This window comes from Gallinula chloropus (assembly GCF_964237585.1).
Source record: "Gallinula chloropus genome assembly, chromosome: 9".
Classification (NCBI taxonomy): Eukaryota; Metazoa; Chordata; class Aves; order Gruiformes; family Rallidae; genus Gallinula; species Gallinula chloropus.
The window spans coordinates 10967724-11111902 of NC_140094.1; the positions used below are offsets into that span (position 1 = coordinate 10967724).

The window sequence follows — 144179 nt, forward strand, 5'->3', positions numbered from 1 at the left end:
ACGGGATAAAATCTGCAGTCTGAGGTCTGTGCGTGAGCCCAGGGGTGCAGTTAGTGGCGTGGCTTGTGCAAGCCCTTTCAGCCCAAATGAAACCATTCACCAAAAAAAGACTTAAGCCCCTGAGTTTCCATACATTCAGTGTGAACCAGAGGAAGCCCAGCCTGGTTCAGCTCCCCCCATCCCTTTCTTTCACCTTGGCTTCCTGCCATTGTCTTTGGCAGAGGCAGGGTGGCTGTGGGAATCCAAGGAAAGGGGGGCACTTTTTTCTCTTGCCCACCATACTGATTATCTGTAGCCCTTTCAGGTATTTTCCAGCTCATACACGTTTTGCTCAAGTGTTTATGAACACAGACACACACGTACACATTTACACACAGACACCTACTTCAGACATATGTTCCTGCACGTACACACGCTTGCATGGTGACCTTGGCCCTTCAGAAAGTGTGTCAGACTCATTTCTGCCACGGTCAACGTTTCCATCAACAAATGCACAACCTTTTCCTGCAAAGCAGTGACGCAAAAGGATAGGATGAATGCTCCGTGGGAGCTCAGTGGGAGCGTAGCCCGGCACTGCCTTACGCACTGGCACCATGACACGGAAGTGGGGGCAAGGGATGGCCAAGCTGGGCTCGGCTTTGGCGATCGTGTAACACAGTTTGTCACAGCTCAGCTTCTAATTGCTGCCTCCAACCAGGCAGGACCCTTAACACCCGCACAGCTGGCTGCCAAGCTCTTCGGTGCTTTGCTGAGTGCACCAGAGACCTGAGAGCAGCTTTCAACATCCTCCCTCTGCTCCAGGCAAATCCTGGATGCAGTCCAGCCCCTGGGAGCTGCTTCACTCTGTGTCAGCAGCACTGGTCCCCTCTGCTGCCTGTTTCGGTGTCACCAGCACATGCCTTACCGGACACCCCTACTGCTTGGGAAACCCAGGGTCCAAGAGTAGGTTCCTGTAACCATAGACCCACTGACTGCTGAGCTTGGCTTTTCTTCCAGTGCCTGTTCCTGGGACAGGCCAAGGCATCTGGCTTTCATTAGTTTTCGGTGCTGTACTCTAGAAAGCAAATTCTAGTTTGAGAAGCAGCTTTTGCTTTTCATATCTTGCTTTGAAGAAACTTCTGTTTAAAAAAAAGGTGTTTTCTCATCCAATGTCATCACTGGTACCGCTGAAAGGCTGCTTTCAGCCCGCCGGAAACCGGCCGCGGGGAGACCTCAACACCTGCTAAAATCCTGCCCCAGCCAGGGCCTCTACGAAAACCCTGCACCAGAGTCAGCAAAATTGAGAGCCAGGCCATCACCTCAGACAGCTTCCGAGGCAGCTGGGTGCTCTTCCTCCAGCCTCGGTGTACTGGAGAGCAGAGCTGCATGTGAGAAAGCCCAGTCTGCACAACCTGCCAGCAACGTTGCGCAGCTGAGAGCTGCCCAGTTGGGATGGGGCTGGTGACCCAAAGAGCCTCTGAACCCAGCGCAGCTTCCCCAGCCCCCCCGCTGCACAGCTGCAGCGTGCAAGGCTTCAGGCCTATGTACAGCTCATCTTTATTCCTGGTGCAACGCACAGGAGAGGCCCAGATCTGCCCTCCCCCAGAGCAGAGGGGCCCTGACCATGTACCATGATGGAGAAGAGGTTACATCCTCTGCACCATTAACACTGGGGCCCAGCACAGCCTAAGGCAGCCCCAAATCACTTTATCTGGGGCAGCTATTGTGCTCAGCACATCCAGAGAGGCATTTTCTCACCCATGACATGGGGTTACCCCCAGGAGACAAATACAGACCAAAAAGGGCTGGGGCTGTGAAAGGGCAGGGCAAGGAAGGGGAAAATCATGGAAGTGATGGTCCCAGCAGGACATGCAGGTAAGAAGGCAGCCATGAAAATGCCCTACCTGCGACTTGCTCGGAGAAGCATCTGCTCTCAGCTTTGCCAACGCAGGTGTTCTCTTGAGCATCCAACACTCAAGACTTTCTTCCTGCCCATGCTTGGCAATCCAGCTTAACTCACCTGGAAGTCTTGAAACACCTTTTGTTTATTTTACTGGAACAGAGACCACCCGCTCATTTTTAAGATCCACTGCCCAACACGATAGCACGAGCAGGGCTGGTGGGCTCCAACACCACCCCACTGAACAAAGAATAAATTAATGCATCGCCCGAGCAATGCCTGAGCCAGTGCCCGAGCTGAGGCTTGTTACCTACTGCCATCATTCCGACTCTGGTCCCCATAAGACTTCTGTGGACCTTGAAGACCCTGTGGGACAAGCTGCAAGCGACACAAAAGGTAAACGTTTCTCTTTCATGTAGTCACCGTACAGCTGGCAGCACAGGACCGGCGCAGAACATCTCCATCCGGATCTGCACGGGTGGAGCTCCCTGGGGAGCCTGGCTCTGCATGTAACTGCTGGAGAGGAACAAAGAAAATACTACTGATAAACGCTGCAGAAACAGCACGGTACACAGCTGAGAGCAAAGCTGAGCGCTGAAACACCCTGTCACAGCCTGCTCCTGTGGATCAAGCTTTCCGCTGCTTCGGAGCGGAGTACGGAGTGGTGGGATCAGGGCAATGCTGTCACTTAGCAACTGCATTAACACCAGAGCCTGAACCAAACTGTTGGGAAGGGAGGAATGTCACTATTTTTTGATGCAGCTGTGCCCACACGCTGGAGCAAAGGGAAGCGATTTGAATCCTGGAGCTCCTGTGCCACCTACACAGTGGAGAGAGAAAAGCCCTTGACAGTGAGCTGAGAAACAGGGATTTTTCTTCTGGGATACGCATGAGTCCTGCTGAAGCCTGAAACTTTTGGCTCAAGCAAGTGCTGGGGCCTTGACTTACCCCAACCTGCCGCTTATGATGCTCTTATTAAGAGTAGCAATAAATGGTGACCCGTCCTCTGGTTTTCATAAAAAGACCCAGCAAAAATTCCTTGTGTCAGATGTGGCTACAGCTGCACTTGGGAGAACAGGTCACATTGGATTAAATACAACTTGTTCTTCCGTACCTTGCAGTGCTCAGACAGAAAAGGAGGTGGGGTGGAGTTTGATAAAAGGCTGAAGATCTCTTGTTGGGTGATGGAATGTGTCCTACAGTAGGCAAAGTCTTGTCTTCTGATAACACAGGCAAAATGAGAAGACATAATGCTGAACGCTGAGGGCACTCAGACCTCGTTATTATTCAGGCACTCCAGGAGTCGTTAATTGATAGCTTTGATTCTTACAGCAACATATTTTCTGGCAGGGGAGAGGTGGTTTGATGGCTGAGGAAACCTGGTAGGATGAAAAGAGAGGTGCCTTCCCCATCCACCACACTGGCATCAGCCCACCTCTCCCCGAAATGAGCTCTCAAAGAAGCTGGGTTGGAAAGTAGAGTCCAGCAGAGGCAGAAGCAGCAACCTGTTCAAGGGGAAATGAACTTGGTCATGTCACCCAGAGCCCCAAACATCAACATTTTCTGGAATTACTTTGGTTTTCCTCATTTCCCTATTATTTCATTTGTGAAAATAAAATTCTGGAGGAGGGACTTAGAATTTGTGCTTACAAATAAAATAGACTATAACTCGCATAGTGGGAGCAGTTCAGTTTTAGATGGTTGTCTCTTGACATGTTTACACAGCTGGCCAGATACCACTGAAACATATTTTCTCAGGAGACAGTGTGGTCTAGTGGAATGAGCACGGGCCTAGGAGGCAAAAACTCCCACGTTGTACTTTTGGGTCACCAGTGATTTGCTTTGGTGCACAGTCAGAGTCCTTTAACCCCTGTGTGCTTCAGCATCCCCAAGACATCTCCACGTCCCAGACTGACGTTGAGGATCAGTGTGTTAATCCTGGGGTGGGAGAGGTCCTGATGTGGTACCCAGGGCTGAAATCACCCTTGTGAAGACTGCGGAGGTGCGTTGGCTTTTCCTTCTCTCTCTTCACCTCTCCTGGGTTTGGGTTAGCCAGCCTCTGAATCAGAAGTGATGCATCTGACGTGGTTTTGTGCAAGTCTTTCTGCTCCAAACAGACATCATCCATGAGCATGCTGCAACAGTTTGTCACTTTTCCTGTCAGTAGAGGAACACAAGCCTCCTTGGTAAGACCACCGTGGCTTTCCAGACCCTCAGTGAGGTGAAGAAGCAGCCAAGTAGCAGTGCTCACTTTTAGCCCTGGTACATTAATGATATAAAGGCATCAATGATTTCCAAAAAGCCCATGAACACACCAGATATTCCATCTGAATGGGAGCTGGCATAGCCACAGAAATACAAGAACCACGAAATGACAGGCTCTAGTTCTAGCTCAGTTACAGATCAAACAAAGCCTACACTGATCCTGAACTAGGGCCTATACTGACACCAACTGAAATGAGTTTTCTTTCTTAGATTCCTTCAGTTCAGGATACTTTTCCCAGAGCACCAAGTTGACTGGGTAAGCTCCACATCCGACCTCGAAACCACGTGCACACCAATCCATATTGCTTATGGGTGGTGATGATGGAAGCTATCCTGCAGGAAGCTATTTCAGCCAGTAGCTAAATTGTGATCTTACCCACTGAATATACTCGCTGTTTACTTCTCCCACTGCTGTTACATCTGGTAACTGCCGTGTTTGTGCTTCACTCTGCTGTTAATAAGGGGTTTATTTGATGGAATATTGGAGAACATCCAGCAAAAAAAACCCACTCCAGATCAGGCAACAGCTATTTTGTTGCTTCTCTCTGGTTCTTTTTTTCCCTCTCTGGGTTTCTCAGGGCCCGTAATAAAAAGTTTCTTGCAAAACGTGCTGATAGACTCTATCTCTGGGGTTTTGTCAGCAGCTTGAGGGGATTTTTGTCAACAACTTGAGTCATTTTAGAGAACTGGTCTGCTCTTTGTAAAGCAAGTTCTGCAAAGGCGGGTGGGCGTGGGAACAGCTAGGCGGCATGACATCTGACAGGCACGGTGGCACGGAGCACTTTCTCAAGGCTTCTGGGTGTGGAGACAGAGCTGGAGGTGGCCACAGCCTGATGAAGTCCTGCAGCTGCTCTGTGTTGCAGAGGAGGCCAGCTGGACTTTTCAAATTACTTTGCTGGGGTCTTGGTGCTTTCTCCAACTCTGCGGCTGGGCCAAGGGCTGGAGCTGACCCCACCAAATCCCAGGAACACTGGAGGTACAGGACCCAGGGAAGCCACTTGAGTCACCTCCTGGGAAAGCGCTTCCCAGCTTGATACCTGGTCAACCAAGGCTCTGTCCAGCCAAGGCTGGAGACAGTAGGACCCCCCAGCAGCCTGTTCCCACGCTGCACAAGGCCCGAGTGAAGAAGTTCTTCCAAATGGCCAAACTGAACCTCCTGACCCACTGCAAATTCCTGCTGCGACCTGCGGTTCAGGAATCAGGCCTTCTCCTCCATCACTGCCAAGGTAACGGGACATTCAGTGGGTGTCCTTGTGTCCTCTGCACGAGAAACACCTGAAAGAAACAGAAAGCCTTTTTTGCTGCTTCTTATTTTTCTTCTTTTCAAAGGGAGAGATTGTTCTCTTCTTGATGGCAGACTTTAACAGCAAAGAAATTTGAGCCTCAGGGTATCTTTAACCCAATTTTTAGCACCTCCTGGAAGTAGGAGTTATTAATGGACTTGTTGCTGGAAGCTCAGCTCCAGTGTTTTACATGGCTGTGAAACACACTCCTGATGGGAGAACGAGCACAAAAACAAGAGAAAAACAGGAATCTGTTATCTGATATTCCCACCTCTGCCAATAAAGTTCTTTTTTTCAATGCTGAAGCCTTGGCTGGTTTTAAAACAGTCTCATAAAATTGCCTCGACACCTTATGAACATCAGCACAAAAACCTCCTCACCCACCCTGTACCGACACCGCGCTGCGAGGGATAAAACTGGGATTTTACAAACCTGTCACAGGAAATCTGCTGCCTGAGCTGGGAGTGGGAGTACGGCCTGTGATGAAGTGTCACACACAGCGATAGTGGGCTATAAATACCAAATATTACCAGTTACTGACTCCGGGTGTTCGTGGTTCAGTAGCTGTATTTACGTAGTTGCCACTTGCTGTTTTGCTCCAGTGTTTCATTCCTGGTTAAGGTATCCAGGTCAGCCCTGGTAGGTTAGTGCAGAACCCCACTCCCTCAGCAGGATCAGAAAATTTAGGTCAATTCTCATAACTTTGATGAATCTTTAGAACTAAACTGATTAAAGTGACAACTTCCATTGACTCCCCGTTGAGGTCTCTGACCTTAAATCGTGGAGGTCACAGAAAATATGTTAAGAATCCAAATAAACTCCAATTCAGAATCCCTTTAGACTAAGCATCTCTGTGCAGTGGGGGGCATCGATAAGGCTTAAAGGAAGTGCACAACACTTTATGAATGTCCCAGCAATATCTCATTGATAGGAATTTCACAAATTCTGGTGCATACCTTTTTTCTCCCCCACAAAATGTGTTTAAAAGGACAAAGCAAAAGATAAGGACTTTGAGGTAACAAAGTACCAGTTCTGCAAATTCTCCACCAAGCTGTAACCATCTAGTTTCAGAGTTGCACAGAAGAAGACCAAGAAATTTTTCAGTTAAAGGGTTTGACATTTTTCCACGCCCTATCAGGACAGATGTAAGTGTTCAGTGTTTGAGCTCCATGGGTACAATGACAAAGGCCCCTTCCTACGTCACTGAACAAATCATCAGACAAGAACTTCTCCTGACTACACAAGACAACCACGATGACACACGTGCTTGGTATTAAAGGAAAAGGCTGTGATTCGTTGGTGCTGTGTAAAATCCACTTTCTTTTACTATAGCCTAATTTGTTCCATCCTGAAGAGCCTTGCAGGAGGTCTGAGGGGGACATTGAGCAGCAACATACTGGAGAGCGCTGGAGGGAACTGGCACAGGGTGTGCTGCAAGGCCACCCCTGCAAGGGGGTGCCAAAGGGACACTGCAAGGTGGGTCAGGAACTGGGTTTTCCAGTTAGGAAGAGAGGATGCTTCGTGGGCATTCGTGCTTCCCTCAACAAACCATGCAGGCACAGCATCGTTCCCTCACATCCCCAGACCAGCCCCGATTACCTCAGGCAGTCCTAAATGTCCACACACTCCACGCTCTCTTGGTGGCCAGAGAAGGTGGCAGGTAAGGGAGGGAAGATGTGTCATACCCACCGAGAGCCCCTTTTAAAAATTATCTACTCATTTAAGTCGTCAGTCACTGGCATCCTCCAGTGTCGCCTCCTGAAGTCTTTTGCTCAGTCAGCGAACCAGGAACAAAGTCGTGCCATTTATTTGGGAGAGTGTGATTTACACCAAGGAAGGAATCCCACAGCATTTACATCTCCACTGTGAGTCATGTTTTGGGATCCCTCCTCCGGGGCCTTCACACACATTTGGCCTGGGACACGTTGGAATTACATGCACCAAGGGAAATCAAGGGAAAGGAGAGCTGCTTTGGAGACAAAGCCGACAGTGCAAATCCCTTCGTGAAGTGGAAAGTATTACCATCCAGCCCTCGCCTCCCACTACAGGCACTGAAGCGAAGGCAGCGTGGGTTGTGTGTCCATGTGCCAGGGCTGCATCTTCTCTTGTGTGTTTATTCAGCAAACTACAAAGGAAGCTGCAACTTGGGCCTTCAACATTTTTGCTCCTCCGTGACAACGTGTCCGACTGTCTGGCCAGTAATCCCAGCGTTAAGTGGAAAATAACTACACTGTGATTTTATTTTGCAGGCCAAAGCTGCCTCCTGTCAGGGCCACCCACAGAACTGCTGTGGGTCCAAGGGAAGGTCGTGAGCCACAGCAACTAGGGATGGGCAGCCACTGGGGAGGGGGGAGGCTCTGTGAGCCACCCAAATCGTGCTTTGGATGATAGCACGCACCAAAGTAGTTCAACCTTGCACTGTTTCTATGCTTTGAGTCCTGTTTTTAGAAACATTTCAAGTATTAAAAACCTCACCTTCTTAGCTAAGATGAGGAACTTGCTATTTATAAAAGGCAGCAGCACTCCAAAGTGTTGGGGGATTTAGGTTTCTCTACTAGGGGCAGGTTTTCAAGCTGTGGCTGGGGCATTCTTGTGTCCCTCAGAGTTGTGCCTGTGGTATTTCCAATTGCAGCAATACATGCACATCTGCTGTATTTGTGGTCTGCAAGAGCCATGGTAATTGCACTTAAGCACTGCTGCATCTTCCACGTGTGAGCCTTGGATTGACATTTTTTTCAGTCATTTCCCAAATGGCCCATTTTGTATATTAGTGCCAGTCTATAATTAGAAGATAATTTTTTCCAGAGCTAATGAAAAGATGCCCTAGCAACCCCTGGATCTGATCCCGAATCCATTAAAACAGTTCAAGTGACTCCATTTTATGTGGGACACACCACGATGTTTGAAGAGAGATGTTGCCAAGTATTTCCAATATGCCGAAACTTGGTGAAAAAGGATGGAAGAATTCATCCTGTATCTCTCCCTGTTACATCCAACTTGGAGAAAAAGTGGGAAAATTAAATGAGTAATACTTCCTGAACTATGATGGTATACTGATGGAAATGTGGCTTAAGAATTAGGTCCCATGGAAAAATTAAGAATAATCTGTTTCTATGATCGTAATGAAGACTTAAGCTGTTGCTATTAGTCATTAATGCCACTTCATAGAGCCAAAGATGGTAAGTGTAGGGATAAAATGAGCCTCAGCTGCTTTTCTTCCCTGCATGCCAGCCTCTGTGTGCAGATTTCTACCATGGTGTCCTGCCACACCGAGCTCCAGCGACTGTTTGTCACCAAATGTTTGGCTGCATTTCACTTCCAGCATCTCCAAACCTAGACACCACACCAAACTGAGTAGCTCCCAGCACTTCCACAGCCAGCTGCCACCTCGGTGCCCAGAAGTACATTTGATGTAGCACGTGAGAGCACAGGTTAATGATGATCAATCTAATCAGAGGGATCCTAAAACAGCCCATCCACACCATATCCTGCTCAGCATTGGTGTGTGGCTTTCTGTTTGGATAATGATCTTCCAAAGCAACTAAGAGACTATTAAAATGCATCACAAAAGCACCAAACAGCTGCTATGATGAAGGCACGCTGCATTTCCAAACAGGTTTGTGGTCTGGGGCACCGACGATTTTCACAAGTATCTGGGGAAATGCCAGAAAAACATTGAATACCCAATTTTCACTGCAGACCCAGCACAGCCCATGCCTGTTCTCCCCAGGAAGAGCCCCAAAGACAGAGCAGGAGCTGTGAAAACACCACCAACCCCGCACCGGGAACGCATACCCGAAGGCACAGCACCTTCAGCTCCTGCCCCAGTCCAGTCATCAGCCCTTGGGATTTATCTGCAAGGTAAATATCACTCACAAACTATCAAGTCCACAATGAAGTAACAGTGTAAAAACAAAGAACCAACTCAGCAAAAGGCAAATGCACTTTACATAAAGTCTGAAAAGGTCACCAAAACATTTGTGGGAAGGATACAAGTATTCTTAAACTCTGACCAACGAGACTGGAAGGTGGGCAAAGAAACCCCTGTGTTGCCACTCCAGGGAGGGATAGAAATTGTCACAGACTATGAATTAATTCTAAATCAATTGTGCTGTAATGAAGCTCTCTGCAATACAGACAGGGAGTCCCACACGCCTCCGTGTCATCAGCAGAACAGGGCTGTTAAGGAATGTTCTTCTGGAACTTCTTTTAAAGGAAGCTGAGATCTCAAGTCATCGCTCCCCTTCAACTCCCTCAGGACAGCCTTGATACAAGGCAGATAAAAGGGGAATTTCCCATCCATGACCACACAGCACAGGAGGAGATTTCAAAGACAAAGATCAACACCCAACCTTCTGATTTCCAGCATGGATCTTATCATTCAGGGTTATTTCCTACCTGATGATTCCCAGTGGCATACCTTATTTATTTACAGAGAGACAGGAATTAACAACAGCTCATGACATTTTTATTTTAATGAAATTTAAAAAGGCAGTTATTAGTTATACATACACACAACTGATTCTGTACTTGTTAGTCATAAATATAGAACATTCAGAAGTACAAAATACACTTTATCCACAACACAATTTCACATCAATATGAAGAGTTTAAACAGATAAGTAACCAAGTGCCTAACAATGACAGAAGCCCATTTTTCGAGTTGTTTTCTTTTTATTTTCTCTTTTCTTTTTTAAAGAGCATCAATCTACACAGTCATCAGTTCCCTGAAATGCACTCTGGTTTAGAGTAGGAAAAGACTGACCTTTTAAAGGCAATTAAATGCCATCACCTTTTCTTTGCACCAATAATAGAAACAAAACCAAGCCTCTCCTCTTCTCACAGCTAACAACTGTGAAAAATGGGACTCTGGCAAAAATCACCTGAAGCCAAACTTGAGCACTGCCAGGAAAAGTGAAAATATCTGAACTAGAAATTAGTCCACTCGATACCTTGCAAACAAAGAGCAACAGCAGTATGACACTGATAAGGCATTAATGACAAAATGGCTGTATTATTCTCGAAAAAAGAGTACACCTATGTATAAAAATATATGTGGCAGCAATCGGGTAAATCCAACACTATTTAACACTGTGCCAAAAGTAATTAAGAGTTAAAAAGGCAGTACTGCAAGGAGTATTTACAGTTCCATACTGTACTTCAGAAGAAAATAAAAAGGCAACAAAGCTACGGATGAACTACCTGGTTAAAGCATCACCACAGGTACTGCCAGTAGCACTTAACAACAAGTAATGTGATGGAGTCCCTCCTGTTAAATCGGATTGCTTCTCTGAATAAATGAACAGCTATCTTAGTATCCAACATCACCTCGGTCTACATGCCCACTTGTTGGTATAACACACCCAGACCACTACTACTGTTAGCAGTTTCTTGCTCCACCAAGTTTAAAACCTGAAAGATTCAGTTTCAAGAAACAGCGTGCTTGCAACACAGCTTGATCAGAAATCACAGCTTTATTTCCAGCTTAGAAACCACAAAGGAAATGAGAAATCACCACCTGTGAAATTCTGGGAACCGGCAGCCAAAACGCCAGTGAAGCTACACCAAGGGCACGTAATAAAGACATCAGCATTCCAAATGCACTTTTGTAACAGCACCTATAGGGTAAGCAACTTGCTTTAGTAACAAAACACGTGACAAAGATACAGCACAGCCACCGCTACGCAGCTTTTTTTGGCCACAAGACCTGGGACGAGGCTGTTTTGAGGAGCAAGCCACTGACACACGGGCGAGGGCAGCGCGGGGTGCCCAGCAGCAATAGCAGAGGCTGAACATGCTCGTTCGCTCGGTCAGAAGCACAGAGCTGCCAGACTTTCAGTTGGCTAAGTGCTCCCTCCTCGCTGGCTCAGGAATGCCAACCCTCCCACTCAGGAGTGGGAACGTGCTGCAGAGATGGGATAGCCAGGAATGGGGTTGGAGGTAAGGAAATGCCAAGAAGAGAGCACTGGCGAACAGAAATAGGGGACAATGATGGCTCACAGGGAAAACCCAAACCTGGCGCTGTCTGGACTGCCCCTCAACAGAGTAGCCATCACCTTTCCTAACGTGAAAGGTCAGAGTGGTCTACAAGATGAGAAGCAGCCCGTGCTCTGATGTCTCAGGCATAGTGGCTTCATAAAAATAATACTGTATTTAGAAGAAACCAACAACAAAAAGAGATGTGCTTGAAATTCTGCTAACAGTGCACTTCTAACTGCACAACCAAATTCTGTATGCGAGAAGCCTTCTACAGCAGTATAAAATCCACGACACACTGAGGAAGTTATCATTGCTGATGTTGGAGAAAGAAAATTACTTTAAAAACCTTTTTTTTTTTTTAAGATGGAATTCAGGAACAAAAGTTACAAAAGTTTGTTATGTAAAATAAAGGAGGAACAGCATTTTTTCCATTCATTTCTCATTTTACAGCAAAATATTTTAAAAAGACTTTAAAAGAGCTGACCTTTACCATGCCAAGCATCTTCTGTGCAGAGATAGAAACTGCTCACCTCCTGCCATCTCCCTTGTGATTAGTCCCTTCTAAAAGCACACCCTGCTGCACAGACGCTGACCACCATGCTCAGCCAACACAGCATCTCAGCACCTTTCATGGGCATCAAGGAATTTCACTCTGGCACAGCAGAGCTTTGCCTAATTCAATGAGCCATCTGTCACTTGTCGGAGCAGCATGAGTGCAAAGGGAAAGGGTTCCAAGTGAATGGCTTGCTCACCTAAGGAGGCATTTTCCCCATCTCTGCAAGAAGAGAGATACGGGGTTCGTTCTTTGTTCTCAGTGTGATGTTGGCGAGGCAAGTACTGAACAGGAGATCGGAGACCTCTCCAGTACTGCATCTGGAGATACAAAAACATTTCCTTAAAAAAAAAAACAAACAAAAGAGTCCCTAGCCCAACTTGCTTGTAGGGCAAGAGATTGGTCCCAGATTTAGCAAGAGAAAAAGTAGGAAGGACTCTTCCTGGGTATTGAAAACTACATGCTGCTCTCAGAGAAGTCCAGGACAGCACGGCCAGACGGGAACACCACCGTACTGTTAAAGCCATGTCCCTGGGTTATGTTTGCTGCAGACACCCTGCATTGCTGGTCAGCATGAAACCTGCGTGGTCAGAGCAGGCTGCAGGACAGGGTCATCCTGACAAGACGGAATGCAGTGATGCCCCATTGGAGGTGCCACAAGAAGGCAGACCTTAGTGAACATCAAGATCACCTAGATAGGGGCTATGCCCTGGGGTCACTGTTTCAAGGTCCATGATGACTCCTGAAGAGACAAAGGCTGAAGGAAGCTGCCCCTTTCCTCCTCTACAGAGGCTGGCTATCACCATCCAACCTCAAAGGTTATGAACAACCTGCACATGGGAACTCAAGGCTTCTAGTCCTTTGTGAGCAATTCCTTCTCCTGCCATCCCAGAAGCAGCAATCTGGATCAAAAAGCTGACCTGACAACCCACCCTCTGTACCTCACCATGCGTATGAAATACCAAATAAAAAACTTTCTACCACATTTCTGATGAAGACCTGTGGTAGGCGACTCACCCAAGAGGCCGGCAATTAACTTACCTCTGCGGAGGTAAGAATTGTCAAGAGTCCTCAACACACCCAGTTAGCTGAAAATCCCATATTTAACAGAACAGGGTGAACGGGGTCCAACAGAAGTGATTGCTTGGGAATCCAAGCAAAGATTCAAGTTATCACTGTGTACTCAGTGGACAATAGTCCAATTGATATCTAACCAACACTTTCTAAAAAAAGATACACTACAAAACCATCTCACTGCTTGCAGCAAATGAGCCTGAATGTTCTCCTAAAACAGGCCACCACCTTGCACTGTTAAAACGTGAGGTTTCACAGTATAAAAAAGTACTTCACAGAAAGGAAATCAGCTAATATAGAAAATGCAATCTCAACATGTTTACAGTCATTTTTTTACGAGGCAAAATTTTTGGGAAAGCAAGAACAATAGAAATTAAAGCAGCCAGTGTGAAATATGTAGAGTTATAGGCCTCAATTCAGTGCAAAACCAGACTAATAGCTTATGCAAGTAAATGTTTGTTCTGAAGAGAGAACCACCTGAATTAAAAGTAAGAACACCTATGTGAAGTGATGGAGACTCCTACGATATCTAAATCCTCCACGTATACCATCAACCTTTTCAGTCCACTCCAGAACGGACCCTTTGAAAAGGCAAAAGAAACCAGTACAGGAAATCACTTCGTACAGCACAAGATATACAGAAAGTACCAAAATGTACACACATTCAAGTTCGAGTTAGAAAAGGCAGAGCTGAATCTTCTGGTGAGAGAGGCCTACATTATATGTTGCTTCATCTTACATTTAAAGTGACCTAAAAACTACAAGAATCAAAACAGAATATTCCGTCTGCTTCCAGAAACTTAAGCTTAAAGCAAGGCATCGAAATCGAGCGGTAGGCACTGTAACAAGACATTACCTTACCTCTTCTCTGTTAGTCTTCGTTACTTCGTTATCTATTTAAAAATTACCATTCAAAGGAAATATTATGTAACATTCACATTCAAATGTTTAAGACTCAGAGATTTCTGGGTTTGTTTTTTTTTTTTTAAATCAAGCAAAGTTTTTCATCTCTGAGGTAGATGACAGTAAAATGAGGAAAAAAATCATTAAAAAATGGAGCTGTCAATGAACACTACCAAGTGCTGGAGCTCCTCTGTTGGCACTGATGCACCCCAAGGAGGAGAGAGCAAGCCCTACACCACTATCTGAAACATGAGAAATGAGTCTTCTGGTTTAGTAGCTTCTACAGAAATGCAACACAGAAAAAGCAGAGCCAAAAATTACACTGAAATGGCCTTGGAGAAGAACTTCCATTTCTGCTTTGCAAGCTACTCAGAAAATGGTGGGAACATGCCTAGGTCAGCAAAATCTTCAATGTTGTAGTTGCCAGTACCCTGCGTCGGATCCCCCGGCATCGGCAGCATGTCCTGCATGAGAAAGAGAAATCCAAATCAAGTGTTAGTAGCTAACACCTCCTCCAGACACAAACTGTTTCCTGTGCATCATTTCAGTGTAAATCCAGAGGAGGTGAAAGGTTGAGTAACTAAGCTGAAACCCAGACCCGTGCAGGGGCTTGGACTAAGGTTTACGTGCTGCTTATGTTTTACTGGAGCTTTTCTGAACAGGAGGTGGGACTTTAGCAAGGGCAGAAGTTTTGGGTTTCTCCTCCAAATACGCACATTTTAAGCTGCCCCATGCTGCTCCTCCTCCCCCCTTGGAATGGGCAGCTACGTATGGAGAGAAGCAAACTCTTTCATTTCACCATATGGGAAGTACTTAGCATCCCCCCCACTCCTGCACCCTAGAGAAAGGAAGTCCTGCTGTGAGAGCATGGGTTCAGGGATGGTCTCACCTCCTCCCCAGTACTCTCTACATTAATGTATTACTGCTCTTCGACCTCTAAGGAGCACTAAAGACTAGACATCCACCCAAGCTAACAAGATGCCCAAGCAGCCTTCATGTGCGGACAAAAGCAGAGGAAATAGCAGGAATTTCTCAGGAGAAATGGAATTTCATGGTAATTACTCCCACGTGTCTTGAGCCAAGCGATGTCTCTGCAGGAGGCTTCAACAAATACTCAACCTTTCCTCCCAGCCGGAGACTGAAGCCACAGGGAAAAGACATCCCTTGCTGAGAAAACCAGAGTTTATGCTTGCTTTTCCTGACAGTCCTTACAATAATAAGCTCTTACTGCACTGCAAAGTTTTGCCAGGGATGCCTCATTATAAAATAAGAAAGCTCACAGATCTGCACTGTGAAGGAGTAACTACTGAGAGTTGCTGCGTACTGAGAAGTTACCCCAAAATAACGACAGATTAAAATCCACTGAGGTGTAACATCCCTGTCAGTGGTGATGAAGGAGGCTGTGGACACAACTGGCAGTTTCTCAGCCTCCGGGGTTAGCCTTCACTTTCTGACCAAAACCTGCACTATTTTATGTTTTCCCACATTCTTCCCCAGCCCAGGGGAAGTTGTAGCTGCCTCCACCTGTTTAAAGTTCCACCTCTGATGGCATTTGTGCTGCTGGGCCCTCTGAGGCAAGGTCTGCTCAGGTACAGACCCGGCAGGCTGTCTCCCTTCTTGACTTGCCTCTCAACAGCTAACACAGGGCTGGCTTCAGGCACAAACAATCCAAGCAACTCCTCGGAGGCCTTTGAACTGAGCTCATCCAAGCTCCTCATCATGTCCAGCTATTATCCTAACTCCCTCCAAATGCAGAGTCACCTCCAAGGTGAGCTCTGCAGGTGAGCCCAGTTCTCCCACAGGCCTTCTTCCCACTAATTTCATCAGATGTTTGCTGGGACATAGCACTTGCCTGAGACATGAGCAAGAGGCTTGGATCCCCGTGTCTCTGTGGGCCATTGAACCATGCTGCCATTGGAATGACCCTGGATACGCTTCTGGGTTCATGTATGTGTAAAGGGATTAAACTTTGCTAATAGAGAGAGAAGCAACAGAATAATCTTGCCCAGGCCTTGGGGTAAGAGTATGCAGACAGGTAGTTATTCCAGCTGTAATGGTATTTGTCCCTGTCTGAAGCCATGGTTTGTTTGCACAGGAATATTCTCAGGTGAACGTCTCTTCTGCAGCGTCCCTACCAGCAACTGAGCACGGGCCCGGTCTTGCAGGTGAATTTACTTTCTTAAAGATAATGAGGTGCCCCACTTCTAAACCTTGCTTGGGGCTTGAACTGTCTTTTCTGCATTTGTCTGCATTGTTTTGGTGCAAACTGCCTCCTTGATCTACTTTAAAAACAAGTTACACAAGGACAGAGATATTACTAGTTGATTTATGAAGTCCCACTCTATCTGTAGTGAGGGCCCAATAATTATACTTACTACTACAAAATTACGTAGTTGAAGAGGATTGTTTACCAGCTGTCTGGTATCTGACTGGGTTTAACCTTACAAAGTTACTGGCCTCTATCTTCTGTGCAGTATCAGGCTCCTTTCCTGCTTGAACTATCAAAGAGAATTCCATGATGTCTAATTGGACTTGACTGGGATTTCAGAGGCCAGTACCAGGGTAAGACAGACGCTAATGGCTTCCCCGCAGAACACATAAACCCCAAGTACAGGGTGCAGAGAAGGGAAACCAGCATTTTAAATCAGCAAAGCAGCTGTTCTTTGGCAGAAAGGAGAACATCTCAGTTGTAGCAAACACCAGCTATGAGCAGTGCAAACCTATGGCAGCACACAGCAAGAGGGAACTGCTCCGAGCCCTGCTGGCACCCTGGTCATCCAGGGCCATGGTTCTTCAACGCAGCCCTCAGAATCTGTCAGGGGGACTCTGGGCTCGCTGAAGTCTCCTCACCTGGAACACCTCAGTCTGACTGGGCTGCGGGTGCGAGTGCTGGTCGCCGCTTTGCTGGTTGTGGTGTTGGCTCTGCCACTGGGACCAGACTTCAGAAGGTCTCCCCTGGAACTGGCCGCTGCTCTGGCCACCTTCAGCTGGACAGGTAAGAGAAAGGGCAGAAGTCAGTGAACAGCTCCTTCAAAACGCCTGCCTGCTTCTGGGGCTTTGTCCATCAATGCCCATGCCTGCGAACCAGTCTTGGAAAAAAGACCCTGTGTGGCACCCAGCCCCTGCAGGGTGGAAGCCCAAGGGAGTTTCAGCCCTGATTGCAGGGTGGGGACCAACCCCAGCAACGTCCTTCACTGCGGCTGCACAGACCTGTCCAATGAATTGCTCACAGCCAAATGCACAGTGACACCACAAGTCAGGCACCAAAGGGCAATTTTCAAGCATCCCCCTCACCACTTGTTAATCACTAACAAGGAACATTCCCATTTCACCAAAAACCATCCTTCTCTTTAAAAGCCTAATTCTTGATGGACAGTGCTTGCAGTCACTTGCTCAGATATCTAAGAAGCACGTTTTCAGTTTGTAATCAGATCTAAAACCAGTAAGATGAACAGACACTGCTGCATTAGACGCCAAAAGCTGTTTGCCAGACGATCTCGTTATTCAACATTATAGCTGCAAAATGATTTATTTAATGTGCAACTTACAACAGATTATTATCCTGTTTGTGTGGTGATGGTCTCTTAAAAGTCTGAGGCCATTTAAATTTCACAGAGAACATGAACAGCAAGGTTTTATGGAAAATACTCTTAAAACAGTAATTTCAGGGAGATGGATTTCTTCTAAATAGCCTAACAGGAAAAAACCATGATGTCACACAGATTAATGTGGTCACTTATCACATATACACTTTTCATGAGTACAACCACAGGTCACACTTAAGCTGGACCAATTTTACTCTGTATTTCTACAGATTGGCTCCAAATGTAAACAATTTGCAAATACTTATCCAAAATGTCTGGTTCTAAGAATTAACATTTTAGAAAGTTTGCTGCCAAGCTAATGCTTTTCCTCCAAACATCCCCCCTTCCCTTCCCTTCCCTTCCCTTCCCTTCCCTTCCCTTCCCTTCCCTTCCCTTCCCTTCCCTTCCCTTCCCTTCCCTTCCCTTCCCTTCCCTTCCCTTCCCTTCCCTTCCCTTCCCTTCCCTTCCCTTCCCTTCCCTTCCCTTCCCTTCCCTTCCCTTCCCTTCCCTTCCCTTCCCTTCCCTTCCCTTCCCTTCCCTTCCTTTTTTTTTTCCCTGTTAAATACTCCTCCTATATTTTGCCCATTCCCCCATCACTACAGGTTCAAGCTGGGTAGATCCTGGTCTCCTGGAATAGCAGCACCCTCTGCCAAGGGTGCCAAATTTCCTGCACCAAGCCTCCACACATGTGCTACATCAGGCCTCCGATAACCAGACTCGAGATCATTTCAAATCAGTCACTACTCATAGCCCTGGCTTCGGAACAGCCAGAAACACGTGCTGAGTCCAACCCATTTGGTGACCAGCTAAACCATGTGAAACAGACACAGTGAACGTTTCACTGGAAAGTAAACAGGCTGCAGTGACGTATTTCTATCACATCTGAAGTAGATAATTACAGCTCTTCCCTTACTGACATTACCACAGCCAATAATTCAGCTGACTCAGAAACCCTGCAGCCATTTTATGGGCCAAACCAAAATTAATGTAAGTTACCCTTTAAAAAAAAAAAGGCTGCAAGTTGGTGGTTGTTTTTATTTTTCCTCAGAACAATACACAGAATTTAACTCAGTGAGGCAACGATGCTTCTTTTCAGCGAAACAGCTCCCACCAGCCAGAGGTTTGAGACATTTGTCTCTGTGAAGGCTGTGTTATTAATAGTACCCCAACTGATGTAGGTCAGGAAATGTTTCTCATTAGGTGAAAGGGTTCCTGCCAAGTGGCTTAGGCCTGAAATGCAAGGCTGTCTCATAAACAAATGTACAAAGCCCAGTGGAAATGGAAATGGAGGCATGAATAAGCTCTGCGGGAAGAGCCATGTCTCAAAGCGCTTTCCCTAGGCAAGGCAGCGCAGGTTTGCAATGTGCAAGGCTGAGGGGCCCCAGATCTGCACCCTTTGTAGTCCCAAGGGGTAACGACACATGTTAGCACACTGCTACCTACACGTTTTGGAGCTGCACACTGTTCTCAGCCAGAAACATTTTCACAGACTCCACATGTGTTTATCATTGATGGATTACATTTATTTGTTTTTAACTCTTGAACATTATTTTGCTGGTGGAGGGAACTTATCAGGGGGTCACCCACTTGGTCATGGTCTGACAGTCACTAAATTAGCACGTAATAGGAAAAGAAAACCATTTTGAAATGTGGCACCTACTCTGATTCAGTTAGTAGCAGTACAGGCACTAAAAATCCTGTCTCCAGCCAAACTCCAACATGCCATCTCTGGGCAAGGGGACAGCAGCGTGCAGTCAGGAAAGTTCAAAAATGAAAAGAATGTGAATTTGTGCCATTTAAGTGTTCTCCTGGGAAGTGGGCAAAACATGAACCTGCTGGCCCCAACCTAGGATGTGTACTAGCAATGTAAGCAGTATTTGAATATTTTTTCTGAAAAAAAAACCCAAAAAACCCCACCAACACCCCCTCACCCCCCCAAAAAAAAAGAACCCAAAAAAACCCCAAGCCCATAAAACACTACAACATTCTGAAGTGCACTGGATATGGAGGACAGGCAGCACAGAGGGAACATTTTGTCTCGTTCCACTCTCTTCAACAGGAGATAGCAACACCCTTTTACCCCCACTGGGCTTCCCAACTCAATTGACCCACCAAAACAACAAGTTGGAGGATTTTTAATGACATCTTTGTGTGTGTTTCTGTGTTGTGTGACTTCAAACTTACCGAATCCTGCACTTCGGTTGGCTAAGCTGGAGTAGGCATTCCCACTTGGAGAAGAGGTGGCTGGGCTGGAAAGGGGGCTGTATGATGATGGATCGGCTGGGTAGGTGTGACTTGTTCCAATCCCGAAGGGAGAAGACTGAGCCTTACCGGACTGAGATGGAATTTGCTGAGGAATAAGGGATAAAAGGGATGAGTTTTACTGCTGAGGAACAGCACAGCTGACCACTTTTTAACAATGTAAAGACTAAACAAGCTCAGCAGATGAGAACAGGCATGTTCTTCCCACCTCAGCCATATTTCATTTCTGTCAAAGCCAACTTATTGCTACAGAAGGAACACAACAGACCAGGAACCAGCACTTACAGCTCTCCTGCTGATTAACCCACATGTACTTGGTATCAAAGCTCTTTGGAAAAATGTGATTTCCTTCACTCTATTACAAGGATGGACCTCAATCTGACTGAACAGGTATAAAGAATTCACCTTGATTCGCCAGGTATTTTGATTTTGCAGTACCTGTACAATCACACTTAGCTGAATGTCTTGCAGAATATATGCAGTTCTCAGAGAACCAGAGTGTCTGCTGCTTAAGGGTAAATGGTCAAGCTAAAACATTGCTTTCCTCCCTGCCTAAAAAGTACAGGCAGCAAAGATATTTTGCCTTGTAGAAGGCTTGGGGGAGAGCATGAATCACCAGCCCTGGCAGGAGGGAAGAAACTTTGCTTTAACTTAGCAGCCAAATTAATTGAAGGGTATCAAAAACCACACCTTGCTGTCACTTTCTTCTACATAATGACTTCATCATAGGATCTCCAAGAATGTTACACAAATGATTAAACACTGCAAGACTACTTTGGGACATGGACAGCGTGTACACTGAGCCCAAGGGAGATGAAGTGTCTCATCCAAAGCCATGGGCTACAGCAACGTATAATGCTACAGGCAGGATCTGCTTCTAAACAATTGCTTACATTGTGAACAAATCCAACAGTTCCAAGAAAACTCACTGCATAACCAATTCAAAAAATCGAAATTAAAGATGATTACACTCTACTTCTAACAATGGGCACTGGTATTGGCAATCGATGCCCTCAGGTGAAGCTATTCTCTTAGACAGATGCAGGAGGGCTGGGGGATGTAAACAGAACCCAACAGACATATAACATGATGAACACGTTATTAAGTCTTCAGCTCAGTTCCAAGTTAAGAAATTGTACATTTCTAAAGCATTCCACAACAGCAGTGAGATTGTGACACATCACTTCTGCAAGGCATAGCTCTATTTACAATGGACGAATGAGTTCCAATTTCCCTATGCTCACATGCACCCTCTGTCAGTTTGGACATTAAGAGGGATGAGTAGTTTTCTTTAGTAATTTCAGCATCCTCCACATAATTTTTACAAAATAAAGTTTATTGTTATAATTGGATTTCATTAAACAGGTGACAGCCATGGCATGCTGAGGGCTGGGAATAATCACTGATTATTATGGAAAACAATACAGGTACGGAAAAATTACCTAGTGCCCACCCCAACATGCCATCCTTGCCTAGCAAACAATGGAAAGTCAGGAGTGATGAAGAGCAGCATCAATGATAGACCAAACCTGATTATTCCATATTATTTGTCTTTAACAGAGCTGCAGGCCATTTTTTTTTCATTGTTACAAGAACAAGGGGTGATTTCTGGGCTAACACTGCCAAGCATAGGGCATTTGATGGAGGGATGTGAGGCTTCCCCCAGCATGTGGCCATGTGAACCACATCAGGCAGCGCTAATGGGGGGGGCAACAGGCTGAGCAGCCACTGCTCTGGGCTCATGCCTGGATTTGTATGTGCCCCTTTCTGATGATGTGACTAACTGTGGGTAACAGTGCTGGGTGCAACAAAGATTCAATGCACGGGCTTAATACTAAAGTCTAACAGCTGTCCTCTCTTATTTCATCCCATTCACACATCAAAATGAGTGCAGGACCGAGACCTTCCACTGAGATGTGTGTCAGAGTACTGACTACCACTATTAGGGACACTATTACAACCCAAACGTGGCTACGCACAGGGCAGCTGCCTCCAACTATTATAACCTGCCAAGGAGCAGAAGAGGGGGGGAAAATGGTAAAGACAAAGTACATTTAATCACATCATAAATGCAGTTTACTAATTCCTTTGTAAAAAACACAGAGATTGTAAATGTTTAATGACCATGAAAATAAAATACCTGTCCTGGGAAGGGGGGGCGGTTTCCTGTCCAGGCAACCTGACTCTGATTTAGCTGGCGAGAGATCTGAGTCAGATTCTGGCCCGTTGATGAAGAAGACTGGATGTCGTTCACGCCAGGCACATGTACCACAGATGAACTGCAGGAACAGAAACAGTGCCTCGTTTGTAGCATATATTCTCAATGTACAAATAGTATTCCAGATATGGAAATTTTAATAATCACCACACTAAAACGTTGACTTAAACCCATCACAAAACTATGAAACATATTGGCATTCTAAAACATCAGCTCAAATAGACACAGAGGGCAAAATTATTTTGAATTAGCCTCCTATAATCTCTTTGAGAGAGCTTGCAAGCACAAAATTAGTGCATACACACTTAGCTCCATACTAGTTTAATATATAATGCATTAAAAATAACTTGCTTCCAAGGAGTATTCAAGCAGGTACTTAATTTTGAATTTGTCCTTTAAGTCCACAGTATTTAAGCATTTCCATCAATGCCATCCTAAATGAAGCTACACAAAGAGATACTTAGAAGTATTTCTTTATTTGCTTCCTGCCTGGGATATGAAGAAGTGTGTGTTACATATACATAAAAAAGTGAGCCTTTGATTCCTATTCTCACCATGCTAAAGAAGAGCATGAGGTTATATACTCAGGCAAAGAATCATACAGACAGAAACTTAAACTAATGTAATAGCTCTGGGAATAAAAACAATCCAAACAAAGCGACAGTATTCCCAAAGGAACTGGTTTATATGTTAGCTATTTCCTAATTACTGAATTTCACTATAGAGAAATTTCCCAGAAATCCCTAATTAGAAGGAAAATTTGACGAAGGACTGTTCCACCTTACCATTTCATTCTCATGGAAGTCATGAACAACTGAATCTATACAACCACCATGCATGATGAATGAGCTTTTCTATATTTTTATGCAGAAAATATGTGTTTCTTATTTTACATGTCATATAAATATATCAATGAAGACACGACATATAAAAATTCTTCCATGTGTCAGTTGAAACAGCTTGCTCCTTTTTCCAATCCCTTCCCTATTGTCTGCTTTCACAATCACTTTCCAGAGAAAGCAAACAGCAGATCAGGAGAAGAAGTAAACAAGGCTGAGCAGAGAGGGAGCGGGAATCAGAATCCTCCGAGAAGGCTGACAAAATCCCTCCCAGAGTGGTAAGCAAAACGTGGCAGGCATTTGAATATGGGAGTTGCTATACTCTCTTCAGCTGCCTAAAAGCAAAGTGTGCATTAAGAAATTCTTTGTAGAGTTTGTTTTATTTAATTTTTTTTCCAGTTTGTTTTTAGGACCACAGAGTCTCCAAAGAGGGAAACATGGACCAGAAAGTCCTCCTACATCTGCCCGAACTTGGAAGCACCCAAGAGCTACTGGGGAGGGCTGGCCCTACCACCCACACCTTCCCAGTTGGACCAGCAAGTCCCATCATCTAAGAGGCTTGGACCAGGTCTGCAACAGATACTTTGAAACCAGGCGTCTGCAAAACAGTGCCCAGGCTCAGTAACCAAATAGACCAGCCTGGAGAGCGTTCAGGGAGGGCAGTTCATGGAGGGGGAAATGCTACCAGATGGGTCATTATTTGATGTAATACAACAGGAGTAGGAAAAAAGTTATAGTTAAAACATCAGGAATTAACAAAGGAAACGACAAACACACGCCAAACCCCAAGATGGCAAGTCAGCTATTCAGTAACATACAATATTCAATTAAAAGACATTTCAATTTGATGTCTTCCTCCCCTCTCAAGTTATTCTTCATTTTAATTTGACAACACACATGCACGGGGATTTTATTTCTCCCCACTGAGATTATTAGCAATTATAAATTTAAAAACACATTGGTTTAAATAAAATTATAGTTTGCAGATGTCTTCTAATTCCTGGAACAGACAGCCTCAGAGTGACTGCTCCTTCCCTTTCACAACCTTGGCTGGTCTAAACCAGGAGAATGAAGCTTCAGTGCCACAGCCCCAGAATGGTGGTGTGAAGGGCAGGAAGGTAAATATAACCACTGTTACCACACTCTCGAGATGTGACTGGAAATGCAGCAAGCTCTTAAACTTGACATTAGCCAGATCTGTGTGGTCAGCTGGTAGGCAGTGACATGCACTCTGGGTAACTTGGAAATGCCTCAGAAAACGCTAGACCACCACCTTACGTGTATTTGGAAGCTGCCTTAGAGATCTGTTCATGCTCAAGCCCAAGCCCTCACCAGGAACCGTGGCAGAAGCATCCACCCCTCTGTTCCCTTTAATAAAGTGTCTACACTGACACCCTTCAATGCAGCCATCAGAAACACTGACAACTGCAGGTGCAAAACAAGCCTTCACACCTTCCTAGGATTGAATGTTCCTCTGATCTCAGCCTGCCCCATCACCTCTCAGATTTATTTCCCTTCATGATCTGTTGCTGCTTCTTAGCTTAGTCTAATCACATCATCACAGTAGCAAGTATTGACCTACCAGCCACTATTTTTAACAGAGATATCCAAATCTTCTCAGTTTGTAATCCTAGTCCAAGTGCTGCTACATTATGTAGGAGTGCACACAAAGCAAATTTCACTCATGTAAAGAAACCCCTTGGACCTTAGGCTGGTTTTGTTTCTACCAGATTGAAGGGGAACAGCCCTTCACTCAGAAACTGAAACGTTCAGGATCTGGGCTACGGTACCTGAAAGTCTTTCCCGAATGTCCTGGCTGAAATGGGCTTCCCTGTGAGTAAAGCTGCTGGTTTCCTGCTGTGGATGCCGAGGCCATCATTTTTTTATCTGCTACAAAAGAGAAACACACCACAGAAAGAAAAGTCTGAGATGAGAAAATGAAGGCAAAATTATTTACTGAGAATTGCAATGTATATACACAGCAGGGACTCTTCTTTCCTTCTTAAAGATTTATGAAGAAGCCCTGTGGAACACATTAAGGATGACACAAAAGGGCTATATGACAATTCAGTGTGAAACGAGAGGCACAGCTGGTTTGTGTCTACTTCGTACCCTCTTCCTGGGATGTACCTCATTAATGCTATTGTTTGCCTGGAACATAACACTGGTATGGGCCCTCCAGCCATGCAGTCCAGACCTTCTCTGTGCCTGCTGGAAGCTGCTCCTGACCACGCAGGCAGGAGGGAAAATGGGACAGAGAGGGGCCCTGGTCGAGGCAGGGAGTGATGGGTGCATGGGTCGCTGGAGGAATGTCACAGCAAACAAGCCTAGTCTGAAGAGGGTTTGATGCACAAAGACCTCTGTGGCCTTCCTGGGGATGGCCTCAGCTGGGGTATGGTAGGTTTCTAGCTCTGAATGAAGCCCTCCAGGGCTGCTGCTGTTATTGCAGCCTCTTTGCACTGAGGCAGTGGCTGAGGGCTCACACCCCACTGGGTTAAACACCCCAAGGAATGGTGTCGAAGTGTCCCTGTCCCAGTGAGCTGACAGCCTGCTTCCCCTCCAGGGCAGCCTGAGAGGAGTATGGACTCTTCCACACAGATCTTGGGGTGACCTTCTGCAGCCCTAACTGCACTGCCATCCTCGCAGGTGGTTGGAGGCACTTTCCTACTCAGTGTCTGCAAGATTTACTTACCTGAGCTGCTGCAAGGCAAGACTCTGGTCTCTCACACATTTTGCTGTGCTCTATGAGGCTCAAGGGAGCCATGAAACGGGATGCAAGCATCCCGGTGGGACGTATGGCAGACAAGCACAGAGAGTAACACACACATGGAGATGCCATTAACTTTTATAGTCTCCTCTAAATGTGGCAACTGGAGATCAATCTTTAATTGAATGAAATGAGATTGGGTGAACAGTGCTGTTTGGCCCCTTAATTTAATTTTCTGGCACTGAATTATTCCAAAGCCCAGGGAAGCCTCACTACTACTACTTTTCTTAAAAATAATTTAAAGCTCTGCTCCACCACCCCTCATTCACTTTCCCCATCTTCCCTTACTACCTCTGAAGTGCAACTCACTGATGGCTTTGCAACCATTTGTTGCTACGCACCTCTGACAGGCCTAGAAATCAAGTCTGCCTCCTCATTTCCCCCTCTGCTCATTTTAGATTGCCAGTCTTTTCACAAGATGCTCTCCTGAACAAAAGGCTCACTCAACAAGTAGTAGAAGTAGGGACCTCGTGAGTGTGGCTCAACAAAGTCCTCCAACACACACCAGCTCTTAGCCATTAGCTAAGTTCATATTACATTATGTTCCTAGAACATAAGCTTGCCTTCCCAAACAAGAAAGTCACCTCAAATGACCTCATGGGAATCTTGGAGAAGGAGCACGTATCCCACTGATGCAAGCTGTCCTTCCTTTTCCTCTGAAATGTAGAAATCTGTAGAAATTCCTCACTGGCTACATCTTGCCCAGCACAGACACTGAGTTTGGGCTGCAAACTTACGCCCTCATTTAAAAAAAAAAAAAAAAAAATAAAAGAGGAGATATGGGGAAGAGGTTGCATCTGCAGCAGGAAGAATTAAGGATGGGTTGAGACATCTCTGAGAAGGAGGACAGATGATTTTGCCCTTTTTTGCAGTAATGTCATTCCAGCATGAGATGTCCTACTTTCTAAGGCCACCCTTTATAGGGATACCAGGGTTGGAAGAGACTGAGCCAAAATCCTGCGGGTACTTTAGATATTTGAGAACAATTCACCAGCAAAATTGAGAGTGCCCTAAATGAACTGGAATTCCTCAAGTGAAGCAGAGTTGCCATGGCAGCTACTGGGGTCTGTGCTGCAGGCTGAGGCCAAGACAAAGGGAACGGCTAAACTAATTGCAAGCAGCTAAATCGGCTTTAAAATCTCTTTCGAATGCTCTTTAGCCTCTAAATCCGGCCCACATCTCTCCCAGCTGTATTCCCACTCAGGGCTTTACATGCTACTTCTCTGCTCTCACCTGAGTCGCAGCACTGGCAACCTATTTTGTTTTGGTGTCTTACCTGCATCCTTAGAAATCTTCCTCCCTAAACCCCATCCCTGTACTGGTGAATGATAGGTCCTTCTCCCAGCAGGACCAGTGTTCCTGCCTGTACAGAGAAGATCTCTGGAAGAATCACATCATCCTGTGCTTCAAGGCACTCCCATTAACCAGGGAAGCCAGGCTGCTTCTCCCCACTTCTGTGTTTTAATGACATGTGGTCACCACGTGCAATTATGGCAACGACCTCCCTATGTCAAACCTGTATTTTTATGGAATGTAGCAGAGAATGACATCGGGTATCAACATAATGCAAATGTCTTGCAGGCAGCATGCAGGTTTGTCAATATTGGTTTTGGACAGCGTATCTCATCTCTAGCTGTGAAACCATCTCCTTTTATCATTCAGAGGAGACCTTGATCACAGCTCCCATGAGAAATTCAGACGGGGTGAACGTCCCAAAAAAAGCACAGCCCGTAAATTGATAAGAATGAAAAGAGAAATGGCATTTCCAAGAACGTAACCTCACAGCTTGCTAGACCCTTAACCCTAACCCCTCCCCACAAACAGTTGAGAGCTGCCTGAAAACGAGCCAATAAGGCAGCCAAAAAGTGAGATGTTCTTGCTTGGAAAAATACATTCCGGTGTTTAGGTTTGGAGCCTTGCTACCTTCTAATGAACCCCTTTTATGGCCTCAGCTGTTGACTTCACTGTGAGAGTAGACAGACAAAGATGAACAGTAATAACGGAGAAGTCCTAGCAACAGGACACAATCTCATGTCTCTCCTGCAGTTACAATGCCTTCGCCGATTGAAAAGGCCAAGCCAGACATAAGAAACCAACGCAGTGAGGTCATCTCCCAACACCCCTGGAGTCAAACCCTGTGGGTTGTTTCCTTCATGCACTGCGTGACACTTGCACGTTGATTTATTTAAAACAAATGTAAAAACTTGTCTTTTTCAGTAAGGACAGTGAAGAACAATAAACAATTAACGAGTTCTTCCACGAGCAGTGGAATTAATGAGCCTCGTTTCCTACAGATATATTTCGGATGACCCCACCAGCTGCCAGTCTTCTCAATGGCTTCTGTCTGTTAGGACAATAGGCAGCATAGGTTGGGGCTAGTTTGAGTCAGCTACGTCTGTTCGACTGACGAGTTGGCTGCTACCTCTTAGAACACGGCTGGGAAATCCTTGGGTGAGGGCACTCAGTATGGGCTCTGTCCTCACAGTAATTTTCAGGAAATATAGAAGATGACACTATTTCTGAGACTTCTATCACCCTTATAAGAACTTGGCAACAAGTTCAAAAGTTGTGCCAAAGTCAGCAAGGACTCACCAACAGGTAACGTGACTGAGATGTTTCAAATGACCAGAAAACAAATGTGTTCTTACACTCCAAGGCAGCCTCTGAATGCATTGATTCAAGAGCTGGTGATTTGATAAAAAACTGCAGGACTATCTTGAGACGACACACTAACTGTCTTAAGCCTGGCTATTTAGAGACATGAAATCACGGATGCCACTTAAGAAAGAAAATATACACTTAGAAACAGCAAGTTCTGCTCAGTATGTTTAGTATTGACAAACTCTGCTTAAGGCGTCCCTGTGAAATGAAAAGAAAATCAAAACAAGGTAGCTCTGGTGACATGAAAGCTGTCCTTCCCTCCTTGAATTTACCCCTCAACATCTTTAGGGGAAATACCAACTAAAGGCAAATTCTAGGAAGTGTCCTGAAGGCTGATGTTGTTTGGAAATGTCTCTTCCACGTTGTAGCTTCTCGAAGCTGTGCTCCACATCACCTAACCGAGCTTAACACAGGATTAAAAATTAAACATCAGAGACGTTGACTTACAAGCAGTTATTCCAGCAAACATCTCAGCAAATCTAGGATCTCTCTCCTGGGAGAAGATAGCATCAGGCTTTTCCACAGACTTTCCGCCCTCATGAACGTTAGCCGGTATACTTGGAACAGGCACCTGTTGGGATACACAAAGTGATTCCCCCTCTCATATCTGACGAAAAGGCGTTCAGGGACAGTCACAATGTATTTTTGTTTGCTGAAATCTGCCCTAATTTTACGTTTTAAAAGATCAGAGGCACAAAAAAAGAAACTCAAGAAATTTCACCTGAGATAAGTCATAGGATGACAGCCCATCTCTTTGATGTACTTCAAGTTCTGCTTGCTGCTGCTGAAGTTGTCTGCAAAGGAGACAAAATGACTTTGTTACAAAACCCAATTAAGATACAAAAAGGAACAGCCGTGGTCTCCCATTATATACTGAGTGAAACATCTCTCAGATGATTTAGTAAATCCTTTCCTGTGAGATTCATCTGTTTTTAACAAGAAAGCTGCACCCCAGGAACGTAACTGGGCACATGAAGAGCTTTGCTGCAACAGCACAGAAATGTGGGTAGGTGGGTAAGTAATGGAGGACAGAATACAACCTCATTTAAGAATTCACTACTGAGACACCAAGAATGTCTTCCTTGCGTTAACGATGAATACACCAGGCCCCTTCACTGGTCCTACTGAAGTAAAGAGGAAAACCTCCCATAACATCAGCACAGAATTATGCCAGTTAATTAAAAAAAACCCAATCAAAGCTCTGTCTGAAGCATATCAGACCAAATGGAACAACCTGTTGAGCTAGAAAGAGCTGCACATAAATCCTTCTTTTAATAAAAGAGATTTAACGTGCTTTGGTTCTACTCTCCTCGGGATCCAAGTCCAAATTCTACTCAATTTTTGAAAGCGTTTAAGGCAGTGAATGTCCAGAAATAGATTGCTTGTGTGACTACATAAAATCAAGACATTACATAAAATCATTTTGTGTTAACAAATGCTACAGAAAACACGAGTCTCCTTGTCATGCTAATCAGACCTGAACAGAAAATATCCGTTGTTTAAATGAGATAAAAATCACTGGAAGTAATAGCCTTAATCCAATTATATGAATTTAGGAAAAATTACATGTGCAGCAGCAATAGAAAAATACTTCAAAAGAAACTGCCAGACCTAATAAATGTTAAAGGTCATATGCCAGAATGCAAAACTTCAGTGTTGAAAACTCCACAGATCGTTGAAATGCACTTGATTTGTGTCTAGTGTCGGGCGCTGTTAATTAACTACAACAATTAACCACAACAATTAACCAATATTAACAGATAAACTCATCAGAAGTCATGAGAATTAACTAACAGGTGACCTGTAGAGTCATGCAAGTGGGGGAAAGTCAGACATATTTCACAGTCTACATGTACAAATATTGCCTGTTTATGAAACTGTACAGAACTTTGATATAGTTACATAACTAGCACAGTGATCTCCTGAATCCATGTCTTCACTTGTTTTTTTAAATTCTGAAAGGACACAGATTCAAAGCTCTTAATTGGGGAAAAAAAATAAAAATCAGAGACAGTTATATTAATTCCTATCAAAGATATTAAAATTTTGAAGTTACTCTAACAGCTTACCAGAAATATAACACAATCATTTTAAAATTAAAGGCAAAAGTAGTACTGATGCATTAATATCAGAATTTTACCATTACATTTTTGGCCACAGGTTTGACTTTCAGATTTTTATCCAAATTCTATTCTAAATTTTGAACTAGATTCAAATGTCAAGGTACCGAGAAACAAACCTGCAGACAAAGTCAATGATAAATGAGGTACCAGCTGATGGGACTGTGAGGGACCACTCAAACAAGCTACTGCAGTAACTAACAGATTTGTTCCATCCCTTGATGCTGCTTTTCCAGAAGACACTTTGCTCAAACACCAGTTACTAGTCTCCATGGCAAACTGACAAAAAGCTGTGACCTGCAACAAACAGAAGATCAGAGTAGATGGCCAAAAGCCTTCTGCTAGCCTTATGGTGTAAGACCATGTAGCATACAGAATCACTTTTGTGCTGTGAGTGACATGCCAAGAAGTCAGTCCTCCGGGTCATTAGAGCACCATGGATTCTGCACACTATTTTACCCAACAGAAGATTCCTAAAAATTACCTCTGGAATGCAAAGGCATTTTCTGTTCGCAAGCACAAAGCTCATACTCTTCCAACAGAACTATGGGAGGTAATTTAATCATGGCAAATCTATGGGGAAGTTTTTCTAAATACCACCCTGTGGCCAATAAACGCCGATTAAATCCTGTTGTTAACGTGAAAGCTAATTACACCCTTTCATTTGTTTTTACTACCAAAGACTTGGTGCGTGTGTCAATAAACAGCACATTAGGTCTCTTCTGTTCCGTATAAAGTATGTTTTCTTGATTCAGCCATATACATACAAATGAGCCAAACAAAACAGCACACTTACTAGCTATTTGTTTTGTAGGCACGTCTAACTCAGTGCTCCTTCACCCTTCTCTATCTTTCATCTCTAATACCCGTTAAGCTGGAGTACAATACAAATACCACATTGTGTTAACAGCCCTGAACTTTGGGAACAATCTCCTAAATCCATTTCTTATAAAACCCAAATACTGACGTGTATCTTCACTGACCTCTGCAAGCTACATTTCAGTATTAATTAAGTGCAGCATAAAGCCAGGTTAGCATCTTCTGCTGTTGTTTGATGCTACTGCATAAACAGTTCAAATGATGCTTGAAACCTGAGCAAAACCACGCAGCAAGTCACGGACCAGCCAACCAGGGAGAGCTGAGCACTGCTGTGATCAAGGTGCCTTCAGTCACCCTATTGCTAGATTGCTTTTGTGAAGGTGATACAGAAACAAGGGATTGATATCAGTTTGGGCAAAACTCAACCTGCCTCTGAAACCAAACCCTAAACTATCCTCTGTTGCAACTTCAGCCTTGCAGCTTCAAGGAATGAGTGAAAGAGAAATTCCCTGGCTCCACTGGGTACCAGCACCGCAGGCAAGGTATTGTCTGGGTCAGCAGAGGACTCTGCCCATACCACAGAACTCCCTGCTCTGCCACGACTTGGGCATGAAACCGGGAGAGCTTGAGCAAGGAATGGTTCAGCGACTCTGAAGGCTTTGATAGTTACTTCAAATTTAGTTCAGGTAATGTACTTGGAGGAGAAGGGAAGATTCTGTGAAAGTTCCTCTGACATCGGAGATGATTTCAGTTGAATTAATCTCTCTGAACTCTGAAGTCACCTGTTCCTTCTCCAGGCATCTGAGTAACCAAAAAAAGGATGTGAACTTTAAAAGTAACAGTCTCTGTGGTGGGAGAGAAACAATACTACCATATCCCTAACAAGACCTTTGTTATGCAATGCAAGCACACGTGCTTCCTGAGTCTGGTTTGGACAGAAAAGGAGTAACAAAAGCCTCGGGGCTGCCATTGTAAAATCCTTTTTCAGAAGCTCTCAACATCTCCCTGTTTTAGCCTACAGTTTCAGAGTCACCCCTGAGAAAGGCGCTGTCTTATGCCGGCCTTGAGAGATTAGATAGCCCACAGATGGCAGAGGATCATGAGAAAGTAAGGCTGCAGCACCGCTACCATCGACCGACTTTTATCAGAAGAGCTGATCTCATTAGTATTTTGGCCCATGGGAATCAGAAACAGAAATTCTCTCTCCCAGAAGCACGGGCTGATTCATCCGGCCGGCTGCCTCCAGCAGTGACCAGTGCCAGCCTACTCTGAGACAAAGCTCTGGAGACTCAGGCCAGCTGCAGGACTCATAAATGCACATAGGACTTCAGGCTTACAGAAATGAAACATCAGACTTCTCATAAAGGTCAGAAAAATACCTTTCTTCTATATATAGATAAAGGCTTTTATACAGTTTTATCTGTCACCATGACAGATTATTTTATTCCAGCACTGCTCTCTATGTTAAATAAACGCTGGTTACAATTATTATTTATTTTTGGAAATCAAACAGTCCCAGCTACACAGGAAGATGTGGTCAAATGGAGGAGTCTTCAGCTGAACCCAAGTACGATTGCTGAACGTTAAAATGTTTCATTTCTGCAGGAAGTTTCTCTTGGATGACTACACCCAACTGAAACCCCAGAGAAGTTTTATTTTCTCCTTTTTTTTTTTTTTTTCCCAAGGAACTAAGTGAACATTTGAACCTAATGTTTCGTTATCCCTCTGCACCAAAAGCAAGCTTGGAAAGTTGACTCTTTGAAGCTCCGAAGGAATATCTTTAAAAAAGAAAATAAGAAAAAAACTCCAACCAACAACCAAATCAACACAAAAATCATAATTAATCCCTCCACAACTGGAGCCACCACTGCCCTCTACAGTCTTTTGGGAAAATGCTCTTCACTGACCAAGGCAAAATGAGAGCAATTTCCACTACCAGACAGAGACACTGTGGCTTTAAACGATTAAGTTAAAAACTGATTTAAAGCTACATCTTTTGACTCAGATTTCATGCTGAATTTTTCACCGCCTCAAAATTTATTCTCTGAATCTGACTATGTTATCGTGGTGACAGACAAACCAGAACCTGAGCAGAATTGCCTACAACAGAGTGGTGGAAAGCACCCCTGCTTGGTCTCCACATGAAGCACTTTGCTGGACCCAGAGCATTTGAGCACAAAGACGTCCACGCACATCGGGGTCAATGCCAACCAACCAGTCCCCACAGGAGCTTAAGGAGGAGGTGGAAAACAACTGTTACCAGGAGGCAATTCCCCAAGGCACCAAGGAAATCAGAAGTCAAAACATGACCCCGAATGCATAAAAAAAACCCAAACCCAGAAACAGGCAGGAACAGCAGTACTTTACAGTAAGTCCTCTTTGGAAATCTGAGAAGTGGGAGAGAATGGGCAAACCCAGAAAACAGCCTGAATAAAGCATTCTTTCTCCTATTCAAAAGCAGACGTATAATGGGCTGTATCTTGCCATAAGACTAGAACATTTTCAACATGACAGGAAAGAGGGAACATCCTCTGTCAAAGTAGCAGCAGGCAACTTCCATATTAGGTCAACATTTCTGGGTTGTTATTCAAGCGCAGCAAGAGAGATATAACCAGAGCCAGAAGCTGGTACACTCCTATTCATCACAGAGAGTGTTGCGATGCCAAGCTGAACAGTATAGTGAAGCCTTGGAAAAAAAAACATTCCCAGAGTCAACACAACGTACGTCTACAGCCCCACTTTTTGATCTGTGGACCCGTGGGAACAAAGCACAATTAAGCCTGGGACAGATTTCAGAAGCAGCATTTTATTCTGCAGGCCTGTGTTTGTGTCGCCACGTTATTTGGAAAAGAAATAGGGGACAGCAGAAATGTGGCAATACCTATTTTGATGCACAGTGCAGACAGGGAGACATTCAGCTGTCTGATTTCAAGACATATTTGCTCGTTTTCAGTGAGCTTGGCTACTCAGTTGTTTAAGCCCAACTTTTTGGGTATGCAGAAAAAAACTGAGCAAAATGATTGCAGTGCTGGGATTCAAGTGAGTGAAAGCATAGCCCTCCTGGCCCAGTCATGTGTTACGTCCAAGGGAGAAAGTCAAGGAACACCCAGAGACATTTATTCGCTTTCTAGGTTCAAATGCCAAAGCCCCAGGGGTTTGGTTTTGCAAGTGGAGCTCTCTGCATGCATCTGCACGAGCAGACTGCTTCTCTAGCACTTCCACTCTACAGTCTAACAGGTTGAGATCTTAAAATTGATAATTTCCCCAAGCTAAAAACTTGGCAAAAAATATTTGGATAGACCAGAAGCAGATTTTGTTTTAGAAATAGATTAAGTTTATATTGGAAAGAAGAAACATTTATTTTAAAAAAACCCCACACTATAAAGCAATGGCTTTATCAAGGCCAGACTGGCTTCTGCAGTTACTGGCTCAGAACTCAGGAGGCTCCAGAGGCTCCCCTGCTCAATTACACAGCAAAGAACCTCCACTGTAATCCTACAGTGATCTCCTCTTGAGAGGTGCAAGGACAGATTTTTTGAAAATATTAGTTCAAAGAGAGGATGATTTAAATCCCCTGTTAGGATAAGCTGTTGAATCTATCTCCATACTCAGGGATATCCCACAAGATCTTAACTGAGTATCAGGAACTTGTCCCACTCAAGTCTTCTAGGAAATCCTTTTGCCAGCCCAGGACGATGATGTGGTAGGATCACAATGAACACGGAATTTTCTCCTTGGCTTAGGAATCAGGCAAACCTTCCTCCAGTATCAGGACAGCTGGGCTGCTCCTGGCAGCTCCATGCTAGTTTCAGGCAGCCTGGACAGAGATCAGTGGCCTTGTCTAATGACATAACAGATAAGTGACGTTTCTCCGCCAGTGCAGCCAGGCCCTGGAAGCATCGCAGGATAATGACAGAGAGAAACAGCTATGCTGTGAGATCTCACGATGCTGAAACCCCCTGTTACAGACTGTGCTGTTGCAGAGAGCAAATGTAGCTAGAAACAGGCTCAGGAAAATGGGAACACGCTTTACAGCAAAAGGCAATGCTTAAATTCTTTCAAAGCCAGTTCTGCAAGTGGAGCTCTCCGCATGCACCTCCACTAGCAGACTGGAAAGGCACACAGTGGACTCCACGAGCATCTGGAAAGGTACATACTTCACATTAGTGTTGGTGCAGATGATGTATTCGATCTCATCGGAATAAGGATTCTGAAACGTGAAGCTGCTGGTTCTGATGAGCATCCATTCCCGGTTTTTGGTACGAAAACGATACATCACAGACAGGACTTGACCTTTCAGTTTCACAACCTGCAAAACCATTTGGAAAGGTTAATGAAAGGAGATTGCTACCTGCTGGGCAAATGAATAGTAAACAGCAGTAACTGGCATGTTTGAAACTCAAATTACAGAAAGCTATGGACACAGCAGGGAGATTCTTAATTTGAAGAGAATAAGCAAAATCTGATTCATGTCTGCAGCTATTTCCTTCAGTATGAAACCCTCACACCTTGTACAAAATGCCATTTTCCAGCCTGCATATAAGAAGAAAACAAATTCAGGACAACTAACAGGGAAGCTTTAAGAAGGTTTCAATGTGGAATGCTTATCAAGAGAGACTGACAGAAACCAAGCTGAGGATCGTTTAAATGTTTATACATAAACCATAAACCAAACACTGGAGCTGAAACAAAAGCCCACAAGGGGGTTTGCTATTTGCTTTTTTGCTTGGATACCTGGCTGTACAATTCAGATATGTGCTATACTAAATCACATATTGGTATCAAAATTCTGGATAATATTTGGAGAAAGATAGTTGGTTGTGTTGGTGCTGGTTTCTCGTTTTGTTTTTCCCCCCAGAAACCATACATGGTTGTTTGGGGTTTTTTTCCGCCCCCAAACACATTAAAAAACTATTTAGGATGGCAAAGTGCTGACAAGAAACACTTGCTTCTGACTTTCAAAATAAGAAAGAGCAAGCCAGCCTTCGAATGGGGAGTACACTAACGAACTACCGCCCATTTCAATAGTATTAATGAAAACAGAGAGCAGATCCTTTGCTTGGACAGCTTATTTGTTTATGACTAATAATTCAGACTTCTGACAACACTGCATTCAAATTCTGTCTTTGGTAGCTGAAGTTTTGTTGCAGTCAACAGTTGGGTATCAACTGAGAATCAGCCAGAAAAAGATTATGCTCCAAACAACACTTGCACTGTAACTGTGTTTCATGGGTTACCTAACAATCCTGGTTTAAGTCAGAGGAAAACTTACATGCCTTCAATTCACTCATTTGGCACCTACCTGGGACATGGGTGTTCATTTTTTATCACTTCTCCACCAACCTATCTCCGGGTGCCTCGGAGAAGGAATGGGAGGGTCTACTGCAAGTAGCTGCCACATCTCATTGTGGATTCTTAATCCTTATAGACTGGAATTTGGTTTTTATCAGCTGTCTGTAGCCTGTATTCTCTAAAAGTACAAAACCCCAGTATTTACCTTCTGTCTTTATCGACAAGCAACTGGATTAGGAAAAATGCCCCAGTCCTGGCTTTTTAAAAGGTCTGCATTTCAAACTGACCAGTGGATGCAGGAATAAATGGAAAGTATGCAAACTGAAGATGCAAAAAGCTTTAGCAATGCCCCAGAAAGTTCAAAAGCGTACAGAGGTAAACGCCTTTGGAGTTTTATTTTTCCAATGCTTTTGTAGTTTGAGTTCAGCATGTGACATTCTTTTATCAGCAATTTTCTACCACCACACCCAGGGTAAAAACCACAGAGCTTGTGTAAAAGTGTCCGATCTGAACAGCATCCTACTGGCTATCAAATAGCTGTATTCTGTATCCTTTGATACTAAACTCTATTTGTTGATCTTGGCCTTGAGACTATCTCATTCTGGCCTGATTTTCCCACCCCGATGAATGAATTTATCTTCCCAAGGAAGTAAAAGCTTTGAGATGGATACTGGCAATTGACCAAAAACTGCAAAACCCTCCCTCCCTCCTGGGTTATGCACCAACCTGGTTCTGATACCGTCAGCAAATTGGAAATGCCAAGTTTTCAGAGGGTTTTAGAAAAAGAAGAGTTTACTGGAAATCACAGTTACCCTTTTAATGAAGAGATTTCGAAGGCCAAGCTAACAATAATAAAACAAATGGCAGTATCTGTTGTCCTGAAGTCTGAATTAAGCAAACACTAATTCTGTAATAACACATAAAGCATGGAGATCGCTGGTGGGAAAACCCTGAACTGTCTAAAAACAGTGCACACAAACAAGATAGCACAAAAAAATTTCAAAGCCAATATTTAACCTTTACTTTCTTACATTCTTTGGAAATAAAAACCACCTGGTGCCTAGCTTAACTGTTTATTTCAGTCTTTTATTGCATGATTGAAATAACAGCCCCAATCACACTGCTACTGTACTGAACACAAATATACCAGGAAAGGAATCGCCTGCTAAAGAAACAGCACGGTGTTTTCATAGGTTGGACACAGGTCGAGCGAACAGGAACTTTCACTTCTAATCTACATTTTTTTCCTGCTGCCTTTTTGTATGAACTTAAGCAAATCATGTCGGCCCCTGATCCAGCAAACCGTCTATGCACGTGGCTAACAACAGCTAGTGACAGTGAAGTCCCCTGCAACTGAGATCAGGGATACGCCGGCAGCCCCCCGCGGCCTGATCTCACACTCTGTGAGCGCAGTGAGGGCCAAGTCATTAACTTCAATGTTAGTTAGTCAGCCCTTCTGAGCCCCAGGCAATCACTTCAGAGACGGGTGTTTGACATGTTATTATCCAGCAGCTCTCTGTCATTGTCTCTTGGATAAATTACTGGAATCAATCATTTGGGCATTAGTGAAAAACAGCATATGCGTTCTGGCTGCTCTTCTTGCACCACCGATGGGATCAGGCACGAGTTCAGGGACCTGAACCATCTGAAAGCTGGTCCCATGCAAAAGCAATTAGTCTCCTGGCTAGCTTACCCAGCAAGTCCCTCTGTGCCAGCATGGGGACAGTAGGAAGGGCCTGACTCCTGGTGACAGCTCCCCACCAGGTAGGTGGAGCTGCAGCATCACAGCACCACGCAAAACGCAATGACTGAGTGTGGTGACCTATTTCAAGCATCTAACTCTCACAGGCTCCTGCCTCTGAATCAGCATCTTGAATTCAAAAGGTCTTTAGCTCCTGTTTGAACTCAGCCCATTCAAGGACACTGAATTGGATGCAGAGTACTCACAACTGTCTTTTCTGCTAGCTCAGCAGCGGGGCTGGTAGTATCTGCTTGAGGAAGGGGATGCTGAGAAACAGTTCAAAAGCAATGATATCTTACACTATCTCCAACACTTCTGTAGAGAACATAAACTTTAGTTTCACAATCTGTTCTACGGACACAGAAGAACATTGAGTTGTTTTCCCCAGAGAGGCTTTGCGAGCTCCGTTTTTGCATGCCATGCCTGAACAAATAGTTGGCCCCACAAATTATTTTAGAAGTTATTTCATGTTTCACAGCTGAAAACACGTCTCAGCAGCGCAAGACAGATCAACAAAACTTGGTTGAGCTATAGGCTGTTGTCAGAAAATCTGGAACCACTTAGATCATCTGAACCTCAGTAACCGGTTAAACATACTACATGGAGCTCTCTCGTGCGGCACAGAAGGCGCTGAAAACATCAGCAACAACCAGAAAGCCTGGGGAAAGCACTCCTACTGTACGTCCCAGATCAACTTGAAACAATCAGTTCCACAACAGAATAAATGCCTTCAATGCAGCTGATGTAAATATCACCCACTGTAAAAACAAACCCAGACTGGTAACTCTTTCCACATGTTGCATTTCTTGTGTTACTTCTGTCGGCATTTCAGTTCCTCACAGGGAAAAGGGCCAAATCCTCTACTGATATGAAGTGGTGTAACTCCATTAAAGTATGAATCACATTGTCGATGTTAGCAGAGAATTTAGGTCATAAACAATCCAGCATCACGGCAGGGTGCAACTACTTCCAAATCAACAGCCCATCTTGGAAGGTAAATACTTCTGGTCGCCGCTTAACGTAGTGGGACTTACACAGACATCTCCAAATCAGCCCTAACTGCACACTTGGACACTCATTTTTTTGTGGAAAGAAAACAAAATGTGTAACTAGATGACTTGTTCCTGAAAACACAGCAAACAGATGCTGCAGTTTAAACCACCATTGATGCAGCTTAACTGATTAGTAACCGATCAATGGATTATTTCATATCTTGCCACTCCTTTTCCTGCACAGCAGAAAAAATACCTTGAAATGAAAAAGAAAAGCTACTTCTCTGAACAAATACCAAAAATAATGAATAAATGGCATAAGACAAGGAGGCGAATGCAGTACCTGTTGGAAACTCTCCCTCAAATGGCTCTGATCTTCAGGATGGCAGAATTCTAAAATATCTTTCCCCAGAAGATCCTACAATAAAACATAAAGCTATGTAAAAACCCAGCCCCACAACAATCCACATGCTGATCTACAAGTAACCCTTGCAGACACTAGAACTACCACCCTTAATGGCACTACTAGATTAATCGGGCATGAGTCAAACAAACAAGGCTTGCAGGGAGGAAAATAGGTGCCCTAAGGCTCGTAGGCATCATGCCCCACATGGTATTTGTATTGTTGCAAACAAATTTTACATGTTTTTTTTTTTAAATACCTGTGAAATGGTGTCTTGAAGATACTGACATCCTCTGCTGCTGCTCATTTTATGACACTAAATTTTGCAAGAATTGTTACTATAAGGCTATCTAAAATCACAAGAAATGGGAAAATCTAAGAAGCAAGAAAGTATTTTTGCCTGTAAACTGCAACTGTTGAGAGCTGTCTGAGGGAGACTTGTGGTAGTCAAGAGTTCACTGACTGTTCTACTCAGTTCTGTGACTTGCCTCCTATTCAGAGGAGCAGAGGTGAACCTAAAGGAAAACAGACGCCCTAAGCAATGTTTGCTTACTGTTCAATAGATTGGCAGAAGTAAAGATCTACAGGACTGTTAACTTTCTTTGCTGGAAAACTATGCAAGGTTTAAAGCATCTTGCTGTTAGAATTCTAATCAGATCTAAAAGGTATAAGAAGAATAACTAAGGGGAAAACAACCAATTTTACAGAGGCATGGACAGTAAAGAAAAATGAACAGCATTTCGTGCACAACATATGAATTACCACCTACAAATATTTTGCTGCTTTTGTTTTTAATGTGGAAACTCTAGCTCTAATCAATTTCCAGCAACTCACTGACCTGGGGCTGGTAGCCAATGACGCTGATGCACCTTGGGTCGACAAAGGTGATGACTCCATCAGAATTGTGCCTAGACAAGAACTCGGTGGGGACCGACATGCCATTCATGTCCATGCACACTGGAGAGCTAGTTACCTAGAAACAAGGAAGCCCACAGAACAGGCACAGTAAGTCAAAGGTGATTATATAGCTAAAGGGTAAAATTTGTTGGTAGACTGGTAACTGCAGAAGGAAGTCATCACAAATAAAACAACAGTGTGAATAAGTGACACAGAACCGCATTTATTCCAGGCTGTGGTGCAAATACACCCGTGGCACGTATCTAGGCTTAACAGCACTGCAGGAAAACAAATATACTGAAAGTTCCCAAAAATGAGGGATATCTAAGGATGTAAGTATGGGTGGATTCATCTCACTCTGTGGGACCATACCAAAGTTTGGCACTTTCGTGTCTGTCCTTGCCAACCAAAAATGAAAGACTTCCAGAGGACAATTCAACTCACCCGTTTTAAGATGGAAAGGTTAATCTCTGTCTCAGAACAACTCATTATCTGTAAACAGGATTACCTGAGACTCACACTCAACTTTCAGGTGAGGGTCATCTCAGAACACCCAAAGAACCTGAACAAAGTTCTCCAGAGACTGTGGTAGGTGATGATATTGGACCAGCAAGTGGCTGCTCACAATGACAAAACACACTTCTGTAAATGCTCCTCAAGCTCATCAGATAGAACGATGCATCTCTAGCTCTCTGCCCGAAACCTATGCAGACTGCTTCGTATCCATTCATTCCTACTGGGACTACAAGTAAGACCATTATTTTTCTTACCACTTTTAGAGCCACATCTCTTAACAAGTTCCCAAAACAAAAGGAGCAAAATCTCATGTGTTGCTGCCTTGAAGCAGATGAGCCCCTTTACCTTATGCAAGATTTCAAGTTGCTGTTATAATTTGTGCACCTTGATTCCTTTGTGATTAAACCCATGCCCAGAGCCTCCTCTTGCCTCCCTCACACACCCTGATGGCTTTTCTATCGTAACAAATGTTTTGACACTCCACATGTTACTAATGTGATTTTTCTCGGAAATAATCTTTCTTTGGCAGCTGCAACACATGAATCCCTGTAACTTCCTTCTCTCCATTAGTGGAATATATTACCCTTGATAATAAAAGCATGATTAACCTAAAAAACATCATGCAATACTTCTGCAGCTCTGCCATCACAATGGAGACACGCTCTGCAGAAGTGCTAACACTTGCAGTAACGTGCAGGCTGTTTGCCTCGGATAAGATGGTTTTGGTACCTGTGCTCTAATGAAAGGATCGTTCCACCTTGCAAGAAGGAGCTATGCCATCCTAGCAGATGGCAGCGAGTGCAGGCCAAGAGGAGATCAGGCAGGAGGCTCAAACACATTCACCCATGGCAGAATTCCCAGACCGGGAAGATAAAAAATTAGGTTCCCTGCTGCAGTGAAGGAGGTTCACTGCAACTGGTTTAGCTCCTGCTCAGCCCTTGTCAGCAATGGGCAAAGGAAGAAAATGTGATACGTCAATTGCAACCAGCTGGACAAAAAAGGAAGTAAAATTTTATTCTCACAGTTCCCTCAGCTGGTATCACATCTGAATGCATGCCACAACACACACTGAGAATAACTCTATTATTTGTGAAGTGCCTCTTGACTGCCTTATCTTCACCATCTTCAGAATAACTAACTCCTGCAATCAGTTTTCCAAGTCATTAATTAGCCAGAGAGAGAGAGAGAATGAAATAATAGCAGAACACACGTCAGTGGCTTTGGGAGCCACTTTAACCTGCCATCTGCAGCACCTGTATTCCCATGTTTCTCCAAATCCAGAATATCCCAGCCCCATGCGCCCTAGAGAAGAGCAGGTCTGTAGGCCTGTACATGCTCATGCTCCAGGAGCATCTTTCTGCTGCTGTTGGGTTAAATATGCATAGGCACTAGAATCACATTTTCATTTTGCTCTGTTGACATGTTCTACACAAGTCCTGCCCATGATAGGGGGTTGGAACTAGATGACATTTAAGGCCCCTTCTGACGCAAATCACTCTGTGAGTCTACAAATCACTGGCTGCACACAGACATCAAGGCGCTTCATATTTTGGAGGCATGTTAAAAGTTACAGTCTCATACCAGAACTTCGTGCAAGTCCTCTACAACTAAAGCACAAGAATCATTATGCTTTCAGAGGAGTTTATATAAAGAAAAACTGGTGTTACCTGAAGCCTTCCTATTGCTACAAGGCAGTATTTACTACCTTGCCCCACATCGGCGTCTTCTTCTGGTATAGTCATTCCTAAACGATAAGAAATATTGTTATAATTAGGAAATTTGGATGCACAGAAATGCTGCTGGTCTGGTTCTGTACTATCTTAGATGCCCTAAATCATAGCAAATAACCTTACTGGCTTCTCCAGGGTTCAGGCATTATCTCTGGGTTCAGAACAGATGATCTTTCTCAGTTGTGCTTGTTTCCTACATACCTCACATGCATACACAGTACCCCCAGCAGTAATTCGGGTTGCCAGAGTCAAAAGAGACACAAAAATTCCATTATACACCAAGAGGGATGGCTAAATTTCCAGGAGTACTGCTCTGCATGTTACCGGAACTGTGTGGTCACTTAATATAGTCAGTGAATGCACATGACAATCAATTTTGTGTGAATAACATATTCTAATGCGTCTTAAAAACAAGGCACAACCTAGATTACTCATTAACTTTGTGCTCATGTTTAACAGCCGGTTTTACTTTTTTCTATAATGGACTAAATCTGTGTTGTTACGTTGAAAGACAAAGAAAGGCAGCTTATTTGCTGAGAGCTTGTTTCAGTTGTGTAACAGAAGCAACTATTATAAACACAGGAATAACTTCAAAACATACATGTGTACAGTTTTCCATCTCAGTGTTTCACAAATAGGAACATTCAGATTAGCTCTGTTTACTTGCTAGTTGGCTAAGCCTTCAGTTGAGGCTATTTCCCAACTCTGGTTTTGAGATACCAATTTCCTATGAAGCACTTGCAAAAAAAGAAACCACCTCCAAGAGTGACTCTGTCAATTTATTTTTAAATGATTTGTAAATTCTTTCACAAGGTTTTTCAAGGAATTCAGTCGCAACAGGCAGTGAATCATTTAAGAGGCACTTTGAAGCATCAACAGAATTAATAGTAAAGCTGCTACCAATTATGAAAAAAACAGCCACTTTATTATCAACATTTGTAATTCTCAATGTAAATCAATCTTTGGACCGTGCAGAGGGTTCCAGCATACAACTTTCTTAAATGACATCTCTGATAAATGATTATAGAATGCTGAATGAAATGGTCTCTGAAGGAAGTTGTTTTGTATCAATCTAATTGAATCTTATCTGGCAATCGGTTCTTAAATAGCATTCTAAAGGTATTCTTCTGTTCTCATTGAGCTAGATAATAACTTAAAATACAGAAATTATGAAAGAAAAAAAACCCATATTTTTGTATAATATATTGAAACTTTTTTTGCAATGGAATTCACAATCTGGAGGCGTAACTTCATTTGCAGCCCCCAACAGGTAACTAGGGTATTATCAGGGGATCTCAGGAGTTCTACAAAGGAGAAACGCTATTGACCCTTCTGACAGGGGAAATTAAGTTCGGTACAACTTTCAACATCATGCTCTACAAGAGCTGGGCTAAACCCCCTTGTCTTCTACACAAAGATCTTGCTATCCAGAGTTACAAATCCAACCCTAAATAACTCCTTAGCTTGTAGACCTACGTGATATCCCTCACCAAACATCAGGATACTCCTCTGAGATGTTTTCTTAGAAGCTGCAGAAGATCAAGGTGGCATTATCTGACCCTAGGAGTACATTTTAAGAAATAAATCATGAAACATCTAAGATAAAAAATCACATTGGGTTGAACTGACACGTTATTTTGCAATTAAACATCATGTTGTGCTTGCGATAAAGGTCGCTTAGCGGTTTATTAGGGATCCCAACTTTCACTTGAGATCCTTCACCTCACTGAGAGCATCCTTGGAATGAGGACAACCTGCATTTACCCTCCCTGTGGGGCTCTGCACTGCCTGCAGTGTATCAGCTCCTCTGAGCAGTTAAATCACAAAGCCGCGTTTCATTTTTCACACACCACTATTCCAGTCTTTTTTCCACTACACACTAGGAAAACCACAAACGAGACCCCAAACACAACTAAGTCCCATGCTCTGTGCCACCAGCATACCACAAAAAGCATAAACCACTGACATGAAACCATGATTAGGAGTCTCACATTACAGACTTATTTTGTTTTCCTTTCTTGCTGTGTTTACACACTGTTACTTCTTCAATACAAGACTTAGCAATTAGCTAACGACAGCTCCAACAGGCAAAGGAACTGAATTTGGCTGCCTCTTGAGAAAAAGAAAGAAGATTACCCTGAGAAAGCAGTGGCAAACATATCTACTCAAAATTGTGTCCACATCAGCCAAAATTTGGCCGACATGTGGCTGCTACCTGCTCACGTTCATGTGGGGTGTCCAGAAGGGTGAGCTCCCAAATCTAAACCTTGACTGCTTGCACATAAGCAATTTTAGTTTTAAATAGGTAGAAAGTGGTTAACAAGTAATTGTGTGTAGTTTGCAGAGGAGGGTAACTGGCATCCAGTGGTTTCACCTTACAAAGCAGTGACTAGATGTGTGAACTGAGAGCAGGGCAAAGGAAATGATGCAGCAGTTTAGGATAGAGCATGAGGATGCTGATTCTGCTGCAAAAGAAATGCTGCAGTGTACAACAACCACCATGGGAAGAAAGAAATCACAAGAGAAACACATGAGTTGGTCTAACGCTTTGGCTGGAAGATGGCAGCAAGGACTTCATCCCTTCAGGAGATTAATGAGATCTCTTGCTCCTCAGTCCCGAACTCCAAACCCTACAAGTTGAACTGACAGCTGAAAAGAATAAACACTTTAAAAGCTGGTGCCTGAAGCAATCCTGGTTACACTCATACAGCTCAGTACGGCTGGTGGCAAGGGATTCTAGGTGCTTCCACCTTCAGAGCATTTTCCTGGTGGACGCCTCATACTTCTGAGAGTTGGGCTGTGCAAAGGAATTAATGCTAGACATTCTAGTTGGATAACCCTAACCAACGGGTCCCTTTAAAATGAAGTCTTCCATTGGAAAAGGACAAATTTGAAGTATTTTCCCTTGACTCCAAAAGCTTTTTCAGTAATTTCCTTCATGGCAGTGTATTGCAAAGGACAGCAAAGACACTCAGCTGGATGGCTTCCACTTCACACAATTTTTTTTCTGCAGCATTCAACAACACTTTCCTTTTTAGGAACTTGGTCCATGCTTGCTACTGCCCAAATAAACTCGACGCAACATAAGCAATCTCCAAAATTAAACCTAGCTAAGAAACACCATTTCTGATGTCACTCTGTTGGCAAGGGAAACCGCTGCTCTAAATTTCACCTGGTTTTTTTGTGGGTTTTTTTTGCAAGATAGATTACACTTGGTCTGTATAACTGCGGTGGTTCAGCCCCAGCCAGTGGCTGAGCACCACATGCTGCTCACTCACTCCCGATGGGAAGCAGACAGAGCCTCCATGGGTTGGATAAGGACAGTTTACTGACAAAATCACCATGAAAGGAGAACAGTAACAGCTCACAATAAATTTCACTTATGCCCAGTGATAACCAAATACCTTCCTGACCTGACAATAACAGAGTACTGCACGACACGCGGACTGACCCGACACCCCAGCCATACTCACACTGCCCTGGAGGCACCCAGGAGCACCCCTCCCCAACCAGCCCCTTTTATAAGGGAGTGATGTCAGATGGTGTGGGAAACCACCCCCAGCTAACTCAGCTCACCTGTGCTGGCTGCTTGGGGAGGTTAACTCTGGCCTGGCCAGAACCAGGACAATAACACAGTGGAAAATATATTAGTTGGGTTATCCCACAAGACAACCTTTGAATAAAACCCAGCCTGCCTGGAATTAATCAATACATGTCCCAGTGAATTGCTCACCCTTCCCTAAAAGTGTCTGGAGGAAACATACACCAAAATGACTGCCTGCAATATAGATGCTATTGCTGAGGGCATCCCACAGAGCGAAGTTGTTTACTTTACTCTCTTGCTGATAGTTATTTTCAACTGTATCAACATACTTCCTATGTTCTCAACATACTTCCTACTGACCATCCTCCAGTAGGCAGGTAAAAAAAGATATGTGTACTGCACTTAATGCTGGTTTGCCCAGCCCTTCACATAATGTATTACCACTCCTTAACGCCGCTAAGTACCAGCAGTATCTCCAAAAAAAGCTGCAAAAGCCTCCAGGAAAGCAGCCATGAAACTGATCTTTAGGAGGCATCAACAAAATAAACATACATTACTTACTCACATTCTTGACGGGTAACCCTGAGAGAGGTTTTGTTTCTCAACACCAAATATATGCTCCTCTTGAATAACAAATACAGCGCTGCGCTTGGTCAAGTTAATATCAACAATTTGCAAGGCTGAGCCTGCAACTGCGCACTGCGAATAGGATGCTGTGCTGGCAGAGGTTATATTTAATTTCCAAGAGCCCTTTATGCCAGCAAACAGTTTCCCACAGGGTAACGGCATGTGCTTGTGTGGACATAAGGAACTTTTTAGCTTTCCTACTGAGCTCCCACAGTTGGCTCTACCAAGAGAACAGCTTCATTTTCTGCCTTCTTTCTCCAGCTTGTCCCACATCTTCTGCGAGACACGGAACGGTGTCAGTAGATTAGTGGTTCTGCTTCATTACACTCAAAAATAAATGATTTATGAGTCTTCAGAAGGGTGTAGTGTCCAGTGGGCCCTAGCAATGCCCTGTGTTAATGCCAAGCTCCACCAGAACCATTACTGATAGCTACACGCCTGTCTATGAACCATGAAACTGCACCGTGTGACTTTCTCTCCCACTTGCAGCAATGGAAAAAGGCTTTCACCAAAACAAAAAAAAATGAAGGCTGTGGATGTTTACAGCATACCAAGGAAAAATCTCCTGAAAAACCCCAATGAAAACTAAATTCTTCCTTAGGAAATGAAAAAAAAAAAAAAGAAAAAAAGAAAAGCCTTAAAAATGACAGCCCTGCAAAGAATATTCAAGCAACTATTTTGTTTTGTATTGGAAGAGGGAGTACTTTGTACAAATGTCCAGATCCTGGCCAAAACTTTAACATAACCTAACAGCTTTGGCATGCTGTGGTTGAGACGTTACGGTAAGTCCGACTTGGAAGACTACAATGTTTCTTTTTTAAGATAAAAAAAGATGGAGAAAAAAATATTTCAACATTATTTAACATTATTCTGGGACTTCTAATTTGAAGTTTTCGAAATAAGTATCTATCGAAGCCTTTTCTTCACTATGTGTTTTCCTGCAGGTCCTGGCTTTGATTTACAGAAAATTAGCAACATCCTGACAGAATGTATCTTCTCTCTCCACCAAATTTTTTCCATCAATTGTTACGGCATGAAAAAACCCAACCAATTAGGAAAATATCATATGGACCACATAAGACTAATTTCCTTCCAGGAATTAGATGGTCAGAGGGGAAAAAAATAGAAGAAAAACCAGTGCTTACTTAAGCTGAAAACTGAACTGAAAACTGAATGATCAGGAAAAGGTCAGCATTTCTCAGTTCTGTGACTGGTTATGAACTAGGAGCACTGTCTAGGCTAAGGATCACAAGTTCCTCTAGCTATGCTGCTTCACCAGAAACATGGGCTGGCATTGGTGCCCAGCCAGCTTTAAACAAGGGGTCTTTTTACCTCATTCAAAATAATCCAACACTACACTGTGATTATCTAATCTACACACAACAACGTACTGGTTGGAACATCCGTCTGGAATATCTGACTCCCTTCTCCTTTGCCTTCTACACAAAGCTTACGGTGATGACTTGAGGCAAACGTATCATTTATGGGGATATAAGTGCATAGGCATTGTATGCCAGGTTTTGGTCTGGAGATTAGTTGTACCCTTCTCTTGCAGGCACCATGGAGGAAAATGAATAGAGCATTAACAAACCCAGCCTGAACAGAGGCAGTCCTCAAAACAGCTCGCTCTTCTTTCTGTGCCTCTGTCACCCAGAGGCGAACACATTGCATCAAAGGAACAGCCAAACAGCTCCTTTTCCAGGGTGCTACAGCACTCCTGGGTCTGCCATAAAACAAAGGAGAGGCAGGAGCTGCCCGTGGTTCCTGCAGGTCTGAGCTTAGGTCTGTGTGGAAGAACAAGGCATGATGCTTCCTGTGGTTTCTCCCTCATTCTTCAGTGGAAAAGGGCACTCTGACAATAAGGGAAGCTTGCTGCTCCATTAAGGATAAAGAGAAAACACACAAGTCAGGCTAGATGTTTAGCAGCGATCTCACACTGACCACAGATGTGAGCCATACCTGAATTTGCTTTCTGCATTAGATCTGGGGGGAAAAAACCCAAACCCAGTCCTCAAAATACACCAGCACACTGATGCCAGCTGTCATTTGTTTTCACCTGCTTAAAGTATCTGAATTACTTAAGAGGTTTAGCACAGACCACTCACAGCAGCAGCACTGTCAAACCTGACAATCTATCCCACTAATAATGCTCAGAGAGCAGCTTTTGTCTTGCTGTGTCTCTATCAATACTGATCGCGTTATACTCCATGTGGGACTGAAAAAAATTAACACATTGGCCACAGACAATGCAGTACAACTCAGAGAGAAAACCAGGTGCTACACAAATCAGGTTAAATACAGGTTAAGCACATTTGCTAAATATTTGTTATTTTGTTTGTGAAAGTATGCTTTATGTGCTATACATTAGCTGCATAATGCATGTGCCACGCTGCACGCTCTGAAGGAGAAGGATATGGAGTTTAGAATCCAGTGTCCACTTGGCAATTGAAAATAAAATGAAAATGATGCTTTCCACAGCTGAATTTTTAAATAGCTGCAATTTAGCACAAACCTATTTATTCCCAAAAATCCAGAGACGATGCCACAGGCTTGCTACTCTTTACCTGATTTGAACAAAAGTAATTTTATTACAGGGTAGAAAAGCCTTAGCAAATTCAATTACTGCTGCAGTTATTTCATTTGCTTTGCTGATTATGGTTGAATTACCATTGGAAATGAGAACAAATGCAGTGATGTTGCCACTTATTTACCCAAATGGATTGGAAAGCAATTCAGCTCGTGGATATTCCCATTCAACTCTGAAGTCAACGAATACATGACAATCACCAAGTGAGGAAGACTGAGAGGGCAAATAAACACACATGGAAGAGGACCCTGTTCAGTACTATGTGCCCTGAAAAAGGCACTCAGGCATGACCATGATGAGTTACAATTTGGATGGTAACATAAAGGACTGCTGAAATTCCACGTAAGGCTGTCAAAATTGAAAACAAGCCTTCGGATTGTGCTACAGTTTGGAGACATTAACACTGTGGAGGAGCACTGGGATATGGTAAGGGAGCACCATGTGATTTTGAGGAGTCGAGTAATAGAAGTGGAATGAAATTCAACATTACTAAATGCATAAGCATGCACTTGGGGACTAATAACAGTCATAAACTACAGCAACAGAAATGGGATGAAAACTCTGTATTACTAATTGAAAAATCCCACAATAAAAAGCTATTTGTCCTGTGAACTAGAAGACCTTGAGTTGACAATTGATAAGATGGCAGCCTGATATGTATGTGTGTGTGTGTATACATATTCATATATATATATATACACACCCCCCTCAGGTGATTTAGGATGTCAGCAAGACACACTATACAAAAGAGATGCATGCTATATGGTATGCTGCCAGTCGAGACAGGAAATATCATTTTCATTATCCATCCCTACCATTTAGTCTGGAACAAGGGTGTATATTGCCAGTGACCCACATTTTGAGAAGTCAACTGAAAACACAAACAAGTGCGGAAAAAAGACACAAGGATAAAGAGAACACGTTGTGAGACTGGAGATTAGAAAAAGTGGGATGATTTAACTGCACAGTTAAGGCTGACAGGATATGACCTCCCTTTGGAAATGCAACAGAACACTGGAGAGGGACAGGCAGGAAAACGCCTACTTGATCTTCAGTGGAATACAGTCCAAGTATACACTGGCATAAACTTCCCATAAACTAACAAGGACTGGAATTAGGTTAAGCATGGGAGAGCAGTAAGGGTTTGGAAGAGCCGAAGACAGGGAAAACATCTCATTGACCTAAACTGGAGCTTACAATGTGACCTGGCGACTGGGCACTGAACAATCTAGAAGATCCATTTTATCCCATGCTTTTGTGCTGCAGCCCCTGCTCCCCAGCCCAAGTGGCAGCTGGAAGTTATATGCTGCTGACATCATAACCTAGCGCTGACATGACTTCATGTGTTTGCAGCTCTGTATTAGCAACATATACCAGTGAAGGAAGAGATCTCTTTAAACCTCCTGTAACATGCAGCATGTTTTTAATTTAAGCTAAATGAGGAGGTGAAAGAAATAGCATTTGACCTGCACCTTCCAGAAGAGACACCCTGTACATCAAAGCTGAATCATTGATGGAAAAAATAATCTCTGTGTAAAGAAACATAAAAATCCACCATTCACTTTCATAGAGCAATTTACACACACTGGGCTCTCACTCTTTTGACACAGAAATTAAATTGAAACAGCTTGATTCCTACAGCACACTGAAGAATATTAAATCCTATTAGCAAGAAGAGGGGAAGTTCTCCTCTTCCTCTGAAAGTCCCATTTAGCAGGAAATCAACAAGAAGTTCACATTTGTATGCTGGTGCCTGCACACTGCTGCACAGACTTGGTACAAACCACCTCTTAGCCTTCCTAATCCCTGGACAAATGTGATTTATGCTTGTGGTATACGACCGCAAAAAGGCAGGACAACTCATGGCTTGATTCCTGCCAGCAGGCGCTGTCATACAGCAAACAGCCTCTCCAGCTACTGCAAATGCCAGGGTCAGCTAATCCAGCTCACAATGATGTCTGGATGAGCTCCACTGTTTCCTCTTTGAATTTTTCAAAGGTAAATATTCCCATATTTTATTTACAGGAGGTAAATGTTTTACTCCATAGTTCAAAGCAATGTGCCAAGACTTGTTTTGCACAAAACCAGCCTCAAAACAGAATTTATCACAAAGACCAAACATTCTTCACTAACACCACCACTCTGAAGATCTACACACCTAAACTGAAATTGCACGTTTTCATAAATAGGTGCTGGGTACTTAAATATAAAATCTCTAGTTGGTGTTTTCCTGAGGTACAAATGCTCTGTGTTCACCTTTGTAGAGTCAGGTTGTTTTGACAGTGGTCCATCAGGTTTAAAACTTTTGCCCCCCGTTGCTGGAATCACACATTATCAACAATTCCTACAGCTCCTTGTGGCAATGAAATTGAGAAGAGTTTCACATGGGAAAATGGGGAGGTCCTGAGCAGCTGATTTCTTGATATCAAAGCTTCTCAAGATGAGGTTGAACTGGTTACCACTAAAATTCATCCTGGTTTTGTACCAGAAAGAAACTTAAACCAGGTTTTCAATGGTCTTGCAGACAGCACAGTGCACACAACCTTCAATGAGACAGACACATACCTGCTGGGGGCCAAGCCTTGATATAGCCAGTGCAATGGACAACAGCATACTGTGCTTCACCTTCCTTTACCGGGCCAAGGCCGTTCCTAAATCAAAAAAACCCACAAAAATATCATGTGGATTGACATGCAGAATAGCTTTATGCTTTTAAACTACAACTACTAATGATTTACTGATATTTGTAAGTTGTTAGAAACAACCACCTGACAGCCTTGAGTTCTGTACAATGCCAGCTCCATTCCAATGCCATTGAAGCCTTACTTGTTTTCCGTAATACTTCTTGGAGCTGGTTAAGACAAAGAAGCTGAGTGACTCGCTCAAGGCTTGCAAAAAGACTGAGTGACTCCACCACAGCTAAATTTAGTGGTGGGTTCTCCTCTCACGAGACCCAGTGCTATTTTATGCTGTGTGCTATAGCAGATGTTTGCTCAGGTAGTACTGCCTGCTGAGCATCAGCTCAGTGGAAAATGAGAGTGCTCAAGGCAACTAACTGTTGCAGTAAGTTAAGTAATTGTACCTGTATCTTTTTCTCATGGTGGTTATCCTGTTCAGAGGTAAATGATCCAGAGGAGCATTTCCACACCTAGAAGTAAATTAATATTTGAAAGGGTTAAAAAATGAATGTAAATACCCAAGGTGAAAATGCATTTTAAGATCTTTATTAGTATATGTAAGTAGACAAGAATGGATATGTATTTCTGACAGAGATTCATGTTTGCTTAGAACTTACTGCTTTCACAGGCTGAGCTTTTTGGGTGTACTACAAATATTTTATTTTAAAAAAAATAAACAGAAGAGACTACAAAAAGATACCCTCCTGACCCCCTCAAATCTAAAGACTATTTGAAATGGGTATTCCAAGAGTGGCTAAAGAACAGGTAGACTACAAAATACTATAAAACAGGGGTGAAAACTAGAGAAGAATGTAAGTCAGGCCCCCAAATACTCACACAAAACAATCTCAGTTTTCCAGTAACTTCCCTGGGCAGAACATTTTAACTGCCATACACCAGCTACAGTGTTAGCAGATACTAATCTAATGTTTGCAAGAACTTTATTTAACACTTAGTCATGTATATTTTGTGATGTTTCTAACTATGCCTAACTGTATAATTTTAACAATCTGTTCAAAGCTAAGTAAATGGTTTCAAGGGTAATTCCAGTTCATTTTCAATGGAAAAAAAGAACAGTAACAACGAACAAAGTAATGACAAGAAAGTTCACATTATTTGAAGCTCATTCTTCCCACAATTTTTTTTCTAATTATTATTATTCTTTTTTTCCCCCCTTTTTTTGTTTCCCCTTTGTTTACACCAGTCACTGCCAGGGAGAAGGAATGAACAATTAAAATAAGATTTAGAATTATAAAAACAATGGGACTACTGGCATGTATGAAGTTACTCTCATTGGTGTTTAGAGAATCAGGGTGCTAAGAAACAATTGCAATCTGAAATGTTGTTTTAAAAGTTGGAGAACAACCGTAAACAGGACATTAGGCCTGGTTTTCTTTGCACAAAAAGTCCTCTGAACATGACCCCTATATGCAGCTGGGAGGAACGGAAAGCAATGTTCCAAGGCTGCATTTCTTTCATCCCACTCAAGAGGGGAAAAAAAGAGCTACAGCTTTGAAGTCTGATCTTGCAGGTATGAGGTATATAAACCCCTAACAAAAGTGCCCAAAAGCACTACATGCAGCTTCCTCACATGAGTGGAAGAATTCCACCAGATAAATGAAGAACAGGGATCTGGTTTGATGTGACAAATATTTTGCTTTCCGTGTTCCATTCCATAACAAATTATGCATCATCTGTTTTCAACGCACACGGCTGGATGTAGGCTGCAGATGCAATTATGGACTTTCCCCCTCTAACCACACAGAGAGAAATTCATCACAACAGCAACGTGGACTTTGTCCCACTAGCACTACAACAGAAGTGCCCACAAACCCTAGGCAGAGGCACTGGACGGGCAGATCTCTACAAAGCAGCCCAAACCATTCAGGAGAAGTTGGAAAATTGCAAAATAAAAGCCCTCTAACAATTACTCATTTATCTAGCATAAACCAGATGACATTTGGTTAATTCATACCAGGCTTAGGTTAATTCCTACATAGCTGGCAAGTTTACAACTGAATTCCTGTTTGTCTTCAAGATTCTTTTAATATTATTGGTTTGCTGAAAAAATACACAGAGTTGGGCTTTCATTACCCTTGCAAAAGCCTTTTTCCCAAGGTATTGATTTGAATAAGTTGACTAGAAGAGACAATGGCTTACAGGAAAGCATCCTATACCCCACACTGATAAAAATAACTGCAACACACAACTGAGGTGCTGTTTTGTCATTAATCATAAGGGAAGACAGGTTTCAGTTTTACTCCAGTTCCAAAAGCAAGCATTCTGGAAATGCTTACTGGGAGCGTGTTGTTACAGCTTTGGTTTTTAAACAAGGTCAAGTTAGTGCAACAAAATGTCTGAAAACTAATCTGAGGTGGAACTGGAACCATCACGGGAATACAAGGTAAATGCGTACCTCATCCTGCAAATGAAAGAGCGCCTTGATCCCATGCACATTCTCATCGAGGACTGCTGACCCTCTTTCTTTACTGTTCCAGTCTTCAAGTCCAGGATTCGTCCTAGAAAAGCCAGGGACAGCAACTGATACTTGGTGCATATATTTAATTCCATTTACTGCAAACTAAGACAACAATAAGTTCATAAGCTAAACACCATTAGCTCAGTTAGGGGAAAAAAAATATCAACAAAGAATCTTGATCCTGGTCACACATCAGTTACATGCTGGCTTAACTATGGATTTCAGTGAAGCTGACTCTGAGTCACAGCAGTGATGGTTCTTTCCTTGGCTGGCCCAAGACCAACTTCCAAGGCAGGGTCAAATGTCTGGAGGCGTAGAAGACAATGACAGCAAGCACAACTTTTTTGACTTGATCCACTCGTTCCACTCTCTACCAGAATTGTGGATAAATGAACATGCATCGTTCCCTCAACAGCTTCTCTTTTTTCCCTGTGCACTCCTGTCTGTCTAGAACACTCTCACCATTACACCCACCCAAATATTCAGAGCTGCAGCAATGATGAGGAACACGTAAGACTAAACTTTCCTCCTTGATGAGGGGACACAGGATACGTCACAGCAGCACTTGTGGAGCGGCACAGAGTTGGTAAACACCTGGTCAGTCAGCACATTTTTAAAGTTCATTTTCAACCAGATCAGTGAGATGATCTGACTCATCACACAGTGACGCCAATCTCTGAAGGTCCACGCTGGACCCTGCTCATCAGCCTAAGCTGCCTACAGAGCCCAGAATCTCCCTGCACAGACACATTGCAAAGGCATGATGGCTACCACGTCATCTGAGGAGAGGAAAGGACAGAGGGGGTGCTGAGCTGACCGTCCTGCAGTAAATTGTTTAATAAACAAAGGTAGCAAAGCAGTAAGGGATTAATCTTTCCATGCTCCTGAGACAAAACAAAAGGCAGTGTTTATTATAGATAAGATTGGTGATGGCAGCATACAAGGCATCACCTAGAATTCTCCTGTTTATCACCAAAGAACTAACAGAATGGACTTTTACATCTATAGCTCAATTGCTAACAGATGACTAAAATCTTGCACATTAGTAACACAGATGAGAATCAAATCACTGGCCCAGATCCACAATGCTTCAGGGCTGGACACAGCCACAGAACTGACAGTAGGCAAGAGAAATGCAGTGGAACAGCTGCCAGATAATTAAATGACAGCCACCAGCGCTGCTGACACATGGCCATGAGCAAACCTTCACGTTTAAGATGGGTATCTTTCAATAACTAAAAGAATATAAGCCTAGTTTTTTACTGTGATAGAACCAGCCATGTTCACAGCAATATAAGATACCATACTCTGTACTAAACTGAAGAAATCATGCAGAATATGTTCAAAATCTCTCCCACCAGATTCACTTAGAAGTCTCTGTCCAAAAATTAAGTTCTGAAATAATCTTACTGCCAAACGTTAATTTCAGAATAATTTTAACTGAAAATACTTACCTCCATCCATGAATGGGAATAAGATTACTACATATCAGCTTAAATTTTAGTATTTTAGAGAAGGAACTAAGCAGCAGCATTTTATTTTTAAGATAAACTCAAGATAACAACTTTGGAGGAAAGCCAGCCTTGCCGACAGAAGGTTAGATGTCATCTGGTGTATCTCCAAGGTGTATCTCAGATGGTTAAGAAGTTAGCAAGCCTGGGAATGATTCCTAAGGATGCTTCGATCCAAAGCACTGGGCTATATATTAACAGTGATGTAGGATTCAGGTGTGAGAAGAAATCATACCACTGTGTTTGCCAGATCAGTGACGCTGACTCTATGACACAGGATGGATCCAAGGCTCAAACACCCTCCCTTTCCCCTCATCAGGGAGTCTGTGTCTCGGTCTCATTTTCTGCAGCCAAAGCCACAGTCTGTTTGCCCATCCCCTCAACTAAATCACACCACTTAGAGAAATAAGGTATCATTAAGCAGGAGGCAAACTGACACGAATGAAGGCAAATAAAGACAATGCAGGACCCCGTGGTCGTCACTGTGAGCACACAAGCCAAGTCAAACCATTAAAAGCATTTTCTCTTGGGACATAACAACTTTGTCATACACACAAAGAAAAGAAGACTTGTTTTCTGTGCAGGTTAGTGGTTTGTGTTTGGGGTTTTTTTTGGGGTTTTATTCCAATACAAATTCTTGAAGTGACACAAATAATCCTAAAGCAGTGACAGCAAATGTAACTCACGCAGCTAATGGGATTTTCTCAGGTTTTAATCATCTATAAAAATAAGTATACTTCACAAAGTGTAAAATTGCTGACACATGTTCCTCTGGCATGCCTAAAATCCCTGACAACAAAAGTCATAGTTTTTAAATTTAGCTTTTTGTTTGGCAATGTCTTAGAAATATGTACCAGATAACAAATAGTAGTCTAAATTCTGCCCTGACTTACAACATCCCTGCAGGGGGTATGTGGTAATACGAGTCAGAGAACCACTTGGTACACAGATATTCTGACAAAGCTCTCTCAGCAGCTTGTTTCCACAGTCCATCATGTGTGTGTTAACCTTGCAGAGCTCTATAACCACAGTGCAGATTGTGATGAAGAACAAGAGGTTTGTGTCTTGTATTATTAGCAGCTTCTGATCAAGTTGTATTAAAAAGAGGAAGAATTATAGTTGAATAGACTAAGGACAAGGCTTCCCACTTAGCTCAAACAAGTCTGTCAGTGCACTCTGTGGGTGAAGAGGGATCTCCTAAGAAATGCTACACCAGGGCTTGGATCTCAAACAAAACTACTCATCACTCTACGCCTGACTGAGAAGGGGATGGACCCACACCGCTTCACTTCTGCCAGCAGAGAACTGCAAAACCATCTTCTACCTGCTTTAATACCATCTACAGTTCACTGCAGCTGCTCATGCGACGGACCTTGGCAGGTCCCACACTGCAAGCTGGCATAAATCGCCACTCGGTGTTGCGCAGACAGCTCGGTTCAAAGGGGTGGCACACTCTGATGCTCGTTCTGCCACAGCACCATAAAACATTCGTATCTCCACGCGCCCTTGCATCTTGTACACCGGTGCTGCTACCTTGGTGATAAATACTCACTTAGGTTTCTCCACAGGAAACACACACAAAATACATCTGCTGTGAAAGTTGGCAATTATATCCTTATTAATAGGAAATATTCCAGGATATTCCGACAGCTTCCACTAGCTGAATAGTGCACATGTGCATTTTAAGAAAAAAAAGTTTCTTCTTGTTTCTTTGGAAGAACAGTTTTAACGGCCCAGTGAGCCCAGTGCCACCACCAGCTGGATCCTTATGAGGTGCCCCAGGAATCGGTAATTGCACGTAGAGTGTTTTCATGTCAAACTTCTCCCCTCTCCAGCTCCAGACACAACCCTCAGATACAGCAAGTGCAGAATGCCTGTCTCGGTGACAGCATTTCTGTGACTGACACTGCTGTTGCATTACCATTTACGACATTAACACAACTCAGAGGAAACCAGAGTTTACTCTGCTGCAAAAGAGAAAGCAAATAAACATGCACAATGCTTATTAAAACCAGTACGTAAGTCGCCCTGGTTGGTCTGCATATAATTGATAATTTGTGTAAATCTACCCACTACTGTCCCCATTCAGAAGGCAGTATTGCTTAAAAACCAGTTGTCCTCTGAGCAGGAAACCTTATGTCAGCTGTTGTTACCAGAAAGGGCTGTCAGAGTGGACCACAGAGCCGAGGATGATATTTTAGAGATGAACTATTTGGGTAAAATTAGAGAAGCCATACCAAGCCTTTCCCACTGAAAAGATTAGCTAGTAACATATTCAAGTACTGAGGATACATGCCAGAAACATTCCCTTTGTGTTATGCCGCAGCATGTTTTCAGTGATGCTCTAAAAGCCTTCTCCTAACGATCAAGGGGACAAATGTTCATATTGGCACTAACATGCCCCCTGTGCATGCAAACAGTGGGCAGATTATACATGAACCTTCCCCTTTCAGACCTCCAGTTGCTACTGTGAATGTTCAAATACCTTTCCTGTGTTTGCAATGTTTGAGATGAACGGAAGCCAAGGACTGGCCTGACCTACTGAAGTTCATGGGGTTTCAAATCTGGGAGTCTGGCTCAAATCCATCTCCACGCAATAGTACCAGCCTGTCAGAAGATTTGTTCCTCCATGTTTAAGCACCGCACACTAAGGTTTATAGCCCGGTAATCAAACACAGTCTGTTCTTCCTGCTTTCTGCAGTTGTTTTTTTGGGATGGGGTTGGGTTTTTTTTTTGGTGGATTCAAAGCTCCATAAGCTTCAACACTTAATTCTACCATAAAATGCTCTCTGTTGGATTTCCTGTTCCTAAGAACCCTCCAGTCTGTAATTAGAAAGACAGGCTGTTACATGAGGGCATTCTTCTGCAAAAATTTCACTGCAAGTTGAAATGTCTGCCTCTAAAAGCAAGAGTACAGTATCCACATGCAGCATGGAAATACCCCTCTTCCTCAACAAAAGGCTCACAAGGATCAGAAAGGTTGCTTTAGCCTCATGCACATAAAAATGCTGTTGGCAAAGTACATGACACAATTTTCCATTTCCTTCTTGCTCATCAGTAGATGGAAAAAATTAGCCTTGCACAGAATCTTGGACCTGATAAGGAACCAGTTTGAATTACTATATGGAGTCTCACCTTGCCCTCAACGCGGTGACCTCTAACAGCCCAGCAAACTTCGTACTGTAGATGAGTTTCCTGTCTTACAAAGAACAAGTTAGGTATTTCATAATTACTCTCAGCCACTGGATTGTCTACGTTATTTGTTTCCAGGCAAAATAAAGTAAAGGATAAAGTAAGTTTGGTTTGGACAAGATAACAAAAGATGACTTTGTGCTCATCAAAAATACTCCGCAGGCTACTCAGGGAAGACAAACAGAACACAGGAATACTGCACCAAAAAATCCTTAAGAAAACTAAAAGCTTCTTTATCTTACTATGAAAACGGAAAAAGCAAGAGAAGGATGCAGGAAAAGAAAGGGAAATAAGCAAAAAATAAAAGCAAAGTGATGGTCAAGGTACTGATGCTTCTGGACACAGCGCCAAATGTAAGCTGAGCCCCAAACTGAAGGGTCAGAGAACAAAGGACTACTATGGTGATGCTCTCTGTTAGTACATTAAGTTTCTAGAAAGTAGCAGCAGGGATTACCTGTTAAAGGAGTGTGCTCTCATCTAAAACTACCAGCTGCCAGCTTATCACACAGAAGTGCAACTCTGCAAACGAGCTACTACCAATGTGTAAGGAGGCAGCACAGTAAAGTCTTTATCACTCATGAGAGCAGCATCGAAAGCCAACTCTGTCACTGTACCTTGGGCTAGGAAAGATGTGTGTGAAGGCAGCATTACTGGTTGGACCACTGATTGTCCCCAGCACTCTGAACAGATAAAATATACTGGTCACTGCTTGGGGTAAACAGTGAAGATTTTACAGCATGCTAGTTGCTCATATCAGAGGTTACAGCACAGCGCTCTCAGGCAAAACCTGTTGATCTTAACACCATTACTTCATACTCAGAGTAACTAACAGTCTTTCAAACCTACAACAGACCACACCAGTTCTTGCCAGCATTTAAAACACATCGAGAGGCCAGAAGGAATGTGCAGTTCTAGAAAGTAAGAACCTGATGAGGTTGTTTTTGCAGAACAAGTTTTCTAACTCGTGATGCTTAACTCATTCACCACCCCCCCTCGCTCATTCACAAACAGCCCCAGCGTGCAGCCACTGGCACTCCCAACACGCTCGCCTTCCTCTGCATCAGACACGGCACCACCACGCGGGACGGCTGCCAGGGCTCGCTATGATGCAGAGCAGATGGGCTCGTAGCAGGCAGCAGGCTTTTCTCTTTCAGACTGCAGATCCATGCAAAGTAAGGCTCATAGCTCCAGTGCACATATATTTTTAAGTTGCCTGTGGAAAGGGTCTGTTCCCCAAACTGTTGGGGCATGAGTCCTGTGTTCTGCCTGGAAGATGTCTGGTACTACAGGTCATCCCTTACTGGTACCACAGCTCTTAGGGACCGTAACACCTGAAGGGGCCTACAAGGAAGCTGGGAAGGGACTTTTTAGAAGGGCATGTACTGATAGGACAAGGGGGAAGGGTTTTAAATTGGAAGGGGGTATATTGCAATTGGATATTAGGAAGAAATTCTTCACTATGAGGGTGGTGAGGCCCTGGCACAGGTTGCCAGGGAAGTGGTGGATGCCCCCTCCCTGGAAGTGTTCAAGGCTGAGTTGGATGGGGCCTTGAGCATTCTGGTCTAATGAGAGGTCTCCCTGCCCATGGTAGGAGGGTTGGAACTTGATGATCTTTGGGGTCCCTTCCAGCCCTAACCATTCTATGACTCTATAATCACAACTGCAGTCCCTGGCTTATAGGAGACTCGGTGGTGGGGAGAAACATGTTCCTGATATGTGGAGATGGTTCATGTAATCTAAATCTTTCTTGATATTAAAATCATTGCCTTATCAAATCTTTGAGGGAGGTAGCACTGCACGTGGAAACAGACTCCCCATGCACACTTCCCACCCGTGCCTCCCCACGGCTCTGACCCTACTCAGAGAGGAGGGTACCTCCCCACAGGACATTGCACCCCACCAGCAAGGCTGCACAGTGAGCCCACACTTACATCTCTGCCCTCTGCACATAGCATTTTATGCCCCAGCCCAACTTCTCCAGAAGAACAAAGCCATGGGGACACTGGTACACCAATGTCCCCTGAGAATACAGTACACTGTAAAGGCAGTCAGCCTCACACAACCTGGAACAAAATCAGAGACCACACAGGCCTTCCCAGCTGTCATTATACTGCACACACATCAGTCAAGCAGCCTGTGGGATGGCTGGGATAAAACACAGTTGCTCTTGCTCCAAAGCTGGCAGTGCCTTCCACCCGAATGTCACGGGACTGCCTTAGCTCCCACAGCCTGGGGCTTTGGGGCTCTTGTGTGCCTGGCTTACCATGTACTTTTTGGCAGACATGAAAGCCACACCTTTGCTCCTGTTTTAGAGATGAGCACACCGAAGCCCAAAGGAATGATTTCTCTTGCCTGTGGTCAGCGAGCAGCAGAGATGCAGCTAGGAACAGGCTTCCAACTCATGTAAGCAATACAAGTTCTCAAGATACTGTAGCTGCAGATGAAAATTCTCAATAAAAAGTCCATAAAAATCTCATGACCAGTATACGCTTATCAGGGCATAATCAGCTTAAATGCTAAACGAACATTATTAGGCTTCCAAAAGAAGACTATAGGCTGGGTGGCTGATTTATCTTTCTTTATATCCTGTGATAACCTCTTGATATATAAATGTAGATCCCAAAATTAGCCCAAAAAGGAAAAGAAATTTCACTAGAATCAACTACTCCACTTTCATAATGATACTCAGAACCAGGACATGCTCCCTATTGCCCATTTTTCCCTCAGCACTCATGAAAAAATTCCTGAACTACCTATCCCATAATGATGGATAATATTCCACTTCTAAACATAAACCATCAAAGCTGATTCTCCTCACTGGCCAAGCTTCTCAGAGGGACTATTTGAACATCTAAAAAGTTACGGTTTCTAAATATGTTACGGTTTACATCATCTAATTGCAAAAGGCGTTGTATAAGCATTAGAGTCAAGTTATGACATTCTTACAATAGAATGAGGACTTGATCCAATCAAAAGCAAAGTTAAAAAAAATTTTAAAAAGCAGTAATGCAATTGCAATGTAGCTATTTTTAAGTATCTGCCTGTCTCCTACTTACCAACTGGAGACAGTGACCCACAAAGTGGGAATTGAAAAAGCTTTCTCACCCCCTCTTGTTTTTCAATAAGAAACCCCTCACGTAACACAGCTGCTTAATACAACTTGTTCTTATAAAAGCTCATGAGGCCAAAAGGTCTTTGCTGTTCCTGCCTTCGCGTTTGACTAACCAGTCTGCATCGTGTAATTCTCCACAGCGTTGGGCAAATATGCATCATTTTAATTAAATTAAAGAGGAAACTATGTGGACTTTTGAGCCTTGCCACTGAGTTAATTTTAAGGGACTATCTGAAGGGATAGTGTTACAGATCACATGCAAGTCTCTCTGCTGATGAACCTGGAAAAACTGGACATAAAAACTCAAGCAAATAATTCAAAGCATATGTTGAAAGTTAACTTGTAATACAAAAAATACCCTCAAAACACTTTAAAGACTAAATGTATTTTGAACTCTCAACAATGGTTATCTTACGTATGGGCAACTTTTAGCAGAGTAAATAAAACAACTCTTAGAAGCCCATAGAGATGTGCAAGCTCTCCCCAGACACAAACACAACAGCATCATCTCCATTTCCAGTTTCCTATCTGTCAAGTGGGAGGATGATCCTCTCTTTTTTCCATCCTTGCATTGTCCATTAACAGCAGAAGCTTCGTTTTGCTATAGGTTTGTGTAAAACCTGACACAGCCACACTCTGATCTCTGCAGGTACCTTCAGGCTGGGTCACTCAACAAACAAGTATCACCAAGTCCACTATTCCATGAGTTTGGAACTTGTGATATCACTTCTCTTACAACTATTAGATGTATTTGAAGGAAAGCCTGAGCTGGAGAAAATCATACTAGGGCCTGCCAATGACCAAAGATACGAAGAGCTCCTCAAAAGACAGAGCAGCTTTCTACACCTAGAAAAAGGATGGAAAAGCCCAGAAACAGTTACTCCAAGGCACAAACAGCAGAGACTCCCATGACAGGACAGCTATCCAAAATAACTGTAAAATACAATTTGTTCTTTTACCGTTCACAGCTGCACAATAAATCAGCACATAAAGGTTGCAAGTAGCTTTTACATTAACCTATTCGTTTCACTTGAATGCTCAGCAAGAAGCTTTATGAAAACTCACTTCTGCCAAAAAAAGCTTCAGCTCCTGGCATTTTGTATACTAGTACTTCATTACCAAACTCAAGTAACTGAGATAAATGCTTTATAGTAAATAGCAGTGTCATCTGGTTCTGAAATTCGTCTATGATCTGTTCCACGTGAGCCAGCGACACACCACGGGACAGCCCATTACAGGAAATCAATGGTGGCTGCAAGATGACATTGCAAGGCATTTTGCTGGGGAAAGAATTAAATTTAAACACAAGAGGAGGAGAGAGAGAGGGAGAGAGAGAGAGAGAGAGAGAGAGAGAGAGAGAGAGGAGGAGGAGAACAAAATGCCCAGAAATACTGTCTGGTTTTTATAGGCTACTCTACATCTTTAGTTCACTTAAATTAAGTTGTGTAGGGCAAAACATCACTATAGGTTTTAATTCTCTTCTTGAAGGCTCACAAAACACAAATTACATGCAAAAGTGTCCATACTAGGAAAACAGAAAGAAGAATGTCTGATGACATTACGCTCAGGCCCTACAATACAATTGATCAAACCACAGGATGCTGACAGTGAGCCATGTTTACCACTGATTACATGCTGCTCTATGGGAGGCATCTCCCTCCACACAGCTCTGTGCAGGATCCCAGTGAGGAGCAAGCGGGTACCGTGGTCCCAGCATGCTGATGGGAGGCTAGGGAAGGGACAAAGATCATGGGAATCCTGCCTCTGTTGTGAACAGTTTATGAAACAGGAGACCTTCAGCTAAGGAGAGAGATGACAGCAGCATAAGGTTATTCCCCTTTCAAAGGAAGCACACATTTAGGGTGGACTACTGTCACTCCAAGCCACCCCTCCTCCCTCTATTTCCCTAGTCTGTCACTACAATTCATCAGGTAAGAGTAAAGTATTTTAGTGGACTGTGTTAACTCCACTGAAGCAGCACAACATTTAAATTATTAGGCTAAAAGAGAAGCTAATTCTCCATAGGGCAGATGTTAAGGCTAATACTCATCCTTCTAGCACCCACGGAGTTCCCATCGGAGCAGTGAACATCTGAGATTTACAGAAGGTTGCAAGCAGGGCCAGTGCCAAAAGGTTCTGAGAGGAGTGCTCGGGCTGCTTTACTGGCAATGTGTTAACCAAAGAAGTTGGTTTGGTATTTGTGACATATTAGTATTTTTTAAAAAAATAAGGGGAGGTATTGCTAACTCCATACATATCATCATGTTTAATAAAACAGAGCAGGTTGGATAAATATTGAACACTGAAACCCCCTGCCACCCTTGAACCCCAGCAACTGAAAATGATCCCGTCAAACATCTGTGATAACACACCTAAGTACACGGCAGTTTCCAAATGGGAAAGTCTAATGGGAAGACTGAAGAGAAATAACAACCACAAAACCCACGTGCACATGCATGCCCAAACACCTGAAAATCAACCCTAAAAGCATTCCCTAATGCTAATCAGATGTAATAAGTCTGTCTCAGAGCACTAAAGCTGCTTCCTTATTTTGGTAAAAATGTGTACTGACCTCTTTAAACCACCTTTATAACTACCAACTTAATTTTTTAAAAATGCAAGTAATTATATAGCAAGTTTTCCTTCCAGTACTATCCCCCCAAACGGAGCATCTCAGCAGCAGGGAGACCACTGGGTCACTCGGTGTGTGTAGGAGTTGCTTTGTGAGCTGTTTCAGACATAGCTGGCTTCTCCCAACACTTGGGATTTTCTTCCCGCCAAACCATCCCCAGAGATCAAAACAAAATTCTCTTGGAATAACTTAGAAATTAAATGTACCGTATGTTCAAAACATGATCATTTGAAAGTACTTATTTTTTTGAGAGCAGCCTGAGTTTTTCTTATTTCTGTGGTATCACCAGGTGTGTCAAAGGGCAGGAATTGCACCTCTGAGGCCTGAAAGTCCTTCTTCTCACAGAAACAACAGAAAAAGCCAAATTACCCCTCCACATTACCCCTGTAAGATGACAGGACCACAGTCACTGGTCACACAGCCACAACTCAATGAAGGATTTGTTTCATTCACCTCATCTGAAGAACAGGGTAAGCTACTTGCAAAGGGAACATGAAGTCCCACATGTGTAATTTAACACACAGAATACTGAAAACTGCCCTTGCCTGCCTTCTGGAGCCCGGTACATTCACCGACTTGGATAGTGCTCACTCACCCACTGAGCTGTTTTATTTTGTCACATTGAGTTGGCAAACTGTGCTTGATCAAAGCTAAGGACACCAGAAGAGAAGCTGAAGACTCAGAGGCTTTGGGCATCACTATATAATATAATAGCACACGCTGTTGGTAGCCAAGATATAGATGCTGTACATGCACTGCTGCCTTATCTCCTGCTCCTAAGCATCTACCACACCAATTCATTTGTTTGCAAAGAGAATAGGGATGGAGGAAGCATAACATACATTTACTCTATCTTACATGTAAACACCTCACCACATGAACAGACTGAAGCTGAAAACACCAAATTCCTATGCTTGGCGCCACCCAAGTTCAAAGGACATCTCTGGCTGGCCTTGTGTCCTTCCTGCTATGAGAACAAACAGTCCACAAAAATGTGGTCAGATTTTCTCTTTGGAAGAATGGCACAAGCAATGGGCTGGTGTGCATGGAAAGTTTTACATCTGAAACGTCCTCTTCGCTCTCCGCAATGCCGGTGGGACCACATAACTCTGCTGAAAAACAGGTATCACATGGTGATTTGGTATTTGTCAGCAACGAGCCAAATCTCTTCCAAGATTTCACACTTAAAATAGAGAAAGATGCCTCATCAAAATTGGCTTTTTCTACAGTAAAACCAGACTGAAACTGAAATACTCTGTTCATATGAATCATGAGTATATAGTCTATATGTGTCAGTATGTTTCAAGAATTCATGTCCTGAAAAAGAAGGGACAACCTCAGTCCTGAAGCTGCTATTTTCAAAAATCTCTCTGCTCCCTTCCATTGCAGGTGCAACAATCCTGGCACAGCTCTCTCTAGCCTCCACCCTCCTAAGGAAAAAAGTGTGTGGGGTGTGGGTATGTGCATGTGGGTGGAAAAATCCCATAAAATATTAAGAGACAAGTTTCAGACAGTCTTGCAGAGAAATCAAATATTTCAGGACATCTCATATCATGTATATGGAAACTTTCTCTCCTCCCCATCCCGCCTGCTTTGTCATGGATGCCTGCTGTCACTGGATGCCTGCTGTCTTCACTCTACAGGTTGTGACATTGCATGGACATTCAAAACAGATGATGATGAACCACTGTTTTATCCTGGGATAAAAGACACAAATAACTATTAACTCTCTCTATAAACAAAAAATTATAGAACTCCTTTGCTACCTGCCCAGCGGCTAGCCATCTTACTAGGTCAGTCATCCTGTGCTGCTAAAACCTAAAATACTGAGATCTGGTTTTAATTCTCTGTACTCTGACTTGTTAAGCTGCTGGGCTGGGCACGTTTCAGAGACAGATGGTCCTTTAGGGTTCATGTACTTAAGAGAGTTCACAGACAGAAGTAAAAAAAATAAAGAAATCAAGTGCTGTCACTTGAAAGCGCCCTTTACATGCAGAGTGTCTTTCCAATGCATAAACCTCTGATAAATGTGCTCTTCAGAACCAAAGGCTAGAGAACAAAGTCCCAAAGGAGCTTTGCTATAGCTCCTCGCTTTGTCGACTGTCTCAGCAAGGACACACTTCTCTGCACAAAAGGGATTATTTTATTATTATTTTTTCAAGGGGAGTTGAGAGCTCTGGGTAGAAAAGCATCCCTCTTTGGCAAGCATCTCGATTTATACAAAAGATACAGGGAAGACAAAGCATCTGACAATACATTTTTAGGATAAGATTTTTGGCCCCAATACCTAAAAAGAGACTTTTTTACTCCCTTAAAAAAAATAAAATAGGCTGATCCAATTTTAAACTGGATGAGGAGAAACTCCCTGGCTTGCTGATACAGTGCAGAAGCCATCCCATTAATTAAATGCTTTGGTAATATATTAAGTTTTCATTAGACATGAGTTTTACTGTTACTGCTCATGACATGTAAGGCAAAACAGAATTAGATTTCCCAGGACTGAATTTGTGGTCATGCCTCAAGTTAGTCTTTGAATTTGTTTTGAGAATTGTACACATGAAGCCAACTAGGAGTCCCATCCAGCTCTTCTCCATATCAGTTGGAGTCTTTTATTGAAATCAGAGTTCAAAGCAGTGATCATAAGTGCCACATTTGCATTCACTGCCTGGCTGCATGAGAAGAATTCCCTTTCTTCTAAGAACAATAATGCAGAAATCGGAGTTGGAAAATTAACATGGCAGCATGAAACAGCTCACAGAACAAAAAATCCTGTGCTGATTTTCAGGAAGAGTGTGTGTTGTGCAGAGAAGTTATCCCTAATTTTCTCTTTCACATGGTTATTTACTGTTGGTTGAGCACTTCCCATCTGTTCAGTGTTGTGTAAAGCTTTATTTTGCTTCTCCACTGGCCTCTGGCACTGCCCTCTTTTGAATTTAACATTACTTTCCTCATTTTTACAGTCAATTTGACTCTACCTACAGCATCTGGATTTTGTTGCTGCGTCTACACAGAAAGCTTTGCAGTTGGACAGAAAGCTTCATATCCTGAAACAACCATTGCAAGACAACACATTATTTGAAGGCTGTGAGACAGGTTCCCCTATAACAAACCTCTGCTTGTTGTAACCTAGAGTGAGGTTTCCATAATATTCATGAACCACAGTGAATTGTCACGCAATAGTCCTTTCTTCTAAAATGGTGCCTATCAGCTCGACACTTTTGTTGTGGTCAGTCACCATTTCCATCATAAAGTTCTACTTTTTTTGTGCTAATAAAAAATGGCAATAAAATAGCATGCCAAGACTGAACTTGGCGTACAAGTTCTGTCCAATAGTAACCTCAATTAATTTTTTTCAGCTAGCAAGTAAATTGATTTAGTCATTTTTAAATCACTTGAAAATGAGTGCTGTAGAGGTTCTGGTTCTCATCATTTTCTTGCAGTCACAGGTCTGCAGTTTCAGCACCCCTTTGCTACACAGCTACAAGGACTTTGTAGCTTTGTAGACAGTTTGCAAGGACTCCTCCTGATCCCAAATGTCCTGAGGAGGCTTGGTGCCACAACAGGATTACATCTGCTGCACCATGCCTTACCTTAGCTCTTGTGAGGCTGAAGGAAGATGTTATAGCTGGATTACTACATGCTGTGCTGCTCGGAGCTCAGAATTGAATGCAATAAACCACTGGCTGCAGGAACAGGAACATCACAGCCTTGACAAGAATATCTCAAACATATCATGAAATCACTTGGAGCGTTTCCAGCAACCATACAGAGCTACCTATATTCCTCATTGTACTCTTTCATGAACTGCTTACAGAAAATTACATTGGTAGAAATCAGTCCAACAAAGTGTTCTGGAACACTAGAAGACCAGTCAGGTACAATATTTGCTCATTCATTTTTTTGAGAGTAAATGTAGCAGAGGTTCTCTTCAAAAGTTGTCTTTGTTTGCACTTAAGTTCTGTCTGTTCTCTAAGCCATCAGAGATTTGTTGTTGTCTGTGGCTGGTAAGAGGCTCTCGCTTGCATTAGGATTCCACAGTGCTGGGTGTTATTCAGCACATCTCCATGTTCAACTCTGAACCCGCATCTGAACCCAACATCCATCAAGTTTCATCAGTGCATCCTAAGGGCAAAGAGGTCTTTCCTTAATGGATCCTACTGTGGGATCTGATCTTCATCCATATTTGAAGTGATTTGTTTTCCTATCCACAGATTTCCGAGTACAAAGAGGGAAAATAAATTATTACTCTGAGTATCTGCCCCATTATGATTAATCACACCCATGACGCATGTAAAGACTTCTTGGGAGCACTCTTTGTTGCTATCATCAAGTCTCAGCTGCTGTCTTTTCTAGAGCATTTCAAACCATACATACACTTCATAGTCCAGCTTTCCTGTTGCTACAATGTGTTAGCAATTAATGCACAATAAACAAGCAGATGACTGTTCCATTTCCAGGGAATAAAATCTCTGAGGATATAAAATGGAAGAGAAACTATCCATCCTTCCCCGTATCCTGAGCGTTATAAATAGAGTAAGCAATTAACTCCCCAAACACACTACAGGGTTTAGGCCATAGTTAAGTGGCCACTTCAATCTCACATACACTTACACTACTCCTGAAGTCCTGTCCTCTCCTTACCCTTAATTATTCACTCCCCATTTCTCCTTGGTGCTAACACAAGAGTCCAAGTGACCCTATAAGAAGGTGGGACAAAGAGCTGTCTCTACCAAAACCAAGGGGGTTTTTTTGCCTAGCTTTGCTTTCCGCTGGGTCAGCCCCCTTCATGTGACTCACTGTAGTACCAAATAAATGCCAAAGGAGGAGAGGGTTAGACGAGGTGAGAATTGCATAAGCTGGTGTGACTGCCAAAGAAACGCTCATGCAACCACAGTCCCAGTCCCAGTCTTATTCCTGGGGGCAGAAATGTGAGAGGGAGCCTGACTTCTCCACTGACTCGTTCTCCGTCTCGCCCCTTTGGCAGTGGCAGCCTCCCAAGCCCTCCGGGTCTGAGGCAGTTTCTCTGGGCAGCAGGACTGCTAAGAGGTGTTGGGAAAACCCCAGCAGTGCAGCAGTAACGATCATGCTTGTAACAGAACACACACAACCAACGGACACTGCTCTGATGCAAGGCAAGTGATGTTTCTCCTTTCTCAAGATGCTGGCATTGTTTCCCAGTTCAGGGGCTGAAGGAAGAGGTTATAGGGATGAGACCCTGAGAAGACGAGGAAGAGAGCAAAGTTAAAAATCATCTCATATCATTACGCTTTCACCTGCAAGTCTCTTCTTTTCCTGAGGTGAGTCCTGTGCTCAACAGTCAGAGGTCACTAGAAAATGAGGATTTTGCTGCTGCCTGCAGTGAACTTCACTTTGAGCAGGAAAAACGTCAAACACAGCTGGCTGGCTTGCGGTTTGCATCGCTTTCAAGCTCCACACCGCCCTTTGTTCTGCAGGAAACAACTTTGGAAAGCCAAGACAGACTTGGGGGCCGCTCAAATGGTTTGATAAACACTGACTTAAAGGAAGTACATTTGCTTACTTGACTTCTTTTAAAATGTCACTATGGCACCCATCATTTCTGTTCCCTGCACTATTTCATTGCATTCTCACCTGTTACAAAGCAGTTACTCTCAGTATGGCTTGTGTTACAGGAAGGAAAGTGTAACTGGTTGAATAGTCTCTGGAATCACCTTGATCTCTGAGGACCTAGAGAGTGATGCTGCTGACGTCCTACTGTGTGCTGTTGGTACGCAACTGGATGCCAGAGTGAAATTCCTTATAGACAGATTCTGTTATTTCATGGTACCTTACAGGGTCAAGGAAATGCAAGTTTAATGTAACAGATCCAGAGGTTTCTGTTTACTTCTATGTTCCTCAGGTGGACAAAACTACTCATATACTAACTACATGAATTTCATTAGTCACATCTTTAAAATAAAACTACCCAGCGAAGCAGGACTGTATTATGTCCTTTGCTTTACACTAGTTTTATTAAAATGCTAGAAAAATGAAGCAGACACCTGAAAAATCTGTTTTATGATGATCTTACGAGAGCTGAAGCACATACTACCGTATGTCTATCCTTGATACAGAAGCAGACTGATGATTGTGTTTATGGCTTGTGAGATGTTCAGCTGGCCAAAACAGCTGCTCATGTACCCACAAGAACTTTGTAAAGGAAAACTCTCACAATGTGCCCCATATAGGTAGGATAAATTACACACCTTACTTCTTACTTACTCTTACTTGCACTTCCTTGCAACTGTTTTAACTACACACATTCTCCAGTCCTGAAATATCACCTTTCTACATCTGCACCTTCTGGAGTGTAGCTAAGCAGGCTACCCTGGCTCCAAACAGGCTGATGCTTCCTTCACACTGGGAAAACATTCAGCTGTCCACGTACAGCAGATTTACAAGCCTTCTGTGACAACCTGAGAACTTCAAAAGGCAGAGAAAAGATTTAGGCCTATAAATGCCGTTATTTGAACTTCTCTTCCACTGGCTACAGATGAATTCTGTGTAAACGAAAAGCACATAATTAAAACTGGATTTTCAGAAGTGCTCTGCATTTGTCTAGTCCTGCTCTAGTTTGAGCAGGTTAAGCCCCATAATTGGACATTCTGGGAGTAAAAATGTGACTGTTCGCTGAGGCTCTGGAGTATTTGCTTCTTGGAGAAAGATGGTACATACGTTAAAACATATTACATGTACATAATAAAAACAGAGGTTGTACTCTTTTTCAAGTCCTGTGGTATGAGACTCAGCTGTTTTGCTCTGCACAGGTTCCCCTAACTGCTCCTTTGGTTTTGATCCATCTGGATTTTCAACATGGAATTTTGCTTTGAGTTTCCAATTTGAATACACAACAGCTCTGCCAAAACCACATCACATTGAAACCACAGGAAATCATGAATTTGGCACTGTTTTGACATGGAAGCAGGTTCACTCAAAACTGTATCGCTGTCCTTCAAGTTATGAAACACAACAAAAGTTCTGGCAAACCAGGTAAGAATTCTAAATTGCTAGAGCAAGGCAAAATTGTGTGACTTCAACATGGATCAGGATTTTCTTATAAATATTTTCCCCTAGTCTTAGTCCTATAGCTATAAACATACTGTGTGTAAGAATGAAAGAGAGAAGTTGAGTTTCCTGCTTTCCAAGTCTGACTTGAACAGGATTCAGCTAACTCTCACAGCTCTAATATATATACCCCTAATTCAAGACAAGGGTAGTTTCCTACTTGCAGTCTTGGGCATGAAGAACTGTAAAAGCCAGAGTTATTCTGAAGATATGAACATGGTTTAGTTTTATGTGCAAAGTGACAGTGAGTCAATTTAGAGCTAACTCACACCACTGCTGCAGGAGCAAGCCTCCCATTTAAAATCCACCAGATTTTCAGCTGCCAAACACTGGATTTTTTCCCCAGGATTCCCGTTAGCAAACCACAAGGAACGTTTATGAAAATGGAAAAGTCTAAAGTATGATTCTTTTGCCTTCAAAATAAACACTGCCCTAAAGAAACACATATTTGTAAAGAAGTCACAAGTTCATTGAGGACGAAAGGAAAACAATCTAGATTTCCAGACCAAGCCTGAAAACAATCCAGACTCCAAACCTACCCAAGCCAGAAGTTTGAACAGTGAGCTACGTGAAGGTGGTTTGAAGTCAAAAAAATAGGAAGGAAAATGAGATTTATATTACTGCACTGCTTGCAAGAAAAAGGCCGTTTAATCTTGATGAATTTCTTTTTTACCAGATTTTTTAACAAGGAATTTTGAATGTCAGAAAAACCCTGTAGGGATCCATAACACACAGAACCATACATCAGACATATCTGACCTGTCATTGAGTTCTCAGATGTACACAGTTGCTCTCGCAGCTTTTCTACATCGTCTGGATGAACCTGTTCATACAAAGTGCTGCCAAACCATTCAGACTGTGGCTGGTTCAGCACAGGAGTCACAGAATCTGATACGTAGATCACTCTTCCCGTCTCAGCTGCAACTACAAACAGGAACCCATCTGCAGCCTCCAGGATAAGATGTTTCAGTTCCTTCCAAAGAAAGGTTTTGATTAGAATGCCAGAAAGAAAAGGGAATTAAATAAAACATCTGTCACAGCCAAAGAACATTGTTTTCTTGCCATCTTAGTAGCTGATCACGACCGAGGCAGAAATTTTCACTGTAGTACTGATACAACACAAGCAAACTGTAGCAAGCCATAAATCGCTATCTTAATAAGAAATAACATTTTGTTTTTCTTTACTGCCTTTCATCTGGTGATCTCAATCCACTTTAGGAAAATTAAGTAACTAAATCTTACTGCATACTGCGTGATAGGCATCTAACATTAGAAAATAAAAGGTTATTTAAGAGTACAAACAGAGGAAATGAATAGCTATAACTCATATGGCAAACTCATCCCTTAATTAAGCGTCCTAAATAATTTAATTGGAAAGAAATCAACAAGTCTTTGTGGGTTTTTTTGTTTGGGGTTTTTTCCCCCCCTCAGGATGAACTCTGTTTGTAAATAAACAGTCACGGGATGAAAGGCACAAAGTGTAATGGGAAAAAGGACAGGAGTCCCCAGCCTCCCCTCCCATGAGGGGGCCCGAGTCCCTGCACAGGAAGGTTGCATCGCTCCTTGCTTTTTTTTTTCCCTCCAGCCTGTGAACACAAAGCCTCAGAGATCCAAAGGGCCTGAAACACTCCTGTCTTTGGTCTTTTCTTTACAGGGTCCCCTGCTCAGCATCCTGGATACTTCTGTCCTGAGACACCCACACTGACATGAGACCCAGAGCCCCAACCCCACCTGGGGGAAGGGTGACCATAAGCCTTTAACACAAGGTACTTCTGTCCCTCAGAAACTGGGTCCAGATTCCCAATACCTTGAATTGTGCAGGCAAATAGCTATTTGCATGCATGGCACAGAAACACTTTGCTTAACAGTGCTTGAAAACTTCTCATGGGGAAGGATGACCAATACTGCTCCAATTCCTGGGAAACAAGCTCAAATAGCCTCTGCTTGGTGGCTCCAGTGACCATGAGAGCTTGTAGAAGATAGCATGTCTGGAGCTCAGAGAGCTTTGGACCATCTGAGTCACGTTCCAGGCTACAGAGCTCAGCACGGTTGTGTGCAAGTGCCAGGCATTAGCTGGTAAGGTGAGGATCACAGACTGGTAAATTCTACTAAAAAATGAGCAATTCATCCCAAGAAACACTTAACAGACCATCAACTTCTACCGTAGAGAAAGCACATCAACTCTGAACCACTTACTAGCTAAAACACTCTCACTGCATAGCTGGCTGCACTATACAGAGAATAGAGACCTGTTTTGCATACATTTTAAACAAAGATGAAGATAAACAAAAGGGTGCAAAGGAAGTGACTAGGGTCCCCCACCTACAACCAGCCAAATGGCACAGTTCCTCCAGAAACACACTTTGGGACAGCCAGAATAAGCAGAGATATGAACATGGCGAGGTCAGCAGCTGCTGTTTCTCTAACAGAAGTATTGCCTCGAGCCACAACTTACATGTGTAAGTGCTTAAATCGTTCAGACCACAAAAATGCACATTACACCCACAGGACTTCAAAAACAATGAAGGTGGTAGGAATTTCCAGTGCAGTCAGTTCAACAGTTTTCCTTTGAGCACTGGGCGCATCTTCCTTCTTCCATCAAAAATGTAACCAAGAAAATACCTTGGCCAGTACAGATAGGATTCATCTCTGCCCAGTTCAGCTGGCAGGCACTTGGGATATTAAGACTAAACAAAGTTTTTAACCTTCTTCTAAACCCAGGAGGGAGAAGAATATCTCTTCCAGATTAATTTTGACCTATTTTGGAGAATCTTTATAAGGATGGGAAGATCCCAGTTCTGGAGGAAAATTCCTTTCTAGTCATGAGAGAGTGTGACTGATTTGCTTTTTCCAGACCTCAAATGCCCATTTTGCTGCTTCAGAGAGAAAGATTTGCCCTATTTTTAAGATCAAGTCTGAACAGTCACAAGAAACTGTCTGCATTCACATCTTATGTTCTATGGTCTTGGATACACAGCTTGTACCAGTCACTACATGATGGTGGACAATCAAGCTGGGACCCTTCTCAGCATTGCCTCACATCTTTTAAGACCACAATCCAGAAAAACATCCAGACACTTCCAAAAAAACCCCTACCTGTTCTGTAAGAAACGAAGGCTTGTAAGCTCCATCAGTAGATTTGTTTCCAGTGCCCCTCATTGATTTCATGTGTGAAACAGCCATCCGAAGAATTGTGAGCTTGTCGGGCTTACGAGCCAGGGCGCTACAAGTGGGTACCATATCAGACAGTTCGGTGATATACTGTGTCATCTTGTTTCTCCTGCGTCTCTCAATTTCACTATGATTCTCCCTGAAAATTTAAAGAAAACACCAAACCAACAGAGAAGCAGATACGATCAGTGTAAGAGTTTCCATCAGAAGTAATGAATCATAATACTTTGTACTTGTTTTGCTGTTTCACCCCAGGAGAGCAAAGGGCTTTACAAAGCTAAGCGCTATTATCTCTCAGTTTACAGACAAAAAAATCCAGGCCATGGAAGGATAAATATGATTTCCCTATAGCTATGAAAAGAACCCATATTTCTAGCTATTGGCTCCTGGCCTTAATCTCTTAACCTTAATCTCCTTCGGTGCAAGGACAAAGAACGAAGTAGAAAGCTGCAAGGAACTGCCAACTCCGGCCAGACTCCCAAATCTTCTGTGATGCATCTCACAGCTTCCAGTCCTTGCTCAAGGTGTTGGATTTGCTTATAAAAGGTTTCTTTTAGAAGAAACCAATTACTAACAGCTGGATCAGACCAGCTGTGTCAGCACTGACTTATGAAAAAACCCACTCAATGACAGCATAGATCTCCAGACCTATAAAGCTGCGTGGAATGTTCTACATCCCTGTAGGGAGATGCTACATGCTTGCAGGACCATATATGGTATAACAGTACATACAAAAACCACAGTAAATAAATAAAATTACTATGTAAGACAGCAAGTAAGCATCTGGCTTGTCAGACATAGATCAGAATTTATGTTTGAGAACAATCTAGCACAGCAGGGAAATTGCAATGACAGAACTTGATGTTGCCCACTTTGGGCTGAGCTCCAATGTTCTCATCCTTTACAGTGAACATATGATTGAGGTGGTGGATCACATTTAAGAATTCTCAAAATGGACAGTCACCAAAATCTTTCAGAACTAAAGATCTGGGAGTCCAGTTTTCCCACACCATAAATCACCACTGCTTGATCTCTAGTAAGGAATTACACCAATACATACATTTGAGATAGTCCAAACAGACCTAGAATACTTCAGTGCTTAGCACTTATTTTCCCCATACTGTACCTCTCAGGTGGCAGCTAAACACAAGTACACGACAGGTACATGATGCCTCAGATGTCAAAGCAGCATCTTCCACTGATTTCAACAAGGTGCACATGGCATTTTCTTGTGGGATCGCTGGCTGATCCAACAAGATGTGAAAGGTGATCACACGGACAGTCCACCAGCATCGACCAATACGATAACACAACACTAAAAGAAGCTGCAACATTCTTCAAAGCTGATTTGTTATGCAGACTGATTGTGAATGTAGAAGCTAAGCTCAGCACAATTGTTGTCTGTTTTAATAACGGGGCTGTTTTAGTAAAACACAGGTAAGAATGCTAACTGTAGTATTCTGCTTCCTGAAACAGAGGAATGCACGGGCTTGTGGTGCTTTACAACGTGCATCCCACCCCTGGCACATACAGGTGTCATACACAAGGCACTGTTTGCAGAAATGCCACTTGTTAGAGCTACATGCAGAGTTGTTATTCCTGCTGATGCCTTTGCTTCCTATCTGATGTTCAGGAAATCCAGGTAAGGATCCCAGCAATGAGAGCCCATGGCTGTTCAGAAAATTCCAGCCAGTGACTTAGTTAAGGTCACTAACTGCTTAACTGATGGTCACTAACTGCTTAACTGTCCATCACATGAACCTTTCTAGTGAACCTGACAGCCTCTGCACAGCTCCACACCGAAGCAGGAGGGAACACTGTCTGTGGGAGCTGGATCACACACACACACAGGCAGAACCAGTTGTGTGGCCACACACACGTCAGCACATACACACAGACACATACAGACAGGGGGAAGAAAAAGGCAGTTTTACATGATGAAAGCTTGCTCTAGATTCAGCACTTTGACAGAAAGGGTGATCAAAAAACAAGACAAAGAACACACATATTCAACATGTATTTTATATTTACAAATACATATTCCATTGTCTGCCACTAAAGTATTTTAACACTCCTGAACATTAGAAACAATCATTATAAAGAGTAAACAAAGAGATTGCAAAACTTCCTGAGAATAAAGAGAATATCCAACAGTCTATTTCATTTACGGTCACAAAAGCTGAGAAGTAATAGTATGCTAATCCAATGGCTGTGCAAACTTTGAAGCAAACAGAATCTTGAAACTAATTCAAATTTAAACCCTTAAAACAAAAAGGCTTCCAGAAGCATCTCCTCTAGGAACCCTGGCATTCATAACCATGTATACATAACAATGCTCCAATTCTGTCATTTCTAACTTTGTTTTTCAATGGAAATTTTGGAGGGATGTTAAATTTTGGAAGACTGCAGGAGTTGATCCAAACCCACTTAGGTCTAAGGGTCAGTATTACTGATTTCAAGCATTTCTGGATCAGCCAGCCCTCCTGACTTGATTCGCCAGAATGGCATCATACATAAAATAAAAATGGGGGCAAGCCATATTTCATTTTCCTTTTTCCTACTTCCTACCTGGCCATCCTTTCTGAATCAGCAGTACTTTGATCATTGTCCCACCTAGAAACAAAATAACCAGCTCTCTAAGCTAAGACACACGTACTGAGAGTTTTTGGACACGAACATCCCCCTCTTTTCTCTCAGCAGAGGAGCTCTACAGACCACGCCTACCTTGCAAACTTTTCCTTATCACCAGAGATTTGATCACCATCATACCTAGAAACAAAAGACAGTAAGTAAATTCACAACAGTTACGCACTGCATGATAGTCAACACAGAGCAGAAAGCAAGGAGATTCACAACTGCAAACTGTTACAAATAACAGCAAGAAAAATGGGGGCATGAGAACGATAAAGCAAAGAAAACTTAAGAGTCTGGATGAAACGTCCAAGCCATGCTGATTCAAAAGCTTCATTTGTGTATTTAAAAGAGTTGGAGGCACATTTCACTGGATTTATGCAAACACTTTAACATACACTCACTGCTTGGGAAACTTAACAACCAGCACCATTACAATAAACACCACTGAGCTTTTATCGACAGCAGCCCATGAAATATTCATTGCTGTGTCAGAAGTGAAAGAGCTGTATCTTTTCCAGATTGCAACCACAACTCACTCCATTCAGCAGAGGGCACTGATGGTCTACAGATAACATGGGAGGGCAGAGACACACGCTTAAGTGCAATGCATTGTATCAGGACACCTTCAGACACAAGCTCTAGTGGGTACGGACACTGGACCGCCTGCTGGGAGGACTGGAAAAAGGCAGGCAGGCAGATGAACCTGACAGCTAAATAGAAGTGAAATTAAACCGGCTTCAATCCCTCAGAAGTAAACAGAAACCTCGTTCCTACCCAAATCAGCACCACTTAGGTGCCCAAAAGGGTACATGTGGCATATTGGCCACAACTTTATGGAGGAAATCCTCATCAATGGGACACTTTTGCCCCATGGGATTAAAGCTTCACTGTTTCTGAAGTGCTGTCCCAGAGAAACGCAGCAATGTGACATTTTACTAAAAAAATGACAAGCTGCTCCTCCTTTCCCTTTCCTAAAAACTAATCCTTTGAAATTAGATTTTGCTAGAATAGTTACAAATAGACACTTTAAAAAAAAATTAAAATCTTACTGTTGGAAAAAACAAAATGCTTGTTCCAAACCAGAAAATGTAGGCTTTCAAAATTACAAAAATAAAACTAATGACTTCTCTAGAATTGAAGATTCATAATGAACTTAAGAACAGCCAAGTGATACTTTGCATTAGCATTTCCAACAGCACAAGCACTTCAAGTGCCTACGAAGCTTCCATGTATTAGACAATTTTTTTCCTTTTTTTCTTCTTAAACAAATCAAAACTAACTTTAAGTACCAAATTGTCCCAGTTCCTTTCTGAGGCTTCCTATTTTCCTTCCCCAGTGAGACTCAAACCCCAAAGAGAAAGCTTGAAGTGATTCCTCCATTTCCTCCTACATTGCGTTTAACACCGGCACCCTCAAAACTTTCAAGTTATAAATGACACTTCCTTACACTTGACTCTGCCCAGATAACAGACTGAGCCCAAAGATTTTTAAACAAAAAGACATATCCAATGAGGAATGGCAACATGCCGTCATGTGGGAAGTACATGCATACGCCTCCACGTGAGGATGAGGTGCCATGCAGATACCTGAGCTGGCTTGGAAGTCCCTGAGAAGCAAGGTATGTTAACTCATGTGGAGCATCGTACTAACACCACTACCTCCTGTGCTTCCACTACTTTGGGACATGTCTACTCATCCTTGTCTGCTTGGCTGGGCTGAGGATGTTATTGCCTCCCTTTTCTCCGTTCCAGTCTCCCTGTTAGGAATCAGTTACATGGGCAACTTGGAGAAGGGAAAAGTCCTAAAAGGAGGGCACTGCTAGAACTTGGGACATGGCCCTGGGCATCTCTGCACTGTTCTTCCTGCACTCTCTAAAAGCAGAACAATCTGGGAGTTCTACAGCATTTAAGATTTAAGTATCAGATTTTGATCTGACATCTAAAATTAACTGAGTCTAAGCACAGCAAAGCATACTTCTCCAATTAAAACAGCGGAACAATTGGCTCTCTCCACCATCAAACTTTGAAAGGCTGAAGCCAGGATGGAGACAGAGCAATGCACACACTTAGCAACCCTGACACTTATGTAGGCACAAATCAGATCACATTCACCACGGATCTTGTTCTCTTACCACACACCTTCTAGCAAACATTAGAACTAGCCCTCAGATCACTGGTTTTAACATCAGCTAAACAGGGGTGTTGCTGGTCTTGTCCAGTAGGTTATTCATGATGTGGTGTTACCACACACCTTCTGCATACTTGTCTTTCAACCTGACTAGGAAGATCTCGTTAAAACCTTATGGTGACAGCTATGTTTGAACACAGCTGCTGCTACACAGCTGCAGTTACAATTTGGATAATCAGCACTGTTATCTGTAGGTCTCAAAGAATCTACTCCTCACTGCAGCTGCTTGGTTTCTAATGGAAAAGAAAAATGCAAACAGTGTGACCAGAAAAAAAGAAAAAGTGAAAAAATGGCAAAGATGTGTTGTTTGGTTTTATACCTAGCACGGAATATCCCACATCAATTAACATTTATTTTGGCAATTTTTAGTATTCTGTCACACCTAATAGTACATAATGAGCTTTAATCTTAAAAAAAACAATCCACACCTCTAGGATCTGTCATATTGTCTTAACAAGCAGTTAAGATCTGAAATAAATTCAAAATATAATTCTTTTCAGTGGCAGAAAGACAACCTCATTAATGTCAAATAACCAAAGTTCATCTGTAAGTTAATAGCAGTTTATACCAAAAAATCACAAATCTTCTCATGTGACATAATTTGCCAAGTAAAGTTATGACACACATGCTGTCAGCTTTGTAAGCCAACAACTACATTAGGCAGATTTCTGCCAGGAAGCCTGATCTGCAGAGGAGGCTGATAAAAACAGTAACCAGAATTTAGGTCAAATTATTGGCAAGTTCTTCTGTCCATATTCATACTGACTTTAAAACATCAGTAGTGAGACAGCTGTCTTTCCCCACTGAAAGAAGTCAGCAATTTGGCCAACTCTCTGTAAATGCTCACCTTGAAAATTTGCTGGGCCCCTCCCCATCTTCATCATCGAAGTCCATTCTGTAAAAGCAAGATTTTTCAAATCAGTAACCCTGATGATGGCAAAGGTGACACAAGCATTCAAGACAGCAGTTCTCAACGTCATTTGATTTATATTTTGCCTGGACGTGTTAACAACTGCGGATTCCAGTCCTGCTCATTGTCTCCAGATCCCCTAAAAGTAGCTCATGAGCTGCCAGGAATACAAAGAATAACAAGTTTTTAAGAAAAAACAAGCAATAAATCACTGTTCTTCCCCACAGAGATCTGCACTGTTAAAATTAATAAATAAAAGGAAATATTAAACAAATGCAGTTCTTATGAGATGGTCAGAAGTAACAGCTCTTAGGCCTGACAGGAGTTTATGGAAATCAGTGGGGGCTCTACACTAGAGGACCGAAATTCAGGCTAAAGAAAACAAAGGTCTAAAGCTCCACACATCACAAACACCAGGCTGCTGTTTTTGCCCCAGTCGAAAGAATGCACGCTAGAGGTTGAGCAGAACAAACTCCTGGCCTCCATGCTAAAAGCATCACTGATTGTAACCGTGGTTCACTCTTTAGGCCTGCCCTGTACTCCCATTCATTTCACACAAATTACGGGCCAGTCTGCAGATGGCAAGTACGTTGTGGTTCCCCTGTGGCCATTCCTAAACTGACCTGAGGGTCTACCCTGCAACTTACCTGGTTTCTGTCACAGACCTTCTTCTTAAGTCAGCGGAAGAGATGAGCTCTTCCTTGAGCCAAATCCCAGCCCTCCAGTTAGGCTCCTCCAAGGAGCTACAAGATGCAGGGACCTCTTTCTTCATTTCTTACATGGAGAGACTAGAAAGATTTACTTCCTGCATCAGCTGCCTAAACTGATGTGACTGTCTCCTTCCCATTAAGTCACTACAAAGTTATGCAACAGTGTAATTGCCAAAACACTTTATACTTTTTTATACCTTTAAAAAGCAGTGGACAAATACATACTCCAGTTACAAGGGAGTGACCCTGCCATCAATGCAGATTATGAACCAAGCTCATATAAAATTATCATATACAATTACAGTATTAGTGTACTTATCTTAATAAGAAAATACGTTAGTATGATATACTGACCTTGATCAGTCTGTCAGATGTAATTTGCGTAGACAGGAAATCTTAGTTTTGTTTTGCAAACAGTTTTGTCAGGTTTCTTTCACACTGAGCTTTCTAACATTGCAGTGTAACAAGACTTTATACAATGACAGATTCCACGCCGCTATTACTTTCCAGATTAATTAAACATATAAACCATACTAAAGGCAAACCCCTGCAAAGCTGATGTTATTTATCTCAGTATTAAAAGAAACCCCTGCCAATTAAAAATTAAGAGCTGTACATTCAGAGTGTGGCCACAATGATGTTAAAATGCTCTTTCAAACTACATCGGCATAGAGAAGCACGAGTGCCAGTCAGGCAATACGACCTTGCTTCCTACCTTTCATAACCAAGCAGAGAGAAAACCATCTCCCCCAAAGGGAGGTATTTAATTTGGTGAAGCTCACTGCAATCATAATCCTCACTATAAATTAGATTTTTGCTCACCTAATTATCACCAAATCCCATTTCAAAGTCAGCAGCCTCTCATCACTTGTGCAGAACACCACCGACCGCCAGCAGCCAGCACCACGGGCCAGCAGTTACGCCAGAACCCATCCTGTCAACCCCAAACATGGTCTTCAGCACTGGCACCACCAGCCCCAATTTCCCCAGACCTGCTGCATGCACAGTATCCCCAGCAATTTAACACTCACACATCACCACCTAGCCGAAGGTTCCCTCTTACCTACCTGTTTCTTCCCTTCACGTAAGAAGGCTGTTTGTTTTACACCCCAGGCCAGCACCAGGCTGGCTCCATCTGAAGCCACCACCAAAGCATCACTCAGGTGTATCCTTCACTGGTTTCACTGGCAACTGAAATGCAACTGAGGGAAACCTCCAGTTTCAAAGTTGGGGGATAAGGGCAGCAGAAAATACATACTCCCTACAGTGGGGAAAAGCCTCTTCTTCAAGGATTTAATAAGATATTGCTTTCATGTGTGATGGATTAATTTTGTAATTTCTTTTCTTCTCCAATACACTGAGAACCCATCCCTTGGCAGATTTTCTTAGCTTCCAGCCAAATACTCCAGCTGAGTGCCAATTTTCCCCAAAAAATCAGATTAGCTCTACTGAACTTAGTTTATTATTCCTGGAATATAATGTAGAGGATTACAGAGAACCTGATGACAGTTTAGGACTTGATCCTGCTGCCTGAACTGTATACCTGCTCCCAGAGGAACAAGTGGGAGTAGCACACCTATTTATCTAGATGGATGGACATTAGCTTCTCATCTTGAGAGATCTTGATGGGTTAATAGTAGTAGGTAAGACCTACCACATTTATAGTGGGCTCTTCACAGCAGAACCTGAGTGCCACGGGTGCAATACCAGAGTGTAGAGACTAAACCTTTAAATAATGCCTTTGCTTTGTTAAGCTACCTAAAATGCTTGATTTTATTCCAAAGGCCAGATTAAAAAAAAAAAAACAAATGAGGAAATTGAACACAAAGCTCATGAGAAATGTCAATATTCGTAAAAATGCGAGTAAATACATCTCCCTGCCATCGTTGATAATAATCACATTTACTAATTTCACATTTCACTATGCAGAATGAAAAAAAAAAAACCTTTCAAAACCTGAAAAAACAAGCAATCTCAGGAATGAATTGGAATGCCCTGTCTGAACCACCGTGTTGGCTTTACAGCAAGGCAGAGTGAAAGATAGGGAATCAGTTGTAACCTTTAGCAGAACACATAAAAATAATATTCCCACCAACTCCTCACACCCTGACAGAGAAGATCTCCTGTTCAGATAGAATGTATTGCACATTAGCAAAACAGTAGAGGCAGCCTCCAAGAAGACAAATTACATCATTTCAGACGTTTCAGAAAGAATATCTTTTATCTTCATTTAAAATTCCCATTAAAAAGAGACTTTAAAAAAGAGCTGCACTGTGCTCTTTTGTTTTGAAGAGACAGCATAAATCTTGTTTTCCTCTTTTATACTGTTCATGTCAATTGTGATAAGGCCTGAGGTATGAGCTGTTTATTAAAATACATTCACCTCAAAAGATGTGTGGTTACCATAAACACCATGACAAAAATATTTTTAAAGGTTTATTTTAATTAGAAACATGTTCATACCAGCAAACCCTGCAACAAAGTGGCCCTACACAGGGTAAAAAAAAAAAATTGAGATGGAAAGGATTTGAGTGTTGGAACAAAAAGGTTATGTAAAATTCCCAGGGAGTATCAAAAGATGGCTTGCCACACTTATGCAGCGCAGGAAGGGGGCAGACAGGAATGATCAGGAGCAGATGCAGCTGAGAAGCAGACTGGGAATTGTACTACAGCCTTTTGTTCAGTGCAATATCGGGGGTACACCCAGGGAGGGAAGCTGGTGGCTCTGCTCTCTTCCTCCCCACATCTTATAGTTCTGGGTCAGAGAAAAGACAAGACCACAGGCTGAACTGAAACAAAAGCAACGCATCTGTGAACCATTCAAAAAACCCCACCACCCTTCTCTGCCCAGGTACAGACAACCAGCCCCATATCTTCCCATACAGCAAAGCCTAAAGAAAAAACATGTTCAGGAAAGAATTGATGCTCCATTAATCTAAGGTAGCCATTGACCACTGCAGCACATTCTCTTACACACTACGATGCTGTCACCATTTCTATTAAGTACTTGGGGCAACTCAAAGGAAGGGGAAACATTTTTCCGAGCTGTCGATGAAGCTGAACACTGACAGGGCAGAAACACCTCCTGGATAGCCAATGAGTTTAAACTGATCTACATTCACGTCCACAGAGCAATTATTCTGCCAGCTTGCCTCAGCAATTATGAGAAAAGAAACAATTTTCAGAGATAACCCAAGCTGGAAAAGATGACTGTGTTCACTAGCTACATTCCTTTATGTTGGACACAAAGCATTCATTTCTAAAACGCCCAAGGATTTAGGTGTACAAAGATGTATCACCAGGACAGCAATGAAAGGACCAAGTGTTAAGTTGCAACTTTGTTCAAAGAGAAGCTAGGAGGAATTAGACACAGCAGGCATTCTTCCCCTCAAGGTCTGAATGCATACAGACTGAACAGCAGAAAAAACCTAAAATAAAAGCACCCTCAGCTCAGCCTTGGAGAAGGGCTACTTGTTCAGAGCTATGGTGCACAGATACAATACCACCGTCTGGGTAAAACAGCAAAGCTATGCCAGCTTACTAACGGAATCTGCATATTAAATATGCTTTAAATAATTTGATCTTTTGTTCCTCCCACCCTCCCCCCATTCTACTTTCTTGCAAATAGATGCTGGTACTTAAAATGCAATGGTTAAAGCACAGTTTTCAATTAAAATCAAGTCAGTATTTAATAGAATCAGAAGATTTCACAGTCAGCCGCATCAAACTTTGGTAACAGTAATTTGCAAACTGGCACTCTGTTTACATAGGTTATGATCACCTATCCTGCAACTCAAAAGTACAAAAGGCTGTTATTTGTTATGTAGCAATGGAATGACATAAATGCCTTGGTTTCTCTTCTGAGTGCGAGTTTGGAAAGGTTTTTCACAGAACAAGTTCAAAATAAAAATGTGATGCCTGCCAAAGGCAAATTTCTGGAGTCCCCCAGACCAATTTCATCTGGTAAGTTCAGCACATGGAAGCACACTCAGTGGGGATGATGTCCAAACTGTCCTGCGTGAAGTGACGCCCTCAGAACAACCATCCTGAGTGTTCACGTCCATCTTCTCCCCTCTTAATTCATTTCAGGGCTGAGACTCCAGCGCCATTACTGCAGAGACACCTAAAACTGGCAACACACCTCAGCGAACAACTCCCAGAGCAGCTCTCACAACAGACATGGTCTCCTCCTTAGGCATCCACCAGTGAAGATTTTACTCAGACTCTTGATCCTGTGAAGCCCTACCATTGTTACATTTAGGGCTTAATACAAGACTAATGAATCTCTTTTTCAGGCACTCTCAGATCAGAGAGATGTCTGAGAAAGGATCACCTACAGACCGTTATTTGTGATCAACTGTAGATAAAACCAGGTATCTTTTTGTTAATACTAGAGAAGCTTCTGCAGTTCTTGCTACACCTTTCTTCTGACACAGAAGATTCATACGAATGGCCACAGAACAGTGTGGTGTGGAAAAGCCTATCCCTACACCACAGCAACTTCTGCAGTGGGAGAAAACAAATTTTCAGCAGAAGCCTCAGATAGCACAACGACTGAACTTGATTAAGGCCATTCCTCCCAGAATTAGAGAGCTTATGCTGTGCTACCAGCAAAGACTAGAATATCGTAGACCACAGCCTCTGACGAGTGACTGCTCGTGCTATTTCTGTACTTGGGATTACAAAGACCACTTTTTTAACAGGTCTCTATTTGACAAACTCCAAGCCCAAACTTCAGGTAGAGTTGGATCAGTCTGCATGTACAAGTAAGAACACATCTTGCTACCTTTATACACATAATAAATCCTTCTGAGATTAAACAGATGTAGACAACACGCATCCATTACATGCACAACAGCAACAGATTCCAAACTCTGTTTCTGGATGCTCTGCCAAACCTGAAAGTCTTTTGAAGTATGCAAACAACAAACCATATACTTATCAGCAAGTTTGATCTTGCAGGAAGAGCAGATACATTGAAGAGGAAAACAAAACACGAGTGACTAATGCCATGATGGAGTAATAAATATTACATAATAAACATACACGGTTTTAGTTTTTCAGTACTAGTTGTTCCCAGTTTCAGAACTAAAAAATAAAAAGAAAGAGCTTACCCAGAGCGGCGCTTTCCTCCTCTGGAAGGCATGGATCCTGCCATTCTCACTTGTCCACTCGCCATGGGTGCCACCGGCAAGGCCACCGAGCCAGGAATATCTGATGCCATCTCTGTAATGCAGAGGTAGGGAAAGAGTAGGGGAAAAATAATATTTCCTTTAATCTACTGCCTTCAAGGAGAAAGCTGTGATGACAGCATTAGAGAAAATAAGCAGAGAAAGCTTTCCTTTTTATTCCTAAGGAAAAGCAAAGCTCTCTCCTATCAAAGACCAGCAGATTCACAGCTCCCTTAAAAGAAACCCAGTTCTGCCAATAGCCATTACAAGTGCCTCAGGAGACAGCGAGAATCGCAGGTAGGTACCTCTGTATTTCAATTTACCTAATGATTCTAATTTTACTTCTTAGAGGGGCTGTCAGATGAAGGCCAACAACCTTTACCAATAGTTAAACTGCCATGTAGAGAAACGCAGAGCTGAATTCCCAAGACAAATGACAATGTGGATCATGGTACGTGGGTACCAAGAAAAATAAAACTTCAAACACTTCTCAGTTTGCCAGAGACGTCAAGCATTTAGAGCAAGGATGAATTATCAGGTGACAGCGAGGTTTATTATTGATATTCTGGCGGCGTTCAGAGGACAAGACTGAACTTAGCAGAGCACTGAGGCTTCCTAGATTTCCACGTGATGCCTTGCAGACCAGAACCGAACCTGAAATCCAGGTTGATACTCAACCATCTGCCAGTATCTGCTCTGGGTATAGCCATGGGTTAATGAGATCTTCAAACCTCAGAACTTTGATCTGAGGAACAGCACGAGCACACTTTCCACAACAGTTTTCAGACCGCTAAGGGCAAGTACTTTTACAACCTATTAATAATAGTTCATTATACTTCAAAAAAGAAGAGAGGAATATAATGTATTTACACCCTTTTCTCCTATCCTGTGGATTGAGCATGTTTTGCCTCTGTGCAACTCTCGTAAACTATGCAAGCAATTACAACTTTCTTAACGCAGAGAGACTTTACTCACTCTGGAGGTAAAATCTACAGTCACAACATTTAATTATCTTGAAAGAAAATGCATGCTCCTTCCAACTTTTTTTTACACTTGATGGAGTATCTGGAGCCACAGATAATTATATTTACTAATGGAAAGCAAATCTGTTAAAAAATCCTGCTATTTTTTCCCAACCGGTAAGTACAAAAGAACTTCAATTATGGAAACAGGAATCCATGTTCTTTCACTACGTCTGGAGAGCACTTCAGCTCTGCCACACTTTATGTAAATCCATTATGAAACATTATGTGTTTCAAATAATAACATTTTATCTGTTCACTGATTTCGTGAATTTTTCAAGTACATTTACTTTTATTAACTCCTTTTCAACTAAAAAGCAACAAAGTTCTCATCCAGTATTTTTCAACAAGGTGTGCAAGGACAAACAGTAAGACCTCTGCCTACACCACACCACATCCCACTGTGCCTAAAGCTGCTGCTACATGGAAACACTACATCAATGTATAGTGGCATATTTACACACACATAAAAGCACAAGCATCCCAACAACTGGTAAATTACTACTTCCAGATAAAGTACACTTTGGTGGTTTAATGCCAATAATTCACCTGGAAAATTTCAAACTCATATTTCATGGACAGAACTAAAGGTCATTTTGAAACACTCTGCTCACTCATGTTTTTAAACAGATGATAAAACCCATAATAAATCTACCTGCAAAGTGTCCCTGTCACTCAGACACACATTTCAGGATAGGTCATCAAGGAAATCAGATTTTTTTTTATAGTAATTGTAAAACAATTTCAGATCAACTCTGAGCAGTATTTTATGAGAGAAAAAAAAAACAACTGTACTGGTAACTGTGATGAGAAATTCCTGTAACCTCATTTTCCTCAATCTAAAAAAAATGAAAAAACAGGCCAAGGGTTGGATTCGTTTACTCTTAAAACTCTAAAAGCCAAAGCTAAATATTTAAGGTAACTTTACAGAAAGCACCATCCTTGCACTACTATGCATCCAAGGCTTAGAGATGCATACAAAATAGGTTGGGAAACCAGCTTTCTACCGGTCCCTTGCTCTTGCCACTGACATCTCAAGGAGACCTAATCAGAGAGTTTTGATCGGATGTCCAATTTAGGTGGTTCTGCCTTGTTCTCCCACTCCCATGTTCAGCCTTTAATGTATGAAGACACGAGAACCAAGGGGAGTTAGCAAGTTTCAAGTAGTAAGGAAAAACAGAACATTTGTATTTCTTGTAAGACAAAAAACCAAACAAACAATGGCTAAAGGAATGGCCAAACCACAGACCCAGTTGTATCAGTGTCCAAAAGTACCTGAAAGAAGACATTTTGCAACAAATAGATCATCTGTCAATCAAGGTACAAACTGAAGAGCTACTGCGTAGGTATCTTGAAACTCTAGAATGGCACATCAAAACCAACGCAATGAAGTAACTTCTTACATAAATAGCTTCCAAATACGTCTTCACAGTCCTGGGAGAATGAAATCAAGCTCATTGAGTTGACTGCTCTAAAAGGATGTCTTCATTAATTTCCATTTCCAAGATACAAGCACAAGCAGAAAAAAAATTAATCAGGGGATCCACCCACATTAATCCATGTGAAAGCTCAACTAAGAGGGAGGAAAACCTCAGGCCCTTCGAATCAGATTTTCCTTTATGCAACCGTCTAAAGGTGTGATAGACCTGCACATACATTAGCACATAAGAAACCCTATTAACCTTTCCACTTCAGAGTTTCCCATGTCAAAGAGACAACAGCCATTGGGGGACCTATCGCAGCTTTCGTAAGACCCTTGAGGGTGGACATAACACCACTAGCAAAGTGGTCAGCTTTCCAAGATTTCTTTCCCAACACTACAGAATTAGAATTATGTAGATGGAGAAACTAGGAAGGTTGAGTCTTTTTCAAACAACATGGTAAATACAGCAGAGCAAGCCACTCCAAGGGCAACACCACCACAGAGCATGGAGCACCCAGAACCTGACCTGTCTCAGCAAGAGCACCAGGGAGGTCTCAGCATATAAGCAGTGACAGCAGAGCACTACAGCAGAACTTCAGGGATGGAGCTGACAGAGCAACCCCATTGCTCAGCAGCAGCCAAGGGGATGTTGGAAGCTTTATCAAAGTTGGATGGTTGCGCAGAAATATAAGCACTAGACTGTGGCTGTAAAAACTCTGCTGAAAGGTGGAGCAGATTCCTGCTGCAGGCTGCAAGAACATCTGTGGAGACAAGGGAGCGGAGTTGAGCTGCTTCCCGAATTACCTGAAACTCTACTCATCAGCAAGCATCTAAAAAGATCTTTGATGACATCTTTACATTTTTAAAAAAGGGCTGGTCAGAAAAGTAGAAATATGTTGTCTCAAAAGATAAGGGCCAACCATGGAACGGAGAGTGAGAAGAAAAATCTGATGGAACAGTCAGTTGCTTCTCTAAGCACCTGAGAAGTTACCTGACTGTGCCTGGTCCAGGAAGAAAACAGGAGAGACTGATGGAAACTCACATAGACTTGAATCTCAGATCAAAACGTTGAGTTAGAGAGGTAAGACCATGGAGCCCACTACCATCAGAAAAAGAACAAAAAAAAAAAAGAAAAAGGAGCATGCATCAGAAACAGACCTAAAGAAAAAAAATACATAAGAAGCAGAAGGATAACCTCCTGTGTGAAGTTACATCAACATAAATTTAGGGCATGCCTTTGAAAATAAGCAAAGCAATTCTGCTGCTGCATAAACCAGAGCAGGTGGTTATATATATTTAAAAAAAAAAAAAAAGAAAAAAAGAAAAAAAAAAGGACATGCTGGGTCAACAATCATAAAGATCATATTTCCAGGCTCATCTACACCCACATCCAGACAGATGTTAACACTGATGTTCACAGAAGTGTTTCAGCAGCAATAAACATTAGGAAACAAGCTGTTCTCGTTCTAAGACTGGACCTTCTGAGAGTGGACTTTCCCTCTGCCAACAGAAATAAAACACGTGTTGCTGATTTTGCCCAAAATTAAAACATGAGCATAAGGGTATAATGTTCACAAAGTAAAACAAGGTCAGGCTGAACGTTGATGAAAATCGTCTATAACCATCAAGGCAGTGTTCTGAAAAAAAAGCTATTTAAAAAGTTCTTTAGTGTCAAATAGAAACCACTTTCCTGCTGTAAAAATACAGGCAATATTTAATTTCATAGCTAGTAAGTTACCTAGAGATCTGCCAAAGAACACTGAAATGCTATTAAAATAAAATCCAGCACAACACCCACAATCTTTAGTGGATATTCTTCCAGCTTGATGATACCTAACAGCTCTTGTCCTACTACTGTCATGCCTGGGCACAAGCCTGGTCCTGCCACTAATACTCATGTTCACCATAGAGATCCCCAAGGATCAAGGGACAATGTTAGTGCTCAGTGTAAAAGCAGCAGAATTAGTCCTTCCACTTCTGATCAGAACTAATTTCATTGCTGAACACTCCAAGCTTGGATATTACACTTCATTTCAGCGTTACATGTACGTCACCCCCTAAATATTCAGGGATTCTTTCGAAATAAAAGACAATCTGCAAAGGTACATTAAAAGACAGAGGGACACAATACAGGGATTTATTCCTAATAAATTCACCATTCATCTCAAACTTCACAATAGAGAGCTGTACAAAAAAAACCCAGCTATTGTGCACTTCACAAAGCAAAACATGCAAAGCAAGTGAAACGCTGCAAAAGGATACCCTGGAAGTGTGGGTGAACCACAATCACAGCAAGAATTACTGGACAGTGCAACATACCAGGGTGAAACTGGACTTGTCTCTTTAGGCACAGAATTATTAAACCATTGTTAAACTTTAAATCTGGAGCCCTCCCCAGATCCTCCACCCAAAGCGCACCTCTACCTCATCTCTGAGAAGAATTTGCAACTCAAAGCAAGGCTCTTTGCCCAGGTAACCTCACACCCTGCCCCACACAGCTCTGGAGATGCTGTTTCTTGCTCTGCTCCTCTCCAGAAACCACAGCCGTACATCTTGCTGTGAAGCTTTGAAACACAACCAGACGCTGTGCATGACAAGACTTTGTAAGTCCATCTTACAAAAGGTCCTATTGAGCAGACTATTCTCAGCCCCTCTGGCACCCCAGGCTACACTCCCCTCACCTACACGTGCCAGACACGGACAGGGCCAGATTTAAGTCTGGAACATACTGGAGAAATGCTTTCTCTGACTTCAACAGACTTTGAATCCCCGACATTAACTTTAAGGACCAGTTCCAGGTTTGCTGTTACACATCCAGTACCACTGAGCATGCTCTCCACAGGGCTCTTTTATCCCTCAGTATCTACTGTAATAAATGGGATTAAAGTCTGATACCAGCATCTGATTAAACGAACGAGATTCTACGTTTATCAATACAAACACAACAGATTTCCAACTGCTAATCCACAGAACGACTGAGATGTCAATCAACCTCCCTGTAAATGTGGATCTAAGGGTAAATACAGAATAAGGAGCGTGCTCTTTCCTGTGAGCAGCACCATACGCAGAGATTTTAAATGTTCTAAGCAAGCAGATTTCAAAAACTTCTTTGGAAACTGTATTTTTCCATACCCTGAAGTCATACAGGAGTTAGATGCATCTCAGCAAAAAGGTTTTGATTGCAGCCAGTTGCAAAGGGGATTTTTCTGCCTAGCACAGAGACATTTAAGAATAAACTAAATCATATCTCTTACTTTAGAATATGCCAATGAAAATATGAAGCCATCGTGTAGCCAAAAATATTTCACAGGAACACCTATGATAAAATCTGGCTGTATTTTCAGTTAGTGCTTTTACACGTTAACTACAGAGACTATAAAACAGCTCACTCTCAGAGAATATAAAAAAGAAAGCATTTTCATTGTTCCTGGTAACTCTGTGAATACTGTTTTACTTGCATTCCACTGCCAGATACTTTAAATAGACTCCACATCAGAAAGATCTACTGTACAGAGAGGAGATGCAGAAAAGCAAAAACATTTCTTTCCATGCACTTCACAGAATTATGACAACAAATAAATCAGGAAATATAATAAATCCCACCTTTAAGGAAGACTCTTAGAAAGATGCTATTTCTTTCCTGTGAACAAAACCTTCTTGGAGAGAAATTTTATCCGCATATAAGAAGTGTCAGAAACCTCTGGGAAGAAATGTAGCAGCATTGGTATTCTGCTCAGAAAATGTCATCACAGATCTGTTTACCTTAACTGTGGACCATGATTCAGCCGGTGACAACCGTCTTGCATACTGATCAATTTATTTGCAGCAAAATTACTAACATTTTCTACTTTAACCATTTAGGTTCTGGAAACAGCTACTAAGATGGGGAGGGTTTTTAAAAATAACATATAAATCTGACTTCATTAAATAATTTCCCCTCCATCAAGATGCCCTGTACTTTCCGGGGGGAGGACGGTGTCCCCCCATAATCTTGAAGACCAATTTAGGGCATACTATTAATTGCTGCTAGAGAAACGCTCCCTTTTTTAAAATCAAAATCAGTGCTTTATCATCTGCCTGCATCTCAGGTGCATGTTAAATACACATGGGGGTGGGGGGAGCAAATGATGCAAGTTAGCTCATCATTCTGGGGGGACTGGCTGTTTAGCAGCGACAGTGACCAACCACTTAAGAGACTGGCCTGACTGGTAGTCTAGAGGTCAGATCCAGTTATCTTTTCCACTTTTCTGCTGTGTCTCTGGGGTAAGACACCAAAGTTAGGGCAATATAAAAAAAAAATCTAAGAGATATCTACCATACGTCCCACCAATTGGCTGGGAGAGCAGGTTTTGAAGCTGAAGAGGCAAAATCCTTCACAGTGTCTCCACACTTGGCTGTGGCATCCACACAACCCAGTCCTGGATTCCCAGCAGAAACCATACTTTTTTGTGTGCCCTTTAGTTCAACACCACCACGGGGATGTGAAAAAGAAGGTGGGATGCAGGCACAGAATTAGAAGTAGGCCTTGACAGCGCTTTGGTCTGTATTAGAGAAATTCCTGCTTTAAGTGCTCAGCTTGAGAGACAAGGAAGGACAGACTGCAGGATGAGCAGGCAATGCTGAAAATCAGGGTCCTCTGAAGCATATAAAACCAGGCATGCAGAAAGCATGGCACCCAAAAATCCAGTTGTGGAAATGTCAGTCTTATGACTTGTAACAACAAAATTTATTTCCTACAGCATTCCTAAGTGATTATGAATATTAATATGGCAATAGTTAATTTTAATTCTGATTTTCATGCTGATGACCTTATTCATTCCAGTCATGTCTGGCAATTCCAGAACTACCCGATGGTTGAGGCACAACAATTTCCACAGACATCAAGGTGTAAGGAAGGATACAGACTATATCCATGCTCACTGCCTAAACCTTCTCAGCCTGAATGACCAATGACCCATCTACTGCTGAATAAACTCAGAATGGCCTTTTCCATAATCCAGAAGGCAACCTGGAGTTACACTTCGGCACGTACTGCAGACATTGCTATAGATTAAAAATCCAACTTGTAGCACAGGCAAAAGACATGCATTACTACTGATGGTTAGGTTGGGAAGAAGGGAAAGGGTAGCTGCTTCTTCATTCCTCCTATCTTCCTGACAAATGGCACAGCAACAATTCACCTTCTCAAGCATGCCCATGCATTTTTTCCCTGGCTAATTCTCCACTTCTCATTCATAATTCCTTGTTATCTCTTCTCGACCTATTCAGCCTCTGGCTTAGATGAACTGTTTCTTGTACTCTCTCTAATAAGCCAATACATCCAACTGCGGACAGGTCCTGCCAAACTATGACCATTCCCCTCAAGAGAAACAGGTTGCTAGAATTTAAAACAAGGAGAAAATATTACAAGAGAGGCCTTAATGTCTCTTGTTCTTAAAGCATGTCTCTCAGCCTTGGAAAACAGACTTAAAAGAAAGCTTCTGCCTTCGCGGTAGAAAGAGCTTGAAGACAGTCACCTGAACTGAGGCACTTGGTCTGTCCCTCAAATTTGAAAAATCCTTCTCATTGCAGAAGTTGGTGGTTTAACACAAGCAGAACAGCACCAAGGTCTCCCCCACGATTACGATGGGCAGAAGTACTAGAAGAAAAGCAGTTCTTGCATCCAGCTTGGAAATGCACCAAAACCTAGAAGCAAGTGCACGGACCTGGGCTGGCCATGCACTGAGAACACAACCTGAGCCGCCAACACTTGGCATGTCTCTCAGGTATAAATAGTCACAAGTGGGAAAGCACACATGCAAATCGGCCAGGGAAGTAGGGCAGCCACGGTAAAAGGCCAATTTGCAGAGAGGATGAAAATTTGGCTTTGAAAGGCTGTTTCAGGACTGATGGAACCTTTCTTAAAAGACGAGAGGCGAGTCCATAGCTTATACAAAGGGTGACAGTAACACTGAAATCAACAGCATTAAGTCCATTCACACTGTCTGAATGCAACCCTACCTGGTCTTAGGCTGTTATATACACAATCACGCACTGATACAATGTAATTCTTCACTTAACTGTTTTCTGTCCTGATTTTATTGATATTATTAGCGACATGTGGCAAAAGTACTAAATAAATTACATAAAAATCAAGCTCCCCAAATTATGCATCATTTCCATTTGAAATGAATGGTGATCCTCCCTCCTCCTCTGACATTTTATATTTGCCAAAAATAACTGCATAATTATAAGTTGTGTGCAAGAAACAGAAGGTAACATTCAAAGTTATTTTCCATAATTTTGACTTTGCTTCAGAACTAGCAAATTCCGTATCTGGCTGTTCTGTTATGCAGCAGTGGCCAAAGCTAACCCATTAACCAACTCACAAAAACTGCAGCAGCACACGCCCAGCCTGGGCAAACAAACACCATGAAAAAATAATAAAGTGTAATGACTTGCCTTCAAGTTTCTCAGAGACAGATCACGCTCAGCCCATTAACTCTTCATTTAACAAGCCTGTTTCATTTCACTTGTTTTGGTTGGCATTCAATTAGAAATTCATGTACAGGACATTTTTTCCCCTTTGTAAAACAGTACACTTGCTATATTTCATGCAGTAGAACACCAGGAAGTACAGTAGAAGCTGCAAGACAAGCCAAAGCTATACTAAAGCACGGCACAGTAACACTGAACTAGGCAAAACACCTGCACATAGCCCTGCACCACAAGATGCTCACTAAAAAGCCTTGGAAAGGTTTGTTGCTCAGTAGAAAAGCAAAGAGCCAACTGGGTAACTCTCAACTTGTTCCAGTGCAAGTTAACAAAAACCAATCCACGACACCATACCATCAGCTTTACTGTGATTCCAGCTACGGCCAAGTTCTGTCCCATCTGCCTCCACAACACTAAGACTTGCTGAGACTGGACTTCTTTCCTGCACAGAAAAACCCTCTCATCCAACCATTCCTTATTTCCTGCCTTGCTCAATGTCATGTCCCTCACTCGACATCCTCATGACTGGATACATAAACCAGAGCAGCTAAACCTAGATTCCTCCTCCCATTGCATTGCTTGTCCCTCTTGGAAGCTGCCCCAAGCTTGCCCAGTCCTCAATTTCAAATTGTTTCAGCTACTGTCAAAACTGTCCCACAACTTGTCCCTTTTCACCTTTTTTATCTTCCCTCACCCTTACTACTTTTGGCAAAGCGTTCCTGAGCAGTCAAGAGCATCTTTGCATGCTCCAGACTCCCTGCAACGGGAAGCTACGGATACTAGAAATTCAGATGGATTTTTAGTAGAGCCTGTGGAAAAGAAACCCACTGAGTGCTACAAAATACAAATGTACAAATGTCATGCCTGGCTCAAGGAGCCTCTGAGTCACACATCGCTGGAGCGTGGGAAGGTACCCAGGGGAAGCACCACACATGCTTGCTCTGGTTTTCTTCTCCTTCAAGCACCTGCTTTCGGCCAGCACTGGAAGTGGCATGCTGAGCTTGAAGAAATCTTTCTCGTGGGACAGGACTGCCAGTTTTTACATCACAAGCTGTGGATGCAGTGTTTCTTGAGTGTGCTGCTTCTCCAAAGGCAAGAAATTATCCAACTACCACTATTAATTATATCTAATCATCCCTAGTATGCCCTTGCTCCAGATCACTGATTACTAGTTTTACATCATCACTGCTCTTTGTCCTTTCCCATATTGTTTCATTTCCCTGTTCTACGAGGTATTTGTCCAAAGATATTTACAAGCTAATGTCCTTTTATAAACTCCTATGCAACTGTTTTATGACCATGAAATACCAATGAGTGCAGATAAGCTATCGAGCAGTTACTCTCATTACTTTAGACTAAATTTTTATTCACTCATCTACAAATTATTTATTTTTAAATCATAGTTCTATTATCTTCTACCAAGAAGTCTGGCTTTTTACTATCTATCTAGCAAATGTTTTTCCAACAATAGAAGCTGGTTTCAATTTTTACCAAATACCCATGCTTGACCGCAAATCTATTTTGTTCATGTACAAATTCAACCACCGATTTGTAGAAATCCTTTTGAAACCACTATTAAAATACGTATAAGGTTATGTCCAAGAAAAACCCTGCTGAGATCCATACTGTGGTTCTCCAGAGTGGATCATCCATAACAGGGCGACAGTGCTCTAAGCCCCTATGAACTACACAAAACATACTGAGCAGCTCTAATTATGCAATGAAACAGAGGCAATGGATAATAAACCTGCCTACAGAGTTGTCCAAAACTGATCTTAACCAAATGCTGATGAGGGATAGCCTATCCTTCCCAGGAATCCAAAGCCTTCTGTCAACTATTTTGCCTTTCCTCTCTGTGCAGAAATGCCCAGAATTCACACGAAAGTCATTTCATGTGACTCAAGAACCAAGCTCACTTGATTCTTGTCCATATTTTCTGTTAACTACAGCAGAAGCCAGCTATCAGATTGCAAGAGCATGCAAGGCAGTATTTCTGACTGTAATTTTTCCTTCAAATAGGAAGAACTTTGACAAAGTGTTTCTGTAATGATAAGCTGAGATGCTTTTGTGAATGAATTCATTCCTCGTCCCCTCTTATAATTGTTTCACATAAATATTCTTATAATCCGTTTCCACTGAGGTGGACAAGGACAGCAAGCACCAGCCAAGTTCCCAAGTGCAACTATTTACAGAATTCATGCTGAATTTAAAAATGTGAAAGTCCAAAGAGCCAGCCAGCCAGAAGTAGTATCTTGTACCCGACCTCCCTACTACAACAGAGGGTCAATCCCCTGAAGAAATAACCTCTGGTAGTCATCTTACTGAGCCAAATCATGGAGAGACTGGAAAGGCAGACCATGAAAGATCTGCACAAAGTATTTCAAACAAACTACAGATTGAACTGACCACTGATGCTATGGTGGTGGCCCACAGGCTGTCCTGCAAGCCGCTGACCAAGCTGGGGTCATAGACCTGAGGTCTTTCCCAAGCATTCACACATATGGAGACATCCACTCCCCACCATCCATGGAAAGTTCAGGAACAACACAGTCCAACTACGATGAGACAAAATTTAGACCACTGACTTAAATAATTCATTGAAAATTGCTTACTCATGTCCTTCAAACACCTTAATTATTTATTACAAAGGGGTATTTTTACGTGTGCCTCAGAAGGGTATGTTAATTCTAACTATCATTCAGAACAGCAACTTGCATCACCACATACTTAATTATCAGTATATTTACAGTGTCCTTGGGCACTGTTGGGTAATCAGAATGCTCTTGTTTTCATTAAACAGTATTTTATTGATAGCACTAATGACTTCAGTTCTGCTTGATCAACAAGCAAATGATGCTTATTTGATGTTACGATAATTAACTGGCTTTTCAGGTGCTTCCACATCCCAATTTATTAACAAGAACAAAGATTTTTATGTGAAACACCCTAAAAAGAATATCACCGTGCATGATAAAACATGTTCCAAAGAGGGTGTAGTGTAGTACTCCCTTTCCTCAGCATTTCTCAAGCAACATTCCGTGTGCAAAAATTGAGGGAAATATAAAACCAGATTTAAGTCCATTCTGAAAAACCAGCCTTGTCTATTAAATATTCAGCTCCTTTCATCCCTTCCTGAACTGTCAGCAAGTCAAAGGATATTTTCTGAATAAGATTTCTTGTATTTTTTTCTCCAGATATGGGAGAAAACAGCTAACCTCACATCCCCATAGCAGTGAAAGGGATCAAAAGCTTCCATGACTCAAATGAGATATACAAGTGAATAGACTGGTTGTGTAATCTATTACTCCAAGCCATTATTTTTCCAAGGTCCAGGCCCAGTTTATGAAGCACTATAGTCCAATCTTCAGACCACAGAAAAGGGTTGTGGATAAGAAAATTTCAGATTCAAACTGAACTGGACCTCGAAAAGCCACTTGAAAGAACACACCAGCATCCCCACAGCATTCAGCTGGCATCTGTCAGAGATCTGGATACATTCAGTTTTATCTCCTGCAGAGGACAGCCTTCAGAACATCTTCTGACATCTTAACTCCTCTGACACACCAACCCATATTAGCAGCTACCCTTATCTTTGAAGATGAGTTTTCCAAACCCTGAATTTTTCTGCAAGCAAAGAATAGTTGCAAATAAAGCTGTTAGTAGTTTTTCTGCTTTTCATTGCCTCAGCACCATCAACTTCACTTTTTAGAACATTTCTGCCTTTTAGATAATTTTACAGATTACATCTTTCATGTCTGCAAATAACAACAACAACAAAGAAATAAAAACCCAGAGGCTTTTGGAAGTTCCAAGGTAGCTGTGTTTGCATTTTTTGCCTTACTTTCTAGAATTTTTCATTCCAACATATGGTCCAAATAGAAAACCCCAAGAATATGGCATAAGGGAAACCTTCATAGGCATACAGTAAATACAAAACACTGCAACACTTTACTGCAGAAGATTCTTTACTGTTACTTTAGGTTTAATACAGACTGAAGAATTTGTCACGAATTTTGGAACACTTTCTTCTGCTTGACTTCTTCACGGAGCTATTTCCTGAACAGCTTTTAAAATACTGAATCTCATACTTTGCCTTTTAAAATTACCAATTTTAAAGTAAGAGAGAAAATGAAGTTTCCAGGCAGGCTCTGCTAGGCTTTCAAGAAGTGCGCAGCTGTAATGGCCACACTCATACTGCTTCTTCAGAATTACAACAACTCACCGGGTCTTCTACCAGTGAACTACTAAATGAAAACATCTAACAACAAACCATCCTTTTCCCATGTCCCCATATTCATATTAAACATGATTCAACATCCATTACAAGACATTTGTTCCCTAAAGTATACAGACAGTTCTGTGGATACATCAAATACAGAAGTGAAGAACGATACTGAGAAAACCCCCCACTATAAACAAACTGGATGTTTGTCAAAAAACAAGCTGAATATTTGTCTGTAAATATTGACCAAACTAAGTTTTTGTTTTGCTATTTGCTGACTGAGGAGCAGCACAGAAAAGTACAAAGGACATATAAAATTAGTCCTGAACGCCAAACTTGGCGATCAGGTACCAGCGACGACAGGGACTCTCCGTAACAAAGCAACCAACCAGTGGCAGCCAAATGGGCTTAGCAAGAAATCACTGCACACACTTCATCATTACAGCGAACATTAGAAAGAATCATCACTTGATTTCTGAAAATGTATCTCCTGCCAATAAATAGAGCTCATTGGCTGGATCTGAAGAGCAGTTTGAGTTATCATACTAACCAAATAGCCCCATTTAACATGTTTTCCTGCTTTTTAAAATGAACTCTCAACTACACAACAAACATTTGAAAATTATCTTGTTATTTTCACTCTGTGTAACTGTGTTTTTCATATTGTTTGATCATTTCTTTTGTGTATGAAGCAATGAATATTTTGCTCTCAATCAATTCAAACTGTAACTGGCTGGGAACAAACCAATGTGTTTTCAAAGGCAAATTAAGTGCCAAAAGCAGCCGTAAGTCAAGATAGCAAGATATAATGTGTAAAGCTTATATTAAGACTTTAAAGCTAGGTGGATCGGTGGTAATTCAGCACTGAAATAGCTATCCATCTATGTTCACATATATATTTTGCCGAGACATTCAAAAAGCACATTATCCCAACGTCACACCTACTGTATAAAGAAAATACAAATTAATGGTTATTCATGTGCCTGGAATAAATAATATCTGCTGTTTCTGAGGAGAAAGAAGCTGTATATTCTGGTTTTTAATCTCCTCTTCTTCCAAAGAGGAGAAAAAAAAATATCTTTGCAGATCCAACATAAATGTGCTTGCAATTAAAGTCTGTTATTAAAAAATTACCAATTAGTACATCACAATGAAAAAAAACCAGAAAATTTCCTGCTTGCTCCAGGATTGGTACTCCACACTCTCCTACAAATATGTCATTTTATACCAGACACACATGAAAAAACCATCCCAGAAAACATAATGACATATAAAGAGGGTATGCATACTGCAGGGCAGAGAAAGGGAAAGGAAAATCACATGGCTTAACAATGACCCGGGGATATTACTTGTCAGAGGTTAAGCAGGAAGCCTGTAGTAAATTTGTACCGTGTGTTCAATGCCTGTACCACAAGACTGCCTGCTTTCCCTGGTCGGTTCCTGGACAGAAGACAGCCAGCCAGTGGTAACACTGGAAAACCCAGGTACCTTCTAACAGCCAAGCATTTTCCCCCACAGTGAGAATTTATTGGTCTCTGAAAATCTTACTCATAATTACCATGGTCATTTTAAACGTAACAATGATGAAAGAACACTCTGTCCTAAGACCATCTCGACAAAACAACACCAACAAAGGGGTTTAGGTGGAGACACAATTTGAGCTCTGGAGCTGAACAGGGAGAGAAAATGATTAACCTCCACATGCAACTCTAAGAGACGGAGCCGCGACTCTGCGTCCCCTGAAACATTTACCCCACGTATGCCCTTCCTAGAGCAAAGTGAGGACTGGCACACTGCCTGTGTCTTACTCAGTTCTGCCAAGGGCAGAAAGTCTTTCGCACATCATCAGTAGATGAGGCAGAACCACTTCCTTAATGTCATATCAACCTTTTCATCAAAGTAGTCAGATACTACTTTAGAGAAGGAATAAAAAGGCATGTGCCAGCTATGAGACTAATGAATAGTTTTCCTCAAGCAAAACATAATTCAGGATGAACTTCATGTTAATATTCTTTCCACCCACTCACACATCTCCAACTGATGCTACTCAACCAAAATGCCAAGTAAAACCACCCATCTTTTAATTCAGCTACTGTACTGCAGCATTAAAATTTTGTTTTACGGTCCCATTCTACAGCTGCCTAACCTCAAACATTACTTACAGATTTCCATGGCCTCCTTTTTTAAAACACAAATGGAATGTGGAGGGAGAAGCACAAGTATCAGAAGGGAAAACTCTGGAGATCAAAAGATATTCCAACTGGCAGCATTCATTAAAATGTTAAAAATCTTCATGACCCTCAGCCCCATTTACAGCTCCAAACCAAAGGGCTTAAGAAGAGAAAGAGGACACCATTAAAAAAACAAGATTAAAACTTGAGTCAGGAAACAATCTGGAAAGGTATGGAGTTAGCCTGTTCAAAGAGTAAAAGAGTATGAAGATATATTTAACCAGAAGACTACTGCATCTCAGAAAACACAGGTTAATTTGGTGTATCAGGAAGACATCACAGAGTACAGCAAGTACAGGAACATTCAGTTTAATGTAGAAGAAATAAAACCAACCACTGTGATCATTTGAGAACTAAGTCTCAAGCTTGAATAAACTACAAGGAACTCCAAATACCTGCATAAACCTAAGTATTTCAGTGTCCATCAACACAAAAGAAGGAAAAAAAATACAACATGCCCCCAGCACCTCAACTGCCAGTTGTCATCGCTCAAAGATGTAGCTCAAAACCACCCCATTAGCCTTTAATCGACACCAGGGCCATGGTGCAGGGCAGGTGGAGCAGACCCTATCTCTCTTTGATCACCATGAATGGAGGAAACCTCCAAGAACCTTGCAGGCAGGAGGTCCCAGACACCTCAGGAGGCTTTGATCCTCCTGCAGTGCAGGTAGACACCTCTTCCACCTAAACTACACATAGTCAATAAAGGTCTGAATACCCCTGAAGTTTCTTTCATAGAAACTGATGTCCACAAGTTAACAAATAATTATCAGGACAACTTTTAAATGTGCCCACACATTCAGAAAGTCTTCTTATTTCCCAGCCCTCATAAAAGAGTTTGGAAATACTCCTGCATTTTTCTTAGTTATGGTTCATTTACTTTAATTTCAGCAATGAAAATGGGTACTTCAAACCTTCACTGGTAAGCAAAAATACAATGCAGCTAACATGCAACTGCTGTTCCCACAAACCCAGCGGCACAGCAAATTAAACTTTTTACTTTTTCTCTCTTTTTTTAATATAAACTAGAAAAATTGTCTGTTTTACAGGAAAACATCAAGAAAATAAATTAGAAGGGGAGCATTTATCCCAGAATCTCATAAAAATAAAGGGAAGGTTTGATTGCACAGCCTTGCTTTCTGCTGGTCAAACCACTATTCACTACAGAAAGTACAGAGCAGTTTCAGGGTGACAGAGTGGAAGGCCAGGAGATCCCTTAAGATGCTTTAAAAAAAATAACTAAACTTGAGAAAACCATTGGTGTTCCCATATACTGTGACACAAACATGACTCACAGGAGCAGTCATCAGACTGACCTCTGTTTTCCCAAACCCTCTCACAGGCCTGTCTCCACGGGCTGCTGCGAAAGTGGTTGGGAACACAAGAATTCAGTGTTTCAAACCAAGCTTTTCCAGCTAACAGCACTTTAAGTCTTAAAAGTTGGACTCAAAACTGAGCTAGCAACTTTGCCTGTTGGACATGAAACAATGGAGACCCATCCACAGCCATGCTGGCTCTTCAGTACCAACTGCAATAATTTTTTTGGCAATGAACAGATCAAACATGACTCAGAGCACAGTCACACACAGTAACTAGTGCCATTTTATAGCTAATTATATGACTATAATCCACTTCCCATAGCTACTGTTAAAACCAGCACCTAATTTCAGGGGCTGACTTCTGCCAGCATGGAGGGCCATCATGGGTTGTGCAGACTAACCCCTTTCCACATGGCAGAAGCTTAGCAAATTAAAATACTCGCCTCATACCAACATGCTGGTCAGCCACACCACCATGCCAGCCTTCAGAACCTTACCAAGTAACTTTGAAAGGCATACCAGACGCAGTCTGGCTTTACCAAAACTTTGAAAGGCATACCAGATGCAGTCTGGCTTTACCAATGGCAGTAGTTATCTGGAGATCAGATGAAATCTGCAAGGCTCCATTCAAATAACAGAAGACAATCTGCATTCTTAAACGCACAAACCAGTAAGTTAAGTAAGATCTGAGACTATTGATGTGATCTATTCATCAGAATAGATTCAAAACAAGGAGGTATCACAGGCAACAGCTTTAAAAATACACACATTGCAAGTGCACTTAACACCACCCAGATGCCCACCTACCTTTACTAACAGAGAAAGACAGCAGTAACAAGTCCCTAAAATTACCTACTTTCATGAAGTTGTGTTCTGGATTATTACTGGGAAAGTACTGGAGACCATTTTTCAAAATCAGGCCCATATATTGCACAGAAACAGGTTTTGCTTTTACCTCTGAGGAATACAAATATGCAGTGTTTTTGTTCTTTGCAGCTCAGTGATTTACTGGCATGCCTCTTCCCATAAAATATTTGCATATATCTGAGAGTCAAACTGTTCTGATACATTCTGTGTTTGCCAGGAAATGAACGCTTCAGTTCAGTGTAACTGAACATCTAAACAAGGACAGGCACCAGGACAAATGGCAGCGTAATTAACATACCAATGAAGAGCCAGTTGTTAATTACTATCCATTTCAGGCATTTCGTATGAGCAACTTACCTGAAAAGCCTTCCCATCTGCAAAAAATCACTGGCAAAGCCAGTAATTAAACAATTCAACACCCCTTTTGCTTGATTAGAAAAAAAAAAATTATTTTATATTATTCTATTTCTCACATGCAGTTGACATTTAGATGAGAAAAACTGCAGCCCCCCAACTCTAAACATTTGAAATGAGTATCATGAGCTGTCCCTGAACAAAACAGAACATATATACATCTAGGGCAGATGTAAGCTAATACAGACTCCCAATTCAAGCCAACTGACACTACCTTACAGTACCTGCTGAGTTACACGGGACGGCAGCACAGATGCTACTTACAACAGAAAAAGCATCACTTCTCCCTAAGGGGGAGGTCAGATACTACCTACAGAACGGAATCTGAATTTATAAGACTTGGGAGTAGCACTAGTACAACACCAGGATTCATTTACATTTGAACAACACTAACTGAGAAGTCAATACATAACTCAGTGCCGCACCACCGTGAAAATACGGGAGTCACGGGAGTTGTGAGGAAGGCAAAGGCACGTAAGTGGAAAGCAGGACTGAAACTGCAGGACAGGAGTACTAAAGATAGGCAAAATGGAAATAAAAGCTGAAAAAAGGAGAAGCAACAGAAAGTTTAGAAATGTTTATCGACACATCAAGTACGCCAAACAAAGGATTTCTCTTTCTCCGCGTGCAGATGGCTTTGCCCAAGGAAGACCAGCGTGCCTTGGGTACAAAAAAGGAAATTACATCTATCTTGAAAACAGCTTCCAATTCATTACCCACTGCATGACTAAAGCCATTAATCCATGTAAACAATAAACCCGAGACCCATTTGAAATTTTGACTACCCAAATTAAAGTTTGAATTGGCTCTTCTAAGAAATTGGCATTCCAGGTTTGGTACTGAAGTTTCAAACCATGTAACTTCAGGACTTTACAGACCAGATTTGGCTGAAATCCTGTAACAGCGTGTGACAAAGTAGTTCCTTCAAGAGTACCAAAAAGTATTTGGTCCATGTGTGTTTATTCAGTCAATTAACTTACATCTGGATTCTTATTTTAACCAATGGAAGATAAAGAATGATTAATTTTTTGAAGTTTTTTCTTCGCTAACACTGTGCATCCATCGTATCACCAGACACCAAAATGTACAGATGCAGCCTTATAAAAGTTTTCTTTTCCTCATTTGACAGAATGATTGATACAGATGAGGTGACAGAAAATGTTTTATATCCAAACAAAGGAAATACTGTTCACAAGACGTGAACTCTACCAACTGTTTCTACAGCAAGCGCCAACCCCAGATTTCTGAAATTTCCATGTTTTTCCCTGGATTGTCCTGCAAATCTGATTTTCCTTTTTTGCACAAATTCTCCTACAGATATGGGTGAAAGAGTCCCTTTATCTTTGCGGATTTCTTTCCCACATAACCTTTTTTGAGCACACTGCTACTGCCAAGACGACTGTAGCTTGGGTTGGTATCTGCCTACTTGTGCACTCAGGGCAGCGTCTGCACTCCACAGCGCTGGCTAGACAGAACAGCTCATCCAGAGCTGATTCATCTCTCTCTAAATACTGCTGGCCACCCAAAGACACTCTGCTATACATAGACTGGAAAATCTGCCAGAGAGCTACAAGACCTGAGATCTAAATTCCCATGTTTTAACTGGAGACCTCTCTTTCCTTTTTCTATTGCAAAAATTTAATAACATCGTACTTTCTGCAGGTAGCACTGAATTAAGACATTTTTCATTCTTACTTGTCAGTTACAGAGCAGCAAGCCCCCCAAAATTACCCTGAACGACACACATATCTGATCTTCACAAGCCATTTAAGCATAATCTCTGAATACATCTTCATAATGACAGCCTCATTTTTGTCCTCTTAATAACAATAATCACCGCATCAACAGCGTTATTTTGCCTTGACTGTTTTGAAAAGGCTATTTTTTCCCCCTTTGCTACCTAATCTCTGCAGCAATTTTTCCTTACTGGAAAGAAAAATCAGCAATACCATCTGGTATTACAGAAATCAGCATTATCTGGTTTGGTTTGCATTTTTATTAAGAGGCATGGGGAAACATTTTTCTATTTGAAAAAAATATTGGGAATGAACCACAAGCTACATATGCAAATTTTAAATAAATATTCTGTGATAGAAGAGATATCCTGAAATGAAATCCTTTATATGCCCTACATATGAGAAACAGCAAAAGATGACATTTCTTCAATGCAAGTTACTGTTCAGTACACAGTCCTGAAGGAGAAACTATTATCACAGAACAATTCAAGAGGCACTATCATCTCATACCACAGTTTAACTGAAATATGGACCAATTCTGCAGTAGGAAAGATATGAAAATACAAGGAGAAAAAGATCTGCAAATGGAACCCCCCATTAGCTAATAAGTGCTCCATTTTTGAGACCTTTGTTTCAACATTATCTTAGATGACTACGTTTTTGCATCACAGAAACATCAGAGCCCATTACAACCTCCATCACCAGAACACTCCATTTACTGCTCAGGATGCTCTTAAATCGATTTGGGAGTTTACTGGATAGTCTCTATTGTAATAAAGAACAAAGCCGTTACTACCACGGCAGTAAAACACAACTTTTGGGCTCTGAGTTAAATAGACAATTTTGATACCTAAATCATCGCAATATAGATATCTATTTCTTTTAATCATCAATTTCAAAGCTGTATGAAAGCTAAAGAAAAGGATGACCAGATTATCAGCTTCAGAAAGCCAATTTCTTTTGGGAATAAGGAACAGGTAGCATCAAGAAAATTCATTCACCGCACTTAATATCTTAGTAATTTGAGTGCAAATGTAAGACTGGCTAACAGATGATTTGGCTCTCAGAATAATGTTCGGCTGAAACAGGAGAACTATTTATCTCCACTTAACTCCCAAGTCAAACAAAGACAAACAAAACCAACTCCCAAAACTCAATGCTTTGCCTAAAGCAAGAGCCCAGATGTGGGGGTGAGTTATGAGTTTTCACTGATGCAACATAAAATTTGCTGTTAGCTCATCACAAACTGAAAGTAAAGAGAACTTATTTAATCATTATTCAACCCCATATATATATATATATATACTTTTATATATATATATATATATACTTTTAGCCATAGGCTAAAAGTACCCCCCATCAGCTACCGTGGTCTTAAGCCACAGCAACTCCTATGACCCACCATCTCTCATTAAAGACATCTCCAGTAGATGCCCTTCTGGGGACATGCTATTCTCCATACCTTTAGGCTTTGGGCTCTCTGCCTAAAATAAATACTTACAGGAGCTTTAGTGATCATGTGAACAACCCAGTTACTTTTTTTTTTTTTAATTAAGGACACACAATATCTCAAAACATAGCCAAAAATGCATCATAAGGGATCTGCCTTCTTGTGTAACTCTGGGTAACCTCTGAAATCTCATGGTTTCTTCTGACTTGACTTACAAACTTGTGGTGTTTGACAACACACCTGTGGGTACTACCCAGGGTGGTCCTTCCACCTAGGGATGCATCACCAGGGAGAGCTAAAAGGATACAACCAGCTCATTTCATATCACCTGATCAGGGCAGAAAGTTGCCACTCCAGGACCACCCATAGGACTGAGCCAGATTGGAACAGTATCACAGAATCACAAGGTTGGAAATGACCTTTAAGATCACCCAAGACCACACCATGTACAGCACTCAAGCAACATTTGACCCCAAAGTAGCAACAGTTACGGACAAGTTTGCATTCCAAAAATATATACATTTATAACAGACATGGCACTAAGTTACTTCTCTGCAAGCAGTAATTTATGAAATGCTTGTTACACCTACACATTTTTTTTTGTTCTTAAATCCCATTTAATATGCCAATCTTGTTTCAGGAGGAAATAAATGAACTCCGATGCTTTGTGCCAATGCAGATGAGCTTCCCACACACCTGTATTGTGTTTCACACTTCAGTTAGTCATCCAGATTACGACAAATGAACAAAGTACTTCTAACTAGATCCCATTCCCAGGGTTAAGCAACGGGAAAGAAGACTGTCTCAGAGCCTCCCAGTTTTGTTAGTGCAGTGTCCAGTTGCAGCTATGGACAAGCACCTTCACCAGAAAGAATTACTGGTCAGATCTAACACAGCCCAGGTACCCCACAAAGGTGGTCTTACCCCCACAACTCAGCCCTTGACACTGCAACTCCTGTGAGCCCCAGTCAGGAAAGGCTGCAAACTGCTCCCACTCCCATGAACTTGCAAAACTCAAACTCACCATTAAAAAAACAGCAGTGGGGAAAATGGATAAATCTGCATCTAATATGAGAGAGAAGATGGTGCTGCAGAGCAGTGCGTGGCTCTGTAGCAGGAGATCCCACACTGAAAGGCTTTCACATCCAGAATTATGGAACACACAGCTTTTCTATCTCTGCTAATCCCCATCCTGCTATGTAGAATATGAGTAAAATCACATGTATTTCTATTGTGGTAGCTGCCAGCTAATGTCCTGCCTAAATTATCAACTGTTATTAGAACCCCAGACAATTGCTTAATAAAAATTTAATCATATTGTAATTTCTAATCATCATTAAAGATGCTTAACAAGTTAATCTCTCTATTGTGCTCCCCTAACATCACGGATCAGAAAGTCAACGGGCGTAGGGTGGCACAGCTTCACCAATACTAATAGAGCTACTTTTATGTTACTCCAGCTAAGGATCTGGCTGCAAGAGAAAATAGTATTAAAATTCTCTCACTTCAGCTTTCGATTGTTTCTCTGCACTGCTCTGTATTTCATAAAAAAAATAGACAACAAAACTACCAGATTATGACTTAAAAAAACCCCAAGCAGCATAAACCAAGGTATTTTATGCAGCTCTATCTTCTGCTGTCCGTGGTAGCGCAAGTGCAATATGTACTACAGATAGAAGGTCTACTCACAGCTCAAAAATTCATTTTGACTTCATCCCCACATAGCTATACTTGTCTGACAGCAACACTCACACACAGAAAACGTGGGAGTCTCATTAGCAGCCAGTGAAGTTATCTTTCAGCTCAGAAAACATTTCAACTGCCTAGACAAGGAGTAAAACAATGCCCTGAGACCTCAGCCTTGCAGCAGTAAGCAAGGTTCACTTCAGGAAAGCAACACGTTGTCTCATCCTTCTGCTGGACCAGTAGTCTGCGTGTAGTAGAGCTTGAGGATGGCACTGCAAGTCAATTTCAACCAAGTCAGATCACTGCAGAGATACATGCAGCCAACACACTTGGCTCTCGTTTCCCTCCTGGCTTTTTTATGCTTCTTCGATAATCCCGTAACACTCTCTAAATTCACAAAGTGAGTATTCCCTGGGTCAGGGGAGAACAACTGTGAAGCCCTACTCTGAGGCTGCTCTGTGGTGCATGCACACCATACCTCCTGCAACCACAGCCTTTCTGTGGCTGCAGCTGCAGGCGGGTGAGAGCAGAAAGTGGGAGCGGTTGGTGCAAAAGAGCCACAAATTCAGCAATTTCAGCATGGACACTAAGTGGTCAGGGCTGATCCTTCTGCATGGAGCTTGGAGGAGCAGGAAGGAGAATGGCAAACCAAAAAACATCGTTCCTATCCTACTTTGTCCACTAAACAGCTCCCCGATTCCAGCTACGGGTGCACACAATGAACCCAGCCGCTACTGTGCGCGACACAGCTCCTGGATGCTAAAGAACATTCCTCTAAGAATCTTCCATTAAATATTTATTTTCATTTAGCATGTAGAATTCTGATATTAAAACTTAATCTGATTGGCAAAGATCTGTTCCTGCTTCCTTTATTGACACTTACTGAACCAAATTAATTGCTTGTATCATAATGTTTACTTTTGGTATGACAGCCGCCCCACCAACTGCAGCAGGACTGAGCCTAAAGAACAGCCTTTAAACAGCAGTTGGCATTTACTCAAGCAAGCTCTTAATCGTCAGAACTGAACTTGCTCTACAGAAAATGACAAGGTGTGACTGCAGATTACAACAAGTAAAACTGGGATCCACCTTCAATAAAAATATTCTTCATTAGTATTGAGCCCGGCGCACGACCCATTGTCCCCACTTATTTTTAGCGTGGGATACTTGCTTGTCCAACACTAAGTTGATCCAAATACATCCCAAAAATATGTACAACGGCATTTCATCCAAACCCATTTTACTCCCATCACGCTCTCAACAGAACAAACGCTGCACCTCAGAGACACCCAACACAACAGCAGGGAAGAGCTTTCCCTACAAAAAACACCCCAAACCCAGCAAACCAAATGAGTAAGTTTTAGTAAGTTTCTGCCCTCAGTCGATGTGGTATTAACAGAATATATTTGTTTCACCCTTTGGCAAGGAAACAAACACATGGCAAAGACCCCGCAGGCACGGAGGTGCCTTGGTCAGTTTCGACGCCCTGTGTGGCTCCGGGCCAGCCTCGCAAACCGGCCCTTCACCCCGACAACAAGCCCGGCCAGCGAACGGGCAGGAAAACCAAGTGTTGCCACCGGCTCCCGGGGCAGGCACAGGTCTGCACGGCGCGGCCAGAACGCCCTGCCCCGCTGCCGCCCTTCCCGCCCGGCTTCGGCTGGGGAACGCGGACTCTCCTCTCCTGACATATGACCGCGTATGCTTATGCAAAACTTCCTTTCTGCAGCGCCTACACCCAGCGGCAGCGAGCCGGGCGAGAGGAGGCAGCGGGGCTCGGGCAGCCCGAGGAACCCGCCAAAGGTTCCCAGCGCTCTGGCTCGATGCGTTCCCGAGGCGGCTCCTCTCCCGGGGCCGCTCGGCTTTCCCCGCCGCCGGCGTCGCGCCCCCCTCCGGCCCGAAGCCAGCGGCCCCCGCCGACCCGCGGGACGAGCCCGGGGGCGCAGGGGAGAGCGGCGGGGACTGCCCGCCCTCCTGGCTGGGGAGACCGCACCGTCCCCCGGGGGGGATGTGTGCCTACGGCGGGGCGGGGGCGGAGGGGGGGAGAGAAACGTGTTGTGCGGCGGGGCCACATGGGGCGAGACGGACTCCCTGCAGCACAGGGGGCGACGGCAGCAGCAGCTACTCACCGGGAGGGTTTACCGCCGCCGGCGTTGCCATCTTGTCTCTGAGAAGAATTAAGACAAATGCAAGAGGGGAGGAGGGATGCTCTGAACAGCCTGGGGGAGGCGGGGGCGGGGAAGGCCGCTGGCGGGCGGGCAGGCCGGGAGGCGCGGGGGCGGCGGGTTGCTCCCGCCCCGGGGCCTGGCGGCGGCGCTCCCCGCTCCGTGCGGGGCGGCCCAAGATGTCCGATGGTCCCCGCGCCGCGTCTGCTCATGCGCCGCGCACAGTGAGCATGTGCCGGGCGACCGCACATGTGCGCTGGGCCCCCCGCGTCTCGCCCGCGAGTAGCGGGGTAAGAGTGCCCGTAGCCCCGGTGCCGCTCCGGCCGCCCCCCTCGGGGCTCGAACCGGCGGCCCCAGTGGGCGCAGCTCCTCATGGGGCACGAACGCCCCGTAGGGCCAGAGGTCTCTGGTCAGACCCGCCACGGGAGGCTGCTGGGGTGCTGCCCACCACCCCCAGATCTGAGGGGGGCATGTTTGGAGTGCTGCCTGCTGCCCCCAGATCTGACTGAGAGAGTTGGGTGCTGCCTGACAGCCCCAGAACTGAGGGGGACACGGTTGGGATGGTACTTTCTGCCCCCAGAACTGAGTGGGAGAGTTGGGGTGCTGCTTGCCACCACCCAAAGCAGAGAGGGGGAGGTTGGGGTGCAGCTTACTGCCACCCAAAACTGAAGGCCCATCTGAAGGAGTGCAGAAGGGGAGCCCTTAAACGTTAGCACTTTCCCAGTCATCTTCAGATGATGGCATCCCTTCTTGGATTTCCTCTGGGAGATGGAAGTGGGATGGAGCCCTGTGAGTCCACACGTACCTACAATGCTCCCGTCTCTTGGGACTTGAAGCATGACAGTTCTGTGGGTCCCCAGAATCAACACACACGCTGACATGGGGGCAGGTGGTTGACTCAGTCAAGCATAAAGCAAGCCCTAGAGCTTTTTTGTGGATAAGAGGAGCTACAGTGTCATGTTCATGTTCAAATACTCTGTATCTTTAAATTGGAGGACTTGGTGCTTCAGATGGATAGTGCGGTACAGAAACACCTTATCCTTTGCCAAACATGCTAATTTCCTGGAATTACAAAGGAAGATGTAATTACTCTTTTAGCTCTTTTAAAAAAATACCCTAGAATTTAGAGACAGGTCACTCTGTGCTCCTCTGGGTGGAGTGTAAAGATTATATCACATCCTTCTAAAACATGGTGGTTTATCTCACTCTACGCTCACGTTCAAGCTAAGCAGTGTGACTGAACAACGGATCCTTTGTAACTAGCTCACATTTTAAGGCTTTCCATTACAAACACAAGGACTAAAAATACACTCTCAGTGAAATCTGAGATTTTTCTCGTAATCGCATAACTCTGGTCTTTAAGGGACACCCCCCCCCCCCCCCCAGTGTCACAGAATTAACAAACTACAAGATTTGTGAAAAGCCACCAGCATAATAACTGCAGCAGTCATGTGTAGTACATCTGCAATACTGGGGAAGAAAAAAAAAAAAAAGCATATTTTGATGGCTTTTTCACACCCCTGGAATGCTGTGAAGGCCTGTTAATCTTTAAATGCCTCCCCATGGCTGGGCTCAGTTGCCCTGAACAGCCATGAGAAGTTAATAGAAGCACTCAAAATGAAAAGTTGCAAATCAATCCCTTGCTTTGCTGAATAAGTAACCTGAAACAGTTTAGCCATTAAGATGTAAATTGACAGAAAGATGGGGAAAGCATGGAGGCTGTGTTTATTCATTTCCTGTAGATGACTTTAATCAGAGCAGCATTAAACGCTCCTGCTTATCTGGAAAGTTTACTTTATCTTTGATTTATTGTGCTTTTGCCTATCAGATGTTGAGGTGTTTTTCTAAGCATCTTACCTCTTTAGTGCCTCCCGATGCTGTGGAGTTTTGGATGCTCGGCATGCATTCCTAATTCTTATCTTCAGGCTGCTAATACCAGCAGATTGTGTTAATATCAACAGTTTTGTAAATACAGCTTATTTTCATCCAGATAAAACTGCGTTTCTGTGATTTTAGAGAACCTCACTCAGAGTATTTCTAGAATCTTGCCTCTAATGAGGAAAGCAACACGCAGAGTAGCTTACCCTGCAGCAGGAAACAGGGCATAGCTCAATGCCTCTGGGGTTCTGTAAAGTCTTGGGTTGGAATTGCACAGGTAATACAGTTTGTGAAAGCTTTTCCATGAGCCTCCATTATGTCAAGTTACTTACATGCAGAAGGGTTAAAGGGCCTAATGCTACACTGTTAGTAAAATTCCTCAAAGAACCATAATTTATAGCATTGGGCACTTCTGAGGTGACCTCAGAAGGCATTTATGAGTATTCACAGCGGTGTGGCTGAAGCCAGCTGACAGCTAAAACAACCACACAGCTGCTTGCTCACTGCTCCTCCCAGTGGGATGGGGAAGAGAATCCAAAAGGAAAACAAGGTGAAACTCGTGAGGTGAGATAAAGGCAATTTAGTAGGACAGAAAGGGAAGAGAACAACAACAGTAGTGACAAAAAAATACACAAAACGTGCTGCACAGCCCAACTGCTCACCACCCATAGCTGATGCTCAGTTAGTTTCTGAACCAAGCTACCTCCCGGCCAACCCCCACTTGCATACTGGGCATGACGTCATATGGTATGTAATATCCCTGTGCCCAGTTGGGGTCAGCTGTCCTGGCCATGTCCCCTCTCAGCTTCATGGGCACCCTGCCTTTGCCTTGGCAGGTCGGTATGAGAAGCTCAAAAGTCCTTGAGTCCTTGGCAGCAAGCAAAAGCATCAGTGTGTTACCAACAGTATTCTCATCCTGAATCCAGACCACAGCGCTACACCAGCTGCTAGGGAGAAAATTAACTATCCCAGCCAAAACCAGGACACATGAGTTAAATCATATCTCTCTCTTACTAGAAAACCATTTATATTTCTTACTTCATTTCTGTTTTAGCGGTAAGGAAGTCACCATGGAAGAAACAAACCCAAAGAGGTCTGACAGTGCAATTAACATGGCTTTTGACAGATGCATGGAGTAAGCCAAACAGCAACTGAACATAAACCGATGAAACCATTCGACTGTGTGTGCTGTCCCCTTGTGTCATATCCCATGAGACATTAGATTAGCCCAGAAAGAGCACATTACAGACACTATATTTGATATTGTGCTCCACCTAAATAAGACCTTAGGGCTTAGAGAGAATCTACTGCCATTCAGACATAATTATGCAAATAAAGCTGCTTTTCTTTTTTGTTTGGTCTGAGCTGTGTTGACTCGTTCCATTCAGTTCCTCACGCAATTCTTTGTTCGCTTAAATAGATTGAGAAATGAGATTGATTTTTCTCTCTTCCTCACATTCTCTATCTTAATAGGCAGTATTTGCAAGGTCTTTGAAATCCTTGAAACAATCCATAAATGAATGGAACAGAATTCTGGGTTTATCTGTAATGAACGACTTCCTTGCTCGCTCATTCTGAGCCTTTGTGTATCGCCGGTGACATCTGTAACACCGGTAACTGAACAAACCATCACTGCTCTTAAAATTATGTTCTAGTCACAGAAGAAATGCATACTCTGCATTTTATTTTCATTGAAATGCAAAGAACAAGTACACAGCACAGCATGGCATCCATCAATCTAGTTACCGCTTTTGTGTGTTTATATAGATATATATGTATTTTTATATATATTTATATATATACACATATATTTATATGTATATATATGTATATACACACATATATATAAATACATATTCATATTTATATACGTAAAGCTCCTATCACCGTATTGATAAACATTCTTTGAAACCCCTCCAACAGCAGAGGTAAGAACAGGAGTCAGCCTGTCAGTAGCTCAGCACTGACTCCAGGTTCATACCATGTCACGTACCTCACAAGCCTAATTCCTATGGAATGGGGTTCCTCACAACAAAAGCAGGGGCAGCGCTGCCCTCTCCCCTTGCACTTGCCAAGAGATTAAACAGCGCTGCATCAATACCAACCAGAAAGTGTGTGTGAGACAGCCATGGGGAGAGCTTCCCTGACCCCGTTAACAGAATTACAGACAAGTGATGACATCAGGTGTAGTAACAGGAAAGTGAACAAATTAAGAAAACTAATTTTTATCTCCATCTTCTAGTTATGTACCAGAGAATGTCTGCTAGGTGTCTTTACACTGATTGTCTCCGATTTAGAGGGCCATTATCACTGCTGCTTGCCTGAGCGTACACACGTGTCCTGCATTTTGGCACTAGGACTAGATCACAGAGCACTGCAGCGTACTGGAACCACTTGCTATTGACACCTTTCCTTTGACAGTTCAGCCCTGGCCTGCAAACTCTAAAACCTGAACTTGTACCTTTCTGTGTGTTTTCATCCCATGCCAGGCACTAGTCATTTCTAAAAGATTTTTAATTCCTTTAAATGGGGAAAAGTCGTGTGTGTGTGTAATTATTTCCTTTGAAAAAACCAGAAGTGTTCACAAAGTGGTTTATCCTGTGGGATGAGTAAAGTCCAGAAACAAAAACCACAAAAGGAAAAAGTAATGCATTGAAGTGAATGAGAATATATGTTCAGTGTCAAAAATGGATAAAAAGGGGTCTCTGGCTTTTTCTTATCAATTTACGACAGTTCCACTCTAACAGCATTGAAAATCAAGGTCTGAAGCCTCGAAACAAAGAATTCTCTTTTCTGGGGACATGAAGCAGCTAAGTGAAGTTTCAGGCATTCTAATCCTGTATAATCAAAACCAGGGACATTTTAATAAAGTCTCATACTTTAATAAGACCTCCCAGCTACAGTCTTTGATCTGTGTTTCCATTGTAATTGAGTTAATATATTGCACCCAATTCATCCACAAGTCTGGGATACTTTGAAACGAGTATGATATATGTATATTAAGCATTAAGCATCCACCCAAGTACTTGGAACTGGAACATTATGTGCCCTTTCAAAATTTGTTTCGTCACGTATGGATGACCACACTCGCCTAAATAAGCTATAGAGAAAATGATGAAATTTAAAACATGAACTATCATAGGAAGGTCCTAAAAGCATTTGTTAAGGAAATTACAACCTTGTTCTTTAAACTATCCCATATAATTTAAAAGAAAATTGTATTCTTCCTATAAAATGCAATAAAATACCTTGATAAGAAAGTGGAAGTTATATTAATCTCTATTCAGTGCTGGAGGTATAGAAATGTAATTTCTGTGATGTTCTCTAGCTGTTAAGTTCTGCAGTGCTTTTCCTCTAGGGAAAATGACATTGTGTATTAGAGAAACCCTCCTAAAAGTGAAATGTCTGTGGCAGAAGTCCTCTTACCTGAGAAATGTAATCACAATCAGGCAGGTATTCCTATACGAAGGAAAGTATGGACTAGGAACCAAACACGGAGGCATCTATCCTCTCCTAACGTCAGCTCTGGCATTTCAAGCTTCTTTTGAATCTCTATAAATTTAATCATGTATCGAAAACCAAAATTTTAAGAGTGAAACTTGATTATCAAGCCTGAGAGAAATGGCTGGTGCAAACGCATTAACACATAACTTGTTTTCCTTGCAATGGTTGCTAAGATGCTTTTGTTTTATTTTATTTTATATCTTGGTATTGACGCCCCTCGCTGGCAGAAGCTTTGCCAGCCATAGACATCATTAAGCTGATGGAGGCTATTGGTGGTTACCTCAGGCAGAACTGACCACATAGCATATGGGAATGCAATTTTCACCGTGCATTCCTAATTATATCCCTGAAATCATTCTGTGAAGCAACTGGGTAAGAAACAAAAAGCTATAAATGATACTGGTCTGCTTACCAGAACCCCAAGACATGAACAAAAAAGCAATCCCAGAAATAGCCCCAGGGCCTGGATCAATAAAATGACACAGAGATCAGAGGTACAGGAGTAAAGCCTTTCCCCCAAAAGTGCCATGTTTCTCACTTTGAAATAAAATAAATGTTTATTCATTTTAAAGGATATGTTTCTGGTATATTATACTTGGGATATTATGATTTAAAGCATAAGGTGAGTGAGACCTGTTGGGTTGGAGTTCCAAGTCCCTGGAGAGTCCTGAACACCTTTATCCCACCTTCAGAAGAAAGGGCTTGAGCTGAATTCTGCAGAACTAAGTATGCACATTAAGATCACCTCCAGCAAGATAAAAGGCTTTATTTAATGACTCTGCCACTGTGTGACATCCCTCCAACATGTCAGCCCTATAATACTAATAATACTAGCTGGAGTAAAAAAGAAAAAACGAACAGTTGAATAAAAACCAGAGCTGGTCTTTTCCATTGAAAAAAAGGACCTTTTTCCACTCACTGCTCGGGCTGGGACTGAATTGCCAGTTTCCCAGATTCACACTGCCCCATCTGCTCTATTACAAAGCCTATGGACGCAATGAAGCACAGAGATTCAGGTACTGTAACATCCACACATCTTGACAAAAGTACTTCGTTTCTTGGTTCGTGATTTCTAGTTTTACAACAGCATTTCTAGAATTGATTTGTCTATAATCCACAAAAAGAGTGATGTGTTCTGACATGCAATAAAGCTAACAGTAGGACCAGGACGTGTCTACATTCACGGCAATGCAGTTTGAAAAGTATACTTTATGAGCATTATATATCAGGAAAATACTGCTGCCAGCTCGGCAGAGATCTTGTTTGAAATGAGAAGGTACAAGGAGTATTTTGGTAAGTTTTATAAACAACATTTTATCCTCTTTATAGAGTTTTCTTTATCTCATCAGAGGGATTTACTGAGGATCATAAGCTGCGAAAAGACTACAATGGCAGAAAAATCTCTCACAGTTAATTGCAACAAAACCGTCTGAGTCCCATGAGACATAGAGGGCAATCTGCGTCCGAAGGAAAATAAGAAATTGGGAGGAATCTGGAGCATGCTGTGCTCACTCAGTTGAGCACAGGACAGACGGAAAAAAAACAAATATGTGAAGGAAGTGGCTGCCTGGTATTTGCCCTTTGTTCCTATGCGCTCCTTCCCTGCTTTCTTTAGCCCCTCTTTCTCCAGCTATGCAAGATGACAATTTCCAAGAACCATAAAAGAGAACAGAAACACATGTATTTAATTGTCTTATAAATTGAATTATGATTTATGACAGGTTTTACATTTCACAAGTAAGATATTATGCAAATTCTCAGCAGACCCTTTCATTTCAAAGCTTACACAAAATATTTTTGGTAGCTTCCCACTTGATTTTGTTTCTGAAATAGACAAAGTGAACACATGTACCTGTGTCTCAAAGACCAGACATTACATGCTTAATTATGTTCAAAAATCTAACCCCTGAATTATGGAATGCAGCATAATTCATTTCTACATTAGCAAAAGTGTGCTTTAGAAGTGATGGAGCATCCCTTACCATATGCTTTATGGTTCTTGCATTTGCATTTACAAAGAAGGAACAACCATCTTGAATATTTGAATAGCTGGATATATAGCCACAAATTGTTTTTCTTTCTTATCCATCCTATCAGATCACCTCTGATATAATCTAATTCTTTTACTATATCTACTAGCACATAAAAATAAAAGTGTATTAGTATACTTATATTAAAAACAGTTGCCAGTCTAGAAGAACTAACCAGAAGATCCACCCCCCAAGCATTTTCTTTCTGACAACGTCCACTAACTCTGCTGTGCTTAAGAAAAGAGGGTAGAGAAGGCAAATATTGAGTTATGCTTCCCTCTGCTATGCTCTTGCAGCTTCCAGCAAGCTGCAACTAAGGGGATTCACAAAGTAGAAGATTTCATCTGCATAATTAAAACCCCTCTTGGCATTAGCCCCATGTTCTGAATTAATTGTAAGATGTCACATCAATTAATTTCTATTGAGCTGGGCTGGATCATGTATTGATCCCCTCAAACAGGAGGGTGAGCGTCAGGATTTTAAACAGCGGAGTGGTAGAGTTGGCACACTGATTCCTGTTTTGGGGTAGGAGATAATGGCACAGTGCAAATAGCATTGAGAGGCATGCTCAGATGAGTGCTTATAAGAAAAAAAAACCCTCGTGGAATAGTAATGCCTAAAGCATGTGCTTTCAATTGGAGAAAAGAGTAGGGAAATCTGTCACAAAATATCCTGGGTATCCAGAGACCAAAAGGCATTTTAATGTGTTCATCTCACCTGCATTCACCGTGCCTGATTGTGTCACATCCACAAAGTTTTGTTGAGGATAAGGCTCCTGGACAATATTAGGCAAATGCATTTTGGGGGTTTGGAAGCAGGAAAATAAAGATCTTCCTTTCCCCTCTCAAATTTGTTTAAGAAAAAGAGGAGAAATAGTGGTTGGCTGTTTCACAAGTCCATCACCATCTTACAGAAGACAATGTGATGAGGGCTAGGATGATACTTTGGTTTTTCCCTGTTTGGCTAGCAGACCCAGATAACACTTCTGGAGGAGCCATGTACTACTGATCCAGAGCAAGACTTTTCCCTGAGTGGGCATGGAATTGATTCCACAGCAGCACGCTCACCACAGGCTTGGAAAGGAAATGCCTTCAAGGTGTTGTTTGTGGGACGTAGGCAGGACACTGCTTTTTCATGATGTATTTGATCCTGTCCCATTGATGCAAGGTAGAAAGACAGATAAAAACAGAGAATCAGAAGAATGGTGGATTGCTGACAGATTCCCAGAGCCTGAGCTATCATTTCATAAAATGCGAGGTTTCCAGGTGTTGTCAAGGATTTCCCATTCTGAGCACGTTGTGCCTCACCTCAAAGTTACTATCTATCAATTAGAGGATTGACTGGGGATGGAAGGCAAAATCAGACAAGAGGATTTTCAAGAAATGCCCTTGGTGCATTGGAGCTATAGATGACCATGGAGATTATGCAAATTCCCAACCCCCATTGGGGAGGATATTAAGGCCATGCAGCCATATCGGGAAAGGGCTACAGGCTTTCCCCTGTGCTGCAGTGACATTGCCAGCAGCTGTGGCAGGGACCTTGCATGATGGAGCCAGACTGGAGCACTGAGCAAGTGCAGGAGGGAGCTCTGTGAAACGAGGGTAGCCAGAGCCCAGAGATGGACCGGGTATCCCAGGGCGGTACTGCCCCCAGCTCTTCCCAGGGTGGTGCTGGACATAGCTGATCGTAGTCTTAGTGTTCCCTTAGTCAAACTCAGCATCAGTCTTGTGTTTCTTTTACTGTTCCTCTTGCCTGAAAAAGAAGATTTCGGTAGTGAGCCAGAAGAGTTCCTGGTCACTATCAGGCTGCCTGAAAGCTGCTGAATGTTACAAGGGTCCGTGGGTAGACTCACCTCTAGAATGATCGAGGTCTGGTAATGAGAAAAGTCTCCAAAGATTTGAACTTGTCCAGTGTCAAAATCTCAGACTGGTTTGGGTTGAGAGGGACCTCAAAGTCCATCTACTGCCAACCCCCTGCCACGGGCAGGAACACCCTCTACTAGCCCAGGTTGCCTAAAGCCCCATCCAACCTGGACCTGAACACTGCCAGGGAGGGGATGGGAAAGTTCTGCATCCCTCTTGTTCTTGCAGCTACCTCACTCAATTTAGGATTTTCAAGGAAACAAAAGATGTTCATTAAAAATAGGATTGAGAACTCTGCGTTTTCCAGGTGAAGAGCATCCTCCTCATTCCCAATGAACACATTCCTCAGTGTGTTTGGAGTATCTGCTGTACTGTTACCTGCCTTATCCCAGGAGCACAGGTGACCGAAGAGTGGGCATGTGTCCTGAAGACTAGCATCTGCAAAACACACCTTTTCTTGCAGTGTTTTGCATGGAAAACATTTTGACACAATATTGTCATACTGTCATGACTAATATCAAATGCTGTTCTCAGACATTATTAGAATTGTTTGGAAAAAAACCCAGTTAACTTCTATTAATACCATATGGAAGCAGATTGGCCCTGCTGCTAAAACATTCACAAAGAGGGCAAATCCTTCCATCTTCTCCTGTTCAAAGCAATAGCAAAATAGACACAAGCTGCGTGATTACCAGTTTGTGGGTGATAGAATGATCAAGGTCATGTTGAATTGTTAATCAACTAACCCTTACTTGGCAACACACAGCCACACACACAAAGCCCACTCCACTTGGTTGTGTTACAACCGAATAGCGGTAATGGGGAAGAAAAGTCATTTCTTAAAATACTGATGATTTTTCTAGAGTTCACTCTGTATTTACCCCGTCATTATAAGTGCAGGTTAATCTCAAAATTTTCCGTTCCTCTGGCTTGTGTCTTCAGAATCAAAACTCTGCCACAGTCAAATGAAGGTTTAAGTACCCACAATTAAATGGTGTGATTCAATGTTTTCAAATTCTTCAGTGTGATGCTGCGGGGCATGTCTCAGGATTAAAATAGAGGAGAACTCCTCAGCAGTAACTACTCATTTATTGCCATCTTCACTCCCAGGCAGAAGACAACACTCAGTAAATTCATGGCTTTTCCTCAGCACCAGATCACATGGGGTTGGAGCTTCACTCCCAGGTGGCCTGACACCCATCACACAGCCCATCAGCATCGCCTTTTTGTGCAGAGGAGCACAGGAATGCATTTTCTAGCCAGCTAGCTTTCCCTTAACAGCTGGGGCTGTTACAGCCTAAGAGAACCCATCCCCAAGATTCTGTTCTACCAGGATTTGGCAGGTAGACATACACCTCTCGCTTGCAAGGTGTGGGCATTTATAGGAAGGGGTTTAAGGGACTCCTGCAGCATACAGCCCTGTGTAGAACTGCCCTGACTTTATCACTTCTCAGGCATACATGCCTGCAAACGAGGGTAAGAATTTGGGTTCCAGTTAATAGCTGTTATCAAGTCCTTGGCCTGGTGCCACACACATCCTATGATTCTACTGTCCTAGTGTTTTCCAAAATTAACTTATCTTTAAAAAAAATATACCTCTAGTCCTTCTTGATTATGAGGCAGGAGGGTGGGGAGAGGGGGCAAGGTATTCCTTTTCATATTCATTAAATTGCCCGAATGAGCCCCAGGATAAAGGTCGCTGACATTGCTCGAATGGAACAGTTTTTTCCAGAATCTGCAGTTTCATCAAAGTGTTCCTTTGGAACATGCCTTTATTGCTGAAAAAGACTTCGGAAAAAAACTGGAAGCACTTTTACTTACTAATTTTATTTCAGTCATATCAAAATAGTTAATTTCAACCAGGCAAGAGCGTTTAGTTTGACCTACCATCCTTATGTATCCATCTCAGACATTGGTAATGCATTTTAGTAACATTTTAGTACAGAAGTCAAAATAGGATAAATTGCAAAAGTCAGCATCAAATACTTCTGTCCTATTAAATGAAGCAAGTCAGCCTGGCTTTCTGGACTTGAATACATTTTTACCACACCACACACATATGTCCCCACCCTCACCCCCCAAAGTTAGTGGTTTTTAACTGCTAATGAAGAAATTCCTTGAGATGCCACAATTCCCCAAGAAATGGCAATTTTATTTTACGATCAGTGCTTTAAGAAAATATCTTGGATATATATCCAAATACCCATGCTTAGCATCAATAACACTATCGGAGTGTTGACAATACTGACATTTTTAATTAGTGCCATTAGGTGTCAGAGTGAACAGTTCAATTGCTGTTGTTTTTGACAAGTCTACCTGGCTGCTCTGTCTTACGAGCTCAATTGCCTTCGAACTCTGTCTAATTGCAAGAAAAAACAGACATACCTAAGACAGCAGCCAAATGGTCTGCAGAAGTTCTCAAAATAAAAACCTGCAAGATAATAAAATACCAAGGTTGTAGTTGCAGCATTAAAAAGAGAAAAGTAAAATTAAATGGAAGTGCAGTATACATGCCACATTGTTCATCTGCATTCAGTAAGAGTCTTGGGCTTAAATATAAACTAAGCTGCTACATCATTTCCTTTTTACCAGACCATATTGTCAAAGAACATCTAAATTCTTCTGCAAAATTTATGTTTCATTCTGCTGCAGAGCACAGAGAGCCTTAATGCACAACACACAAATTGTCATGTTCTTGTCTGGGGAACAGTCATGATATCATTAGTCAGTTTGCCAGCATAAGGAACATAACACAGAATCTGTGAGATGCATATGGTAACAAGTTTAAGTCTTATGACCAATCTGTTTTTTATAACAGTTTGTGAATACCTTTAAAGTAAATTAGATCTATTAATCTGATCTGGAATGGGGTTTTTATCTCACGTCGATTGGGGTGTTTTTGTGTATTTTAATGTTTTCTGTTTGAAAAGTATGAGCTGTGATTAGAATACAAAAGTAGGTAGGGATCATTAAAATAACATCTATCATCTTAAACTGTTATTGTTGGTTCTGGAATGTATCATGTCCCTTTTTATTTCCCTTAAAGGGAAATAAATGACTTCATTTGCCTGGGAAAGTCCAGACTGCTCTTGAGAAAGCCTTGCCTTAGAGCTGCCTCTACTATCTACCTGGTCCTCAAAGATGCTTTTTATTCCTGTATTTCGTTTTGCCAGTGTCCATCTCCAGGAAGCCGATTTTTGCCCATGCACGAGACTGACAGGTGGCATACTGTGGGGAAATCCACCCCTTTCCAGAAAGGCCTAGCCCCACAAGAAAAACTGCTCATCTAAAAGTGTGCAGCACAGCTTTCGTTTGCTCTAATTAAAGCATAAATGTCATTGTTCTACGGTTCTTTAAATTAGGGTTATTAAGCTATATGCCACAGTTTGGAATGCAATTAACATGTGCCTAAGCTTTCCATTTCCTTTAATGTCACAGGGGATGTATTTAATATAATGTTATTTAATATTTTAACAGAAGCTACAGAAACTGAGATTAGGCAAGTTTGTTATAAATTAAAAACTAAATAGAATTTGGTGGATCAGCTTCTCTTCTGGCAAGAGTAATTCGTTCTGCACACTATATTCCTTCTGTATGTAACTTGCATTTCACAATCCTACTCCCTAAAATCAAGAATTTCTACACAGTTCACCCAGTTTATGACCAAGATCATTTTTGTTCTGTAATTACACAACAATAACATACACACAAGGTTCACAGGAGGTTATTTAAATTACACAAATGTCATACAGTTGTAAATGAATGCCCAAATTCTGCTGTCATTATGCAGGTTGGACTATATTGATCTGCTGGCTGAGCCATTGGAATCAAGGATATTACTCTGGACACAAGGTGTGACTGCATAAGTAGAAGAATGAGGTCCCAGAAAACCTCTTGGATTTGTCATTTTAAGGGGCCAAGTAAGAAGACTTCATGGACCAGTTTTATAGCAGGTTAATTCCATGCTTGCAGGATCACCTGCCATGAAATGCTTTTTGTAAAATAAGGACAAAATGCCAAGCATTACAAGTAGGGGTTTGGCTCTCCTCATAGAGGTGAAGGTCACACTCACCTATGGCCAGCAGCAGCAGAGGTAATAGCCAGAGGTTGCTGGACTCCAAGTCCCTCACTCATGTGAACAAGTAGCATCTCATCTGCGGGATCAGTTCCTCTGGGCCTCCAGGAGTTCTGAGGAAACCAAATCATCTCACAAATCACATAACATGAATTTCTTGCTGTTAACATGGGTCTCAATTACTTGCAAAGATTCCAATCAAACGAGGAAGAGATGAAGATGCAAGGTATGGGACCAGCGCTCCATGTAAACCCCACTGCCATTCAAGGCTGCTTTTATTGAAAAAATACCCATTACAATGATGAGAATTTCACACTGCACTTCTTAAAGTATTTTCTCTACTTCATGTTGGTATTAAAAGAAACTCTGCAGTTCTTACACAATGAGCAAGTGTTCATTGCTGTGAGTGGTTTAAAGAACCACACGCAAGGCCTGCTCGTTGTAAGGAATGAGTATTAATGAGCAGTGAAATGAGACTGAGGTACCCAATGCAATTTAAATCACCAAGAGAGCACTCTAGGTAGTGTAGAACACTTGTGCCATATGAGCCACTGGAAAAAGCATCAAAACTGAACAAAGCATTTAAAAAAGCATAATGTTCCTTATCTATTACCATCTCTTGTGTACTTGACTCAATCATTTTGTATCTCAATTCCCACACTGTTAACACAGAGTGTTTGCCTGGTGACTGTGCAGCACTGAGGTGTCCGAGCTATCAGGGCTTAACATTTTGCATTCATCATTTCTGTTAAGGACATTGCTTGCAGGCAGCAAGACATTTGGGCTTGAGAGTCTGACTCATCCAAGTAACGCCTAGTTTCACCAAGAGTCCAGATCAGAGAGGCAGATGCAGTGGAAAAGGATGGAGCAATTTGACCATCTTCCCTGTAAGTTCATCAAGGAATTCCATGTCTGTTCCTGTAGGTGAGGTGCTTCAGACAAAGTAATTAATTTTTTTCTGAGTCTGCTCCATTGATGAGTAAAAGATTGATGTAAGATTGGAAATAAGATAATAGATTGGTTTATTAGCAGTAATATTTTTTCAGTAGAATCAGCCTATGAATCCACTTTCCCTGAGGAGAAGGCATTATTCACTCCCATTTAAATAAGAAAGAACTTCAAATCTACAGAAGAACTCAAAAACAATTCACACAAGGGAAACCATCATTTGGTTGAGACAAATACACGCCTGGTGCAAAGGATGAACACAAGGAAAATAAAAGCTCTAAGATGCAGAGGTAAATACAGTCTCAGCACAAAGATTTCTGACTAATCGCTGATTCATATTTGTAATGAAAAAGACTTCAGGATCCACAAAACCAAATTCTTGCATTGATTATGTCATCTCTGATATCCTTCTTAGAGACAAATAACAGTGCGTTAGCAAGAGCTTGCTAAAACCAGTGATCCCTAAATATGAGAAATGCAGAGACAGTGGTATTGATGTATCACTGTCTTATCCGGCAAAAATAAGACACTATATCTACCCAGAAATGAATTTGGCTTCAACACAGAACAGCACAAAGTCAAAAAATACTTCTTTCAGTCGAGTGGAATTACATCTGACCAACATTTCCAGAAATGCCTTTTAAAAATCCCCTAATAATCTCACTGGGTTATGAAGTAATGTTGGATAGCAGACACAGAACAGCAATAGGGAATAATATATGTTGTTGGTTTTATTTACTTACTTATGAAACAAGATTACTGTTGGCATACATGTTGGAAGAAGAAAATGTGTGGACAGATGTAAAGAGACGCTGCCTTTCCATCCTACAGATCTCATCAGAACAATTTGGGGAAAAAAATCAGGGAGCCAGATTATCAGAATGGTGCAAGTGATGAAATTACTTTCTCTGGAGTACCTTGAGAGTGGGTGTCAGAAGACAAGAGCAAATACATTTTTACCTTGATATTCAGTGAACAGTTGCAGAAGTAGATAGCTGTGTAAAAAGATATTTTACAATTTCATTGGAACTAGGACAGCCTTCCCTCTATCCAGCAGTAAAATTACAGCTCTAAAAAGGAAATTTGTTTCATCCATATCAAGGTGCAACATTCAGTGAGGTAATGTGAAAGAAACACAGAAGTAAACCCTCCCAATCCTACTCTTGTATTGTCTCCTGCTAATAGACAATATACTGGTCCCGTTATCAAATAGAAGACTTTATAAGAGTCTTTAGAACCTCTGCAGCAAGCTGCTACCAATTTCCTGATAACCCATCCTACCTGTTTAAGCATATCACAGCGGATTTATCTAGTCGGATATTTATTTAGCCCTTATCTCTGTCTCCCATGTTATCTGTCACTTTTAAACAAGGCACAGGCTTTAAAAAATTGTGTATGTAACCTCTGCCCATATCTTCCTGTCCTTTATCCAGCTATAAATGACATCACCATCAGTGGGGAGACTCCAAATGACATCAGTCAGAGACACTGAGTGCTTTTGATCATTAAAAATTCTTCGTTATTTATTTGTAATATTTTTTCCCAACTAAAAAGGCTTTGCTGGTAGTGACTTGAAATGATCTGTTACATTTGAAAACTAAATACAATGATTGACTCTGTTAGGCTGGAGTAGAAATAAAATGCAAGAGAAATCATGGGAAAGGATCAAGTGCTGCAGATGGAGCAGACAAAGCAAAAAGGCATCACAAATCCTAAAAAAATCACTATTGATGGAACACAATTACCTTCCCTGAAACCAGACATGCTGCTCCTAGTCCTCACACCCCTGAACTGGCATCCACGGGCACTGCAGGAGCCAGTGTTCCCATGTTTGCAGCCCCTACACAAACATCTCAATGCAGCACATTTATATTTTTTTCCTTGCCAGGCCCAGAAGTCTTCACAGGGGCAGGTCAGCAAAGGCTGTGGCTGGTTTGGGGCATTTGAGTATGAAAATACTGTGCTCACCAACAGCTCCCTACTCTTTGAACATTCCTGGCAGGGTGTGAGAGTGGGCTCTCCCTGAGTACTGTGCACAGCCAGAACTATTGATGGTTTGGGGTTTTTTTTGTTTCTTTTTTCCCAATCACCCTTCAGGACTCACTTTTTCCACATCCACATGTTTCTTCCAGCGGGGATGCCGTTGAGTAATGAACCAGAACTGTAAATCTGTGAGGATTTAGGACCTGGCCTGTCCCCTGGGTTTCTCCAGGCTGCCAATGCCGCTTTTGTGATGGCAGTTTCTTGGGAGCTGTCCTGAGCCTTCCTCTTCCCTTTCTTGGGCTGAGAACATGGTTGGCCCTCAGCCAAGACTCAGAGAGTTGCTTAGGTGGATGTTAATTTTGAAGAGGCAGAGGAACCAGAATAACGAGTCACTGAAAATTCTCTGCCACAGTGTTTCTGATAGACTTCATAATCCTCTGCTGTATGAGCCAGCAAAGTTTTATCTTCACTGGAAACATCAAGCTAGCTCTCTAGAGATGGAAAAAAATGAGCTGTTGCATTGCTCAATACTCCGTGCTAACATTAATCTGTGGGTGGACCTGGACATCTGAGCCTACGTTGAAACAAACTGGGCCAGATGTGTGCCTGTGACACAACTGGCACACAGTTGTTTTACTGAGGAGACACTCAGCTACACCGTAAGGGTCTGTTAGCAGCTGCTCAGCAAACCAAACTATACTTAAGGCCCACTGGGAGAATTTTAAGCACCCATAAAAATGCACTATTTATTCCAATATCTACCAAAGATTCAATCCAAAATGGTGATTCATTTGCCACAGTTTAGGAGCATATTTAGAGCTTTGTGTTCCAGCTGCACAGACTCAACGTGGAAGTCACTACTACTGAATCATCTCTGCTCTGCTGTGGGCTATGGGGTTTGTACTGCAGAGGGATTTCCTCTCCGAAAACAGCATTTTCCTGGATATTTGAACGAGAAACTAAATTCAAAAGCAATAATTCAATACTTAATTGAATCCCACTCGGTGAGCTAATGTTATTATTTTTGTGGCAAATATTTTTGTAGTGACAAACTCATTGAGACATGAAGACAGTGACAACCCCTGCTCCACCGAGCCTGCAGCTCAGCTGTGGAGCCATAGCAGAGAGATAAGACACCTCCATGGGGTGGGAGCCAGGCACAGTGGGATTCCTCAAAAATCCCAAACAAATCCCAGTCAAGGAATTAGCTTCCAAAATATTTATTAAGGTTTTCAAGGCTTCAAAGACAAGGGAGTCATCCCAAACATAAACTCTCATCCCACCCAGACAATGCTTGTACTTACATGCTGTTGTCTCAGTGAACTTTTGTTTTCAGTAGTGAACCTTATTGTGTTTGGACATAGTTGCTGGGAGTTGGGTTAGCAGATGTGATGTTGACTGTGGAGAAGTGCTGTGTATGGCTTGGGTTTTGCCTGTGTGGCTGAGGATCAGCCTTAAAGAAAGAGGAAAAAGGTAAAGGAATTATGTCAACAATCATGTTCAAACACAATGTGTTTTCCAAAGGAGTTCAACCTAAGGGAACTTACTTTCCAGGTAACTTGAATGCAATATATTCTTTTACTTAGAATTTAAACAAACCTTGGAGACCATTCTTTTTCTGCCAGCCAGTAATGGCCAGAAAAAACAGTAATTGCTGCAGCCCAGCCAACATGCAGTAGCTTGATGAACAAAGGTATTAGCACTTTACAGGTCCTTGATAAGTAAAGCTGACAAGAAATTCCTCCACTGTGTAGAAAGAACAGGCTGGCTGATTCAGGGAGATATTAGCACCCAAAAAAAACCCGAGGGAATTTCAGCTCCCAAATCCAGTTCTAGAGTTTGCCCTCTTTCTTCTCCACTAAAACCCAAACCCCATCAAAAGCCCAACTATCAGTGCAAATCCTTGGGCTGACCAGGTATTTCCAGTTGCCACGTGCACTAGGATTTACTTCCACCTGCTGCTGAGATAAGCACTGTGCAGGACCAAGTTTCAGCCCACATTTTCACCGTCTGTTCAGTTATCTCCATCTTCAGGCTCGGCTGCTTTCCCTTCCTTTTTCAGACTCTTCCTCTCATCCCCAGGCAGCTGCTCACAACCCACTCCTTCCTTTCTTGTTCCGACGAAGCCCTTTTAAGATTCATATTCTTTTTGATCTCTGGGCTTTCAGACTTGGCAAGCCAGCTGTGTAACTGCCCAAGGCCTGGAAAATAGCATTTTCCCAACTGATTATTGAGTTATTGTTATTTTAGCTCCCTTGAAGTTGTTTACCCCAGGTATCTTGTCTCAATCACTGTTTTGTTGCCCATCGGTTTCCATCTCCTCCCAGACTAAACAGCTTTCTTGGACTTAAGGTTATAAATAATCTTCACATGCACAGGCAGAAGCATATAAAACTCTTCATGAAAACAGTATATCTAATTCCCCTGGTTCTCCAAACCACAGTAGTTAAGATCAGTTATCTAGAATGTTATACTAACAATTCTTAGATTTATAGGTTAGATTGTTGGTGGAAAAGACTTCTGTGCCGCAGGGCCTCTGGCTCCTGAATTTGCTTTCCTTTGTAGGTTGTCTCAGTGCTCTGCTCATCACATAAGGGTGAGGGGGTAGGCAAGTCATCACCTGAGGTGTTGTATAAGTGTCTTTCAAAAAACTCCTGCAACCAGAGCTTTCATGCTTTGTAAATTCACTTGCTAAATTTCCCCCTTTGTTTAGCATTTCCTCATCTTCCAACACCTTGGTTTCCTTACCTTTCTTTTCTTCACCACCCCCCCCCCCCCTCCCCCAACATACTATATTTTCCTAGTACCTGTTTTTGTAATCCATTTTACACTAAGAACCTGGGGGGGGGGGTCTTACTTTTTTGGATTTCTTTTTAGAAGCGGGAAGAAATGAACACTTCCAGCAGAAAATGGAAGATGCTTTGAGACTTGTTAAAACACACTGCTTGTGATTAGGTCAATGCACTGGAAAAGGGAAACATTGCATCATACTTCTCTCCCTAATTCCCCACTTCTGGTACTCACAATTAAAATGAGATATCCTTAAAACCTGAGGAGACAAGCATAAACACCTGCAAGCTGAAAAAAAGAACTTACAAATGCATTTCCAGTTTGCTGGGAAAAAGGGAGCTTAAAGCAGCATGTACACCAGGTTTAGCAGCTGATGTATACGAAGAGCTAAGTTATATGGTGAACACCTCTGGCGTGGTGCTACGAAAAGCTGCTGTGGGAACAGAAGACGAGGCAGAGGTGCAACAACTCCTGTCACCAGCTCTGCCCCATTCAGGTCCACATAACACTGTATTAAAATCTCCTGTGTCTTTCAAGACCTGGAATATGCCCCCAGTCACCCCAAGCGAGGTGACACGCTACATCAGGAGCAGTGACAGCCTTCCTAAAGTAGCCTGGATCCATCTGGAGTTAACGTCTCCTATCAGCACCGAGGGCTCTCTTTGCACTTACTTCAAGGCTGAACAGTTTTCTCCTAATTCAGCATGGAGGTGGAATTGCAAATGCAAGAGTTCTGTGGTAGCTTGCAGGAAACTGCTGGAGCCACTGCAAAACCCACCCAGACGAAACATCCAGCTTACATAAACCGTAGCATCTCACTGCAGCATTAGGAAATGTTCCTTTGCAGTGCAGGGAAACTGTGCTGGTATTTATAAATAGCCACACATCACAGTCATGAGCTTCTGAAGAACACGTTATTTCCAAGAAGAATGTCAATGTTAATCCACTACACAGGGAGGGGGCGAGTGTGAGAGCGGGTGCCAAGGTGCGAGCGCAGTGGTGCTGTGCGGCTGGCAGGAGCTGCAGTGGGAGGAATGAAGGAAGCAGGGCTCTCCACCCAGCCAGCTGCCAGGGCTTGCTCACCTCCTGTAAAGTCCAGCAGCTGGATCCCCAAACACCTGGCTCCGGTACAGATGAAAGCCTGTGGGTTTGGTGCACTGCACTCTTGATGCAAAAGAGATAGATGAGAACTGTTAGCACATAAGGAACAGCTTCAGGAGTACATTTGTGCTCGATGTTATGGCAGGGAAAAGTCCTCTTCCAGCATTTGAAGACTTTCTGCTGAGCCACTTTTGGTGTAGGGTGTGGAGACAGATTTTGGGATGCCCTTGAGGAAAAGTCTGTGCTATGTTTTCAGACAATGGGACTCGCTGAGAGGAATTCATTCTCTTTTCCCCAGCACATGATGAAAAAATAAATCTGTCGGTGTGTTGTGAGTACCAGAAAGAAGTAACAGTTATTATCATTGATGTGTTAGGCTTCTCAGAAAAGGATAGAAGCAGCTCTGATTCCCTTCTTAGCTGAATAGGGAATGAGAAAGTCTGCAAAGGGATTCCCATGAAAATTTCCATCAGTCACATGGTTTCTCTGGTGCAAACAGGTTCAGAATCAACTCAGGTAGGACTTGGGTTTTTTTTTCCCCCCTAAATTTTCATTACACTAAAATATCTAGCAACTCTAAGTACCTAGCAAGCCTGTTTTTTTGAGTATGGGGTGTTTTTTTTCAAATATGAAAAGAAATTGCAGGCCACTACAAAAATTATAAGCTCAAAACTCTAGATCCCATTATATTACAATAACAAGGCTGAGGTCTAGGGGGACTTTTTTTCTGGTCTTTCAATTTGTGGCAGAGATATAAAAACTATTTTAGTAAAGGACAGATAATCCTAATATGAGCAAAAATTAAAATAAATTAGTTCAGCAATGGACTATTCACAGACACTTGGTCATAAAACCACAAACAACTCGTCATTCTTAATGTTATTCTTCTCTGGGGAGCCAAGCTTTTTGTTTGCTGTAATGAAGTGTTATAATTGAGCTCAACTTTACTGGAGTGGAGCGTTTCTCTTAAAGAGCTGAGAAATGGAGATTTATTCTGATTAAAAACGATGCTTGCAGCAGAATAAATGTATTGCTTTTTCCAACCAGGTCCTTCTATATGTGCAAAAAAAAATTACACTGTTACTTTTCTATTTTCTTTTTCAAGGGAGGGCATTTGATTTTCACCACTGATATACGCTGGGCATAGAAGATCAGATGGCAGATATTATAATGAAGTGTTTTTTGTTTACAGGAAAAAAACCTGTGTTCATGATTTTTTAATAATGTTTGACAGCTTCATCATAAAGAAATGGAGGTCTCAACTGGAATTGTTGTTCATCATATGCCTGAGGCCTGAGGCTGATTTATTTTGCCACCAAACCGAGCTGATTTTATTGGCACTGAAACTTTCCTTGCGTCTTCTGCTGTGACAGTACAATGAATGAAGCCCTAATGCACCAGCTGTATCTCAGAAAAGTCATCATTATATGAATGCAGGCTTTCCCTCCATTGCCTGCTAGTTTTTAAAGCTATAATGTTTTATAAAGAGCTACACACAGTAGGTAAATCAAGATATAGGGGTATCTTTGCTCTTCCCTCTACATCTACAGCTCTGATCGGAGCTGATAATTTGTGCCAAATCAAGCACTGACATATAGAACAGACTAATATATGATAGATTCAAGAGCAAAATAAAAATCCTCTTCCTGCAACTTCATCTCAGGACCATAGTGAGGTCTGTTGTGTGGCTAGATAATAAGCCCACAGGTGCAATTTAAATACCATCATACCAAGCACATCAGATAGAAAACCTCAGAGAGAATAGTTTTTTGTCTAAATTGGGCTTGGCACGCTGTTTTACAGCACCCCTTGGAAATCACAGAGGATAAGCCTCGGAAATCATTTTGTCTAATGAAAAAAAGAAATTAAATAAAATAGAGGGAGCCTCCAAAGTGTTGTTTCATATGGCCAAAAAAAATGATCTACAGAAGGAAAAAGGACTGAGACAGCCAGAGACCTGTCCTACCCAAAGCCCATCACCTATCAGCTCACTAGCTTGATTGCACTTCCAGAGGAGCATCAGCTCCAATGAAGTAGATTGCAAAAAAAGCAGTGATTTTGGGGTTATGATCTCTCATTCAGATCCTAGGTATGCTTTTCACATCAGCAGAGAAAATCTGGGGACTCAGGGGCTGGTTATCATTTACATTTGCTTCTTTGCAAACTGGGAACTGGGGCAGGTTGGACTTTCTTCTCCCTTGTGCTAAAGATCAGGTGTGTAAAAGCCAGGACATTTTTCCCACTGAACACAATTCTTTTTTGAAGGTAAGTTCAAATGGAGACAAAAGAAGAACATTTTCCAATAGACATGAATTTATATGGCTAATGGCACCGGTTAAGCAATACAAGGCTGTCTTTGTACAAAAGAATCATAACTTCTCTCGTGTGTTTCCAACCTTTTCTTAACCCACATCCTAGGCAATTTTTTTTCCTCCCTTCATGTTAGTCTAAAGAGAACAACAGCCTGACTTTCAAGGCTTTTTTTGAAAATGCCTTTAGACCACTTTTCAATTCAGCATGCCTAAACGTATTCCCTTTGGCAATGGGACATACTGGAAGGTTTATCTTCTTTGAAGATATTCTTCCTGCAGTCCCCTGAACTACAGTAAGATGCCTGCTTCTTGCACAGAAACCTCAAAGCATCCATGGAAGGAAGGCATCATTGGCTCTCTAGAAAAAAAAAAAAAAAACAACTTCCATTTGGCACAATGAACCATGTTTTGTTCCAAGTCCATATTTTCACTTTGGTTCTCCCAGTCACAAATGTCTTGTGATACTGAGTAACAACAACATAATCTGAAAATTATGCAAAATGAATGAGGTTGTTCATAGCTGTTATTCCTCATCTATGACTTACACATTCCATATATGATGCATTTTTTTACCTGCATACTGTTCCAAGGGATACATGCCACGCACAGTGGTAAATATTTGAAGGGTGCCTGGTGTAATGTATGACCCCATTACCCACTGGTCTTATGATCCATCCTGTAATAACCTATTTTTGGTTTGAGATTTTTTTCTCTGTTTTATGAAGGTCTAACTCACTATAATTTTTTTTTGATTTAGTTTTGTTTCCTAGACATCTTAATTCTCAAGTTTTCGGTTGTTGCTTAATACAAAGCATTCAAAGCAGATTCACACCCAATCACTTGATTGACCCAGACATTAGCTAATAAGCTAAAATCCCTGTGTTGAAACAAAGTCTAATAGTCTGGCTCTGCCCTCAGACACCATCCAAAATGCACAGCAGAGTCTTTCCCATCACTGCTACTTCAAGTCAGCCCCAGATCACCAAATTCCCAGAGCAGGAACCACAGACATTTTGAGTCGGTTCCACGGAGAGACAGAGCGCATCGGCTTCTGCAAAGCAGCAAGACCTACCTGCTTTCATGAGGGCTCATTAGCTATCTGCTCTGCATTCCCAGACCCACCATACAAAAGCCAGTTCTCTCATGGCTACTAAGGGAACCCACAGGTGTTATTTTAAACATTTGGCAGTACATTCTTTAAAGCATCACTTGCCCAAAACGACCTTTACCCATTGCAGGCAGCCTCAGAGAGAGTTGCAGGCCCTCAGACCTGAATTTCTCTCTTGTCCCAGCTCCTCTAGATTAAGTCAGAAGAATGTTAATGGAACAGCATGGGCGCTGCACTTGCCTGGCTCTTCAGAGAAGCTGGCTGCATAAAAGACCCATTTTACTAAATCCTTCATTTGCAGCCAGATTGCTCTCTCTGCTATTGCACTTCTTTCGACTCAGCCCTTGGAGAGTTTCACCTCAGCTCTGAAGAGAATAAGAATAAACATGCACAGATAAGGAGCTCATCAGATCATACATTTTCCCAAAGAGAAAGGGAAGAAAATATTTCTCAGAAGAGCTCATTCAATTTTTGTTCTCTTGGAGGCTGGTAGGAACTGGCTACATAAAAAATAATTTGGTTTATACCTCCAAAGTCTCAATACCAAAGGAACTTTGATAGGTAGAATTAACTCTGTTCAAATGGGAAAGAAACATCATTATCTCCCACCACCATGCAGTGACTGTCACAGAAGAGCTGTGAGAGACTGGACACTGTGCTAGCTTCATCCCATGACCTGTATCAGAGTTGGGAGTTTCCAGACTCTGTCCTGGCACAGCATGGTGATAACTGGGGCTGTGGTTCATTTTTTTCCTCAGCATATCCAAGGGGCAGCTAAAATGCTCTTCTGAGATGTCACAGCGCTCTCCTCAGATGCTGTTCGGGACTCTCAGTAGCTCCTGGCTCTGGCCACAACCACCTCAAGTTCTCATCCCCATGCCAGCAAAATCAAAACCATACCACTTAATCTACCTTCAGCCTATGATTATCTCCAGACAAGTCACAAACACCGCCAAAATGAACACATCAGCCTTCAGATTTTAGTACCAATCAATTCCCTCCCCCCCCCCCCCAAAAAAAAAAAAACCAGTGGCAAAATCCAAATGCAAAAAAGTGTTTGGAGAAAAGACGTTCTCTGGTCCCATGGACAATCAGGGCTGTTTGCATACCTTTCAGTTCACATCATCTGCTTTCCTCAGTAATGATGTGCTCGTCTTTCCCTCATGCTGAAATATAAACCCATAGCTTCCCACAGCGCCTGAGTACATCCTCGGAGCACATGCCTTTGCCAAACCCAAGGATTTTTAAGGCTGGGTCTGCCTTTTCATCACCTACAAAGGGCCAAATGCATTTTTGGGCACAGGGACTGCCATTTCTGTAAAATGATCCCAAATATTCTGTTAGAGCAAGTTCAAGTTCCATGGTCCCACTTTCAGTTTTACTGGGGACATACTTGTTTTTTCCCATGTGACAGCAGCTTTCCCCCACATTCTTGGTCTGCAAGAGAATGACCATATAAGGGAGAGTAAGAAAATGAAAGTTTAACTCATGGCTTTACATGGAAAACATGATGGATGAAAAGTTATGGCTTAAATGGTGCATTTTATTTGTGGGAAGTCAGTAAGAGTAACAGCACTGAGAGTATCAGCAGAAGGAAAGCTGAAACAGAGTACAGAAGAGTATGCAATCTGGTAATTTAAGAGAAAAATATAAGCCAATTAAGATATTGATCCCCACAGTTAATTGTCCCATGAAATTAGAAAGTGTGTCTAATTCAAATGAGATGCTTTGCTACTAAATAGTCCCTTTTGCTCCTCATTCCCACAGGCCACAGCTACTCAAATGGAGTAGGATGAAGTCAGTTTAAGAAAGATTTAGGAATGTCCTCCCAGAGGGGACAGGCACAAATCCTGTGCCTTTGCTTTTACAGGTCTGCCCATGTAGGCACATCCAGGAAAATTCACCTGAAGTAAGGAAAGATGTGTATTTCAATTGGATTCCTAAAAATTGCAGACCTGTTTTGTTTGTAGTTATAAGCTTACGCTGAAAATGAAGTTAATTGTCATTCAACTCAGGTTAAACTATTCTCAAATAGCAAAAAATAGATTATCAGCATTATAGTTATGAAGGAGTGCCCATCTGACTCCAAAACCAGTTTAACAGGTCCATTCAGTGTGCACACAAGTCAGATCTCACCCACCAAACAAAATAACAGTGCCCTAACTCTTAATATGTAAATATCTAACTTTCATAATCACTTTTCTTCTAGGACACAGCATCAGGCAGATTGCCCACTAAGGGCAAAAAGGAAATCCTTTTCCAGCGCTTGATTTCTCTGGGTCGCAGTGACCACAAAGCCAGTTGAAAGATGAAGAGAATATTTAAAATTTGAATTGCTTTATTTTAATGCTCAAGGAAAAAAGGTGGTCATTCACCTAACACTTAGGAAAGAAGCAAAGAACTTCTGGTACGGGCTTTCGGTAACCTGGAGTTGGGCTGTCTGGATTCTCTGAAGATTCAGAATGACTTGAGCAGCCTTGCTCAGTCTCTTCCTCCCCATATTTCTATTCCCCACCTGAAACAGGAGTGACAAGGTGATCTTCCTGCAGACATCGGTCTCTGTGCCCAGTGTGCTGGCCATGCTCATCACCGTGTCCCACAACACCTACTGCAAGTTATCCCAGGCTATTGCTAGGGCTGTTCAGTGCAGCCACAATAACCCATCCTAACACCAAGTAATTCAATAAAGGTATATCCAGGCTGCTCCCAAATTCTTTTAAGCTTATGGACCCTGTTCTTTACAAAACTGTATTGCCACTATATAAACCTGTATATGTTTATGGCTGAAAAAAAATAATTTACAATAAACATAAATTCATATGTGAACTAGTTTACTTTTCTCACGGATGAGCACTCTGCTCTAGACAGGTCTCTTCAGTATTGCACATCCAGAGTCGATTATAAGCCCTTTATGTTTCCCTAGCAGGAAGGTTAAAATTCAATTCTCTTTTATTGCAGTTTGCAAATATAATATACTCTCCAGCTGGCTTGGAAAAGCTCTTCAATTAAATCATCTTGTGCAACACTGCTTCTTAGTCGCTGGTACCTCCCTACCCAACAATAAACTGACTGACAGCCTCACGCTTCCAGGGTATTTATTGGTCTGTTCCTGAAATGGGAGTTATATTACATGCTTATTTTTCATTGAAATGACCACATAGACAGTTCTGGGTTGGGGGGGTTTTGTTTGTTTTGGGGGGATGGGGGGGGGGGGAGGAGAGGCTGAGTAGGGGCACACCTGAGCTTTTAAGTTTAAATTGCCTCCAAAGGGCTTTGAGTCAATGCTGTCGTCATTCATGCCTCTCCCCAGTAAATCAGTTGCTTGGCTCTTTTTGTTTTCAGGGTTTAAAATACAGCTACTCACAGAAAGTAAAGTGATGTGTTAGCATAGCAGCGTTTGCTGTGCTATTGAGCTGAGGCGAGGAGCCCAGAAAACCAGAGGAAAATGATCTATGGAAATCTATAATCCTTCCCTCTGCCCTCACCACAGCTCCAGAACATGAGATTATTCTGCTTGTTACAATAACTACTTATCTGCCCACGGCCAGGGCTGGTATCTACTGGAATGTTAAAAAGGCCCCCACCTAATTACCGTGCTGACTCAATTATTTTTGTCCAACTCAAACTTCAAAGAAATCCATTATGGCTTATCCCCCAACCAAGGAAAGTAAATGGACTTATTGGAAGGATCAATATGCTCCAAAAAGGTGACAGAGGAATAAAGAGGTGAATTTAAGCGCCTTTCTATAGGGTCCTATAAAAGCTGAGATCCTGCAGTGTGAGTTAATTGTTTCTGCGACCAGCACCGCAGCTCCCAAATCCAGCCAGGTTTTCTGGCTCCTCTTGCAACAAGGCTACAACCTGACAATCCTGGGAGTTACACCTCTGCATCGTGTTGTCTGGTTTTCATTGGATACCCCTTGGGACTGGGACCGTGTCTTTTCTGCACTGTAAGAGTTAAGACCCCCATTCCTGATACATCATCCCGATATACAGCAAGCTTAAAATACCAGGCACCTTTGTTGGTCCTTGCTTTCTATGACTCAACAAATTTGTTGCCTTGAGGTGCTAAACACAGCTGTGAGCACAAGGGAGGTGGGGGGGGAGAAAACAAGCCAGTTTTTCTACTACAAGAATGTCTTGTCATGTCATGGAAAGCCACTGGTGCTGACACTGATACACTGTGCGCTGGTTTCCCCTCTCCTCCGAGATGTTATTTTTGTGAAAGTGCAAACCAGCACCTTTCCAGCAACATCCGTCAGCAGGAAGGCTGAGCAACTTTGGCATTTGCACAGGCAGACATTGCAGGGTTGAAAAGAATAGGTGCAGCACCAGCGATGCTGAGGGGTATTGCAGAACGCCGCCTTGAAACAGAAATTCCAGAAAAAGCTGAGCTCCAGCTAATAAAACACTTTCCAAAGGGAAAAGTATGACGTGCTCTTTCTAGATGTGGGCCCCTGACCAATCCTTTTCTAAAGGATCCAATTAATATTCCTGCAAAATTTATTAGCCACACTGTTTTGGTAGCTGTGATTTCCCCATGATATCAGAAAGCATAATTAGCCCCTGGGAATCCTCAAAGCCATTGCTAAGGGCATTAAAGTCTCTCCTTGCCAGCAGGAAGCTGCTGCTGTTCTCCTGATTTCTTAATGCTCCCATCAGTGGCTGAGAAAATCTCCCCTGCACCAGAGCCTTAGGAAAGGAGTCAATGGACACCTGGCACAACACCTACTCTTAAGAAATCCTAATTAATGATCGCTGTGTTATATACTGGGGCACCTATGCAGAGAAAGCATCATGCTTCTCCCTCTGGGACTGCAATGTATTTGTTTTCACAAATTTACCAGACAGGGTTAGGCACAATTAGTGCTTGCAGGTCCCAGGAGGCTGGGTATCAGGCAAGCACAGCGTTGGAATGAGTCTTTTCTCCTAAGACCCCCTTTGAAAGTCAGCGTTGGAGTGGTTGGTGGGCTGGCTTCACAAAACTGCTCACCTATACCCCTCACTCAAACTGGTTACTGGGAAAGTGGGTGTAATTTCACCACAGCTTCCCAAAGGGCCACAATCAAAGCATCACCATAGTGAAAAAAATTAGGATCCCTAATGAGAAATTATTTACTATGGTTCTTGCCCTTTCCACCTCTATTATTACTGCCTGTTATTTCTGCCCTGTCAGCCACAGGACCAGTTCCCTCAACACAGAGTGACAGACTCTCTACACACAGTCCCTCATTCAAGACTAGAACAGCGCTTGGAGCATGTTAAATCTGGGATGTTAATCCATGAAGTTTGAGGCTGCTACTTTTTGGCTGTACCTCTTTATGTAAGCAGAGCTGGTACAGTCCATTTCAGAGCAAGAAAACCCCTCCCCTTCGCTTGTACTTCGGAAAATTAAAATATTTCAGCTCAATTCAAAGAGTTTGTTCCTCAACATTTAAAAATGCCTTGGCTTGAATTTGTAACGTAAACTCCAGATCTCTCTGAAACACAAAAACCAGCATTCAGCTGCAGATGCAACTGCACATTACAGAGCACAGCCACTGGCACTGTAAGGACTGTGAGGCGAGATGAAGGCATCCCCAGCCCCTTTGCCTTTAAAATGCCATGGAAGCACAGAGACTTTCAGCAGAACACCTTATCTGCTCCCGAAAGCTGTGACTCTTCATCCTTTCTTTATGAAGACCCAGGGGATTGCTTACTTAGCATACACCAGAGGCAATGGATAGGGTGAGCAGTCACTGCAGCCAGAAAACCCCAGTACAGAGCAGAGGCAATTACCCTCCACATGCCGAGACTTCGGAGCTGAATCGTGCTGAATAGAGAACCCCTCCGGCTGAGAGAGCCATGTGTGCCCAGGAAGAGCAGCCACTTTCACTCCGCTGAAAAGCAATGCAGTAAGTGACTTGGATATTGCAGCAGGCACCGGTTCCCTGGGTTAATCAGGAGCTGAAGCCTTGCAGCTTTTGCTGGGAGAGAGGCAACCTCTGCTCTGGGAGCAGTGTCAGATCTGCATGATTGTTTTTTGTTGTTGTTGTTGTTTCTAAATCGAGCGAAGGAACTGAGCCAATATGCAGGGACACTAACATTTTGCATTGTGTGAATGTGTGTGATGCAGGGGTGCTTTTGCTGTATGTCCTGTGCTGAACTAGGACTGTTAGGTTTGGAGCTTTTTTCTTCCCCTGTAGTCATGTTTGCCAATGTTTAAACAGAGACAGTGCTTAATAACTTCGTGTCAGCGTGCATCTGTGTGCTCTTTCTTAATTATACAGCATGCTCCTGATGCTTGGGTGCAAACTGGTTTCTGTAGTATTACTCTAATGTTGGATTTACAGGCACTGTGCCTTTGGATAATGATAAATTGTAGATTACAACTGTATGAATGAGTGCCTTGATGGTGAATAATACTTTTATTCGACTCCAGCAGATATGGCGAATTTCTACTTAGATAAATTCTTCAATGTGGTCTGAAACTGCAGATGCTTTTATCATAGATAAATGATTCTAAGCAGTACTTTATCATAGCCTAACTGTGGGTTTCTTCAGATTCAGATGTTCTGTTTCTGCACTCTGCAGTAAGAGCTCTCTATTCGTACCAGGTAGGAGAGAGAAAGCATGATTTAAAGTGTGGTTTATAACAAGAGGGGTTTTTATATAGTTTGAAAGTGTTTGCAAAATTAGAGTTTGGGAAGTAATTGCAGGCCCTTGGATGAAACTCTATGCAGCATTTGAAGCAAATTTCACTGTGCAGTTCTCGTTCAGTTAATTTAGGGACTAATATTAAGCTGCTTTCTTCTGGTTTCTTGATACAGCTTTCTCAGTGACTTACGAGGCTCTGGCTTCAGAACAACTGCCTGCCCTGAGAATAACTGCCATTTTGGGCTTCAAGGCGTGTTTAACTCCTTAGGGCAATGTGTGCTAAATCTTTTAGAGACCAGGACGTGCCAGTGGCAAAAGTTTCTTGTTGTGCAGTCAAATGTCAACATTAAATAGCCATCGATCTTTTGTAAGGAGCACTAATGAGAGCAGTTAATTTAGCTACTCAATTTTTGTTTAGAAGTTGATGCTTATTTAGTTATTGTAAACTGTTGGGAAATGTATAGAAAGAGTTTCCATAATGAAGAAAAAATTTCCTCTTTAGTTTTGAGCCAAATTTGTAGTGTAACTTTGTTCAAAGGGATAATTCTCAGAAATGAGACAAGGGAAGTTCAGTTTCTGCTGAAAGAGTTGTTGCAGAGATGCTGCTAAAGATTTGTGCGATGTTTAGTCCCAGGCACAGGTAAGGATACACTGGAAGTTAATCACACTTTTCCACTCCTATGAAACATGCATGTTATCTCCTTGAGATTGACATGCAGGTGCTGATAAGAGCTCTTCCCTGACACTGCAGTCAGGAGATTTTTTCTCTTTTTTGCCTGAGAACCATTGTGAGATACAGTGCTATTGAGCTGCAATTAAGATAATGAGAAAATTATAACTGATAATTATTTTTCATTGTCTGTACAACTTTGAAGATGGACAAGTCTATGAGACGGTTGAATTGCATCTGAATCTGCTCTGGTCCCCTCTTCCTTCCTTCTCTATTCCCGACTTTCCCTTCCTGTTTATGAACACTTCAGTAGGTGTCACAGCTGCTCTGATTTAAGGACCTGAACCTAAGATCAGTGCAATTATAAACCTAGTATTGATTCATCTATCAGGAGGAAATAGCAGGGATGTTACCTGTGACTTGAACGTACTGAGAACACAGTTTTGATGACATTATCATCAGATGTTTTCAGGTAAACTAAGTATGGTAATCAAACAAGCTACTGCTTTCTCTGAGGAACAAAATGGGGGGGGGGGGAGGGGGAGGAAAAGATATGCAAATAAGAGTTGATGTTGGAGATACACTGGATTCATAATGAGAATCACAAGATGAAAAGAAAGATTGTAGCTGGTTTTGTGCCTTCATGCAATTCTGAGTCTCCAATCAAAATGTGTTTCCTGAACTGGAACTGCAGATTTTGTACCTAATGTTCTCCATTTTAAATTTGACAAGAACAATAATGTCTGGCAAAAAATTCTAATTTCTCAGCAAACTAGAATAAGTACATTAGTAAACAAATGTTTTCCACTACTTTGTCCTGTCCTTTAGGTACTCCTGCCAGGAGCCTTCCCTCATAAGTCAAGTTCTCTTTATTGTATTGCAATCTTAGATGCACGCAAAGGGAAGTTTAGTAATTGTATCCTACATTGTCAGTAATGAATAGCAAGTCAATTTAATTAATTAACAGCAGTTGCTCAGCATTGGTAGTCACCTAAAATACTTCCATTCACATCACTATCTCTCTACCCCTTTTTCACTTGTAGAAACACCGACATTTCCCTATGCTATGAAACATGACTGCACAATACTGTGATTTAAGTACCAGAGGCAAAATTCCCAGTACAAAAATATGTAAAAGAATATACAGTGGGTGGATAAAGGCTCCATAATTTCAAAGCACAGTGAAAACACACGTCACGGTTGCACCAGGAGCCAGTGGTGCAGACAACATTGCGTTGGAGGGTAGGATACACAGCACATTCTCCAAGAAA

At 42.4% G+C, this 144179-nt stretch overlaps 1 protein-coding gene across 1 annotated transcript; it reads right to left on the reverse strand.

Annotated features, from left to right (window-relative positions):
• Positions 1-14301: 14301 nt before the first annotated feature.
• ARNT2 (aryl hydrocarbon receptor nuclear translocator 2) lies at positions 14302-112006 on the reverse strand (the record flags this gene model as incomplete). Its single annotated transcript, XM_084267822.1, has 19 exons — positions 14302-14400; positions 16787-16923; positions 19705-19870; positions 21923-22061; positions 24630-24729; positions 28715-28838; positions 28989-29061; positions 35364-35515; positions 39575-39649; positions 40473-40607; positions 42715-42791; positions 52101-52186; positions 52618-52683; positions 54630-54732; positions 72982-73195; positions 75319-75532; positions 81062-81109; positions 86949-87060; positions 111976-112006. The coding sequence occupies 19 exons, from the start codon at positions 112004-112006 to the stop codon at positions 14302-14304; spliced, it is 2151 nt and encodes a 716-aa protein (XP_084123948.1).
• Between the last annotated feature and the right edge of the window lie 32173 nt (positions 112007-144179).